This window comes from Drosophila kikkawai, chromosome X (genome assembly GCF_030179895.1).
Source record: "Drosophila kikkawai strain 14028-0561.14 chromosome X, DkikHiC1v2, whole genome shotgun sequence".
NCBI lineage: Eukaryota > Metazoa > Arthropoda > Insecta > Diptera > Drosophilidae > Drosophila > Drosophila kikkawai.
Window position 1 is genome coordinate 27,141,835 of NC_091733.1, and position 130,054 is coordinate 27,271,888.

General features: G+C 34.2%; 1 protein-coding gene and 1 long non-coding RNA gene across 2 annotated transcripts; one reads left to right on the forward strand and one right to left on the reverse strand.

Annotated features, from left to right (window-relative positions):
* Positions 1-21,835: 21,835 nt before the first annotated feature.
* LOC108082920 (hornerin) lies at positions 21,836-116,722 on the forward strand. The gene is made up of 8 exons (XM_070288036.1): positions 21,836-22,164; positions 26,036-26,213; positions 53,189-53,231; positions 70,118-70,198; positions 89,204-89,256; positions 97,101-97,899; positions 98,695-100,494; positions 116,583-116,722. The coding sequence occupies exons 6-7, from the start codon at positions 97,234-97,236 to the stop codon at positions 100,441-100,443; spliced, it is 2,415 nt and encodes an 804-aa protein (XP_070144137.1). The 5' UTR covers positions 21,836-22,164; positions 26,036-26,213; positions 53,189-53,231; positions 70,118-70,198; positions 89,204-89,256; positions 97,101-97,233; the 3' UTR covers positions 100,444-100,494; positions 116,583-116,722.
* On the reverse strand, positions 110,125-110,535 carry LOC121502149 (uncharacterized). Its single transcript, XR_005990833.2, has 3 exons — positions 110,472-110,535; positions 110,335-110,392; positions 110,125-110,271 (listed from the first exon to the last, which is right to left on the reverse strand). It is a non-coding gene; the product is annotated as an uncharacterized lncRNA (long non-coding RNA).
* Positions 116,723-130,054: the final 13,332 nt, after the last annotated feature.

Here is a 130,054-nt window from a genome sequence, read left to right on the forward strand (position 1 = left end):
TGCTCATATAGTATATATGTTATGCTCATCTATCTGGTATCTGGTCGGTGTGCTGTGATGGACAGACAACAATCAATTACAAAAAAAAAATAAATTAAAAAAAAAACAACAATTAATTTTATATGAGATGGATCAGAATTTGTAATACCCTGTAATATGAAGTTTATAATATATATATTTTATGTTTAATTTAAAATATTATATTAATTAAATTTATTGAATATTTTTTTATTTTATTATTTCAATGTATTATTATTTATTATTATTATTATTATTTTTTTTATTTTATTATTTCAATTTATTAAATATTTTTTTATTTTTTTAATTAAATTAATTAAATATTTTTATTTGAAACTATATTTAAAATTGATTAAAATTATATTTAAAAATTTTGTGGCTAAATTCGTACTTGGGAATTTAAGGTGTACTCCAACTTGGTATTCCTGATGTTGCTAGTTCCAAAATGAAACTTAATGTTTTTAATATAAATTCTAAAACTATATTTAAGTTTATATATTTTTTAATTACCTAAATAAATTATTAAAATATTAATTAAATTACAATTAAATTTATATATTTAATGATAATAATATTTAAATAAATTAGTATTTTTGTATGGCTTACTCTTGAATTTTTAAATTATTCAGTCATGAAATTTATTCATTTTTTTTTGAATATTTTATTTTTAAAGAGTATTCAAAATAGTCGGTTAACAGCCTCAACAGTTGACCGAGAAAAAGAAATAAAACCAGCTATGGCTCGTCCAGCCTCTCGGCTACTCGAAATTATTATTATAAACTTCTTCACTTTTAATGGAATTGTTATCAAAACACATTAAAAAAGGACAGGCGAGCGGAATGGTTGAGTGTAGAGGGGAAGGGGGAGCTGTAGGAGAAGGAGGAAGGGAGCGGAGTGGAGGGGCAAAAACGGGGACACGCAACCCGAACGCATTGCATCGCATCGCATCCCAACGAGAGAGAACCAATCAAATGCACTTTGTCAATGCCAATTCACACAATAAATCTACAGCCAGAGATAGCAAAGTGCCAGACAAGGCCGCCGAGGGGATAACAGGGGGGCTACGAGATGTGCACTGAACAAAAAACGGGTTAGGTTTTAAGACTCAAAGGAATTAAAGTGTTGGAAGCGAAAATCCTTTGTTGTTTTGTAAATTAGTTTCCGGATATTAATTTTCCCTTTTTTAAAATTCTAAAACTCTTAAAATATCATATATATTTTTCTGATATAATTTTTTAAAATTATATTTATAGAAAATAAACTAAACTTTAATATTAAAATTTTTAAATATATAGAAAAAAATTTTTAATTGAAGTTTAAAATATCAGCCACACTTTTACTTACATTTATGAATATAATGGTTAAAGAACTTATTTCTATTACAAGTATTATTATTTTTTTGAGTGTATAGTATGCAGGAAAGGCCAAGAGGAAATGGTAGAGAGGAGCTGCTGCTTTGACAGCGAGCAGAGCAACAAAGGAGCGAAGCTTGGGAAGCGACTAAAATTAAGGTTAAATTAAGAAGCACTTGAATTATTTTCCAAAATACCTATAACACTTTAATAAATATTTAAATTAATATTTATTTTATAAATAAAAATTCCACTGATTTTTATAAAACAACCCCTCAATGAGAGGAGTTCCTGATAAGTCCAAGATCTTCAACTTGCTTTCACTTTAGAAAATATTTTAAAAACCTTAAAAAAAATTACATATATAATGTAAATATTATTTTATAAAATAAAAAATACAAGTTTTTACATTAGAAATTATTTTAATGAAAGCTTTAAATGATTTTTAATGAAAATACAAGGAAAAATAGATTCACTCAAAAGTTGAGAACCCCAACCAAAGGCAGTCGTTGACCTTCCAGGCAAAGATAGCCACGTGCCCCCAAGGTTAAAAGGAGACCTGAAATTACAGGAGGCACAGGGAGGGGAGCGAGAAGGATCCAGAGATGACTGCCACATGGCATATGGATCCCAAAGCTAAGCAAGTGGAGAGCTCCCTCTACCTGAAACCGAATAAATTGCGACCACGCCCCACAGCTGGGGGAAGATCAGCCTGCTGACACCTAACTTTATGGGGCTCACAGTGGATCGGAGATCCCCAAGGAGATCCCAAGGAGGAGGAAGAATGAGAAGGATTGGGAGATTATTCTGAAGCCTTCAGGACAGCTGCTACCATTAGACCTCATTATGACCACTTTTCGACATTATTTCTGACACTCTGTTGATTTCTGCACTGACATTTTGTGGATTTTTACCCAGATCTTCACTGGTTCTTATAAAAAAAAAACCAAAAACTAAACTAACAATATAAAAAAAAACACTCCAAGAATTGGACACGCTTCGTCGCCTTGGGGTAGCCTCAAAGACAGAGAGAATTGTCTCTAAATTAATGTTGAAAATTAAAAACTTCACACGCACCTAGGTACTATGGGCCACATAGGGGTAAACTATGTCTAAAAAAATGGAAGTTTGACTGACGATAAGAACCATAAAACTCACAAGAACTGATGGGAGTAAAGAAAAGCTGAAAATAATGGGAACAACCTAAAGGAATAACTGAATTTATAACCAAGTTTCACACAGAAGTTTGTAGATTCGTAATTAAGGTGCTAAATATTTAGCAAGAAAAGGTAAATAATAATAATTTTTAATATTAATTATGTTAGAAAATATATTTTTTTTCAATTTTTTTAAATGGTTTTAAAACAAAAAGTTATAAACTTAAATGAGTCTTTAGAAAAGTTTACTATTCTGAAAAAAACTTTATGGAATTTCACACTTTTTAAATTTTTTATTATTAAATATATAAAATATCTTAAATGTATAATTTATATAATAATCTTTAAGCATTTTTTTAATTTCCCAATATATATATATATATTTTCTATAATTTTCTGTGCAAGCCTTAGGCTTTCTTTAGCTTACTAATTAACCAAATCGACGCCAAGTGCGTGTTCCGTGGTCACATCCGTCGATGGAGAAGTAGAGGGAGTATAAGGAGTTGGAGGAGGAGTAGAAGTAGTAGGAAGAGGAGTAGAAGTACTGAAGGAGGAGTAGAATTAGTAGGAAGAGGAGGAGGAAGAGGAGTAGGAGGAGGCATAAAAGTAGTAGTAGTAGGAGAAGTTACTGGCCACCAGGTGTGGGGCGTCATGCGTCAGCGGCTAAAAGGGCAAGGGTAACAATGAGAATGCGTGGCTGATGAATTACCTGCGATGCGGAGTGTGAACAAAAGGGGGGTGAGAGAGAGCAAGAGTGGCTGTGGGGTTCTTTGGGGGTTGCAGTTTGGTCAAGTGCTAAGCCCCTAACCGCCCTCCCCTCGTGTGACGAATTACCAAGCTGCCCCTGAAAATGCAGCCTCGGCCCTTGAAAAGTGCAACAAAACGAAAAGAAAAGAAAAAAATAAAGAAAGGAAGTGACGGGGTCTTCTAATGGTGATCAATCTTAAGAGCTTTGACTGGCTTCCATAACAAAAAAATAATTTATTATATAAGTATTATGTTGGGTATTTTATATATTTTAAAAACATTGATAAACTTTACATTATGTAGTTTTTATACCCAAAGTATTTATAATATTTATAACTTAAACTTAAAGTTTTTAAATATATTTTCTATATAAATTTTAAACACAAATTGGGTTTAAAGAATACCTCTCTTACTTTGTTTTTACTAATATTTCAAATGTCCGGCAACGCTTAATAATTTGACAGCTCGCTTGACAGATGGGCGGAAGGAAAGAGAAAGACAGACCCAAGGATACTACTCTCCTTTCCGCGAATGCTCAATAATAAATTAGCTAAGAAAAAAAACGAGACAGACACACGGAACCAACAAAATTGTAAACTGTAAATGGAACAAGAACTCAACGAGCGACAAATGCAATTTGGGAACGCATTTCAGGCGGAGGACTTCTCGGGCCCAATTCGAGTTTTGCAGTTTGCAGTTTTGCAGTCTGCCTTAATAGCCATTAGCTGGGCAATTTTCTCAGCACAGTACACACAGTACACACACACACACACACATACTACACTCTGCCAGACCGACTCACACATGGATGAAAAATTGGCAGAAACGCATAAAAAAGAGTGCGAGCAAAGAAGCATAGAGCGCTTGGTTTTTTTAACGAACAGGAAACGGAAATGCCTCGAATTGGTTAACACTGTGTGTGTGTGAAAATATTATATATTCAAAAAGCAGTCAAAGCGGTTTTTTAAAATTATTTTTAAAATTTATTTCAAAGCTAAAGTATGTAATATGTATACTTTATAGGAGCTGGAGTAAATCGATAACGATAACAATAACAATAAGACAAATGCAGTAGATTTAGGGAATTTTTGGGCAAAAAAATGCATTTTTAATTAATTATATTTAATTTTTTAATTAATTAATTAATTGTAACTCTATGATTTTAAAGAATTATAAATCGATATTTCAACTTATGTGAGATAAATCGATAATCTGTTTAATATATCAGACCAATCTAGACGAAAAAAATCGAATTTAAGGTAAAAATATTTTTATTTTTAAAAAATATATATTAAAAACATGTAAAGCTTGTTTTTTCATAAAAAAAAAATGTTTTAAAATTAAATTCGATATTTTTTTCGATATATTTAAATTTTCGATATTTTTCATATATTCCCAATCGAAATTTAATATTTCAGAAGCTAACTTATCACATCATTTACGAATTTATATTTATTTTTTAACTATAAATTATGTTCTAGTTTAACATATTTATATTACTCAAATTTTCGGATATTTTAGAAATATTTCCAAACCTTTCCCGCTTGGGCATACCCACTAGACGGGTTTTTTTGTGTTGGGTATTTGAAACTGTGTTGGGGCAACCAGATATCCTCGACCAGCTGCAATCTATCAACCGACAAAACGCCTGCAGACAGAAACAGAAGGAAGCGAACTGCACACAAAAATACAAAAAAAAAAACAAAACAGAAACAAATAAATACCCAAAAACAAAAAATATAAATAAATAAATAAAAGAAACGAATCCAGCGGCGACCCGAAAAAAAAATTGCGGGCAACCAAATAAACGAAAACTGAGCAGAAATGGATTTATGTAAATATTAATAAAAAATTCGGCCATAACATTTTGTATTCAGCGTTCATCTGTCTGTCTGTCTGTCAGTCTGGGCGAGTGACAAATATACCAATTAAATAAATGCCAAAATATAAAGGGCTTAATGCCAGAAGAATATGCAAATAAACATTTATTAAGCCAAATCACGCAGCACAAAAAAATAAATTGAGAAACACAAAAAAAACAAAGGACCATTAAAAATTGAACGATTTCTGGAAATGAAACATATTGCTCATAATTTTCAATTGTTTTTTATTTGCTTTTTAGTATGTGAATGGGTTTTTTGTTTTTGTATAAATTTGTATGATACTTTTTATAATTTTAAATGGTTTATTATAATACTTTTTATAATTTTGTATGATTTTTTATGATTTTCAAATGAGTTTTCTTTTGTTTTTGCTTTATAAAACAATTTAGATTGATTTTTAAAAGGAAAATTAATTTATTTAATTTAAAAAATATATATAAAAAAGATATATATATACATCATTCTAATATGTATATATATATCCTATATATCTCACCTTTCTTAAATCCCTTTTAAAAAAATTTATGGAATTTCTCCTGGCAACCACAGCTCATCTTTTGCTCATGTCAGCATCTATTTTCTTCTCTTTTTTTTTTGTATTTTTGCTGCAGTTCATTAAAAGTCAACTTGAAGCCTTTTTGGCCAGTATCTGGATCTAAGTGCGGCTAAAGTCTGGGCTATATCTCTGTGTCTGTGTCATTTGAGCGCCATTTATGCGGCACATTCAACATTATCAGCATTTATTCGCCTCTTCCTGCTCCTTTTGGGTTTTTCTTTATTTTTTTTTCGTTTTTATTTCGCTATTTTTCCAGCGTAATTTCATAGCCCAGTTAAAAGGGTGATGAAAGGGGGGGCCGGGTGTGTGGAATGACAAGTGTTGTTGTCTTTGGTGTTGTTATAGCCGCCAACGCTGATAACAATGTTGGGATGATGATGAAAGCCATTGGATGTGGAGAGAGAGCTGCACCAATGATGTCCATGATGATGAGGAGAATGATGATGAGCAGGATGATTATAAAGATGATGATGATGAGCATTCTGAAGCTGCTGCTGCTGACACTGAAAATGTTGACCAAGTCTGCCATAATCATCACCTTTAGATGATGGCCAAAATGATGACCAAGCTGGTTTAAACTGAGAAAAAAATGTACAAAAAAAATCACAAAATTTATAAATTTAAATATTAATAATATAATAATAATAAAGCTTAATTATTTACAGTGCATAGACTATTTTCTCTATTAAAAAAACAATAACTAATCGTACAATATCACTAAAAAAATTATGCAATTTTATATATTAAATTAAAAATAATATTTATAAGTTTTTTTTTTTTCTTTACAAACAAAATCTAAGAAAATCACAAATTTTTAAATTTAAATATTATTTATATAAAAATAATATAGCTTTATTACTTACATAAAAAAAAACAATAACTTAAAATTAAACAATTTTTATATATTAAAATAATACTTAAAAAAAATTAAAACAATTTTTATATATTTTAAAAATAATATTTATAACTTAAATATATTTTATAAAATATTATTTTGATAAAAACACCAAAAACAACAAATTCATAGAACCCACTCACCTTTTCTCGCAGTGCTTTACGCATACAGGCTTACATAAAAACCACACAGAGCTTCATATAAAGCGTATAAAGTTGCTCTTTATCAACAATGTGTCCAATTTATGGTGGACGAAATGGCATTCTGGGCTGTAGAGGGGGGGTGGATGGAAGAGTGGACATAGTCCCCCTACCCCCCTCTATCTCGCTCTTCTCCCAAAAGCCAAGCGTCGAATCTCGCACTCCTTCTTTTTTTTTCTACTTATTATTTTTATTGCTCGTCGGACGCACTTAGGCAAAGTGCAGTAACCCTGGAGCAGCATAGCCCGGCGCGGTGCTCCTCCTATTTCAGGGTTCTGGGGCAGGGGCACAAGAAGACCCAAAAAGATAAGCGAGAGAGAGAGCAACACGAACTAACAAAAAAATACAGAAAAATCTGATTTCATTGTAATTGATTTCTTTGATGAGCGCCTGCCAGAGAGCGTATGATGATGGTCGCCACCTGAGGACTTAAAGATACCTCATTTAAGGTATTTATTTAATAATATTAAAAGCTGTATACAAATATATTTAATAATTATGCTATTATCTTAGAAAATACTTGATGAAAAATAAATTTTTATAAATTTTAAATTAAATATTTTAAATTACAAGACCGCTTACTAAAGGCTTGTGACTTTAAAGGGACTAAAAACACTTATATAATAATAAAATATTTAATAAATAATTCTTAAATACATAATAATTGAATGCTTAATTTATTACAAAATTTTATTTTATATATTTAAATTAATATTAGAAATATTTTTATAGGTTTTCAATATGTTTTTTATTTATTTCTCATATATTTCTATCATATTTAATTACATTTTTGTTTTAAATAAACTATTAAATATATTTAAAAATATATTTAATTAATATAAATATATATAAAATTAAGAAAAAATTTGTAACATCTCTAGTTTCTTATATTTCAAATACCCTTCAAATTTAAAGGGTATCTAGGGCATAAAAAACCAGATGAAGAAAAGAAGGAGGGGTACTTTACACCTTATTTTTTGTGCTTGTTTTTTTTTTTGGGTTACAATTAAGAAACACACACTAAAATTAGAGCAGCCACAGACCGCCTCCGCTTTTCCCTTATTTTCCCCACTCTCTATCTCTTTCCATCACCCGCTGCCTGTCTCTTTCCAATGCGGCTGCTGCAACGCCGACTGCGAGGTCTGACAGATGCCGATGGCAGTTTGTCGTGGCTGCCGCTGTCAATTAAGTCAAATATGATCGAGTGCGCGGCGTCATAAATCTCATACAACTGTCAAATTTTAGACAACTTCAGACTGCGACACAATCCACAGTTTACACTGCGAAAAAAATGGGTTAAAAAATAGAATTTTGAAATATTTCGTTACCTATTTTGTAGCTTTTCAATATTTCTATAAATAATATATTATAATATTAATAAAAAATCAATTAAAATATTAAATTTAAAGAAAAATAATATATAAAAAATTTAGATATATTTTAAATTTGTATATATATTGTTTTATATTTCATATTTTATAGAAATATTTTTTTTTAATATTTAAAATAATTATTTAAAATTATAACAGTTTTTAGCTTTTCAATATTTCCATAAATTAATAATATTAATAAAAAAATACATTTTAATATTAAATTTAAAGCAAAATAAATTATAAAAAATATAGATACATTTTAAATATATTTATTTTTATTTTTTTGTTTCATATAATTATTTTACTTCGCTCTGTGTACACCCCAAGTGTGTGAGAGTGTGTCCAAGTGCAACACCCAACTATGGGCAGGCAATTGCAACTGCGACTCGAACTGCAGCCGCACATTTACAGCAATTAAGCCAAGACATAATCAAGGGTTAATGGGTGGGAGGGGTTAAGGGGGGGCGGGGGCCTGTGGCAGTGGCACATATTGTCTGGGAATCGACCAAAGAATGTTTAATTGTTTGCCTTTGATTTATACACGCGGTCGAAGCGCATTGCGAATGCTGCTGGCGACACATTGTAAAATCCAAAAAATGGGGAACCAAAAATAAGAGGAAAATTGAAAAGGAACTATTAAATTATTAATAAATATTAAAATTAATAAATAACTATGAATATATAAATTAAAAAATAACTAAATATCAATCATGTTTAAACGCCTTAAATCCACTTTAAACTAAATAGTAAAAAATAGCTTTTTTTCTTGATTTATTTACTTATGTTTTCTATTTTTTTTTTTATACAATTAAATTGTTTATTTCTTTTAAAAATATAGATAGAAATATGTAAATATAAGCACTTTATGCTTGAGATATTCAGAAAAAAAAGGGTTTTATATAACCTTTATCTTTGGAATTTTTATATTTTTAAAGCTACAAGAAGAATTTAGTTTTAAAAAATATTAAAAAATATACAAATAATTAACTCAGCATTTTTAATTAATTATATTTAATTTTTAAATAAATTAAAATTAATAATTTAATATTCAAAGCCACCAATCGAATAGCTTTCCTCCTCTTTTGTCTCGTTTTATTATTCTTCTTACTCACCAACAAAAAAACCAAACCAAAATATGTACAAAAAAACACCTCTATGTTTGGTATATGTTTCCATTTTTTTTTTTTTTTTTTGTTATGTTTTTGTTTCCATTTAGTTCCATTCACTAAAAACCGAATCGGAAAGCAAATTTTGGAGCACTTGACGAGCGTCGAATAAATACAAAAGCAACAAAAAAGCGAGCTAAAAATCACCCCTTAAACCCCCCAACGTTTTCCCCCACATTTTCTCAGAGTTTGGAGTAAATTATACGATTTAGCTGATAATCATATGGTTGGATTTGTGGGCGTGACGAGTGAATGGCATACAGGTGAAAAAGCAAGAGTGAGAGTCGAGCTAAGTGAATATTTGCATTGAATAAATCAGCAGTTTATACTCGGTGTTTATTCAGAATTTATACTTTTTTTTAATAATAAATACTTCTAGTGGGAATTAAACCATAGTTTCGTTTAGTTCTTAAATATATTTGTTTACTTATTCATTTGATACTTATTCATTTGTTACTTATTCATTTGTTACTAATTCATTTATATTCATTATTATTCATTATGGGTAAAAGTGAATGATTAAAAAAGACTTTAGTTTGCAGATTTTTAAAAATAATTTCTGTTAAAAAAAAACCTCAAATAAAAAGGTTAAAGAAGGGCTAGGGTAGCTCTGGTTAGCTGGCCAAGCAACGAGGCCAAGATCACAGCAGCAACGATACCAATCGCAGCGACCAACTGAAAAATCCAAGCCAAACTCCTCGGAGAACGGCCGACAGAGAACTCAGAACTTCAGAGCTTCGAAATGCGATGACCGGATTGATTGAATCGCATTACACGACCTATGGAGAGGGACAAGACGGATGGATATTCACAGTGGTGTCTGGGGCAACCTAGAACCTGAACATGACCCACCGAAGGTGCTGCCAAGATCGAGCTGCAAAAGTTCAAGTGGTTTTTTCTTAATTAAATATGATTTAAGTGTGACATTTAAGCCGCAAAGGTCATGAGTTAGTTAGTTAAAAAAGGTTTGAAATTGATTGTTTTTTAAATTATTTAAATATTTAAATTGAATTTTTAAAATTTAAATAAATTACTAAATTAAATGTTAAATGAAAGCAAAGAGTTATATGTTTAAAAAGGATGGAAATTTATTATTTTTTAATTTTAATTTAATTAATTAGTTTAAATAAATTAAATATTTAAAATTTAGATATTAAAAAAAAAAATATTAAATGAAAGGTAAAGTTAATGATATTTTATTATTTATTTAAAAAGCATAAATATGTATAATTTTTTATTATTTTTATATAGAAATTGAATTTTAAAAATTTAGATATTTAAAAATTAATACTAAGTTAATTATGTATTTAAATATTTAAAAAATAATGAATTTTTATATTTTTAAATATATATTTCTATATAAAAATGAAATGTATAATTTTTTAATTAGTTAAATACATAAAATGAATTTTAAAAATCTAATAAGGATGGAAATGTATTATTTTTTAATTATTTAAATATTTAAATTGAATTTTTAATAACCAGATATTTAAAAAAATACTAAACTAAATGCTAAATATTTTAATATTTAGAAATGATTGAAATTTATAATTTTTCAATTATTTAAATACATAAATTAAATTTTAAAAAATCGATTTACTATAATAAATTAATTGCTAAATTGAAAAAAAATATAATTTAATTAAATTTAATGCCAAACTCCCTTGTTTAATTTAACCTTAAAAAGCTAATCAACATAATTAAAGATAATTAAACCTCTTACCATTTTGGGTTAAACATTTAATCTGGTTTTAAGTGGTCTTATTTTTGTTAAAATTTCAGATTTTTGTCAACAGTTTCTGTGTTTATTTTATCAACCTAATTAAATTTTCAATTTTAGTGGTATTTTAGTGTCTTTTTTAATTTGTTTGACAGCCCCACTGTGCCCGGTTAAGGCCACAAGCCGAGTGGCCAATATGCATAGATCCAAGTCCCATATATCCCCTCCACCACCACCACCACCAACTCCTATAACCGCCTCCAAATACGAATACAAATACTTTGCATCCAAAAAAATGTTTTGTAGATTACTGGCTGTGAACAGCGTGATGCCATCAGGCAGGCTTCGAGTTGGACTTGGACTTGGACGGAGTTTGGATTTGGAATCGGAATTATCGCGGTGCATTACTCAGTGGCCTTCAGTGTAGACCAGGCCCAGAGTGTCGACTCGGCCCATGGAAATGAAATGAATTGTGGCCAAGAGAGCGAGCCGAAACCACAAAAGAAAAGTTCTACCATAGAGTAAGGCACTTGAAAAAAATATAAATAAATTAAGAAAATAAGAAAATAAAATACAGAAAAAATGTAAATAAAAATAAAATACAAACATAAATAATATATAAATATAAAACTTAAAATAATTTAGTTAATTTAAATAAAAAAATGATTAATAATAATTAAAATCTAAACTGTTTGTTTTTGGTAGCAATACCTTGCCTTTTCTTACTTTCTTTTTCATTTATTTTTTAATATATAATTTTCTAAATTTTTTTGTATATTACTTTCATACATTTTCTAAAAAGGTTTTCTTTATTTGAAACCTATTTTTTTCAGTGCAGGGCAAGGTGGAGCCCTCTCAACCCGGTGTTGAAGTCAAGGCTCCGTTATCGCCACGCATATTTGCATGGCTGCATTTTCTTGGCATTATTCTCAGGCTGCATATTTCTCATAATTTCCTAATAAGTTGCCATATCTCTTGCTAAATTATTGAAGTATTTTCACTTAAATATAAAATAAATTATAAGAAATTTCTTAAATATTTGATTTTTAAGTCTTGACTCAAAAGTGAATAATTTGTGGCATTACAAATCCTGTGTAAATGCCTGTAGGGCCCCCAAGTGTTATGATTCACACTCCATTGGCAGGCCCCAGAGCAATTTGCATTTCGTTTGGAACAATTGACAAATGATTCATAGGCTTCAAGTCCGAGTCCGAGAGTAGGGTACCGATCGATAAGCGTTTCAACGGGTTGGACGACAGCTAGCTTCAATCAGGCTCCGTTTCCCTCACCGATTTTAACTATACCCCCCGATCCCTCCTAGGGTACCCTTAAAGAGCGACACCAAGTGCCCTTGAAAATGGCAAAAACACATGCTCCATGGTGCTGGAGCTGCAGCCATCCATCGATCCATGGCTCTTTTGTGGCCAGTCGCCAGTCCATTTGAAGTTGAAGTTGATATGAATGTGAATGTGAGTGTGAGTGTGACTCTGAATGTGAATGTAGAGTGAGTTAAAGTGAAGTGAGTGGCACACAAAAGATGCCTGGCAAAATGAGCAGAAACAACAAGAACAACAAACTGCAAGACTTGGTACAGTGGGTTAATTTTAATAATTATTTTCATTAATTTTAAATGAAAATTTTTTAAAATTAGTTGTATTATTTTTAAAATATTTTTTTCTTTAGTTTTTTACCTGTTATGAATTTAATAGTTAATTTTAAAAAATTAGTTCTATATAAAATTTTAAATTTTTAAAATAAAAATGTATTAAATTAATTGTAATCATTTTTAAAATATTTTTTCTTTGTCCATTCCTTTGCTATAAATTTAATTGTTAATTTTAAGAATTATTTATAGATTTATTTTAATTTAAAATTTGTTAAATTAGTTGAAATATATTTTAAAATTTTTTTGCTTTGGTTGTTTCCCTGATATAAATTTAAGCGTTTATTTTAAAAATTATTTTAATTTATTTTGCTTAGAAATTATGTAAATTAGTTGTTAATTTGAACACTTACATATATTAATTTTAATTTAAATTTTTTAAATTAGTTGAAATATATTTTAAATATTTTTTCTTCCTTCGAATTCTCTGCTATAAATTTAATAGTTAATTTTAAACAATTATTTATATATAAAATTTTTATTTTTAATATAAAATTTGTTTAATTATTTAATATTTTAGTTGTAATATTTTTAAAAATAATTTTTCTGTATCCATTTCTCTGTTTAAAATTATTTTAAAAATATTCTTTTCAGATTCTGAATTATTTGCATGTTATTTTCTCTTAAATAAAACCAATTTCCAACCACTGTGCGCTCTTTCAAAAGGAGGGGGAAAAACCACAAAACGGCAATTACGTTGCCACATTGCCCATTGAAGCAACATATCCGCCGGGTCACAAAACAAATACAATCATAAATAATATGATTATGATGCCACATACATACATAGGCTCCTCCTGCTCTGCGCAGGCGCAACCTGCATTCTAAAGAGGAGAGACCCCAAAAAAAACCAACAAAAGTTGACAAAAAATCTGAAAAAAAAAAAAAACAAAAAACAAACAAACCTTGCATGGCTGCACGTTCTGTTCAAGAGAAACTATGCCATATAAAGTCACATATTCCAAACCAAAATCAAAACAGAAGATCAAATCAAAAATATAAATAAATTCCCAAAAAAAAATATAGAAATAATTATTTTAAAATTATTTTGAACATTTTTTTAACTCATATAACTTTCATTAATAATGATAATACCTTCAGTTAGGGTATTTAAAATGTTTTTTCATTATCGTGCCATGACAATCAGTCAGCAAGTCGGCCCAAAACACAACTTGAAATCAACTTTGGGCCCCTCGATCGCCGTTGTTCGTCACGTTGTTCTTGGGTGTTAGCTATGCTGTTCAACATGATCGTCCGGGCCAAGAGCCATGAGTAATATTTGTTCAACAACACACACAAACACACACACACACACAACACACACAGGCTGTAGCAACGCCCTTTTTTCTCGGCCCGCCCCCGCCCATTCTGGCCAAGTTTTTTGTAGGCCCAAAACGAACCGAAAACTAAAACCGAAACCAAAAAAGAAACCCAAAACTAAAAAGAAATATAGCATATAGCCAAGTTGAGCGGCGAATGAGGCCCATTAGCAAAGTCAAGCGCCGCCAAAAAGTCCAAGAAAAATATTGAATTTAAAGTTAAGTTCATTTTGTATGCCCTTTCTGAGGGGTGTGGTAATTGTATTTATATAAATTATGAAAAATAGGTATTTATTCTTCATAATTTAAATAAATATAATTTATAAAATTATTATTGAAAACAAAAAAATAGTTTTCTAATGCCAGAAGTCACAAGGTGTTTTATGAAAATTATAGTAAATATGTTTATTGGAATAATAATAAATAATAAATCAATAAATAAATAAATAAATAAACAATTAAAAAAAAAAAATAATAATTAAAAAAAATAAATAAATAAAAGACATAATGTAATAAAATAAATAAAAAACTCGATATATCTCTCGATCTTTTATTATTAAAATATTTTTTTATATTATTTTATAAAGTATAATATTGTGTATACTGAGTGCTTCTAACTGTTATTTTCTTATGAAATTTTCACATATATATTTTTTTTGTGAATTTTTTGGGATGGGTAACACACATATTCACACGTCGGTTCATCAAATCGGTTTATTCCTGGTAAATGAAAAGCTTTCACTGAAGAGAAAATACGAGTGGAGAGTAGACTTTTCTTGGGAATTCATTAATAAAATATTAAAATAAATTAAATAATTAAATAATAAATATAATATAATAAAGATAAAAAGTAAACAAGATATAGTTAAAACGTATACTTAATATTGGTAATATAAAAAAACTGGCTTTTATTTATTTCATTTCTTTTATTTAAAACATTAAATTACTTAGCATCTATAGAAAAATAATTTATTTATTAAAAAATTGAGTAAAGTTAAGGTATTTTAAAAATTATATGATAAATAAATTATAAACAACAATTTAGGCAACAATATTTCAGGCTCAATATTTTATAATCATTGTTTACTTACTTTAAATAATGAAAATGTAAAATATAAATATTTTAAATATAATTTAAAAAAATGTAAATAAAAACAAAAATATATAAATTTAAAAAAGTATAACAAAACTATATTTTTAATATATTTGTTTTAAAGTATTTTCCACTTTTCTACTTAAAATATAGCTTAAATGATCTAAAAGTTAACTTTCTAAATTAGAGTATTACTAATTCTTTAAAAGAAACTTTTCTACTTAGCGCCCGCACTTTTTTTAAGTTTTTTTTTAGTTATTTTTTCTTTTTCCGATTTTTTAAAAAGGGGCCCCCAAGCGCAGCAGCAGCTGCTGGCCATTGTTGTTGCTGTGGCATTTTTCAAATTTGCGCATTTGTCTGCGCTTTGCATAATTTTCGTCTTATTTATTTTGCGGTTTTTTCATTTTCATTTTGTTTTTTTTTTTTTTTTTTTGGGTCATATTTTTTCGTGGTGCGCAGCAATTTTTGCCCCGAAATGCCGAGTGTTTTGTTTGGCGGCTTCTAAGTGGCCAAAGGAAAAAGAAAAAAAAAAAAGAAAATAACCTCCGCAGTTAATAGGAAAACAACAAAACCGCAATAAATGAGACTCGGGTGATACCAAAATACCAACTGGCGACCGGGCAGAGACAATAAAGTTCAGAGTTCGGCCACCAAATGGGGGCTTAAATGGTCACTTGTTGCCATTTTTTTTGGGTTTTTAATAAGGCTAGCCAACAGTTTTTTTTTTTTGTAAAATATTAATATTTTTGTAAGTTTTTTAAGTTGCAAATTTTTAAAAATTATTATTATATAATATTGAGTAATTTTTAAAAGTTTTGATATTCAGAAAAATTAATAAATATATTTAATCAAGGAGTAAATCTAGCAAAGTTTAAAAATTCAGTTTAATATTTATTTATTTATAATTTAATATTTATTTTTTAATATTTATTTTTTATTATTTATTTTTTAATATTTTCGCAGCCCTTTAAAGTGTATATATTCTTGATTTAAAATTAATTGTTAAGACCTACACGTATTTTATATATAATTTCTTAATTTAGAAATAAATAAATAAGATATATATATAATTTTAATAACACTTGAAATTTTTTAAAATTATTATTCATAAATAACTGAATTCATAGGAAAAATATATAATACATTTTTTATTTATTAAATTAAGTAAGAATATTTGTTGTGTAAAATTAATATTTATATATTTATTCTTTTAAATTGAGTAACATAATGTGTTAAAGATTGTTTTAAATATTTTAAAAATAATTTGTATAGTTTCTAAATTTTTTGTAAATTTATTATTAGTTTCTTCTGAACCTTCAGTTTATGGAATAATTTTTTAGCTTTTTATTGATTTCTTTGAGATATTTTATTAATTAAATAAATAGTCATATAAATTATAAGAACCTTAAATATTAATAAATAAATAAATACATTTTCTTTAATAAGTAATTATCAAAATAATGAGTTTTAAGTAATTATTTTGTTATTAATCTATCTATTATATCTTTTGGTTTTCCTTCTTTGATCTCTTCTTGTTGGTTTCCTTTATGTATTTCTTATTATTTTTTCTTATATTTTGTATCTTTTTATTTTTTTTCCGTTAATTTATTTTCCTATTTATTTTTATTTTAATTTTTTATTCCTGCCATCCGCTGATTGCTTCCCACCCATTTACCATTTTTGGGGTGACTCGAGCAGAAGTCAATTCACCTACAAAAGTTCGCGGACCCGCAACATTTTGACCCCATGTCGCTGGCTGTAGCTATCTCTTTTTCTTTTTGTCTCTCTCTCTCTCTTTCTCTCTCTAGCTCTTGTGGTGTTTTCGTGTAACAGTAATCCAGTTGCAGGCTTCAGCTTCAGCTTTTGTTGCAACACGCTTTTGTGGCACGTTCGTTGCTTGAGTCTTTTGTTTGCCACGCAGATTTATGTCATTCCTTTTGGTTTTGCTTTTTGTTTTTCCTTGTGCTTTTTGCCACTAAGGTGAGCGGGGGGAATAACCAATCCAACTGACCAGGCTTTAAGTACAGTGAAGCAAGGCTAAGTTACAAATCAGCTGTTGATTGACAGAAATAATTTTTAAATAAATAAAATGTTATTAATTATAAAATATAGATAGCCTTAACATGGAAATACAATGTACATAAAATGTTAAAAATAATGGTAATAATTTTTATTTAGTTTACAAATTTAAAGGACCCAAAAGGCCTACCTGTACTTCTGCAGTCCAATGCCTTGTGAGCCTCTTGCTATTTTTTCCCGCATTGCATTTTGCTGCTGTTTCTGTTGCTGCTTTTGTTGTTGCTGCTTTTGTTAGTGCTGCTCTTGTTGTTGCTGCTTTTGTTGTTGTTGATGTTAAATTTTTTGCTTTTTTGTGCATTCCTTGGGCGCACGAACCTCAACCGGTTTATTATTGTTGCCGCTCGCCGCTTGCCATTTTAGTTACATTTACGAGCAAGAAAGAGCGGTGCCTGAAATTGTTGTCAGGTTGGTTTTGGCTTTGCTTTTTGTAGTTTGCTTTTTATGTTTTGACTTTGCTTTTGCTTTTGCTTTTTCTCCTTCTCTCTTGCTCTTTGCCAAAAGGCGAAGAGACCGAAAAGAGCAACTCCTTCGCGGAGGCAACTCCTTCTTTTCCAGCTTCCAGTCTTTGCTTTTATTTTTCCTTTATTTTGCTTTGTTTTGGTAGCACTTCTATCTCTGGCTCTCCTGCATCCTGTTGAACCGGTCCACAGCCGTCGTCAACTCCTGCCAAAGCAAGCAAAATAAAAGCAGAAAACCCGATACGAAATGTCTGAATGCCAGAGCAGAGAATTTTCCGACTTTTGGTCAAGCAGAATTGATTTTTGTTGTTTTTATTGAATTTGATAAAAGATTTTTTATTTATTTTCGTGGGAGATCTATAGATCTATAATTTTAATGAAAGAAAAGATAAAAAATTTCACAATTTCTGATAATTTCTGATATATAATATAAATTTCATTACATGGATTAAAAAAATATGGATTATTAAAATTCAATCATAAAAATATTTTTTTTAGATTTAAGAATAAACGTCTTAAAACTAAGAAAAAGTTTCCAAAATAAAATTACAATTTCCTTTGCTTACCCTAAAAATAATTTAATTTTTCTCAATTCTAAAAAAAAATTGTATGAGTGTGGGTTATATTTTTATAATAATTATAATTTTATTATATTTATAATTATTATAATTATTTTAATTTAATAAAAAAAAAAAACACTACAAATTATTTTAAATCTTTGCATTTTGTAACCACCTTTTTATGTTTTTTAAGTCTCCTAATAATTCCCTAAAATTATAAATAAAATGTAATACATTAAAATTCAAATAAAATCAATTATATATATTTTTTAAATTAAAAACCCCAAATATAATCCCAAAATGTAAGATAAATTACCATCCAAGTTCGAACCCATTTGCAACTCGAACTCGAACTCCGTTCGCTGTTGGACATTGTTTGAAGCCGTCGAATTGAATTGTTCCATTCAAACATGTTCCATGTGCACGCAACGTGTTCGAGCCCATTCGGCGGCCTTCGGCTCGGCTCGGTCTGCAGCGGTGTCATTCCCGCTTTTTTCCCATCAGGCAAATTCTAGCTTTTTTAGAGCTGAGAGCAGCCCAGGGAGTGAGAGAGATCGATTCCTTCGGTTTTTTGAGTAAATTCTGTTTATTAATTATATAAATACTAATTGTAAATAGAAACTAAAAAATATAAAAAAAATTTAAGAATTTAAAGAAAATTAAAGTTAATTTTTTAAAATTAAATTAACTGGTATTTCATTGCCGATTTTCCCAAAATAGAAGAAGAGGTAAAGAATTTAAAAAAATTTATATTTAAATTTACAGTGCGTCTAGAAAAACTTACGAATCTTTTTGAAAATATAAATAATATATAAAAAAATATATCGCTAAATTGGGAACCGTTTGTTCAAGGTTTTCGATAAAAAATAAACAAAAGTATTTATTTTGGCAGTCCCGCTTTCTGGCTCGAAAATGTGACATCACTGTCGGACTGCGCAAGAAGGTATAAATACAAGTGCAAGCAACCATTTTGTCGAAAACATTTCGGGCCGGTCGGATGAAAATGGAAAAATAGCAAAAACACACATCGATGTTTTGAAACAGCATTTCGGTGTTTGCGGACGGACCTGGATATTTTAGGAAACGGTGTTTACGGCAAAAATTCGGAAATTTTTGTTGAAATTTCGGGCCGGTCGGATGGAAAAATAGTGAAAATCGATGTTTTAAAAACAGTCATTTCGATCGGTGTTTGCGGACGGACCTTGGAAACGGTGTTTTACGGATGTTTTTCGTCAACGGGCGCGTGTGTGAGCGTGTGTGGCCAAAGGAGAAATTGTAAAAAACCGGTTCCCGCACTTCTTGCAATTGCTGCGCCTGCATTTTCCCAAAAATCCAACACAAAAATAATACAAATAGGAAGAGTAATAAAAATAAAGGAAAGAGGAGAAGGAAGTAAATAAAATCGAGAATCGCTTGCTACATCGTCCGAATTTGGCTTGTGTTTCTTCCGTTTGCGTCTTTGGTTCTCCCCGTTTGTTGTTGCCCCGTTTCGTTTATTACTTTTTTTTGTTGGCTTCGATTGGAAGGATAAACCATTTTCTGCGGGAACAAAGCCTCCCGATCGCTGCATTTTTTTTCCTGTGCCCAAAACGAGGGAAATTCGCCGAGAAAAAAGTGAGCCAGTGCACAAGAATAAAGGCAAAGCGAAGAATCAAAGCTACGAATTAAGAGTCAGTGCCAAAACCGAGGAAAGTAAAGTGAGAAATACGAGAAACAAAACAAAAGTTGCAAAGTTTACCGAAAAAATTCCTGCCGAACACAAAATACGAGAAAGCGCAAAAAGCGAGGAGGAAAAAAAGGTAAGGAAAAGTGAAGTGAAGTAAGGAATAGAATGAAGCGGACGAGGAGAATATACAGTAAAGGCCTCGTCGCAGTGTTGTTTTTGTGGCATGCTGCACCATTCACTTGCATTTTGCGCAAGGGAGATGGCAAGAGGGGCAGCGAACTAGAGAGACAGAGAGGGAGAACGAGCGAGATCTCGCCTACCTGTGTCTGCATCTGTGTTTGTGCTTGTGTGTGTGTTGGGATCAGCCTTTTCTTCTCTCTCTCTCTCTCTCTCGCGCTCGCTCTCTTTCTCCTTTGGTCCCTCTCTTTATTATGCATTTCTCATTACAATATTTGCTGCCTCTTTTGTGGTTTTTTTCACAAGCAAAACCCTATTTTGTAATTAAGCATACCTCTCCCGCTCGCACCCTTGCAACAGTTTTCTTTTTAAACTCGAAAACTATTGAAGGGAATTAATTTTTAAAACTTGAAATGTGATCTTGAATTAATTTAAAATTCGGGCCTTAAATAATTTATAATTTTGACGAAAAACTTACTAAAACTATTGAAAATTGAGTATAAAGGAAAAGTTTTAACAATAATGCTGAAAAAACCAAGCTAATGTAATTTTTATTATAAATATCCGAAGCATTAAATGTTTTAATTAAAATGTTGTGTTTTTTATAAAAAGTGAAGTTTACATTTTGATAATAATTGTATCTTTGAGACATTCGTTTTGTTCTTGTATTAAAATTTAAGTAATAAAACTGAAAACAGTGTTAATATCTAGACTGGTAAATGTTTTAAAAATGTAGTTTCAAAGATTAAATATTAAAAGTTTATTGCCTCGAACTACACGAAAACTTAAAGAAGTCGATGCGAACTTTTTATGTGTTGAACTTTAGTTTTATTTGGTTTAAAAGTAACATAATATACAATTTTAATATCTAAATAATATAAAATTATTATTCTTAAACTACGAATATCACTTGTGAGGTAAAATTTGGTTAGTTTGATGAGTTTAAAGTGCACAACATAATTATGCTTTATTTACGCATAGAAACCGCAGAGTGGACTAAATATGTTTGATTAAAACTAGGGAATCCACCGTCAAGTAGAGTTTATATAACATTTTAGAACCATCAGAAGCACAAATTTTCCTCCAAAAATGATGTAATTATATCAAATTGTAAACGCCATTTCCAGTTACAGAAAATTCGATTTTCGGCAACTCCGGACACCGTAGTTTCGTTGGTTTCAGTTTTTAGTTTTTAGTTTCTAACGCGCCAAGTGCATGACATTTAAATGGCCTGCCTGCCTGCGAGTTGGGGCAGCGGAGAAATAAAGAGGGAAAAATCGGGGAAAACCGGGGGAGAACTGACATTGTTAAGTGCCTGGCAATGTGTTGCATTGCACAAGAGTCGACAGGGACTAGCAGCAGCATTCAAAGAGGGGCGAGGCAGGGCGGTTAATGAGCCACAGGCAATTTGAATGTCAATTAAGTGGAATCTAAATAAAAATTTGCAAATTTTTGCGGTCTAATTCAGCCGGCAGATCAATATGTTCCCCAGAGAATATCAAAGTTTAAAGTACATAAAACATACTAAGCCGCAGAACAAGGATAGTTCCTAGTTATCCAAGACTAATTAAAGAGATTCTATAATAATTTTAATACAATGAATAATTTAGAATTGCTTTTAATATTATTATCGTTAAAAATACAAAAGATATGTATATTTAACTTTTGATTATTTGTACAAGAACTATAATTTTTTAGCTACGAAAAAGAATTTAGAAGTAAACTCTGGAATGTAACTCAAATAATGCATACTAAATTGTTTAAGATGCTCAAATAAATCAGGCAAAAGCCACAAAAAGTTAGTTAACAACGCCATTAACTGTAATATGAAATTAAGAAGGAAAAGAAGGCCTGGAGAACTATGATGTGAACCCAGACGACAGGCTATAAAAAACAAAAGACAGAATCAGACATGGAATAACCGAAAGGAAAGAAAAACTATATAAAAGAGTCAAATGATGTTGGAATGGATGGTAAAATGTCGCTGAGAACAATGTTGGCTACAAACGCAGAGGAAATCGAAAAGAAGTCTGGGAGTAAGATATAGGACAGAGATGATAGATAATACTTGGAAACCCGAAGGTGAGAGTCAGAGATTAAAGTCAACTATATAAATGTTTCCAGCGAACTTTGGAACTTTGGGGTTTTCTACCCAAGATTTCAACAGATCTTGTAATTATGAATTAATTTCAATTTCAAGTTTTCTACATTGAATCTTTGGGTTTCCTTTTTGCTTCTTGTTTATTATTATTTTAATTTTGTTTTCTTTATTATTTTGTACTGTTTTTCTTGTGGTATCTCTTCCGTTTAAGGTTATATGTATTCAACTTTTATTGCAGTCGCCGCGTGCGACAAATGAAAATAAACGGATAATAAAGATGAAAACCGTTATGAGACGTCAAATATAAATTGAAATAAAAAATATGTCTCTTTTGATTTGAATTTTGAGTGTGTTTAAAGTTGTTTTAATATATTCCTACATATTCCTTCCCCACAAGTTGATATATTAGACTTTAATTCATTTTAATTTGACTTCAATCAATGAAATCGATGAGTATTTTATTTAATAAATTGTTTATCTTCGCCTTATTGGTTTATTAATATCGTTTTCCTTTGTATATGTTTACCCGCTTTTATTTATAATTTGATTAAATATTGTGTTACCGTTGACCAAGACCATTTTTCCCATTTTTTCTGAACGATAAATAAAAGTTTACCTAGAAGAGAGGCACCTTGCCTCTTGGGTTCTTTGTATTTTCTCGTAGTTTTCCTTGGTAGTTTGTCTTTTTAATTGAGGGAGAAAAAAAAACAAAGAATGAGGATATTAAATTTCCAAATGATTTTTCAATTTGTGGAGGGAGGTTTACAGGGGGCCAGGAAAGGGGTCCATAGTAACTTGACTTTGATTGCTTTGGGCTGATAAACGTTTGAAAAAATTCTGACTAAACGCCCGTGACCAACACCCCCTCTCCCTTACCCTGCTTCTATTTTTTCCTCCATCTGACAAGCGACAAATTGTTTTGTGTGTGTGGCAAACTTTTCAAAAAAAAAAAAAAAAAAAAAAAATTACAGAATGAGGGGAAAAACACTTTTGTCATGCTCTTGCTCATATGACAATTGTCTCGCAGTGGTTCACAGTTTTCCTTTCCATTCTTATATACATTTTTCTACTGATTTTTTGCCCATTCACGGTCAACCACTTGACCTGGCCAACAATTTCCACTCCTTCCTCAGCGTAGGAAAAAAAAAAAATGGTAAATGGAAAATGAAAAATGCGGAGGGGCGATTACACTCCAATGTTGATGACTTCATGTCAGCAAGTTTGCAACGTTTTCTCGAATCGTTGAATGGTGGAAATACTTTGGGAAAAGGCAAATGTCAGCCACAATTATCTTTCGAAGAAATAATTCTTTAATTTTGATATGTTGCCGACAAGCTGAGAACCCCCAGATAAGTTGTCACTTGACTGCGTGAGAATATATATTGTTCAGGAAAGTTTACTTAACTTTAAAGGGAATGCACAATGTACATCTTGCAAGTCTCAAAATATACTTGAGAACTTCATCAAAATCAATAAATAAAACGTTTTGAACTATAGTTTTGTGTTGTTCTTTTCATCTTTCATCTCATTTTCTTATCTTTTTAACAACCCAAACGTTTTGTCCCAAAGATTATTCCATAATTTTATAAAGCTCAAATTAAAATGCAAAAAAAAAATATAAGGCTGAAATCAAATCAGAGCTCAAATCGATTAGCCCCAAAAATGGTAAATGTTAATGAGAAGGGCGCTCTTGGCGCTGCGTGATATTTCGCTCGACTTAATGTCATTCCATATGAAATCTCAGCAAAAAGAAAAGAAAAAAACCCAAAACACAGCGAAATAAAAAAAAAAACGGAGAACAAAAAAACCAAAAAGAACTTGTCCCTGACCAAAAAGACTTGAGAGAAATTCGGTAATTTGGAGCGAGCGTTTAATCATTTAAAAAGCATCTTTGAAGAAAAGTCCTCATGCCACAAGGTCTTCAGGACCAAGGGAATATACATTTCTTAAGGTATCTTTGGTTTTGAGCTTTTGTATACACTTACTGAATATTTTTAAAATTAATAAAACTGTTATAAGTTATAAGTTATATATTATGGAACATTTTTATATAAAAAAAAATAATTATACAGTTTTTCCAAGAACAATAATTGTTAACCATATCCAAGGTATAGGGTATTGGCCACCCTCGGTTCATTCTTTTTATATTTGGTTGTGTAAAACAGTAAAAAGTTGTCGTTGTTGTTATTACTGCTGCTGCCGTAGAGGAAGTCACAGTTGGCCAGATTTCGCCTCTCTTGACCCCCCCGCCCCCCACCCTCTTCACCCCCCACCCTCTTCACCCCCGTTCAGTCACGCATTGAACTAAAGATTGAGGTCACCAGAAAAAGCTGAGGATTTTCAGCGGGAATACGGAAGGAAATGCGTCGCAAGTAGGCGCGTGGCGCCTCTGTTTTTCGGTATCAGTAGCAGTTTTTCTTCTTCTGAGTTTTTTTTCCACCACCCTCACGGATGTCAGCCCCCTTACCCACATCCCTAAGAACCTCACCCCACCAATTGGCTTTGCCTTGCCAGCGGGCAAAAGTTACAATAACTTTTGCCACAGTTTTCGTAGCTTTTATATCTTTTCTTTGCTTCTTTTCTTATTTTTCTCGTTTTTTTATAAATTTTTTTTTTGGTATTTTGTTTTTCTTCTTGGAAAAAGGGGGCGGAATGATGGGGCGTGTCAGTGTCATTGCTACTCGAATGCATTTTAATTCGATTGAGTATCTCACGCCGTTTCCAGTCGACTTTTCCGGCCTGAGATTCACGCCACAATGGGTAGAACAGGGGAGTTTTGTCATACAATAAACTAAAAATTATAAATATAAAATATTTCTTAATATTTAATTGTAAAAAAAAATTATAATCTATATTAATATAAAGCCATAACAAGATATAAGACCATTTTAAGAAAGCAAAAATTATTTCTAGGGTGAAAGGTTTAAGGTTAGTGCAGTTTAAACAAATATTTTATAAGAAAACTAGTTCAAATACAATAAAAAAAAATTAAATATTCAAATCAAGAACCCTTGCCAAAGGTATCAACTCATTCAGACTGCCCAAAAAACCCTTTTTTATTAGCACTTAATTTATTTTTCTTTCCAATGACTACAAAATTCTGCCAAGACTAGCAAAAGTTTGATCTTCTTTTTGTCGGCTGCCGCATTCAACTTTATTTACTAGTTCGTTTTCCCCACTTCTTTTTTTTTTCATAGAACAAAAGAAAATTGAACTTGAGGCAAGTTTGCAACGGTTGAACCGAGAGAAAGGCTCATCCCAAGCTGGGGTCATGGTCCAGGGGATATAAGGGAGGAAAAAAAACTAAATGAAAAGGCTTTAAAAATGGTTTTCAAAGCAGCAGCAAAAAAAGATAAAGAGTTATCTTCCTGTCATCTATAAATCTCAGCTTGTGGTTAGCAAATGCCATGACTCAGACAGTTCGGCCGGACTGGATTGTCCACATATAAAAGTGTTAATTTTTGTTAGGTTTTTTTGTAAATGAAAAGAATATAATAAATATTCATAAGTGCATGAATCACATTTGTTGAACGAGATGGGCCTGTCAAAATATGGTGGTAAGCTAGGGAATAACCATAAGCTGAAGTCTATAAAATTATGGAAATTATTAGATACATTATACAGATATTTTTAAGGCCTAAAAATCGGACTAAGAATAAGGGGAAACTCAAAACTTGGCTACATCACTTAAGAATTTCAATTTGTAAGTGAAAACTTGGGACTTCTCGAACCTCTCTTCAATATACGCAATATTGTTTAGCAATTTGCTTGGCTATTATTGTTTACATTTCGAAAATTTACCAAAGCCTTGCCTTCCTTCTTAACTCTTCTTTGCCTGCGATCTTTTTGCAGCATAACTTTTGGGTAACTTTGGCAACTTGGGGCGGCGCATCTGTTGGATGCAGGGCATAATAAAGTCCAGCTACGGACTTTGGACCAGGTGGAAAAACAAAGGTAGCAGTAGCAGCGGCAAGCCGGAGTAATTGAACGAAGAACAACAACTGGGAGAGCATAAAACATAAACAGACAGGTAAGTGGAGCCACCTGTTGTTGTCAACTGGGTTTGTGCCTCTTATAACCCCCTGAGGACAGTCCGGGTCCATGGACCCCCTTGATGGTAACCCCACCGAAAGAAAAGCAACCTCAAAGTCCCTGACTCATCCGTGTATCTGTATCTTTTGGCTTGTGTGGCTGTTTGTATCTGTGTGTGTGTAGGTTTGTGTTTGTGTTTGTGCTGTGTGCTTCTTGTATCTGGTGGCTCTCATCTACTGTGTCAAAAGTGAGCGCAAAACTTTGCGCTTTCGACTCGTAGATACTTTACCTTATCCCTCCCGTTACTTCCGCCGCTTTTGTTTGGCTTTTGTGCAGCGCACTGGTATCTTTAAGATACTTTCTTCGTATTTCGGGTATTGTTCTTTGTTTAGCTTCAGCATCAGCTTCGGCTTCAGTTTCAGTTTTCCGCTTTTCCTAACCCCCCCCCCCCTGCAATTTTCCAAAAAACAAGCAACAACAACAATAACATTGGCCAGCTGCACACACTCTTTGAAATTTTCCACCAAAAACTCCATTCGAATTTTAGTTTTCCCCAGTCTCCTTCTCTCTCTCTCTCTGTTGGCTTTTCATTTTCGGGTCTTCTCTTTTTTTTTTGGGTCCTCGATCTACAAATGTTTGCCACCTCAATTAGCGTTCACCTGTGATTAAACCCAGGAGAAGAGTTTTGGGTCTAGTTTAAAATATTTTTAAAATATTTCTTGTGTAAATATTATTTCAGGAACAAAATAAAAGATTAAACGAGAATTTTAATCAATTATTTAATAATTTATCTATTTATTTTAAAACCAAAAATATAACTTATATCTAAGAGAATTCCGACTGCAACTTCAAACACTTTCTCAAATAAGAAAACAAATAAATTAAAATTGAAACTGGTTCGAAATCAGAAAGTACAGATAAAAAAATACCCAAACAAGAGAAGAGCCGCTTGGGGAACTTATCGCTTTTTTTTTCTCACTTCAAGCCTCACCGTCCCTGCCCCCCGTCCATTAACCCTCTTTCCACCTTTTAAACTCGCACTTTACCCGTCGAACCATTCAAATTTAAATCAATTTGATTCTGATTAGCCACACACGCAGTTTTTTTTTTCAGTTTCCCCCCTTCCCGAACCTTTTTCCCCTGATATTTTTTTTTTGTATTTTGTCGCCATGGTTTTCGGAGTATGTATATTTCTCAGTCGTTTTCTTTGGGACCTGTGAGCCATATGTGCTGTTGTTGTTGTTGTTATTCTTTGTACCTACAACTAGTAAATAAATTAGTTTTTATTATTGAGAAAACAGGTTTCCACTTTAAACAGAGACAGAGAGTGAGAGAGAGAGGCGGGAATGTTGGCTCTTGGGCACGCAGGTTCAAAAATAGGGGGGGAAAAAACACGAAACTCCAGCACAGAGAGAAATTTTAGGTAAAACTTGATACAAGAATTTAAGAAATATATATTTTTAGAGAAACTTAACAAACTAAAATATAAAGATTTGTTTTTCTCTTGTTTTCTTAAAAATAACCTTAAAAACTAAGCTAAAATATATGTTTTTAATTAGCGTTGACAGCCAACTCGATCTAGCTAAGTTTTTGTTTTTCTAAGCTTAAGATTTTCTTTTGTTTTTCTCTTTTAATTATAAAATGGATCTAAAATACTACGCTAAAATATATGTTTTTAATTAGCGTTGACAGCCAACTCAATCTAGCCATGTACTGCTTATTTTTCTCCAAGTTTAAGAAATTCTTTTAAAAGATTTACCTAGACTTCTTTTGAAAATATCCTTAAAATCTATAATTTTCTTTCTGTGCACAGCGAAAAAAGAAAAGAATTCTTCAGAGTTCGCTGACAGAACCTGTTTGAACAGCAGCAGCAGGAGAAACGAGATGGATATAGAAGAAGGGTTCCCGAGTCTTTGGTCTTCTTTCGCTCGATTTCTTAACACTTTCGTGATTTGAATTTTTCTCTTCATTTTTTTTTTTTCGAATCAATTAAACCCAATGGAATATGCACAAACCCCACCCTCCACACAACAAACACTCCACATACAAACAAATTATGAACAAACAGAACGAAAAGGTGGCTAAAAGGAAGTATATACTTTGGATATATAGAAGAAGTATCCCAAGGAGTTGCCGAAGCGATGAAATATTATTATTCAATGCCATCGATGCGCTCTGTTTGCCATCCACTTTAATTTTCTGCCCTCACTGCTTTTTTTTCTTTTTTTTTTTTTTGCTGTTTATGCGCCGTGTCTAATGACAGTTTTGTGGTCATTATTTGAAATATATATTCGAGAATATAAATGTATGTGTCTATGCGTTGGATAACGCCCTAGAAAACCCGGAAAACAAACAAGCTGCATTTTCGCAATTAAATGTTGGTCATAAATTAAACGTTCGTTGTTGTCCACCAATAAAAACAAAAAAAAAAAAAAAAAGAAATCAAAGAATAGGAATTGGAATTGGAATTAGGGTGTAACCGAAGGCTGTATTCACTAACTGTTTTGGTTATAGAAATTATAAGGTTTTGTTTAATTTAAAGGCACTCTTTTATATACTTTTTGAAGTTTTCTTTTATAGAATTTTAAAATATAATTTAGTAGAATTTTTAAAAACCTTTTCCTGCTACATTTTCGGTTTAATACAATTCGATTTGATGCTTTTGAGGTTTCACACTATATATTCATCAGCATATACGCTTTTTCAAGTCCACAAACACGCATATAGAGACGGACTTATGTGGTGGGCAATGGTTATGGGCTATATAAATGATGATGCTGCTTATTTCTTGTTCGATATTTGCCCCCCACCTTCTACATTTTAGCTGTTTTTGTTTGTGTGTGTGTGTGGGCTGATGTTGTTGTTGTTATTTTTATTGTTATTGGTGTGACTGGCTTTTGTTGTTGAAATGCCGCCTCTGATAAATGAGTTTTTGGCTTTTTTTTTTCGTTGAAAACGACGTGGGAAAATAATGCATTGATTTACATGGCAACACACACACACTCCTAGCTGACCAGAAGAACGCGAAACAATGGGCACCTTGAGACCTTGTCTAGACGAAAGAGTCTGAAAGAGTCTAGGGACTGGACTTGGCTTGGACTTTGTTGTATATTTCAAAACTTTCATGGATCAAGTCACAAAATTCGCCAAGCTAAATTAAAAAAACAACAAAATCAAAGGAAGTTGCAAATGCCAGGCAAAGGTATTTATTTTGTTTTCTTTATTTTTGTATATTTTTATATATTTTTATATATTTTTTTATATTTTGTGTATATTTTTTTATATTTTGTGTATATTTTTTTTTAGTTTTTTTTTATATTTTGTGTATATTTTTTTATTTTTTTTTTATATTTTGTGTATATTTTTTTTATATTTTGTGTATATTATTTTTATGTTTTGTGTAAATTTTTTTTGTATATTTTGTGTATATTTTTTATATTTTTTTTATATATTTTATTTTATTTCATTTTTATATTTCGATATATTTTTCTATTTAAGAACTATTTTTCCTATTTTCCCAACATTTAATTTATTTTATATTTTTAAAGATAAATACCAATGATAAAGCATTTTTTTTATTTTTTGTAAAAGCTCCAAACTAAAATTATTTCACTGTGAAAAAGAGCCACTCATTTTCAACTTAATCCCCGCACCAATCTCGATTCTCAATTACTTGACCATTTATTTTACTGCATCCCCCCCTAGAGTTTTCCTCCGAGTTTCCCTCCTTTTTTTTTTTAGCTTTTTTTCCCACTCTCTGCCCCCGCACACTCACTTGGAGAACAGCTGTTAAACTATTCAAAAGTAATCGCTCCACTTCTGGTCCCCACTCCCACACCTTTATTCCCCATTTCTCCTACTTCTCTGTATCCTCCTACTTCACCTCCTCCTCCTCCTTCGTTTTATTCACTTGTTTGGCTACTTTCTCAAAGAAAAAGAAGAAGGTACTAGAGGAATGAAGTGCACAGAAAAATATGAAATCTACAAGTATTTACAAAAAAAAAAGTAAAAAAATGTATTTTTAAACATTTTATAAGTTTATTTACTTTAATTGACTTACAAAATTTTAGATTTAAATAGAAATAAATCCTAGATACAACAGATAACATTTTTTTCGTTGAAAGAACCAGTTGGGAATTCTAGTGATTTAGGGATATATTTCTACGATGAGAGTAAATTGTTTTTATAATTCCATGGTAGAGAATAATTATTGTAATTCAATAAATTTAGAAATCTATTTCCCACTATATTTATTTTCTTCATAAAACAAGTATTTTGTTCGAGTGTACTTTGCTTACAAATCGAACAGCAAATCATTGCCATCACTTGCAGGAGCTAAAGATCTGCTGCTGCTGCTGCTACTCCATTAGTTTGGAAAATGCCAGTAAAGTTTGCATAACAAAATAAGGGAAGGGAGAAGTGAGGGTAAAAAACAGGTGAACACACACACACACACACACACACACACACACACACACACACACACGCACAGGGATGGGGGTGGAAAGGAAAAGCCAATGTTAATGAAGCGAGCTTTTGTCCGAAAACTGTCGGACTCTGTTGATATCTGAACTGGCAATAAGCGGCACCGCCTTTCCCGCCCCTCATAATTCGATATATCTTTAGCAGAAACTCCTGCCCCCCGACGGAGGATGGGTGGGTTGTCCCATTCCCCCCCTTTCCTTGCCAAAAACGGATTCCAAAACTGTGTGTAAAAAGTATTTTCAACTTTTGGCCACATGCTTCATTTATCACAAATTCATTTATCATTTGTCCTCTCTCCCACACACACACACACACACACACACACAGCCACTCCCACAATGATACAAAATGTGAATGTATTGCTTCCGCCCCCTGGCTCTTCCCCATCCCCCTTTTCCCTGCTTCCGCTTTTTTCTCCTATTTTTTTTCGATACTTCTTTTATTTTTTTTTTGGTTGAATATATGTCGCTGGCAGTGCAAGTAGCCTTCGAACCCAAAAACTAAGCTTGGCCAAAAAAATAAAGAGGGGGAGGTGGAGGGAGGTGGGTGGCAAAAGCAGACGAAGAAAAATGATAAAGCAACAGCCAGGAAAAGTCTGGGTACAGGGGGGGGGGTCGGGGGTTCGGGTTTGGGGCATTTCCCAGGACTAGCGAAAATTCACATGGCCCGATAAAAATTGTTGGAAAAAAAAAAGGAAAAGCGTAAAGAACGAAGCGAAAAGCCTGAATATTGCCAAAAAGTAAAATGATATAAGGGAAAGGCCAAATATTCGAATAAGCTAGCAGAAATGTAAATAACTTGAATATTACTATGGAAATTATATACTAAGAAAATACAAAAAAAAATTAATAATATTTTCTAAAGATTCTTTAGATCTATATATATATTTATTGCTTAATTTCATTGCTATTAATTTAACTTAATTTAATACCTAAACTCTATTAGTTTTCTATTAAATTTCGGATTAGCTTAAGCAGAACCTTTAACTTTCTTTATACTCTATAATATAAATTCTATATACTTTTACAAAAACCAACGACTGACTATCCTTTTGCCTTTCCGGCCGTCAATTCTCAGAGGATAAGGTCGCCGTCTCAGGAAAACCGTTCGTGAAAACTCAAAAGAGACACGAAAAAAAAGAAGAAACGTACGGAAAAATATCCCCGAAAATGAAACGAAGCGAAAATAAAATTTCCCAGCTAATGACAAAAATTTCCGGTTTCACAGCAAGACAGACAGCAACAGCAACAAACAGCACTTTAGGTGCAGGCCAAGACGCCTTCAATTGGCAAAAAAAAAAAGATAAAATAAAAGAAGACCCAATGAAATCCGTTTGCAAAACGCTGGCGAAATGCGTCCACGACTAATGATACAATTTCGTTTGTAAGGCAAGTGAAAGTGTCTCAAAAAAAAAAAAAGAAGAAAACCTCCAGAAAAAGCTAGGAAAAGATACAGGAGTACACTGGAAAAAATGAAGGAATTTTACCTAAAGGGGAAAAAAATAATAATAAATAAAAAAATGTATTTATTGCATATTTGTCTTCTTTTTCAAGTAGTATTAAATTTTTTAATTAAAATTTTAAGCAATTTAAATGAAATAGTAATTTTCAAATAATTTAAATTGTAATTTTTTAATAAATAATATTTTTTATAAAAATAATTTTTTCATTAATACGATCTCAAAATAAATGTTTTCTGTGTAAATAAGATGGAAAATAGGGAAAACAGAGATGTAGATAGGCCAAGACGTAAATCAAATTTGAAGTTAACAACATTTCTTGAATCTGTCGAGTGAGTAACACTCACAACCACACCCACACCCACACACACTCACTCGCTCACTCTAAGCCAGAAACGCTCATTTAACAGTTAATTAGCTTCACCAAAAAATAATAAAAAAAAGGAAACAACAACTCGAAATGAGTTACAGCATTTTAAAAAGCAATTTTTGCCCAGCGATCCGATTCCAATTCTCTGAGACCAGAGGTGCAGAGGTTTTTTTTCGAGGGGGGGCAGTTCCAGACTCCTTTTGTTGTGCATGCGTTAAGCGTTTGACGTTGATTTTTTTGCTTTCTTATTTTTTTTTGTTTTTTTTGGGTTTTGTTTGGAATTTTAAGTGCTTTTCTCAGGTGTTTTTTTTTTACATTTTTTTTTTGGGCCAAAATTCAATGGGAGTGGCCAAGACCGCATTGGAGTCAAGCGAAAAACAGTTAAATCCGCGCAGGTAATGGCCCAAATGAATTACCACTGGCTAGGTATCCCCGCTCCCCAGGTTCTCTCCCTCTTGCGAAATTAGTTTTCCTGGAAGCCAAAAACTCAAGCTAAAAAAAAAAAAAGAGTTTCAGGGATTGTATTTCATGACATTCTGGGAATAACAAAATCCTCAAAACAAAACATAAATCATCACCTTTCTATAATGAAGCATAAATATGGTTAAAAGTGATTAAAAAAAAATATTATGAAAAATATTTAATAGCTTTTCAAGTAAAGTTAGTTTTGTGGAATTTTTTTTAGTTTGTATTATTTCTTATCATTAATAGTTAAACATTTTTTAAGTATTTAAACACACTCTCTTTTTTATGAGTTTCCTGAACTAAAAATACCATTAAGATTGTATTTTTCCTTACATTTTACCTTTTATTTTAAATTGACATGCAAAGCTAGGGGTTGTAAAATCAAAAATTAAGACTGCACTGTAGTTACATTTTTACTTTTGGATTATTGCAAAAATCTGCAGATCCAATTAATGCCAGCCATCTGTTTTGCCAGCGACACTCCATAAGGTTGCCTTGGGGTTGGGGGGTTGCATAAACCCCCTCTTATTCCGCCCCACCATGCACATCACCTACTTTACCCTACTCTCTGTCGCCCCCATTGGTGTCGTTTCTTCATCTCTTTGCTGTTCTTATGCTGCAGCCGTCGTCGCTGCACTTAATTTTCATAATTAAAAAAGTTTACCTTGGCGAACCTCATGTGCGTGCCACCACCGCAGCAGAAGCAGCCCCCCTACCTTTTGGTTATATACGAACCCTCCGCCACTGGCGGTACGCACATTGGATCCCCCATTAAACACTTGGAAGAAATTTTTTAAAATTACTTTAAATTAAGTTTAATAATTGATTTTTGCTTAAAGAGTTTAAACAATTTTAAATTTACAATAATAATAAGGTAATTCTTACAAATATAATTGTAGGGTCTAATAATTCTCAAGTCCGAATTCTGCGACATGTAATGGGTGTAAATATAGAATATTGGTTGGTAGCAAAAAATTGCTAATTAATTTTTCTTCCATTTATAATTATATAAATTATAAATATCCATAAATTGAATTTATTTAAAATATTTTTGCATAAGAATTTGGTTTATTTTTTGGGTTTGCTATTTTTGTAAAGTGTACACACACTTCTCTCTGACACCGCTGAAGGCGAAACGTTTTTGTAATTAATTTATGCAAATAATCAGAGACGCCGCTTAGGGTTGCCACCCCAACTGGATCTGGTTTTGGGGCGTGTGGGGCGTGGTGGGGGGGCCAATTGCAACCTCCCCGCCCATAGCTATGCATGGCCAGCGTTGGCATATTAAAATGAATGACCCTCCCTAGCCCCGCAAACAATATATGAATATATAAAAATACCTATATATATATATTACAATTTTTTTATTTCGTACTTTTTCCCCTGCTTGATATATATATTTTTTATTTATGTATATTTTTTTTAGCCACTCCCTCACGTAAGGATTAAGTAGACAAGTTGGCAAAACATAGCGCCATGCAATCCTACAATCCCCGGTATTACCCTCGCTTTTCCTCTACCCCCTCACCTCTCTCCCTCTCTCTTGTATGTCATCATAATTCCTGCTACACATGAGGGGAAAATCCAGGGAAAGTGGGGGACGCACGGGGGAGAGCTTTGCAAACTAGTTTTTCTGCAATACTTTATTTTCCCTGCCTTGGTCTATTCGCCCCATTTGCATTCGTCTGTGTGTGTAAGTGTGTGTGTGTGCCTGCTCCTTTTGCCATTTTGGAATTTATTATAAAATATTTTGTATGTAATTCCCTTCTTGACTTGACTTTTAGCGTTTGAAACTCCCCTACAAAAAAGGGAACTACAAAGAGCTACGATATAAATACTAAACAAAAAAGAATGAAATAGCCAGAAAGGCAGGACTAAAGGGATACTTTTTTTTTGGAAACTTGATACTATGTTACTCTGTTACCTTTTAAAGTATAAATTATATATATTATTAGACGTTACATTTTCATTTTCTTTAAGGAGAGCAATGACTTGGTGGGCTGCCTTCTTGAATTATTTAAAGACTGGCAAGAAAAAGAATAGAGTTAAAGCCTCAAGGATGTGACTACTCCCCCAAGTCAAGCCTTTCACTGATTTATCCCCTCTTTTTTTCGTACGCCAGTTTTTGGCCAGGCTAAGACACAATGACTGTGCCTACATTTCAGGGTTTGAGGGTTTGAGATTGTGGGGCTAGAACCCTTTCTTTTCGAGGGACCCTCGCTCGCTGAAATTGTCAAACAAAGGCCGAGGGGACGAGCCGAGCTGAGGCGAGCCTAATGACTTGAGCCGCAGCAGCCACACTGCGAGTCACAGTGGCAGTCACAGTTTCCCACTGCGAGCTCGCCCCCAAAAAACCCGCTGGCTTCCCATTTTTTTTTTTTGCGGGAGTGCCTTTTGTGACCGGGTACTGGGTACTCTCAATCAAAGCCAGGCCGGGACTTTGGACTCACAGCGTCAGGAGCGAAAGGAAAAATAAAGGGGAGTTCTGAAACTACCAAAATGGGGGAGAACTACGACGGCGCGGCGGCGACAAAAAGATGGGGAAGTTGCAAAAAAAAAAAAAAAAAAAAACTAGGGAAACCAACTGCGGTTGTTGGCCCGATTCCTGTTTCTTGTTATTTTTTTTCGGGGGAACTGAGCTTTATGGCATTTGCTGGGGATCGACGTTACTTTTGCTATGCAAAGGGGCTGTGAAGTTCTGGAATTCGTACTCGCCAGGATTCCAAATTGGAGAAATATATCACAAACTGAAGACTAGAAAGTTGAAATTAAGAGCTTAGGCATTTAATACTAAATTTTTAGAGTCTAAAATTTTTTTTATATATTTTTAATATTTTTTTAAAATTTTTTTAAAAATTTTAAAAAATTTTTTTTTTATATTTTCTTATATTTTTACATTTTTTATATTTTTTTATTTTATTTTACTTTTAATTTTGTTTTGTTTTTTTAAATTTATTATAATTTTTATATTTCTTAAATTTTTATAATTTTTATATTTTATTTTTTTTATATTTATTATAATTTTTATATTTTATTTTTTTTTATATTTATTATAATTTTTATATTTTATTTTTTTTATATTTATTATAATTTTTATATTTTTTATATTTTTGATATTTTTTTATTTTATTTTATATTTTATTTTATTTAATTTGTTTATATTTATTATAATTTTTATATTTATTATATATATTTCTTTTTTACTTTTTATATATTTATATATTTTATATTTATTATATTTTTATATATTTTAAATTTTTTATATTTTGTATATATTTTAAATTTGTTTATATTTTTTATATTTAATGTTTCATATTACATCCCTTTTGCAATTAATATTTCCCTATTTAAAAGTTATTTAATTAACTGAAAGTGAGCTAAAATATTGATAGTTTTTTTTTTTACTCAATACCAATCTTTCTGGACTCGTACCATTTTAGTTTCCATTAATTTTCATACTCCCCTCCCTGAGTAATCAATATTCCAAGGCTTCAAATTAATTTGTTGCACTGAAGTAGAGATTTTGACAGAGATTTTGAATGATTTCAGGCTATTTTACTTCCTTTCAGACCGTTTTAAATCCAGCTTCCTTTGGGATAATCTTTTTTTTTTTTTGCACCCCTTGTTGTCGGTTTTGATGGGGCTACAGTTGTTTCGCCCGTCCAAAAAGGGGTTATTGCCCGACACTGGGCAACCCTACCCACCAGTAAACAAAATAAAAATAAAAAAAAAATACAAAATAATAATAATAAAGGGGGAGCTCAGTGGGAAACCCTCTGCCAACTGCACTGACTCACTTTGAGTACTTGAGAGTGTGTTGCACCCGCAAAAATACAAAAAATGTAAAAAAAATATATATGTATATATACGTGTATAAGAAAAATTATATATACTTTTATAAGACGAGTATTAGGAGGGGATTATTATTAAAGTACAAACAAAAAAAAAAAAGTGGGGCCAGAGAAAGGGAGAGTGGGAAATGTGGGCAATGTTTATTTTGCGTGTCAGGGCACTTAGCGCAATTTCCGCAATTTCTAGAAAAAGTAACTCTCTTCTGGGTCCTTCATCTCCTTCTCTAAATCTCCCTTTTGGTTAATTTTTTTTCTTCTTCTCCCTTTTTCCGGAATTTTCCTTGAGACATGCTTAATGCTTCATTAACTGTTTTACACTCTAGAAAAAGTCCAGTAAATTCTTGTGACTTTTTTTCACCGTGTACACAGATATATGTACATACATATATCTAACTGCGTGTTTTTCTTGGGACCGAGTCTCCGGGACTACCTGAGCTACTTTTAGGCAAATATCGGATGACAGTTACCCGCAGCCAGCGACCTCTGCTCACCGCTTAAGTGGCCCAATGCTCATTGAAATTTGAAGCCGAGACCGCGTTTCTCTCTCCTCCTTCACCTCCTTAGACATCAAATGTCAGGCAGCCGCCAAAGGAGACAGAATGGAAGCCAAGGATATGGGCATAGGAAGCTGTGAAGAAAGGCGGAGGAGGAAAAGAAAAAGGAAAAAGAACGCCTTGAAAAGGAACACAAATCCAAAAGACAGAAAAGAACCTTCAACGGGTGTGTCTTACTCACAAAAGTCTCATTGTCTCACGGCCCATAAGGCGGCCCTGTAATCAAATATCAATGAGCAGCGGGGCTTTATCCTGCTACACAGAGAGAAATAATCAATAGATAAGCTCATTAATTAAATGTTGTAATTAATAATTAAATAGTATTTATATTTTGTTACCTTAAAAAGTAGATTGTTTTAACTTTTTCATACCTAAAACGTACACAACTCCTCCTTCATGGTTAGGAATCTTTTTCTTCAGTGTGCTTAACTTCCTCCGGATCCTTCCCCCTCCCCCTCCATCATCACTTAACCCTTGTTCTTTGCCAAAAAGTTCGCTTTAACGTTGCGGGCTAATTAAGCTTCGGGCGACACACAAAACTAGTGTCGAAAAGCCAAGGCAAAAGGCAGAAAGGAGTTTGTTGTTTTGCCCGGAAAAGGGTTAGAAGGAAGAAGGAGTGGAGGAGGTTGAGGCAAAAAGCAGAGCAGAGGAAAATGAGTGACGGGATTCTGGGGAATGGCAAAAAACGGATCTGGAAGCGGATGTTTCAAATGATTCAATCAATTTGGATTAGATGCCAATTCTCTTTCTGGTTTTTCCGCGACCAAAGGCGGATGTGGGAGTTCAGAAATATTGGCGAAAAAGAAAAAAAACAAGAATTTTTCCTGCTCAGGAAAAACTTTAAGCAAACTTATTGAAGCCTTTAATACAGAATATGTTTTATTTTTCTAAAGTTTTATAAAATATTTAAGCTATTTATGAATATATTTGTATATTAAATATTTAAGGAAACTTTAGGAAAATAAAAACAATATAAAAATATGAGAATATTTTTTATATTAAATGAATTTATGGCCAAAAACTCTTTAAATTTCTTTCGCTTTTGATATGGGATCTCTCCCAGCTTCCCATTCATTATTTTCCCCCCCAAAACTTGAAGACTTTCCAGGCCTTTTGTCTTCGATCTCTATGAAGAGTGGATGAAACCAGAACTATTATGTAAACCCAAACCCAAAACCCAGCCAGAACTCTTTCTCAGACATTTATTTTCATAGAAAAAAGCGATAAAGAAGAACCCCCGCAAGTTCTTGTATATAAAATATATATATATTCTCGAATACAAACGCTTTAAATTTTACAAAAAACTTTTCCCCAAACAACACGAAGAAGTTGCACGCGAAGCGGAGGCGGCAAACAAAAAAAAAAAAAAAAAGGAAAATTCCATGAAAATTGCAGTCGTAAAGTTTAATTGTGGCCAACACAGTCTCGGGTCCAACCCAAAATAAAAATATTCACACAATTTTTCACCTTAACAGAATATTTATAAATATTTACAATATTTACACAAAATTCATAAATATTTGAAAATATTTATTCATATATATATTTTGTTTATAAAATATTTCCCATAATTTAAATAAATTATTTACAAATGAATTCATTTCCAAACTTTCAGTCATTTTTAAAAATATATTTACTTTATTTAAATATAAACATTTGATTTTAAAAGGTTACTAAATAAATTTAGTATATATTTTTATAAATTTTTCAAGTATTTATACCAGTGCCTTGCAGTTTTGATACAGACTGTACATACCTGCAGACATATGTATACAATACCTAGAGAACGAACTGCGTTAAATTTGCACAAGAAGTGTTAAAATTGTGCGCCAGCTGCACGCAAATTTACACAGTGCGAAAAAGGGGGAAGCTGAGAGTGAGGAGGGGCCTTGCTTGGCAAATAAACAAGCGCCGGGGAGCTGGGAACAAGAAGGCAACAAACTTCCTTCAACAATCCAATGAAAAATTGTCCAAATAAATATTTTTGCAAATGGACTCAAAGCCAACGCAAAAATAACAAGAAAAATTCAAAAAAATATATATAACTCGAAAAAAAATTCAAAAAAAAATTGGAAGGAAAAACTGCAGGGAAAACTGCAAGGGAAAACCAGGAGAGAGAAAAAAAGCGTCGAACAAGTCAACTGATGAAAGGCAAAAGTAGAAGAAAGGCGGGGGGAAAAAGGCGGAAGTTCACACTCGAGTCAAGCATGAAATGGTAGAGGAGAAAGTGCAATGTTAAGAGGTGGGGGGTGTGTGGGGGAAAAAGTGCAAGAACCAACGAACTTAACCATGCTGGACAGTGTCCTCGTCAATGGCCTATAGACCAGGAAGAAGCAGCAGTAGCAGTAGCAGCGGCAGTAGCAGTGCCACAGAATTTCCCAGTGACATCAAAATTTACATTTTGCACTCAAAAAGAGTGCGAACTGAGAGGCAAAGAGAGCATACAAAAAAAAAAAGTAAGAGGAAAACAAAAAATACAAAAAATACGAAATTGTATAAAAGGGAAAAGCAACTTCCCACTGGGTGGGTGGTAGAACCTCAAAAAGGGGGTGCAGAGTTCAGTGGCGTCGTTAAATTATGAAACTATATATATATTTTTTTTTAATACATTTCCATGTGAAAAATATATTAATTAATATTTAAATTATAATATTTATATTATAATATTTTAAATAAATATACATTGAATTAATTCCTCAACAATTTCCATGAATATTTATTTACAAAAAATAAATAAAAATCAGAGAGTAGTGTCCATTCCCCCTTTAGATTTCCCTGCCCCTGCCTTTTCGGTGCTGTAGGTGTTGACTGTGTGTACAACAACAACAAAGTTGGCAATAAAAATGCAACCAACCTAGGCGAGAAAGAGAGAAAGAGAGGAGTCCCCAAGGGAGTCTTCGGGGGACAGGGACAGAGTAGGAAGCGACTAAATCATAAATGGATGATAGTCCGCACCAGAAAAAGGGCAAAGGGGCAAGTCAAGTCATTGGGGATGGGGGCAGTGTCCTGGGGAAAAGGCAAAAGGACACTGGACTATGAAGAAACGGCACAGGGGATAGAGAGGGGCAAGCAGCTGAAGGAGCATAGGAAATGAGTTTCAGGACTTTTCCCAGCTTCTGTCTAATGGCAATGGCCACTCCTCGGAGGCAGCTCACAGATTTCATTTTGAACTTTTGAGGTCTACACTATATATGTATATATTGAAATTTATACAATTTAGAAAGTCTTTAAGGGCGAAGTTAAAGTGTTTTTTTTTTTTTATTAAAGTTACAGATTGTTTAATTTTCTTTTATTTTTATACCCTTGCCATTTCCAAACCTATAAATCATATAAATATATTCTTGATCAAGATAAAAAGCCAAGTCGAACTCTAGCCATGTTTTAAAAATTTTTTTTTTCTAAATTTTTAAAGGGGTTTCATTCGAAAAACTCTCAGAAATTGAAAACAATTTTTAGTTAAATATAATATAAATATAAAATTTAATATACAGATATTTCAACATAAAAAAAAGGACACAACTGTTTTTCGATTTAAGATTAATGTCTTCTTCACTTAGATATAATTTCTTAAAATCTTTTTTTTTTTTCCAAAAATTATCATTAAAAATTATGGATAAATATTTAAATTTAGAATTAAGGTATTAAATGCATTAAATAAAAATATTAAATAGGTATAAAAAGTATAAAAAATAAAATAATAATATGTATAAAAAAAAACATCACTTGATACTATAATTCTCAACTAGTTCTAGCATCATTTTAGGTTCTCTCTTATTTATTAGATGTTTTATGATGATGAATGTTAGAATTTCCTTTTTTTTTGTTACTTAATTTTACCTAATTATTTTCCCAACTAACTTGCAGTTTCTCTCAGTCTTCTTTTTAATAAGATTTCTTAATTTGAATATTCTCATTTCCTTTATAATTCCACACATCCCTCACTCACTCGCTCAATTTTTAATTTGTCCTCTTTCGCCTTATATCTCCCAATTTTGTCTCTGCTTCTCTGTTTCATTTTAATTTCCATTGCCACTTGCCCCCAATTGAGTCACTTGCCATTCACCAAAGACACAAAACAGAAAAGAGGCAAGAAAAAAAAAAAAAAAAAAAAACAGCCAGACAGACGGAAAAAACATAAAAATTGTCATGTGTTTTTGTGCCACTGAAGTTGGCTCTGAATTGTATACCCGTATCTTGTAGTGTTTGATTTGCGCTTGATTTATGCGCTTTTTAAATGGCAAAGATTAGACATTTGTTTAGCAATTAATTTTGGATGACACTTTTGCCCACGGAAATGCGATTGGGAGCTGGAAAAATAGTAGTGGAGTGGAGTGGGGGCGGGCGTTTGCTCGGGATCATTAAGACGGAACGCCTACATGGTCGCAATCTTGTGGTGTTTTTCTGCCACCGTTTCAACTTTGTTTTTTCCTCTCAACTTTTCGGCTATTTCCATTCACCTACCTCGCACCATTTATCTGTGTTTTTTTTTTGTGTGTCTCCCCCTCTTTCATTTTTTTTCTTCTCCTCTTTCTGTTGGCAGCAAGCGAAACGAAGCGGGCAGGTGCTAATTAATTACAAATGCTAATCAGAGGGTAGCAGGGGCATATTAGCTAACATGACAATGTGTTATTAGAGTAGCCAAAAGACCTTGTAATATACAACAGTTTTAGTCTCTGAATAATATATTTTTTTTTAATATTCTTAAAGGAAATTTAACATTTTATATAAATAATATAATAACACATTATTCAAGTTTATTGCTGAGTACTCCCCGAGTATTTACATTTTATTTGTGAAGCTGTCATCTGTTTGTGAAATGGCGGCTAGTGAAAGGTGTTTGGGTGAAGTCCAAGTGGAAAAATGGGTAGACGGGGTTTTCCAGATATAGATATATAGACGGTGTGGCAACCTCATCAATTTGGCTAAAATGGTGACTTCATTTTTTTTTATTTTCACCTTTCAATCTTTATGATTGAATGTCAAGCAGCACTTGGTTGAGTTTTCTTACTTACAAAAAAAAAAACAACCTTAATTAAACCTTTTAAAGTTAAAGACAAACATTTAAAAATGCTTTCATTTTAGCTTTAATTAGTTTAAAAGCTTCACAGATTCGCTTCAAATAATTGTTTTTCCTTCTTTTCTTGTCTGTACTTTCAGCTTTTTTGCTCTCTTTTTCACAATAAATAAATAAAAAAAACAACAACAACAAAAGAACAAACGAAATGAAATAATGCAAGAGTTGACGCTTTGGACAAAAGACAAGCACAACTTTTGTTGTTCAAAAGTCAAACAGAACTTCAATTAAATAAATTATTTTTATAAAATTAATTATGCAACAGCCAAGAGAGAAACACACACACAATGAAAAGTTAAATTAAATGTATAAAAAAAAAGAATGAAACTTAAAAAGAGAAGGAAAGAAGCTATGGTATTTAAGAGCCATAAACTTTAGGACTTTTTATCAATTTTTGGGGCAATGCCAAAGGTCTTTTTTGAACTTTCCTTGACAAATTCTATAAATTTAATATAATTTAAAATATAATAAATAAATATATCTACCTATAACCCTTCCTCTCTTCCTTATTCCTAACTCCCTAAATCTAAATTTTTCTTTGGATTCTGTTTATTTATTTTTCAAGATATTTTCCCTTTTTGAGCATTATTTATGCACACATTTTCTCTGTGTATATATTTGTATATATACACTGTTAGTGCTCCATGGTGTGGCATGTAAGTTTATTTATTTCATAGTTTTTGTGCTGCATCATCTTCATTTCCGGTTAGCCGGAGGAGACCAACATGGAGGATGGGCGTCGGATTTGGGAGTTGTATGTAGTTAGAGTTAGAGAGACCCGCAAAACATTTTGTTTTTATGCGCCACTTGCGTGTGGCAGCTGCATTAAGCCAAGAAAAGGGGGCAGGGGGGCCTCGGACCCCACATGAAGTGAGCCAAAACTGGGTGGGTGACAAAGTGGCTGTGATTATGGGCACGACACAACTTCACAAATAATAAGAAATATAACAGAAAACCTAAACACTAGACAAAATATTTAAATATTTAACTAATAAATTATGTTTTCTTTTTTTACTTGCAGGTTCGTTAAAAATAAGGAAATCCTTTACGTAAGCTTTACAACACTTTAAATATATTTTTAGATATTTTTAAGGTTTAGTTCTGCAAGTTTTTGAATTTTTAAAATGTTTATTACTTATGATAAGGTTACAATTTTCTTGCTGTGCACCAGAAAATCAGTGGAAAACTCCTACTTGGACTTCCTCTTTTCCTTCTCTCTCCCATCTCCCTTCTCCCTTGGCCCAATCATCATCATCATCGCAGACGTTTAATTGAAATGGCCCAACGCACGCCATGACCATAAAAACCATTTCAAGGTGCCGCATTAGTCGTCAGCCACAACGCCCCATCAAACCAGAAAAAAAAAAAATATGGTGATGAGAGGAGGCGAAGTTGGCCACTTTTTCCTGCAGTAGGGCAAGCCAACGAAAAATATGACAATTATAAACAATTTTGATTCGCCTTGGCGATTTATCAAAGCCTTGAGGGCAAAGGCGAAGACAGGAAGTTGCCGGCGGCAGTGGAGTGTGTGTACTATATCATCATAAAAAGCAGACATCGAAGGCAATTTTCAAGGATTTTTCACATTATTTTTTATTTCACCCACCCATATTTCACTTTTTTCGAAGCTGCTTTTGATGACTTCAAATTAGGCAAAGAAAAATGAAAGATTATTACAGAGATACGCTATAATTCCCAACTAGGTTTAGTTTGAAGATGTAGCTTAATAACCTTAATAATTCCATAAGTAAACTAATAATTCAATGGTACTATAAAAAGTTAGCAGGGAAAAAAAATATCTATCACCACCCCTTCGTCTGCTTCTTATTATTATTATTATAATTTTCTTTCCTTTTGCGGTTAACCGTCGAATGATGTTGCAATAAAATGTTTTTCCACGATGACGGCGAACGAATTTCCTTATCGTTCCGCATAAATTTTCAACAAAGTTTGTTCACTTTTTCCTTTGGCAGCAGCAGAAGGAGGTGGGAGGTATTCGTGTATTACCCCGATAAGAATGCAAAAGTTGAGTTTCAGCATATTTTCGGAAATTCAATTAAAAGGCAACAAACGACGCGACGATGCCTGGAAAAGCGAGGAAAGCGCGTCATGCATCAATCAATGGCATCATCAATCATAAGCCAACAAACAATATATACCCACATATATATATATATATATATAGAGTGTGTATATAGCATACACCCCATGTATATATATCAATGTACGATATTCATATTGCGTCAAGTCATTCATTGAGTTTTTGGAGTTCAAAGCAAATTGATTAGAGGCCGACAACAAGGGGTTAAGGGTGTGCGGTGTGTGAGAATTTCGCTGATAAAGCCCATGACGCCGTCTAGTCTTTGGGTAAATACATAATTCTTTGTTGATATATATTCAAGCCACACTTTTTATATACTTATTGGATTTCCCCTTTATTTTCACGCTTTAAACTATGCCAAATCGATTTTTTGCGGGGCTTTGAAAGTGAGTCAAGCGGCTGAGTTTATTAATCGTTTTTCAAGTGAAGTAGCTTTATTATTCACAAGAATCAGCTTTACGGAGGGTAGTTTAATGTCATATATAAAAAAATTGATTTTATAAATTAAAAAATTATATATTAAATCAAGCAAAGACTTGCACTCCCGTTACGCATCTTATTGAATAGCTTTTTGTAATACCCTTTCGTGGCTCCATTTGATCTCTCTCTCTCCCAGTCTGGGCATTTGTTTGGGGTTAACCTCAATTATGATAGTGATTTTTCCCGCACCATTTTCCACCCTACCCCTCCCCCAAACCCAATGTATATTGGTTTTGTTAATGATAATTCATTGACGTGTCATTGGCAAACAAAATTTTTAATTTCTGCCTCTGCCTGATGATGATAATGATGGTGGCTGTTTGGAAATTGTTAACGAGAAATTCGTTAATATTACGTGCTGTAAATTTACAATTTGTTTATTCCACCGCTCTTTCGATTTTCATTGTAGTATTTATTGGCGCTGACAGGGGGGAGGTAGGTGGGGCTTTTACCATGAAGTTAATGAGGCGTAACTGCCAAACATATAGTAAGCATTAACTATATACAATATATGTGTGATGCCAATCGATTTGGCTGGCTGGCATTAATTGTTGAGCGGAGTTCCCCTTCCGATCATCACCTGAAAAATCATCTTAATTGCTTTTCCGACGATTAGCGGGTCAACGAAACGGAAGCAATTTTCTTTGCCCGGGGGCATCTTATATTGTTTCCATAATTATAGTACGTGTGGTACGTACAATATTTGGTAATTTATTATTATTTTTCTTGAGGCTGGAATAACGGGGCTTGGCTTTGAATTTTTCTTGGAGTTTTTCTTGCACATCCGTTGGCACACAAAGTTTGCTAAACAATTTTTTTTTTCTGATCATTGGGGTCACCATTGGAGGCATGTTTACCTGATTTAAGTATTATTTATAATTTATTTTTAATATATATATTATCTTAAAATAGAAAAATATTTTTCTACATTTTTTATTTCAACAATTCAACAACAATTTCAACAACCAAGATTTTTGCTTTTGATGACCAAATCCCTGTTCTTATTTTCCTGTCCTGGTATTTCTATGGTATTTCATTTCTTTCTTTAACTTTTTTTTTTTATTTTTTTCATAACTTTTTTTTTGTATTGTTATTATTTTGTTGGTGTAGTTGTTGTTGCTGTGGAATAAATCAACAACAGCGACAAGGGGACAGTCTGCCAAGAGGAAGAAACGCATCTTTGTCGCTCTGCCTTGTTCACACAGACACAAAAGTATATATCTTTATATATATATATTCTTATATATGTGTATGTGTGGTGGTTATATCTGTGGGCTTCTCACATCGCTTAGCTTTTGTTTGTTGCTGTTGTTGGTGCTGTTGACTGGCCAGAAACTCGCGGTTTTAATGTGTTTTTAATGTTATTTCCATGACATGCCGCCAACATTTAAGCTTGGCCTCAGCCACCGAGGGGTTAAGCGGGACGACGACGCGCCGTCTACAGGGGGAGGAGGGGTGATGGAGGGGGGGTTAAAGCCCAAAGTTGGAGCAAGACGAAGGCATAGTTTGTTGCACGCTTTTCGCATAGCTTGGTTTTCTTTTACTCTTTCTCTTTATATTGTGTTTTTTCTTCAAAGATTTTGGGGTATAACTAATTTTGGTTTAAGCATATAGGTTCCAGGATATATATTTCATATATGTGTAGTCTTGAAGAAGCTAAAGTGTCTAGATCAATGCTTATTACTTGTGATTTATAATGAGCATTTTAATACCCCTCTTATGAAGGGTATTCAGGGTTCTTTTCCTGTATTGGTTTTTTACTGAATTTCATTTTTTTTTTTGTAGTCGCTTCCTGAGCTATCTCGCCCACATTTGGTCTCAGAGTGTGAGTGACGTCGCCCAGCCAAGCGAGTCACACCCCAGAAAAAGCCAGAACCCTCTCCTAGAGCGACGCCTCTGCCCACTCCCTTTGTGGCCTGATGCATTAATGTGGTACTAAGAAATATTTTGCATATTTACTTTGAAATCTGTGAGAAATAAGTTGAATTTATGCTGTTTCTGTCGAGTGAGGGGGAAAACCATTTCAAAATATTGACCAGAATTTCAGATTTCTTCTTTATTTTCACTGGGAAAATTTAAGGTAGTTTTTAAAACAAATATTATGAATAAAATTCCAAATAATTTAAAGCTTTCAAAAAGGTAATTTTATTATTATTTTCCAACTAAAATTATTATAAATTACTGGGTAACCGTAAGGTCTAGCTTAATGTTTTGATATATATTCAAGATCCTCAGGGATCACCCCGCCTCCCATAATTGCTTTCCAAATATTTGGACATGAAACCGAATCCAAAACCGAAAATGTGTTTCGTGTTCCGGGGATCTCTTCTTGCAGATCTCTGAACACCTTTTGGCTGATCTCATTTTGCCCATCGGAACCAAATGGGGCGTGTCGCTCGGGGGTTAATGGTTACCGTTAAAGAGAGAGAGAGAGAGAGAGATGGAAAGAGGAGGTACGACAGCTGGTTTATGTCCCAGCTAAGTATGATCGATTGATCGATAAAGCGTACACACATCCTCAGTTTCCTTTTCGGTTTTGGTTTTTTTTGTTGCGATTTTGCCACGCCCCCTTTGAAAAGGCCACCGTTTCCCATGAAACCTTTTTTGTTTTCTTTCTTTTTTTTTTTTTTGTTCTTTTTGTTCACGGTTTGTATCTTTTCTCGGGGTTCCGTATCCTGCTGTTACACCTCACCCCTCCTTGTTGTTGTTGTTGTTGTTGCTATTTACCACCGATGCCGCACACATGTTCCCCAAAAATGGGAGAAAAAAAAATCGAGGAACAACATCTTGAGGTTCAATTACTTGTAATTTTAGCCGCAACAAAAACAGCTTACAAGTCGGAGATCCTTATTTGATGCCCTAAAAGGCTGACAGGGTATTGTTGATTTTTACAGAGAGTTTGGAAAGTTTTTTAGTGAGTTTTCTATAATATTAATGAAGAAAAGTTGTGAAAACATTGATAAATTATATTTTAAAAATTATTAAAGCTTAATTTAATAGACTTTTTCAGGGTATCCTTATTTGTATACCCCTTTTCTTCGATTTTATTTAACTTTTTCCTCTTTTTCTTAATATTGTTTTTCGTTTTTTTCCCTTGTGCTCCTGTTTTCCCCTTCATTTACCTTGTTTTTGTTGTCTTTCGCTTTAAATTGTGATTTCCCCTGCAGCATCATTTACAGTTCTCAGCCTTTTTTCCCCATCCATTCGTTCATTCATCCTTGCAGCGGCTTCGTTTGGCTTCCTTTTTTCCATTTTCCATTTTTTTTTTTGCTGAATATCCTTTCCAGCTGTTGTTGTGCTTCATGCTTAAGTTGTTGTAATTGAAGTGTACATTTTTACATCTGTTTAATATGCATTAAAAGCAACAACAATAACAGGAATCGATAAAATGATTAAGGCTCAGAGGCCGACCGGAGACAGCGTAAAACTTTACAATAAGTCGATTCCCCGGTCGGGTGGAAAAGCCACCGTTTTCCTCGTGAGTTTTCAATGTGTGAGAGGGGGCGAAAAGTGGCAGGCTTTACCGGCAGGAAAATAAAGGGAAATGTTAAAGAATTATATGATAAATCAAAAGGATTTTCTTTAAAATAGTTTATAAATATTATTCTTCTTCTGTTAATTTGTAAGGCTTTGAAAAGTAATCTTATAAAATTATTTAAAAATTATATTGTATTATTTATATTATTTTTGTAGCTCTTTTCTCTGATCGACCCAAGAACCTAAAGGTCCTTTCGACCTTTCACCATCCCCATCTTGAGCCGCTTTCTCCACTTTCTCCCGTAGGCCATCCTTTAATTTGGTCTCATTATCAAAGCCGCCCTTTTCTCTCATTCTCAATTCTCATTTCTTTTACTCATTCTCTGCCTTGTTGGTCGTCCTGCTGTTTTCCTTTTTTCTGTTGATTTTTCCGCTGTTTTTCCAGCCGTCACACACCCCCTCACATGTGTCTGTGTGTGTGTGTAAGAATTTTTCCAACAACACACCCTGTCCGATTTTTCCCCCCCCCCGATTCCTTCGGGCTCTGTTATTTTGCATTCATCTGGCAAACAAGTCACGTAACATAAACGATGTATGATGGCTGGCATTCGGGGGTTAAGGCAATGCCAGTGTGCCTTGGCAGGGGTAAGGGTTAAGACAACAGGGCAAAAAGGGAAGGGGGTTGTGTGTTGGTCAAGGAGTAGAAGGTGCAAACCAAACAAAGGCAACAACAAGTAGCCAAAAGGAGACAAAAGCAGAAGAGCCCCAGAGTAACGGCAATTGAGAAAAGAACAAGAAAAATATTGTGCATAAAACTTTTCTAATAATAACGATCACACGGCAGTTGAGGGTTAGCCAGGAAAGGGGGTGAGTGAAGGCGTCTTCCACTCAAGGGGAGGTAAATTTCCAAGACAATGCCTAGAACCCTAAGGAAAACCATTAAAGACTATCGAATGCCCTCAGAGGTAGCAGCTGGGAATACCCTTTAAATAATAATTTAATATTTATTTAAGAAACAATTTTACTTTAGGCTTTATATATTTTTTTAATAATATTTTAATATTTTATTTAAAAAGAAATAAAGAAAATATAAATACAAGCACCTTTAGTACATAAAAACCCTCAATTGTGACACTATAATTCCCAACTAGTTCTAGCATTTTCCAAGTGATAACCCAGCTCCTTACCCTAATACCTAGATAAACCCAGTACTATATATATTCTTCACATCCTAAAGACAACCTTCTGCTAGAAATCATAGGACCCTATATAGAGAAGGCCCTGTGAAAAGGGCAGCCAATGGGCGGCAATGGGTGGCGTTCGTTCAAGGCTATTGTTTCGCCAGGCGGCCAACAAAACTTTGCGTGCAGAAATTAATTGCGTGACCAACAAAACAAAACAAAGTACAGGGAAAAAATCAAAGCATAAAACAATAAGTGAAAGCAATTGAAAAAGAATTCTTTTATTTCACTTCCTCAAAAAGGGGAGCCAACCAAACATGAGGGGGCTGAAAGGTAACTAAACTTTAAGAAGAGACACTAAAATTAAAGTCTTACTTAATATTATTTATTTATGTTTAAGAACTAAATGTAATAATAATAAATAAAATGTTGCATTTCGCTTGCATTTTAAAGTTGAAAAGAATTTAAGTTTCAACCAATTTAAATTTCTCATAACAATAACGAAAACAAAATAAAAGAAAATTGGAATTTAAAAAATGTATATATATATATATAAATATTTGAGAGAAAATCAATGCATAGCAATGGAGAGAAATATCTAAATAATTCCCACGCTTATTTATGCATTAAATAGTTGAACCGACTTTTTCCTTCTCTCCTTTGTTTTTTTTGTTTGTGTTTAAATCCTTTCAGGTGGCTTTATACTTTATTTATTCCGTGCGAAATGAAAGAAAAGTTGAAAGTTTGCTGATTTACAAATTATTTATGTCATAAACAAAATGCCAGGTCCAGAGATAACATTGACAAAGCATTTTGCAGAAACACCTTGAATATACACACAACACACACTCGCCCGGTGAAATATTTCACGCTCAATTAAATTTTCCTGATTTTTCCCAGCCAGCTGGGTAGGGTTTTTCGTTTTTTTTTTTATTTTTTTTTTTTTGTTTAAATCCTTTTTTGTAAATATATATAATTTTTTTCCTCTTCATTTTTCTGTTCTCTGACGGAGTTTGGATAAAATATTTGCGGCCGAACTGAACACTGACCCCAATCCCTGACCTGACCTGCGCCGGATTCTGATTCAGATTGTGACTCTGATTCCTGTTTTCCCCCCGCTTTGCTTTTTCCTTTTTCTTTTTTTTTTTTTACCACCCGATTTTCCCCCGCCTCTCTCCTTTGGGATTTTTCCAGCCACACGCTTTGTGCTGGTCCCAGTTGGGGAATTTAATTCACATTGATTGCATTTCGAGCGCCGCATTGCGTTGCATTTTAAATAATGCCAGCGGCTTCTGATTTTTTCACTCGGCCGCCGCGGGACGTAAATGTTGCAGGGAGGTCATCACTTTAATTAAACAAATGCCAGGCGAAGGCGTCAATTTTTACCAGCCACCAGCCACCATCCACCTCCATTTTCTCCTCAATTTTTCTGCAATTTTAAGATGGCACTGGCAGGCGAAAAATAAAAAAAAAATATATCCCTCAGATGGAGCGCAATGGGTAGGATTGATGGAAATGGATTGGGGCTGGGGGCAATTATGAACTGCTGTCAGTCTGTGGTAAGCAAGCCCATATAGATCGCTGGCAGCTGTTATCGTTTAAAATATACCAGGTGGCGCCAATAAACACCATAAGCCCTTGCAAGTTAAGATAAGTTTATTTATAAAAACGCCAGAGGAGTAGAAAAAAAAAATTATGAGGGCTAGGGGCAAAAGAAGAGAGTATTCTCAAAGACTAAAGTGCTTTTAAATGTGCATAATTTGTATTGAAGTAAACTAAAGATATGCCAAGCTATTACTCGTTCTCGTTGTAGTTCTCGTTTTAGTTCTCGTTCTAGTTCTCGTTTTAGTTCTCGTTTTAGTTCTCGTTCTAGTTCTCGTTATAGTTCTCTTTATAATTCTCGTTCAAGCTCTCGTTCTAGTTCTCGTTGTCGATCTCATATTTGTTCTCGATACTGATTTCATTTTAGCTTCAATTCTCGTTTTCTTTTTCGTTCTCGTTCGTTTTCATACTTCTGCTCCTTTTCGATTTTGTTATTTTTATCATTCTCGTACTCGTTGTCGTTTTCAGTCTCATTATTCTTCTCGTTCTTGTTCTTAATTTTGTATCCTTTTCGCTCAAGTTCTCGATCCCTATCTCATAATCATTTTTATTCTCGCTCTCGTTATTTACTTCACTCTCCTTCTCGTTCTTGATGCCGTTTTTGTTCTCGTTCTTAATCTTGTTTTCCTTCTCCTTCTCGTTAAAGTTCTCGAACCCTACTCGCTATTGTTCTCGCTTTCGTGCTGACTGTTTTGTACTCCGAGGCCAGCTGTCCCTTTGACCCGTTCTCCGCTCCTTTCGCTTCGTTTTTAATTATGGACATAATTATTTAATGAATATGTGTGAATACATTATGTCTGCCTGCATGTGGGTGTAATTATATGTCCAGACTCGGCCCATAGTAACCAGGCGATAAGGCAAATTCCGAATTTCAGGGCATGATGATGAGGAGTTCGGCCTGTAAAGCAAAATCAATTTAATTTCGGTTGCAAACGAATGACCGGGAATAATAAAATCATCTTAAAATTCACGCAACGTAATTTTGGTTGGCATTTTTTTTTCCACCAACCATCAATTTTTTTATTATTATTTTTTTGTTACTCGCCGTATTTTTCATAAATCGAGTCTCGTTTGTATAATTTTAATCATCAGCAAAAACAACAATGAAGCTGGTCGAGCACGCTGAGAAATAATAATAAATAAGCATATAATAATTGAAAATACAATTAGCATAATTGTTGGCAAAGGCACCGTCAACGGTGATGGTGGCAACCGGCAACAACGCAAAAAAAAAGGTATAATTAACATAATTAGTGTTTACACATATTTAGCCAGCATTATGGGGCGGTAGTGCAATTTATTTTTTTTATTTTCATTCCATTTTGTTGTTTTTATGCCATCGCCGTGCTTTTTCTGCATTATCTTCGTCACGGAAGTAGCTTCTTCCAAAAACTGCAAAAATTTTGATTAAGAAAAATCACGAAAAAGTGTATGAATTTAAATTTAAAATATTATTATAATTTTTTTTTTGTTTTTAAGTGTCCAATGCCATAGTTTATCGGCACCTACAAACCCCCCTAAAACGAAATATAGGTTATTTTTTTAAATAAATATCACAAAAATGTTGCCATAAATTCCACATAAAAGAAAAACTTCAAACTAAATTTTTATATGCTCGTAAATTTTGCAGGTTTTATGGGTAAAATTCTTATCAAACAATTTCCGCAAATGAAATCAAATATATACGAAAATATATATATGAACTGTAGTGCACATGCAATGCCATTTTTATAAAGATAAAACTTATTAAAATGTTTTTATTTCTTTGTTACTTTAAATGCCATTTGCTAAATTTAAATGTTGCAATGGTTTTATAGGGGTTTATAATCTTTATAACTTTATAACATTTCTAATTTATTTGTATATATTTGCAGCTCCTCTTCATACTCTCCACAAAAAAATTCTCTCGGAACTAAGGTAGGCACACTCCCAATTTTCTTTTTTTATATATATGTTTTAGGCTAAGCTCCATTAATTTCCCACCAACTTGTTTTTTATGTTTAACCCATAAAAAATAAAAAAAACTCTTGATTGATTTAATTATAAAACCTTTTTATGGTAATGATTCTTAACTTCAGTTGGCGGCCCCCATTAAGTCAAAACATTTGTATGCATTTTCTGAGGTCTCTCATTTTGGTTAATTTGTTTTATTTCAACATTCCCCACATGGCATTCCATTTTCAAGTTTTTTTTTTTTTTTTTTGAATGGTAGAAATTCCTGGTGACTTTTTGAGGAATTCCTGTGACCAAAAACCAAGGATGCACTAGAGAACTTACGTAAATTCTGTTCTCCATATAAATATATATCACAAAAAATCAAGTTAAATCACTGTGTACGTGTGGAATGAAATGGAACGGAATAGAGAGGAATGAAATGGAATGGCCAGGTAGTGAAGTGAAGTGAAACAAAATGAAATGAAATGAAATGAAATCAGGCAAATAAAATAAATAAATAAAGGAATAAGAAGGAGAAGTGCAGGGCAAAAGCAAGAAACTTTTGAATAACAAATGAAGGAAGGCTGCTGCTGCTGCGGCACAGACAAAACCTGAGCGGACTTTTTAAGCAGATTCCCCAGCCTCGGGGGGAGGCGGGGAGACGGGTAGGAGGAAGGCCAGGAGCCATAAGAAAAGAAGCAAGAGTTGGGGATTTTTTGTTCGTATTTCTTTTTTTTTTTCGTATTTTTTTTTTTTTTGTATTTTTTCTTACTTGTTTTTGCTGTTTCGATTCCGACTTGTGCTGCATCAGCATGTGAAGACGCAGCAGCAGCAGCAGCAGCAGCGGCAGCCACAGAAGCCGCAGCCAAAAGTCAGAAAGTTAAGCGTGTCCCCTCACCACTTCCCTGGACTTTTCACCATCAGAGGTGAGAGCCAAGGATTAGGCAGAGAAAATAGTTGGTTTTAAATAATAATCATAATTTTTTTTTTTAAGAATTTATTTTGAAAAAAAAAAGAGAATTATTTTAATAATATTTTTGTTATTTAGAATTTATTTTGATATCTTAAATAATTTTTTTAAATTTTTTCTTTAACTTTTGTTTGGTAAATTAATTTTTTTTATATGTAAAAATATCTTTACCCTAGGAAAATATTTTATTAATATAACAAATGACTTTAACTATAAATTAAAAATAATTTTTCAACACTTTTATTTATAACTTTATTTATTTTTATTTTATTTTTATTTTATTTATTTTTTTTTTTAATATACAAAATCCTTTCCCCTAGAAATATATTTTCTTTATACAAAAAAATGTCTTAAAATATAAATTAAAAACAATTTTTTTTTAAGCTCGATTATTAAAAAATATTGTCAAAGGAAAAAAACAATATCTTTTATTTTATAATTTATTTTTTAACTTTTAAATATTAAAAAGATGCCGCTAAGTTGGCTATAACATCGCCGTCTTCTCATCTCTTGGGAGCAACGCGTCGTATACGTAATCTGCGGCTGTCTGATCACTCACACGACCTGTCGCCCCGCTCCTTGCTCCCGGCTGCCAAGTCCCGGCTCCCCATACCCCCGCTGACCTCATCCGCTCATCTCATCCGTTTGTTTGTTTGCCAGTTGGTTTTGTTTGGTGGCATGCCTCGGCTGCTGCTGCTGCTGCTGCCTTTAGCCTGATACGCCACTGAGTAGCAGATTAGTAGCGCTTATGCTTGCACCTACTACGTGGCAGCTCCCAACGCACATGGCCAGGGGATAAGAGGAGAGAGAGCTAGGAGCAGATGGGCTGCTGCTGTTGCGGGTAACGGGGATTCACGCATTGAGGATAAAAACCCGCGTTACTCGTTCCCCAATCTCGGAACCCTGCCTGGTGTCCATCAACTTTGTCAGGGTCTCTCCTCTCCGATTTAACATATATCTGCATATATCGGGGGAGTTTTAGCACAAGGATCAGAATTAGGATAAGGGTTTCAAGTGACTTGAAAGGTTTTTATAAAATATTTATTGATTTATATATTTTATTTTAAATAGAGAAAATTATTTTTTAATTGAAAAATAATACTTAAACATGGTTGTTTAAATGTTTGAAGGTTTCAAGTAGCTTGAGAGGCTTTAGTAAAATATTTATTGATTTGTAATTTAATTTTTCAACTAAGAAAAATCTTGAAAAATATTTGAAAATATATAATTTTTCTTCAACTTGTTTTTTAATCGATTCATTAGCCTCAAGAAGAGTATTTCCAAAACCTTATAGGCTTAACTTAAGCTTAAGTTTGGGTTTCGGCTTTGGTTTTTTTGGCTTTTGCCATTCTTTCATTTTTTTTTTGTGCGCCGTCTGTTATCCTGGTCGCGTCTTGGGCTGCTGTCATCTGATCTGTGGCGTGGCTAAGTGGCCTCTTCGATGTGCCCCTGTGGAAACCCTCCTGGCAGTCCCCGTTCCCGATCCGTCCGTCCATCAGTCGCATCCATCCCAATCCACCCGCCATGACATGACTCGCTTTTGGCTTTCCTGCATCGCATCCCATCGCATCGCATCGCATCTCCTCCACTTCATGGTTGTCTGGCGTATGCGTTTGGAATTTTTGATTTTGCCACATTGCAGTCTGCAGTCTGCAGTCTCCAGACCATGGTCCACACAGTCAATATGCAGTGTACAGTGTATATAGTACCTTCCCTCCCCACCCCCCCCCCCCCCCCCCCCCCCCCCCTCCCCCCCTCATCAACGGAGGAGGACTACTGTGGTCCGCTTGCTCTTACTTACGTTTTGTTTGTTTTTTGTGTCCACTTTTTTTTTTTTGTTTTTTTTGCCTGCTTTTATTTTTGCTCTTCGTCCAAGCAGATTGAATTTTGATTTGGCGGGTAATTGAACTTTTACTACAGCAGCCAACTGTCCTGAATGCCGCCTCTCCTCCTGGCCATGGAACCCGTCCTTTTCTTTGGCTCTCTGCCTTCTCCAGCCTTTTCTGCCTTGGCCATGATTAATGGCCGGCAATGCGCAACGCACGATCTACGTTTTTGGCCTCATCATAAATTATTAAACAAGTCCACTTGACACATGCACATGGAGCTGGAGAACTGAAGACCTGAGGAGCTGTAGCTGGTGAGGGGGGGGATTGAAAGAAACTCCACAATATAAATGACCAGAACGAGATGGAAGTCCATACCCCTGCCCGCTTTACCCATACAAAACTGTACAAAATGCTCTCAGGCTAAGGCTAAGGCTCAGTTTCTTCTTGATTCTCTCCCCTTGGTACCCTTCTCCATTTCAGGGGCTCATTCTGAGAGATCCACACAACATTTTTGGCATTCCCCAGACACCGAAAACGGTAAAAACGAGACATGTCCAAGCCAAGATGACAAAGACAAAGTCGCATCGCGGCTCAGGTTCAGGCTTACCTCTCTCTTCCCTCTCTCTCCCTGGGCAAATGTATAAATGATGATATACTTACTTATAAAGTGATCAGTGGATCCGTCTTGTATAAATTGGCAAAAGCTAGCAGAAATAACTAGGAGTTAAAAGGCAACGAATGAGTTAATACCCTCTAAAGAAAAATATTGAGAAATTCAGTTAAACGAACTTTGATTTTTTAAAAAAGTTTTAAAGTTTAATTTTAACTACCTTTGCGATTTCAAGTGTCCTTCTTAATGGTCATTCCTCTCCTAGATTAAATATCTCTCAACTTTAATGTGGCCTTTATGAAAATCATTGTGACTCCTAAAGCCATTGTCTAAGATTGCGGCTGGTCGTGTCTTTCCACTCGATTTAAGTACAAATTATGTGGCACCCGGGAGTTGGCATTTTTGGCATTCGTTTCGGTTTTTAGATAGCGTCCTTAAAGGCGCATTATTATGAAGCTGGGAAAAATGTAGTCAAGGGTTGGGTTTTTTGTTCTTCAAGTTAATTTAATAAAGTTTAAAGTTGTTGAAAATATTATTTATATATTTTTTTTTTTTGTGAAGAAAAAGTTACTACTTTTTAAGGACTTTCCTTTTGACCAGCTTTAAGGCTAAGGCTTTGGTCTTGGCTACTTTAAGGCCAGGGTATGTTGTGATGAAGCCAACGATGTCCTTTTTACCAGCGACCTGGCCAAGGTGGAAGCATTTATGTAGCTACAAGGCTCAGATAAGAAAAAGGAACGCAAGGGATACCACCGAAAGGTGCTAAAGTTGATAGCAAATACATATATATATATATAGGGAAAAAAGGAGCCAAGGAGCAGACAGCGGAACAGGCAACAAAATGCAACCGAAGCGTTGCACAGGCCGGGGTTCCCTTGTCCCTGTTCCCAGTTTTGTTTACCCTACTCCTCCTCCTCCAACAACGACGACCACGACGATGGGAACTGCAATATACAAGTGATGACGATGCAACCGCGATAAGGAAGACAACCCACAGAACCAGAAAAAAAAGATATATATATATATATACAAGTTTAAGGGGACGAAGAAGTGGTCTGATGATTTCAGCAATAATAATGACAACAGCGACAACATTTCATAATAATCAGCGCGCTGGGGAACGCATTAAAATGCCCCAGAGATGATGGAATTGATGATGACTGGACTTGTAGAAGAAGCCCTCGGAACCAGTTCCCATTGGGGAATATATAAAGTCAGGGATCGAAGCAATTGCTGAAGGTTACACAGGGAGTCACTAAGAGTCACTAGGTAGTAGAAATGTGGACAGAAAGTGTGTTTAACTAGTAAATCCTTATGTTTTAACCCATTTTGATTTCATTTTGAAGACAACAATCATTTAACTGTCTCAACTTCAATAGTTCAATATTAAATTCTTAAACATAATCACTTTATTGTGGATTAATTTCCCCCTGGACTCTGGCCAACAATTCATAAAAGTTGAAAGCTTTGAGAAAACCAATTTCAGCCAAAACTTGAAATGGCCAAGAGAGAGAGAGAGAGAGACAGAAAGAGAAACTACCAACAGACAGAGACCAGCAATTCCCTAACAAATCTCATTATTAATTCATTGTTTACTAGGTGCCTGGTTGCATTTAAGCGATAATTGAACGCTCTTTCTTCACTCTTTGCCGGCAAAGAAATTATCAACTCTGATTGCGACGCGGCAATGGTTCTTATTTCCTTATTGTTTTTTTCACCATCTTTTCTTATTTTTCCGTAATTTTTCGTTGTTGTTGTGGAAAGGTAGGTAAGGTAGGTAAGGTAGAGCCACCTGTCTGTTTGCTCGTTCACTACGCCACACATATTGTCATGTGGAATGCCAATTTAAATTGTATACCCAAAGGACATTGCACATTGCACATGTCTCGGCATTGCATCGCTTGCCTCCTTCTTGTTGGTTTTGCCAGTGCTGTGAAAGGTACAATGGTTTTTCCTTCTTAAAAAATAGGTAAATGGAATTTAAAACAACAAGTTGATATATTTTTAACTTTTTTTTTTTTATAAAATTCTTCAACACTTTAACACATTTAATTGGGATATTCCATCTCTATTAGGGATGAGAGAAAATATTAATATATCGATATTAATAGATATAATCAGTTTATTATTATTCCCGATATACATTTGAGCGATAAATCGATATTTCACGATATACAATAAATCGATATTCTTTTTGATTTGTGTATTTTATATTAAATATATTTAGATATTTTTAATTTATATACATTTACTTATTTAAAAATATATATTAAATATTTTTTTATTATTGAATTGATAATTTTTATGAAATTTTTATTTTTCTCCGATAAACAAGTACAAGTACCTTGATGCCTCCCATCTCTGGTTAGTGTTTGTTGCCTTTCGACTGGCTGTTGTTGTCCTGCCAAGAGATTTGCCATAGTCACCGTCTTTTTAGTTGTTATTTCCTTGGTTCGTTAGTTGTCTAGGTCTTGACAGGACAACCTTTCCTTTCCCCTTTTATTTAATTTTTTTTTTTATTTTTACCCCGGTTCTTGGCCCCCCTGCCGCCGTCTGTCATTTGCTGTCGTCGTCATTTACCTGGCCACCTTGCCGTTTTTACCGTGTCCTGCAGGAATTTATGGGAAAATAACTTGCTGGGAATTTATGAAAACTACGACGCCATAATAACAATAATCAGACTAAGTAGTGACCGCTGCCAGACATAAACTCTGACCAGATAAACTCGTCGTCGTAGCCGTCCTCCTTCTCCCACTCCTCCTCGTCATCGTCGTCGTCGTACTATATAAAAATGCTAATGTCTGGGCGACATTTTTAATGTGAGGCAGAAGCTGCCACGCCGCTTTTCCCTTGTCCCCAAGTCCCTTATCCTGGTCACAGCTTAATTAGCAAAAATGTCTCGCGAACTTCAGAGACGACGACGACACATTAAGATAAGAGGTTCGCCTTAAGCTGATTGCCTGGTTTAGTGTTATCTGGACTATTTATAGGGCCACTGGCGGCAGTCGGACTGCCAAATGCCTTGCTGTATATTATACATATATATATGTGTATATATACATATATATGTATAAACTGATATATATAGGCGCCTCCTTTTTGATGAGGCTAGCCAACAGCAGAGATTCATCTTTGGCTATCGTTTCTTTAGATTTTTATGCCTCGGGCCAAATGTTTGCCCTTGCACAAGCTTCAAAATTCTCGGCAACATTAACAGTTTATGGCCTTTTAGATAATTTTTCGAAATGAAAGCTTAAACATAAATTGGGTTGCAATAAAATATTCCATTTGTGTTTTTTTTAGAGCAAATATACTGGATATTTTTTTCCTGACACTCTTCATTTAATATTACAAAACTTCTTTCAATATTTTGGAATTTTTTTTTACAGTGCGGAGACTCTCTAAATTATTACTTGAGAATTTTAGATGTACTCCCTGCATTTTTTTGTATTCACTAAAAATATTATAAATAATTGCACATAAATATGTATTTTTGTTACCCAGCTAATTTTCAAATTTATTTTAATTATTTTAAATAATATATTCAATTTTTTTTATATTTTAATTTTAAAGTAATATTTAACTATTTTAAACATTTTTCAGAGAAAGTCACTAGTCTTTTTTGGTGTCAACTTTTTCTGTTTTGTGAATTAAAAAATTTTTTTTTTGTATTATTTTTTTTTTTAATAATTTTGTTTTGTTATGATTTTATTTTTTTACTATTTTTTATTTATTTATTTTTTTTATATTGTATTTTTTATGTTTTTTTTTCATTATTATTATTTGTATTATTATTTTTATTATTATTTTTATTTTATTATTTTTTTTTATTATTTTTTTTTATTATTATTTTGTTATTATTTTTTTTAAATTATTTTTTTTTATTATTATTTTTTTTTATTATTTTTTTTTTATTATTATTTTTCTTATTATTGTTTATTTTTATTTTTTTTTTTTTAAGTGAAGCCGGAGCACCTGAGCCCCGCAGGTGCGTTCACCCCGCGTGCCTTCGTCACCAGTGCGGAATGCCATTCCCATTCCCCCTAGGTGACCACACGCTCCAGTGACTTCCCTAAGCCTTTTTCGCCAAGGCCCTCTCGACTCGTGTGTGTGTGTGTGTGTGTTTGTGTAATGACCAAAATGCGACGAAGGGGAGTCACACAGGGAAATGCTGGAAAATAAAAATAAAAATACAAAATACAGAAAAAAAAAGGATAGAAAAGAAAACACAACACCAACTGAACTGACAAATTCCTCTTTACACCCTCGAAAAATATGCAAAAATGGCGACAGGTCGCTGGCCTCTCTCATAGTTTTTCCTTTGCTCTTATTGCAACTGCATTTAAGCGCAAATTTTCACTCGTTCTTGACATTCATTTCACCAAAAAGTGTTTCGGGGCGGGGAAAATGGGAAAAGGAGCCCCCGGAGAAGCCGGCAGAGTGACTGGCACTTGACATGCAGGCAAACGTGTTGACTTTGTCTAGGGAATTGGTAAGCAGGGGAGGTCAGGAGGAGCAACTGCATGCTCCCATAGCACACAGAGAAATTCAAGGGTAATTTCGTAATTTCAATTCATTTATTTAAGTTAATAAAATGAGACAAAATTTTTTTAAATAATTTTCACAGTTAAAAATATATTTTTTCAAATTATATACATTAAACTAGACTCTTTTTTTTCTCTCTCTGTATGCATTTGTATGTGTCTCAACTTTTTTAATGAGCTCACCAGGCAAATGAAGTAGCATCAGCAGCCGGCGAAACAGTGGCAGCCACCGCAACGAAAGGGGTTTTCCGGCAGAAAAATAATGGAAAGGGGAGAGTGAAGTGAAGTGAGGTGAGGTAGGTTTTCCTTTGGATACCAAAGGGGAAACCACCGCCAACGTGTCATGGCCACCATAAAACTTTTGTGACACTTTTTTCGCCTTGACTGCTCCCTGCTTCTTCTCGCTTTCCCTTTGCCAAAGTCAAAATCTGTGAAAGAAGTCGGCGAAAAAAAAGGAATTTTAATAGGAAAAATAAAAAATATATATATGTTCATATATAAATATAAAAAAAAGGGGAAAAAAGAGGAGAGGGAAAGTGCAACTCTTTTTTTTTTTTTTTGCCACGCGTAAGCAAAAACAAAAGTTTCCTGCGAGTGTCTAGTGGGTTGGCATGCGTTTGCCTAAACACTGAGAAGAAAAATATAACATAAATTAAAAAAAATAACCTAACTTTAAAACTTGGATCATTTTTTAATATTATTTTTAAGGGGATTTTTAAAAACCCTGAAGCAAAAAGCTTTCAATGCAGTCATTTTTGACCCTATAAATCATGTATATTCTTGATCAGCAGCAACAGGCGAGTTAATCTAGCCATGGCCCCAATTTTATAGGAAATCACTTTGTTAAAATTGTCAAAAATTGGCCAAAAAATTTAATTAAAAATTATTTATAATTTATTTATATTTTATTGATTTACTTTATTTATTTTCAACTGAGTTTTAGATTTTTTAATTTTAAATTTTTTCCAAAAATTATTGAAAAAATTGCACATATTTTTTTAAATTTTATAATCGTTATCGTTAAACTGCAATAAACTAAAATTTGTTTTATTTTATTTTAAAAATGTTAAAATTATAACAATATTTTAAAACTTATTATTTTTGAAAAGCTTTATAACTCAACATTTTTGCAGTGCCTTTTGAGTGTGTTGGTGGCATGCCACTTGATGTGGCTTCTATTTGCCATTTTTGCTACCCCTTCTGGTCGGTCTCCCTTTGGTTTTTCCCCGCCCCCCCCTTTACAGTTTTTCACATCCTCCTCTCCCCCTTCCCCCCTTCATATTTGGCCGTCGTCAACACACGCGCAAAATGACAAATTAATGCGACGCTTGGTCCCCTCTGCCACGCCCCCAATTTCTGGTGTATTGCCACTTGGGTGGGCGTTGCGTAAGCGCAAAAATTGTTTACGACATCCCCCTCCCATATGCATGTAGATATATATATGTATAACTATAAATACTTTATAAGATCTTGCGGCTGCTTTTAGGAGATTCGCTTACGCTTGGCGGCAGGGCTCTGCGGTGCTGGCTGGCGGCTGGGAATCAAACGAACAGCATTAATGGCATCATATTTCCAACTAATTTGAAGTGCTTTTTTTACCCGAGAAGGGAAAATTTGTTATATATACTAAATTGTTTATATATTTTATTTTTTATTTTTTATAAAGTTAACAATTGTTTATTACTCAGTGATAATTTATTTATTTATTTCCTTAAGCATCAGAAAATATTTATAAATTGTTTAGTAAGGCATTATACTGTATCTTTAGCTTGTAATTAAATTGTTTTTAATTTAAGGTTTGCTTTCATTGAATTTAATATTATTTAAATGCATATTTGTACATTCTTTTTTATATTTCATGACTTTTTTTTGGATAAACCTTTTGCTGACTCCCTAAATTTGAAGTAGAGAATTTTAAGGGCTTTTCCGGAATTGTTAAAGATTTTTTTTTTTAGTATATATATAAGGATATCTTTTATAAATATTTTTAAAAATATTTATAGAATATATTTGGACATCATATTAATATTTCATGACCTATTTTTTTAAATATACCTCTTGCTGACTCCTTAAATTTGAAGTTGAGAATTTTAAGGGCTTTTTCTGAATTATTTAAAAATTTTTCTTAATTATTTTTATGAGAATATCTTTTATAAATATTTTTTCAAGTATCAATTAAGTTATCCAAATTATTTTAAAACCTCTCTTTTATTATAATATTATATATATTATTTAATATAATATTGAATTTTTTTTGCTAAATTAATTTTCTTAATAGATAATTATTATTTTGTTATTTTTATGGTAGCTCATCTCTGATTATATAATTACTTAACCTATTTATAAACCTCTTGAACATATAGCTTAACCAATGTCTACCCCTCGCAGCATTTTCAAGAGCGTCTTGTTCAGTTTTTATGCACTTTCCTGCAACATCTGGGTCGTAAATCTAGCCCTGATTATGCCACATGATCCTCGAACTTTGAGTTCTCATTTTTTTGGAAGCTACTTAAATCGGAACTCGAGCTTATCTCTGGCGGTGGTGCCTCAAGTGCCACTTCCCGGCATTTCAACACCCTCAGCGGAATCAATTTGTTTGGTTTCCCAAAAAAAAAAGAAGAAAAAAACTAAAAGCAAAGCTCAAGTGATGACTGTCAGTGGCCCCAAAAACCATATATCATAATGATGAGGGGATCATTTTGGTATTCTTCTGGATACTCACTCGGTTTTTTTTTTTGGGAAAAAGAGAGAAATCTCTGTAGACATTCCTTTGTTTGGGGGTGTCTGGTGTTCCTCTTTTCCATATTTTTATGTATTTTTTTTCGCCCCGCTTCTCTAATTGATTAAGCGTGAAATAATTTCTTTTGATTGACTTCAATTGAAATGAATTATTCTTTAATTGGAGGCGCGCAGTCGGTGTTCCAAAAGAATGGAAAATATATAAGAGGAAAAACTTCTAATAACTTCAAGCCAATGGATTTATGTATGAATTTCCTCCTCGCCCCCCTCAAGCACTCACATTCAACTGAATTGTGTCTATGCGGCAATAACAATTCAACAAAAAAAAACCGTATCAGCAACAACAAGCTCTGATTTTGATTTGCTTTTACCAATAATATCCAAAAATATCCAAATAGAAATGCAAAATGTGCAGAAAAACAACCAGGAAATTGGAAATTATATATAGTACAAAATGGGTAATAGTTTCGCTTTGACTTACTCTTTGAGCAAATAAACTAATTGTTATCCAGCAGGATTTATGTTTTCTCATAGAAAAAAGGGGAAGAAAACTAGAAGTTATAGTCAATGAGATTTCTAAATATTTTTGCTTGGAAATTTTTTTTTGTTTAAAGAAAATTTTAAATGGTAATTATTCAGATTTTGCATTGACTTTTAGTATAACCTTTTCTCTTTTTATTTTCTATATATTTTATTAAATTTTCTAAAGAAATTTCACATAAATTTCTATGTTATTCTTAGGTTCTTTTTTATTTTTTAATTTATTTAAATATATATTTTTAAGCTTTAACTTCCCTCCAAACTAATACAACCCCTGGTGGCACCCTGTATTTAGTTTTGGAACATGATAAACCCCCTCCACCCCACCCTGCTAACGTCCAAAAATCGGTGTCCTGCCTTGCTGTTGTTGTGTTTTGTTGTTGTTGTGAATGCCGCTTCTCCGTTGTCAAGAACAAAAATAATAATAAAATTTGCTGTCGCTGCGAATATAAACAGGCAATTTTTGTGCCGCTCCCCCTTCGTCCCGCTCAAAAAAAAAAAAAAAAAAAAAAAACTGCCTCACCAGCAACAACTGGGGGGGAAAAACAGGAAAGGAACAACAAACGGAGACGATGGCAGCTGTTTTTAATGTCTGCACAGCCGCCTAATGGCGCTTAACGGTTCACAAGGAGGCGCGCCAAAGGGGGCGTGGCCCCAGGACAGAGTTTTTTGGGGTCGGAGGAGTTGCCACAAAGTTAGAGCCGGGCACTGGGGAAAAAATATAAATAACATATAATATATAGAAAGAGTTTTAAGGATAAAAAATTAGAATTACAAAAAATTTAAACAATTTTTATTAATTTAAATAATATAAATAATATAATTAATATAGATAATGTAAATAATATAAATAATATAAATAATATAAATAATATAAATAATATAAATAATATAAATAATATAAATAATATAAATAATATAAATAATATATAATAATAATAATAATTAATTTAATTTAAAGCCATTCAAAATGTTTCATAAATCAAATATTAATGGGAACTCTATATTACCCAAATTTTTTTCTCAGTGCAAATTCTGCTGGTTATCCCATTGGCACTTTGGTCGAGAACAAAGTTTAGGCTTCTCTCTTTGTGTGTGCTTGTCTGGATTTGTGGCAAAAATTGAAAATCATATGCTCATCGTCAGGGTCCCCCTAGCGTCCCTCCAAATTTCCCGCCATCATCCTTATAGGCGTTTTATGCGGCCGTTAAGTGGCAGGCAGTTTCCCCAAAAAAAACAGAAAAAATTGATATATATCATAAAAAACAAACAAAATAAACAAAAAAAAATTTTAAAATGGGGGGATTTCAATTGAATGACCCCAAAGGTGTTTTTAAGTTGTCTAATTATTATGGTTAAGCCTTTCAAATATTTATTTAAAGTTTTGTTTAATGTTTTGTATGATTTGTAAACTTAAAAATCTTAAATATTTATTTAAAAAATTCGTTTAATATATTATATTTTTTTATATATTATTTAATATATTTTATTATATATTATTTTATTTATTATTTTATATATTATTATATACATTATTTTATATATTATTTTATTTAGTAATTTATAGGTATATTATTTTATCTTTGTAATAAAATCTAAAAATAATTCTTTGAATATTTATTCTATTTACCTTTTTGTTTTTTAATTCCAAAAATTAACAAAACCTAAAACTTTGGCTTGAATTTTGCATATAGTATATATTTATAAATAAATTTCCTATTTTTTTTTTATTTAAAAATATATTCTCCTTCTGGTACAACTTGTTAACTCCCAGCAACTCGATTTTGTAGTCTGTGAAAAAGTTAAACTCGATTTGACCTAAGCAAAGCTTATTCTAAAATGGAATTACCTCTTTCTCTCGCCCGCCTCGCCAACAAAGGCTTTCTTCTTCTCGTTCCGAACTTGCCAAGGTTTTCCTGTTTTCAAAAACATAATTTCCTCGACACACACACACACACACATACACACTTACAAAGGGATGAGAAAAAAATAAGAGCTTTCTATACAAAATGTGGAAGCCAAAAAGTTGCACAAAATTGCCAAAGTTTTGTTTGCTTATGCATTGCACTGCCTCTGCCCTTCTGTCAACCCCGTAAAAAGGCCCCTCCAAAAAATCCTACTAAAAAAAAATCCACCCCTAACCCCTGTAAAACCTGCTCCTAATTGTGGGTTCCCTGGTATTAATTTTTTGTATTTTTGTTGTATTTTTTTTTTTTTTGTGGGAAAAAATTATGTCAGCAGTACGTAGGACGGCGTGTAAATTATTTATGTGCCAACTGTCCTTCCCCAACAAGCGAGGCTTCTTCTTGTTCTTTGCAGGCACGCATGGGTTAAAGCCAGCCAGGACCTCCCTCCTATTGAGCCAGTTTATAAATAAAAATCATTATTAATCGACTAGGTAGGGTTTTTTTTTTTAGGGATAAAGTCAAGCTAAAGACATGAAAAAGAACCTGGCTAAAATATAAAATCTATAATATAAATATATATATTATTTCTTATCCCCGATTTAAAGCTCTTACTCTCTATTTTCAGGATATCCTAAAATTCGGTGTTGGCTTTTCTCGATTAAATTCCTTGTTGTTTTTTTCCGCTTTCCCGTTGGCCACGTTGAAGTTTTCGTTTGAAATTAGTACGCATTGTCCTTAATTGTTGGGGCGTTTGTGCAGGGGCTGCTGACATTTTATGGGTTTTTTTTGAGGGGGGGTTCTTTTCGTTTCGTTTTCATTTTCGGAGGGGGCTTTGGCTTGGCTTTGGCTTTTGGTTATGGCCAAGAGCCATTGACTTCCCTGCCTGCCTGCCTGCGTGTTTATTTATTTGACTTGTGCATGTCGCTTTTGGGTGTTAACTTTAATAATTAACGGCATTAATTGCCGCATATGTCACATGTTTGCTTTGGCTCCCCCCCGCCACCCACAACCCACAACCCATATAACATACATATACCCTATACCCATGGTCTTGGGTTTCCTTTTATGATCGTCGCATATTTGGCTTCGTTTTGTTTTTTTTCTAGAGCTCTCTTTTTTTTTTCCCCCCCCCCCCTTTATTTTTTAAACGCTTATGTCATGTCCTCCTTTAGCGGGGGAAGTTTCCCTGTTAACCAGTTTCCCTGTTGACTTTTCCTCCTCCTCGATTGCATAATTCATAAATGGGGGAAAAATATGCATTTCTAGGTTTTTAATTGCCCGGTTTGACTTTCGAACTAATTTCGAGGGTGTGTGTGTGTGTGTGTTTTTGTTTTTTTCAGGGTGTATTCCAGGCGAGGGGGTGGGCCCAACTTTAATCGATATTTGCATGGCTAAAAGGAAATTGGTAACAGAAATGGGGGGGATAATAACAAGCTGCAAACTGATCCAAAATGCAATGATGAATTCGTAATAGTTATTATTATTTTTAATGTTTTTTTTAGATATATTTTTTTTTAATTATATATTTTTTATATATTTTTATATATACATTTTTTTATATATTATTTGTATATATTTTTTTTATAATTTTTATATATATTTTTTAAAATCTATATTGTTTTAAATATATATATTTTTTTTTACATATATTTTTTACACATTTTTATATATCTATTTTTTTAACATATTTTTTAATAATAAAATTTTTTTTTTTTTTTTTTTAGATTTTTATATATATAGTTTTTTTATAATTTTTTTTTTATTTATTTTTTATATATATATTTTTTTTAAACATCTTTTTTCTATATATTTTTTGTTATATATTTTTTATATATTCTTTATATATTTTTTATATTCTTATTTTATATTTTTTTTTTATAAATTTTTTATATTATTTACTATTTTATTTCTCATTCTTAAAGACCACCCAAAGGTAAAATAACAATCACCTCTCTTTTCCCTTTATTTTATTTATTAATAGAGCTTCATTAGAGACGCCAATAAAACCCCTTTCTTGTCGCTTTGAAAAATGCTTTGTTTATCGTTCAGATTCGAGCTTGGATTCGAAATGTTTTGTCTCCTAATGAGAACTAATGAATGCGTTGGAGTCTCCGTCTCTCAGTCTCGCCACCGGTTTTCTTTTATTATTATTATTTTATGCGATCCAAGCAGCTTGTGGGTTGCACAACCAACCCACACACACACACAGCTCAACTAAAAACTGGTCTTGGATCTGCTCTGATTCGATTTTGGTTGAATGACAAATGCATTCGAGATTAGGATCGGAGATCTTATCGTGCCTCTAACTAATGGGCTTAAATGTGATGACAATAAATTGATTTCATGATTATGGGAATTCGATTTGGAATTTATGGATGGAAATAATGCAATTTGATGTCATTTAGATATGAAGATAAGCCGCATGAAGATCTTAATAGATGTTTATGAATAAACTAGGACTTTATTAATGTTTTTATGATTATAAAAATAAATAAGTTATATATTTATTGCTTTTCCAAAAGCCCCAAAAGCCCTGCTCCTTTTTATTTTCACACTCCCATTGAGGTTTATTTTACTTTTTTTTTTTTTTTTTTGGGAGGGAAAACATCAAAAAGAAAAACTTCTTGAATGTTTCGTGTTTTGCTTTCCATTTTGTGGCTTCTGTAAAGTGTTTTTTTGTTTTTTTGCTGTGAGAGAAGTGAGCGCTTAAGGCGCTTATGGCAAAGAAAAGTTCAAAAATCTCATTAAATACAACAATATAAACAGGCAACAACAAGAACAATATACTAAATATTTATGCCCGGCTGTAAAAGTTCATTTTTTTGCTCTTGTCCTGCTGCTGCTGCTGCTGCTTTTCCATATAAAAATTGTGTAAAATAATAAAAATAATTTCAACGACAAATACAGATACAAAGAGACGCGCATATACACGCACAAGCAAGCAGCACACATTGTCGCCCCAGACGCCATTTTGTTTTTGTTGTTGTTGCGTGTAATGGATGCCGTTATGTGCAGAAATGGGAATCGGTTTCGAGGGCGGGATTTTCCATGGCTCTCTCTCGGTTTGGGGTATCGGGAATCGGGTTTGTGCGATTTCGCCCTTTTGCATTACTTCGACTTGAATGCATTCTGTGCAATGGCCAATGCACACACATCTACCTCCCCTCCCCTTCGTCGTGGCATAAATATAATTATTTTGTTATAAAAAATGCATTCCACAAAAGAAAAATCAAGGGGGATTGAGGGTGAGGAGAAAGCGAATTCCTTTATGCGACACTTGTCCTCGAGAGGAAAATGTTTATTACCCAGACATTACCCACGTCTTCTACCCTTTTCCTTGGATCTCCTTCTCCTTCGCCTGAAATCCCTGTCAAGTGCTTTTTGGTCCTTTCTATGCGATTCTCATAAATATTAGTTGGCCTGGCATCGATTGCTGGCGGAATTGGTGATTTCTTCCAATTCGAATTCGAATTCGTTGATATTTTCAGAAGATTTCAATTTTAAAGACTGCCTGATGGTGATATATAAGACAAGTAAGAGGGCTTTAAAGTAAAATTAAGATTAAAATTAGTGTTTCAATACCAATTTCACAACCAATTATATTTTCATAACTATTTTTTAATAGACCCTAAATTGTAGCTCAAATAATTGAGCCCTGCTATCGATTTCCTTTATGAATAAATACACCGAAATTAACCCACATTTTCATTTTCTTCACTCTCATTGCAGTTTTACAAGTTAAAGCCAACTTCTGGGAATTGGAAACGTTAAAGGAAAACACCCGCACTTAAAGTGGGGTCTGAGATTAGGGTAAGTCTGTCCTAGATTGAAGTCCCAGACAGCCTGTCATGGACATATAGATATAGATATAAGTCCCCCCCCAGATGCATTGCATTTTCACCCACACTCTTTTTCATATTTTCAAGCACTGAACAAAAATATATAATGGTTTTTAATATTGAAAAATTTGAATTTCTTAAAAATTTATTTTAATAATATTTGATAATAATCAATATTTTTTTAAATATTTTTTTTTTAAACAAAAATATTTATATATATTTTTTCTCAGTGCAGCCCCTTGCTTTTTCACGTTTTTATTTTTTTATATATTTATTTTTTACTTTAAAATGTATTTACATATATTTTTAAATTATTTTATTTGATAGCTAGTATTTTTCTCAGTGCAGCCTTTTGCTTGGCTTGTCCTTTCTTCACGTTTCCAGTCAACTGATTATAATAACACGATTTATCAAATGCACGTAAATTACAATAAATTAAACACGAAATTAATATTAATGACAAAGACAGGCGCTCACATACAGTGGTGTGTGTGGGGGGGGTGGTGGGAGGGATAAAGGTAGATAAACAGACACAAACACATACCATAAATACAGGCAGGCAATACGAATTATATTGTGTGTGTGTGTATATGTGCAGAGACAATTGCCAAATTAAGTGCATGCCTCTGTGGGAGGAGGGAGAGAGGGAGGGTTTTACTCCCTCTTAATTTAAACCCCTTTTCCCAAGAATTCTTACCCCCTCCCCACCCCCTTTTATTACCCCCTTGTCACCACTGTGTGGCTGTGCCTGCCATCTTAAATATGAAAATCGTTCTTTTGATTACAAATTTGCTTATTTGCATTGCATTTGCGAGACCCGCAGTTAATAAGCTTCGGACATAATAGTCCAGCACACACAAAGGACATGCCAGGATAATGATACACACACACACACACACAGACACACACACACACACTCTCATAGGGGAAAGCCAACAAATGACCAAGCGATTGATCAGAAACTCCAAAGGAGGCCCAGGCAGGCAGACAGGCTTCAGGCTTAGGAGTCTCTGGAATGTGAACAATACGTTGGAAGGGGGTGGGTGGGGTTAGGGCTCCTCTTTAGCTGATTTGGAGATGACTGAGTGAATGCCGTGTTAATTCAGTGATTGAGAAATGCTAAGCAAAATTCCCAGACTAAAGGAAATATCGAGAGACTTGGGTGTAGCTTTCATAGAACCCAAAAACTATATTGTAATAATTACTACATGAATATACAAATATTCATATACTAAATGAGACCAAGAAATATAGCAAAACTATATATTATAATAATTATTATACCTCAAATGCACCATCAAGTGGCCATAAAAGTCACTGTGAAAGGTCCATTCATGGCTCATCCCTAATTGCGATTTCCAGCAAAGGACTTGCAAAATTTTGCATATTTGATGAGCCTGGCTGGCCAGGCAGCCGGGCTCTGTTTGGCCGGGGTCCTTCGATATCGGGGGCTCAGCTCCTACAACCTACAACCAGGTGAGTTGCAATTTGGCTAACAAATTATGCAACAGCAGCGGCGGCAACAACAAAGCGGCCCTACTGACCCAACTACACGGAGCGAAAAAGGGGGCTTTGGTGGGGAGTCGAGAGTGAGTGTTCTGGCCCTGTTAAATAATTGTAATTTATGGCATTTTACACAAATAAATATATGGAAATCAATAAATTTACTCCACACACACACACACACTCACACAATCTTTGTGACTTTCCCCATGGAGTTTTGGGGCCCTGGGTTTTTGGTTTTTGGTGCATTGCAAATTGCTTTTTGCTTTTGGCTTCATATGTGCTATCATGTTTATTGTTATTTTTGGACCTTAAACAATTATTTTATGTTGTCACAATTTTAAAAGCTACTGCAGACAGGACATTCTCCCCAATGGAGAGTGCAGCGCATTCAAAATTAATTTTTTCCATATGCCTTTTCATTTTTCAATCATTGCATTTTGATTTTTTTCACTATATATATGTTTTTTTTTTTTGTTGTTATTATTCTCCATATTTCATTTTTCAAATATTTATGTGTGGACAATATTTTGCATTTCAATTGCGGTTTTTTGGCTGGCCAACGTGCGCAAACATACGCAAATATATTTATATATATGTATATGTATATATACGCATAAAGACTATAATAACTCTGTCAATTTGACTGGTTCAGGTGAAGCAGGGAATTGTGTTAACTTTTGCATGGGTTGTTGGAAAGGTTTTGAATACTTTAGTACGTTAAATATTACATATTTTGATTATAAGTGTGACCAGCTTATTATTAAGTATTATTAGGTATTTAATTCCATTTTTAAATACGGAATATATTCAAAGAAAATTACACAATTGATATATTAATTTTATAATTTAGTTAATTATATTTAATTGATATAGGTTAGTGTGACCAGCCGGGTTATAAAACCAGTGTTGTTAAAAACAAGAAATCAAGCCTTTTCAAGTTATAATTTAAAACTTTACTTACTTCTTGATAATATTTAGCATCATTAAAATCAAAAACCTTCTCCCTGCATTTATTAAACTGCTCTTTTACATGCACTTTAAAAATAAAAACAAAATCAAGTGCCTGTATTGATTCTATTTCGCTTTCTATTAAACCCCTATGCACTTCACAAAAAAATGCAATTGACTTGCAGCTTTCAAACATGACAAATCAATTTCATTTTCGATTTGGATTCCTCAAAGCTCTTAATTTAGTCGATTTGATTTCGAGTTTTGTGATTCCGATGGAATTTGCCATATGCTATATGGATAGCCAGTGTTGGGTAATGAAAAAACGCTAGTCTTTTTTGTATGCTTTTTCCCAAAAACTAATTTTGTAAATTGCCCTCGTTGAATTTTAATTCAATTTTCCCTCTGCAGTGGAGCAGGAAACAAAAACAACAACAAAAAAAAAAAACATCGAGAGGGAAAAAATATATGTAGATTCTATAAATATATTTGCTTATGACCCCCCTTCGCCCTCGCCCAGCGTATATAAAAATTTTATGTTGTGTTGATTTTTGTTTGGCTTTCCATATTTGTTATTGTTGTTGCCACGCGTTATATTGAAAAATGAAAAAAAAATCGAATATAATTAAATTGTGTCAAAGTTATTAAATTTTATTGTCATTTGCCATAAATAAACAAATGTCGTGCGCAATACGCTCTAAGCCCATGAAATGCCTACTACTCGCACCTCGTTCCTTCACTTGGAGTTTACAGAAATTTATGATTGTTTATTCGAAATATGTATGTGTATTTCCTCGTTTCCCTGTTTTAATATAAATATATTTTTTTGTTCTTTGCCGACGGGGTCTCAGCCCCTTCTACTCCCTCTCTGCGTGTACCCCCCTTGAACACGTTCGTCACGCCGCCCGGTGTGAAAAGTAATTATGAACGCTTTATGACAGCCGGTCAACTTCATTCGATGTCCATTAATTTGGCCACACTTAACTGTGTTTGATTTTTTTTTTCGATTTTTCGATTTTTTGTTGTGTGTTTTTTTTTTCATAGGAAACTCTTTTTGTAAAAGAAGCTTGTTATAAACTGTGGCCCAACTCTGTTGAAGCAGGTTTTTATTGGATTAAAAAATTGTTAAAATATTATTTTTATTATTATTGTATATTTATATAATTAACTATATATTTAATTTAATTTTAAAGGCTCTAGGTCAAGTCTATTTAAGTTTTTAAGTCTTGAGAGTTTTAAAATTGAAAGGAGTTCATTTAAATTATCTTTGAAATTTTTTAAAAATATTTTTCAAATATTTTAGAAATATTTTCAGAGTCGCCAGATCGTGAGCTTTGATTGCATTTCAACTCCTTGCCCATTTTTCTTTGACTTTCATTGTTTATTTTCTCTTTTTTCTAAATTTTAAAAATATAATTTTCAAAAAATATATATAAATTTCAAAATTGTATATTTATATAATTATTTATATATTTTATTTATTTCTAAAAGCTCTAAATTCAGTCTATTTAAGTTTTATAGTCTTGAGAGTTCTAAAACTGTAAAGAAAGTTTATTTAAATAATTTTTGAAAAATATTTCAAATATTTTAGAAATATTTTCAGAGTCGCCAGATCGTGAGCTTTGATTGCATTCCAACTCCTTGCCCCTTTTTCTTTGACTTTCTTTTGTTTATTTTCCCTTTTATGGGCTGCCCCGCTCCAGCTGGGCAACGAAAATTCCATCGAGGGTCACGTAGTATGTGGGCTTCCACCTTGAATTTGGTCTGGGATCTTGTTTATGAGTTTGTTTGTATATGTTTTTCATAAAATTTATTACACTCTCGGATGAGGAACGTCTGTCGTCTAATAGAAATATTGTGACTCCAAGAGGGGAGCAGCGAGAGAAGCATTAATTTTGTGTATACTTCTTCCTGGGGGCCCTATAATTATAACATAAAATGTGTTTATTGAAGTTCCCGGGAGGGGATAAAATAAAAGTAATAAACGTACATTTGATTAATTTATCATTGCACACACGCTGACCAAATGTAACGCGGGTGGTTTTTGCCTGACAGCCAGGCAAAACGGATTGAAGTGATGTCATTAAAAATGCATATACCAATCAGGCTAATTTAATTTACCATAAATTCTATGACCGCAACAAATAAAAAATCACCCAAACTAACAGGCAAGTATAACAATAATAATATTAATATTATCGAGGCAAAAGCCACTGCCAGTTAAACTCAACTAACAAGTACAACAACACTAATAGTAATAATAATAATAATAATAATAATTTAACTGTCAGTTGCAGTGCACAAATGGCAAATTGAAAATCGAAATGGTAATGCAAAATGTATTTTCATGCATTTTTTATATTGCCTCTCTGTTTGTGTAATTTCAAACTAATTAAACTGGCAAATATTGAAAATGAAAAAGGAAACACGGAAATTACAAAGCTTCAAATTAAAGTTTGGGTTTAATTTAATCAACAATTTGTTTAAGAAGAAAAAAAAAACCAACCTACCCTTCCGTTGAAAATAAATTAAGTTATTGAAACACCTTTCCCGTTGGATCGTAAATCACGCTGCAATCGTAAATCGTAAATTGCCGCTTTATCGGGTTAAAACGATTCACAAATTACAAACCGTATATATGCTGGGATCTATCCAATTCAGTTGTTAATTATCGTAATGCGTTGCCAATTGAAAACACTTTGAGGAAGGGCTTTGGGATGAGGGCCTATTTAGGATCACATTAGCGGGACACCCAACCACCCGCTGGACTTTACGTTGTAGTATTTCGCCTTTGCTAAAATGCATCTTGTGTTGTTTCCATCAAATGCCAGCCTTTGGCAATGCACAGCACACACGCCAAAGGGGCATTAGCCAATGGCTCTTTATCTGCCATGGAGTGCTGCTCTCCTACCTTCCGGTTCCGGATCCTGTAAGCCTTCTACCCTCCTCCTAGCCCCCATTTGAAGGCCCTGTGAGAAGCCCGTTAAGTTTTTAATGAAATATTGCCAGGGCGTTATTTGTTTAATGCGCTTCATCAAACCCAACCAAGGAGTTTGATGGGCAGGTACACTGAGAGAAATTAATTGAGATTTTAAATTAAGTAAATAAATAAAAATAAACAATAATTAAAAATAGTAAATAAAAAAATATAGAGTAATAATACATAATAATAAATAGAAAAATAATTATAATACAAATAATATATATATTACTTAAAAATAAATAATAAATATTAAATTTTTTTTTTTTAACTTTAAATGATATATTAAATTTTTTTTTTATAATAAAAAATATTTTCCCAAAATTATTGTGCTCAATATTAACATAAATATATTAGATCTAAAGAGTATCTGTATATTTAAACCCCATAACATTTTCTTATAATTCCCAAGTGCTTATTACCCCTGTTACTTGACTTAAAAGGTTAATAGTCTTTTAGTTTTATCAATATTCTCCTCAAAGATGACATTAATTCATGAAGAAAATTTCCCTCAATGCTTGTATGTTGTCTGTTTTTCTTCATATATTTCTAAAATTGATAAATTTACTTTTTAAAAATTTTAAATTAAATATTAAATATTTTTTTTATTTATAAAAACAATTATTTTTCAGAAATTATTGTGCCTAATAGTGTCATATATGAGATCTAAGGAGTTTTTTTTTTATTTTTAAACCCCATAACATTTTCTTATAATTCCCAACTGCTTATAACGACTGTTACTTGACTTTAAAGGTTGATAATCCTCTTGTGCTATCAATATTCTCTCCGAATAATGTATAAAAATTTTCCTCAGTGTCTGTGTGTGTGTGTGTTATGTCCATTTTAGTACCGTAAATGGTTTTCCCTCTTTTCTTTTGCCGCGCTTGGTGCTCTGGCAGGTGCCGGCTTTCAATTTGCTTTCAATCTCGCATTGAAATAAAACGCTGAAAGCGAAACCGCCGCAGAGACACGCAAGAGAGAGCGACCGAGGGGGTGGCTGGGAGGGGGGAGGGCGAATATAACCGTTAATAAATTACGGACAGCAGAGATTATTATAGTATGTGGCATGAAAAATTATGCACAACGAGCGCCGGGCCTCTGAAAGCCTCTCATGTGTCACGATAGAAAACAATTCAATGTGTTTCTTTTTTCGTCTTTAATTTCCCATTTTTTTTTTATATATACATAGGTTCTCAGGTTGTTCGATGTGGGAATTCCGTTTGGGTTCGTTTTCGGTTTCGATGGCGAACCGCTCCTTGAAAAAAAAATGCGTAAATGGATGGACAAACTTTTGACTTCGGGCTCTCTGACACGAAAACCATAATTAAAAATCTCACTTTTCATAGCCGCCAACTTGTCAGTTTCGAATTTGTTGTTGTTGTTGTTTTTTGGTTGTCTTTAAGCACTGAGCTAAAAATGTAGATATATTAATATATTAATTAATTATCTTGGAAACCCTACATTCATTCAAGTAAATTTTATAAAAGTATCTCTGGAAATCAAAAAATATTTTTAAAATACATTTTTTAGTCTTATAAAAGTATTTTAGAATTATATTTAATGATTTTTATAGTTGAATTTCTCCCAGTAATATTTCCAAATGCAGCTGTGGCCCATATTGAAGTGACTGCCTGGAAAACGGCTTGAAGTCGGTCCATTGAATTGAATGTTCAGATGAAATTACTATAAGACAGCCCCCCCCCCAGAGATAGAGACAGAGTTTTGGGGGGAGGGAAAAAATGCGGGGGGAGTTTGTGAGACTCGGGGAAACTGAAGAAATTATGCTCGTAATATTTGACAGGGCGCCATCTCTTTCTGTTCACTCATCACCTATCTTTCTGTCCTTTTTCTGTATCTTTCCCTGTCTCTTTTTGTCTCTTTCCCTCGCTGTCTATCTCTTTCCGTCTCTCCTTCCCTGTCTCCCACATGACGCACGCATATTTCATCTTTGGCCTGCTGTCTGAATTTTTGAAGTGATTTCAAAATGATTATTTTTTGACACATGGGGCAACACCTGCGTTGCATTTGCAGCTGCCTTCAATAAGCAGTAAAGACTCTGAAGAGTGGAGAATATGTTAAATACATTTTTTTTTAATTTAAAAAATATTAAAAAGAAGTTGCAAAATATAATAAGAGGCAACAAGAAGTGACTAATCTCTATTAACTTTAAATTAAAAAGGAAAACGAAAGAAAAACCAGTTGAGAATTATAAGAGAAAGCATCGAAATCAAGGACATGTATATTTACAAGCTTATCAATTATTAATAATTAAATTATTATTCTAATTAATTCTTTTATATTTTATAATTATTATAAGTTACATAAATTATTAAATATAATTAATTTTAGTTACTAAAAACACCTTGAATTACCTCTGAGTTATACCTGGTTCATGCCAGCGAGAGTGCACTGTAAGTGCATACAGTCAAATGAGTTTTTCGTCTCCTTCTCACTCACTCCCCCGCCGTGCTCTCTCCCTCGCTCCTTTGCGTGTGCCCAGTGTGTGTGTTGTTTGTGTGTAATTATATAATTTGACTGCTGCAATTATGTTGTTCGCCGTTAATTGAAATGTAAACGTCATCATTACGATAAGACGACGTCGTCGGGGTCACCACTCAGAAGAAGTGGAGGAACAAGAAGCAAGGAGCAAAGGAGCGGGGGGAAAAAAAAACTGAAAAGGAAAAGGTTCCCCCCTTTTGTTTGCGTGCATCTGGCGGCAGCGACTCAGGCAGCGAACGTGTCAATTCCATTTTTGATGGCTTCACACGCTTCAAACGCCTTGCCGGCGGCGGGGCGAGTGTGAGTCCCTAAGACTATTAGCGACTGATTCCTCAAGTATTTTACTTGAGTATTTGCCCAGGAAAAGGTGTAACCTGTGAGACACCCTGACACCCCTGGCAGCCTGAGTCTCTCTGTCTCCGAGTTCCGCTCATTAAAGTTTTTGACGAGATGTTTTCTTGTTTCCAAATAATAGTTAGCGTGATGTTGAAGAGAATTAAAAAAAGTAAAATTAATTTAATAAAATAAAATAAAAATAAATTTAATTAAAATAAAAATAAAATTAATTAAAATATTAAATTAAAATTAATTTCATTAAAATTAATTTAATGAATTTAATTAAATGATTAAATAAAAATAATTTATTGAATTTAATTAAAATTAATTTAATGAAATTAATTAATATTAATTTAATGAAATTAATTAATATTAATTAAATTAAATTTATTTTAATTAATTAAATTAAGTTTATCTTTAATTAATTAAATTGAAATTATTTTAAATAATCAAATTAAAATTCATTTAATGAATTTAATTAAAATTATTTTAAAATATTTAAATACTGCGATTTTTAAGCTTTTAGTAAAGACCAAAACTGAATTTTAAATTCGAGAAAATTTCTATTTGATATTTCTTTAAAATGGAAAATATTTAATATTTATTTAAAATATGAAAAACCTAAGCAGAGTCTTAAAAATTTGATGTCTTAACACCAAAATAAGTGTTTTGTTTTATCTAATAAATAATTATAATATTTGAATTGCTTGGTTATTATTATAATTAAACGAAATATTTATTTTTAAATAATATAGTTTATTTTGATTTAATTTCTTTATATTTATTTTAATATATATTTTATCTGGACAACATCCTCTTCCACCATTCACCTATTTCCGCCTGCATTTGCCGGCAAACGTGAATGGAAAATTTAAATGTGGAAAAATTTAAATGTGTAAAAAAAAAGCTTAAATATCGTTAAGGCTAGACGTGAGTGCACGTGAGGTGGCCACGCCCCCAAAAACCTTGGAAAAACCCACACCTTTGGCCGCATTAAATGCAGCAGGAAGAAAAGCCAGAAAAAAAAAACAGTTGTGCGTCTTACAGCAGAATTTCAATCAAATTCAATTGGAATTGGAAAATGCTGCTTCTACTGCTTCTTCTATAGCTTTTTCTATATATATATATATATTTTTTTTTTTTAAAGAAAAGATGACAACCCTGGAAGCAGCAAAAGAAATGATTGTGGGAGGGCGCAGGCTATGCACACACGTGGAGTGTGTGTGTGTGTCTCTTCTCTGTCCAGTTTGTTGCATTTTGCCTTTTGCATTAAGTTGGCAATTGCATTCATGTGACAGCCATATGAGCAGAGGGTAACCCTGTCACGCCCCCCACTGCCACGCCCCCCACTTCCACACTCCCACTTCCTTCCTAGCCGCCACTGTCTGCGTACGTGACATTTGGCGGCGCCACCAAGAGGCACGTAGATGGAAAATACTCTGTAAATCTGTACGCTATTTCGCTTCGCTTCCTTCGATTCCTTTTGCCACTTGGAGAGCCCTCTTTTTAGAGTTTTGGGTAATGTTTGATATATATATCCATACCATATATCATATTTGCCCAATCTGGCAAATTTGAAAAAGGTTTATTTTTTTGGGAAATATTTTGAAGGTCTTGGGGATTGGGCTTTTGATGATTGAAAATTATAAAATGTCTCATAAATAAATAAATAATGTGTTATATTATATTATTTAGGGAAATCTTAATTTTTACTTTAAATTAAATCTAAATTCTAATATTTCCACGTTGAATTTTTATTACAAAATTAATTCAATGAGAGGCAAAATATTTAATAATAATCTTAAGAACTTCTATTATTATGTAAAATTACAAAAAATAATGCTTTATATTATATAAATTAGAGAAATCTTAATTTTTACTTGAAATTAAATCTAAATTCTAGAATTTCCACTTTTAATTTGATCAAAAAGTGTAATCAGTGAGGTGGCAAAATATTTTTTTTACTATCTTAAGAACTTGTATTATTTAAAATTTCAAAAAATTATGCTTCATATTATATTATTTAGGGAATTATTTATATTAAATTTTAATTCAATTTAAATTTTAGAATATCAGCTTTGAATTTTATCAAATCTTAAAAAATTTTATTAATTATAAAATACCCTAAAAACATATTCTTTATCTCAATCTAATTTTAAATTAATTTAGATAATTCCACAGAGTATTTATTATTCTTGAAACTAATTTTTAGAATTTGTTACTCTGTCTTTTTTTTGCACCGCTTCTTGTGCTTTTCGCTTTTATCCCCTGAAAGTTCTGGCTGCAGTCTCAGTTTTTTTCAATCTTTTTTGGCGTCTTTTGGTCGTGGCAGTTTGAATGCTTTTCTTTTTACTTTTTTTATATTTTTTCTTTTTGCTCTAGAATCCTGGTGGCCAGGGCCATGTTCTGCTTGGGTCCTTCTTTCTTGAACTTGTATTTGCCCGTTGTTTACAACTGCGTCGCCGACCAAGCGCAAAAGTGTTTGCTGCCGCAGGACTACGAATGGAACTTTAGGGTTCAGTTCAGTTCAGTTCAGACAGGGGACGGCGATCGAGGACCCAAGTCCTGCCATAAATTTTGCTTATCTAAACGGAAAAATACAATTTGTAATTGAAAATATTTTTGTGTGCACACACACAGACAAGGCACTTACATGAGGAGCTGGAAAGTTGCTTTTAAGTTTCCTTTACTTTTTCGTTGAGCCACTTGTTGTTGGACATTTGTAAAAAGTTTTTACCCAATTGTCTGGCCATCTTGTGAGCCAGCCTCTCTCTGCGCTTCTCACTTAGCCTAGTTGGTCAAGTATGGGCAATATTTGTGATTGCTTTGGAAATGATTCATTCAATGTAGAGGTGGGAAATTAACCTAAAATGAAATTAAATACATTTCGTAGTGCATAATGGTATATATCCCGAGTTTTTTATAGGTAATATATACATCACTTTATCGTTATGACTAGAGGAAACCCAAGACGAGGTCTTGGGAAAGACATATCGTTAATCAGCTTACCTAGTCTATAGGTAAATTATACATATTTCCGAGGCGCCTCTCTCTCGCTGTCGCTTATGCAACCCAACACGCTTTGAGTTGCTGTTGCATAATCGCCTGTCGCCTAATCTATTTATTGATTGACGGCATTAAGACCCTTTTAAAGGCAACATTACACCCATATATATATCCATGGCATAGCCCCCCACGGCACACACACACACACACACACACACACACACACACACAGGGAAATCGTTTTAATGCGTTCTTAATTAGCTGCAGTCACCGGATGGCAGCTGCATCGCTGTTGGCGTTTTGCGGCACTTGTTCGACATTTTCAATTGGCCGCATTACTTAAAGTGCACAGCCACGTCACGTTACCCCTCCCCCCTGATTTTCACCGCCATTCTTGGCCCTCCAAAGCCCTCTCCTCCTGAGTAACCCTTGAAACCGCAAGTGGAAGTGAGCTCTCGCCACTTGGCAGCAGCAGCAGCAGCAGAGTTGCATTTAGTTGCCATCTGCAAGGGCTTAAGTATATAAATGTAAACTCCCCCGCCAGCACACATGTTTGCCCCATCATGTATATATATATATATCCTGGTTAACGGATAAATCCTTGTGGATAATATCTGGCAGAAGCGAAGGAAATCTCTGGCTAAAACCTGGCTTAAGGCTTATAAATGGTGATGATCGGTAGAGAAATTAACTTGAAAGGATTGCTCTGAGTTTAATATATTTTTTAGATTATATATTATTTGAAGGATATATTATATATATATTAAACATTAATATTTCAACTAAAATTGTGAAAGCGAAGACCTTCTTGATTTGTTGTTCTTAATGCTATCAACCTTCTGTTTCTTCTTTACTATTTTTCTTATAAATTTTCGAAACCTTCAACTTGTATACTTTTATTATCCTTCGATTTCGGTGTCTAAAAAGAGTGAGCACAGGATGTTGAGCATTTTAATTGTTTGCCACTTTCGGTGGCAAGTGCAAGTGCAAAAGTCGCAGCTTTTGCCACCTGAAAGAAGCAACAAGTTCCGGTTTCCTCAACCCAACACACACACAGCTAAGGAGGTAGTGAAAACGGGTAAAGGGGTAGAAGGGGGGCTTTTCCAGGACTTGGCACTGGGATTACTTATATTCATATCCATATCCTTTTGCTGGAACGCAGCTGCAGCTGCCGCAAATTGCGGCACGACTTGTGGCATGCTCCACTTTTATTAACTTTTTAATGCAGCAATGCCAGAGCTACCGCTTTTCCACACCCGCCTTGCTTACCCTCTTTTCTCGCTGGTTTTCCACACTTTAGAAAATTTTTGAAAATTATTTCAAGAATATAACATTTCAAAAATGAAATTTAACATAAAATAAATTTCTGAATTAATTTATATAATTATTCAAAATTATTTACAAACTAAATACTTGTTATACATTACTTGTATTTATTATGGATAATTATTTCTCGCAGTGCACTGTGTACTTTCCCCCTGCTCTTTGCCCTTTTTGGTTAGAGAGTTTTGCCAGCTTTTATAAGTTTATGTCGAGCAGCTGTTGGCTTCTGTTCCTTGCTGCTACTGCTTTTTGTTTGCCCCGGTTCTCTTCGTTTTTTCTCAAACTTTCTTTTACTTTTTTTTCTGGCTTTTGGCTCATCTCTGGCATGCAAATCCTTTGGCCCCTGCCCCCCTCCCCCCCGCCCTCAGACCAGATCCTTGCCAGCATCTTGGCCCTGCTTTATTGGCTTTTGGCTTGCGTGTGTTTGGGGGTAAAAAAGTTTTTGCAAATTAATTACATTTTATTGGGCTCGACTCTCGAGTTCATTCCAACGGATAACTTTATTTCCTCAATAAGCGCAAGGGTTTAAAGTTCACTCGCCGGGCCCCTGGTATTTATTAATAATAATAAGTTAATGCCTTGAGCCCAGCGACAACAACAGCCGAAATCCACGTCCTCGTTCTCTCTGTGTTGAAATGCACTTTACGACTTTCAAATTCGAAAGCTCGTAAAATACTGAAATAAAAAAAATGGTCATAAAATGTTGGAGGGAAGAGGGAGGGGAGGAGTATGTACAATCATAGAACAAGTACGACAACGACACCCAGACCAGAATGTGAGTTTTTATGGCTAATCAAACCTTTGCCACGGCACACAGACAAGATAAACATTTCAGCCAGAGAACAGCGGGTTCTCACTGCTCCCGAAGCGAGTCGGTTCCCTCAGATAATTCATATTTCTTATCGGAGGAGGTCGAAGCAATCAAAACAATTTGAATGCATTGAAACTTTTACGATGGCAATTATATATAAACCCTTGATAAGCTAGAAAACAATCTACAATAAAGTCAAACGTTTTTTCTAAAAGTCACTAATTGAAATTTTAGTTATTAGGATATCAAAGAAATTATATTTTCTTGTGTTCAAGTGCTTATGCCTTGAGGGGTTTTAAAGTTTTATAGTATTTTATAAACTATTTTGGAAAATGTATAATTTATGATTCAAGATTCTGAATCAATTAAAATGTATAAAATTTATTGCTTGGCTTTATGTATCTTTAAATTGAATGAAAAGTATTATGAGCTTAGATGACCCATCAAATATTTCAACAAAAAAGCCCTTTGTAAATTTTAAAGCATTTGAGTTTGATATACACCTGATGATAACGATCAGTGGTCCATTATTTTGGGTGGCATACAAAACACAAAAAAAGAGTAGAGTGTAAATATGAAATATATAATTTTGATGATGATGCAGTTTGCGGTGGTTCGTGACGATAGGAGTGTGTGTGCTTGGAGGGGCCAGCTGTTTATGATGCGTTTACGACAGGCCAGGACACGCACAGGAGGCACTGCGCTAGATCGTTAATGGCGCCCAACGTGGGGTCCGCATGGAAATCGTAAAACTGACACTCTCTCGGTATTTCCCCCCCTTGATAGTGACGTGAAACAATAACAACAACACGAGACACGCAAAACAAACGAAAGTAAATAACAAGAGATTTTTTTTTTTGTATAAAGTTTTTTTCACGATTTTCTTTTCCTTTTTTTTTGGGCTCAGATTACACCAAAGTCGTGATTTTAGTTGTTGTTCTTTTGGTCAAAAAATAAATAAAGAAAAAGTGAATTTATTTTATATGCGTTCACTGCTCGTAAAAATCAATGAAAACATTTGTCAGGACAAGCTTTTCTGACTTGTCGTCGTCCCACCTTTAACGGGAACGGAACCAAGGGGAAGGTCCGGAAGTTATATTCCAATGAAATGCCAGCAAAAACTTTTCCAGAGCCAAGTTTCGTATGAAATTTGTAGCCAGTGGAACCGGAGAACCCGGAAAACTGGGAGAGCTGAAAAGGGAGGGAGGTAACTATAAAACTTGAAGTTTGAGTTTCTTTTGAAACTGTTTTCATTTCTTTATTTATTTCGCCCCGTCGTCCTGCGTCCTTCGTTCGTTCCAAAGGTGGAAAGGAATGTGTTTGATGCAAGCCAAGTTAATTGGATTAACACTGTAGCTATGTGTGTGTGTGTGTGTTGCGAAATTCGATTTATGGTCAAAATGATTTAATTGCCAAACATGCCCAAAAAAAGGAAAGCCAAGAAGAAGCTGTGTGGGGGTTTTCTCTGGCTTGCTTTTTGGTTTTTGGAGTTTTTTTCTTTTTTTTTTTTGGGTAATGGAAATGGAAGTTCAAAGCAAGTCCAAGGGGAAGTTGAAGAGGCAGAAAAGGAAAATGGATCCTGGGCGAGAAACTTTGTCACGCACTCAGAAACTCATTTCAAGTGCGAACTAGTTCGTTGAACCATCAGCAAAAGGACGACTTCCTTCCACAACTTTTCAGAGATTGAATTAGCTTACTACCAAAAGAGACAGAGAGAGAGAGAGACAGACAGAAACAGAGTCAAAGATAGAGACAGAGACAATAATTAAGGCAATAAAATCAATACTAGTTATTAAATTGCATAAACCATAGCTTTGATAGGCAGAAATTAAACTTTAATCTTACTTTTTGAAAAAAGAAATTTCATTTTTTAAGTGTAAAAAAACCAACAAGCATTTCTCATTTAGCTAAAGTGAAAAGTTGTCCTTACTAAAATTGCGCAATTAGAAATTGTTTTACCTGAAAGGAACCAAGGAGCCCAGCGGCTTCCATTACACCTTATTGTCTGTCCTGTGTGTAATTTGGTACCTGAACGAGAAACAACACTCATTTCATGTAATTAATTAAAGTGACCCCCGAGGAAAGGTCAACAACAAAGCCAAGAGCCAGAACAAAAAAAGGGGACAAAAGTCGGGGGCCACTTTGTGAATACTTCTGACACGGCTCAAGTGCATCAAAGTCGAAGGAGGACAGAGAGTCCCACAATTCGGTAATATGATCAACCGCCTTTTTTCGAGGACATAACACATTTTTCCACATTGCTGAAGCTAATAATTTGGTCAAGTCCAGGTACTAGGTACTATAGGTACTAGGGCTTCTTCTCCGTATGGAAATCGGAATCCCATCAAATGTAAGCGTGGTTCAGGTTCCCATTTCTCTCTCTCCAAAATAAAATTAGCTCAATGAGCATTTGTGCAATCAAGTGATTTTTAAACAAGGCAAAAGGGTTGTCCGTGATATATATATATATTTTTGTATATATATATGTATATATGCCACGGATATGCGGATACGGATATGGAAACCAACCCAAACCCATACCCAACCCAACCCCTTTGGGGACCATGGGCTGTGGCAAATAAATTTCACACATATTTGCACACTCAATACATGTGTGTGTTCAATAATTTTTTTTTTCTTTTTCTTTATATTTATTTTAACCCCCCCTACAAGGTCGGTTGATTGTACTGGAAATAAGGGGGAAGCAGAGGGAAGGCCGATAAATAGAAGAGTTGAGCTTTACAGTAGATTTTAAAAATATAAAAAATAAAGGTTAGGGAATTTAAGTTAGGAAAAATTTAAGAAATTATTAATATTTTTAAAATGTAGTAAAAATTCTTTATATTTTCAAAATATATTTTATCTAAGTATTTTTCAAAGCTTTAGATATATATTTAAGGAAAATATTTAAAATATATCTATTTATTTATTAAATATTTATTAAATATTTTTTTATTATTTATTTAACATTTTTTTAATATATATTTGTTTTATATTTATATAATATTTATTAAATATTTATTTATTTTTTGTTTAATATTTATTTAATATTTCAATTTATTTAATAATTATTTAATATTTATTAACTATTTATTTAATATTTATTTAATACGTATTTAATATTTCTTTATAATTCTTTTATAAAAATATTTATTGAGCATTTTTTTTTAAATATTTTTTAATATTTTTAAATATTTATTTATTTTTTATCTAGAATTTATTTATTATTTATTTAAATTAATTTAATATTTATTTAATATTAACCTAATATTTATTTAATATTAACCTAATATTTATTTAATATTTGTTTAATATTTATTTAATATTTTTTTTATTATTTCTCTAACATTTATTTAATATTTATTTAACAAAGTATTATTAGCACCACAGCTGTGTGCTATTACCGAGTTGTATGTCTTTCCGGGAGTGGGTTTATCTGTGGGTAAACACAAGAACCCCTAACCAGGGTCTCAGGCATGACTCATGGGACGGGAAGAAAGGGTTGCCTCTCGAGTCTCAGCTGCGGGTCTCTGCTGACATACGAACCCAAAAAAAAAGTACATAAAAAAGTACAAAAAAAGTAAAAAAAAAAATGAGAGGCCTTTGCATGTAGGACTTCAGTTTCGTGGCGGTTTCTTTGACGATTAATTTGGTACACAGATCATTGATTAACAATTGGCCCTTGATTGGGGGTTGCAAAAAGGCAAAGAAATATATTTAAGGGAAACAAGGGTAAACCCTATCAAATACCATAAATTAACTCAAATTAGCTGCCACAATTTCTCTAATTTTACTGCATTTTAAAGCTATTTCTTAAGCTTAAAGAAAAAATATGAAAAATAAGTATGGGGAATCCTTGCAGAACCTGCAAAAGGTGACTTTAAAATATTTCAAGCTGTCACGAGCGGGAAAAAAAACCCTCAACTGGCAACATTCCGTCGCTCGTCATTTTTATCAGCATCATCCTCATCATGGCGATGATCATTATCGTCATTTGCACAGGTTACACTCGACTTCTTAGGAGCTTATACCTTTTCTTTTTACATTTTTGTCAATTTTCCGGGAACTCGAGTCATTTGCGTAAGTGTGTGTGTGTGTGTGTGGGGTGGGGGAAAAACCTCTTGAGAGGGAGGAAAATTCAGCCACAGTAGCCGCCGCGACACGATTTCCTTTTGCCCTCAACCTCCAACCTCAACACATCCTTATTTATTTCTATTTTTATGTTCCAACAAAATAGAAGCTGGAAAAAATACATAAAAAAAAAAATGGCAAGCGCTTATTCTTGCTGCGCATTTTCACTCCTTTTTTTTTGTCGTACCGTTTTCCTGCTTTTCCCAGGATTCTCTTCCTGGCTTGCCTCCTTTGACATTCATTCGCATTCCTCCCAATTGTGTTATAAATTCAAAAATGAATAACGCACGTTTGCCTGTGGCTGGAAATTCTATTTTATTTGTGGAAAATGCTTTCACTCTTTTCTTTTTTTTATACTAGTACTTGGGTTTCCCTCTGGCTCGTTCTCGGGCTCAATTAAAACATTTTCGCAATGACATTTGTGGGGCTTGACTTGGCTTCGAGGCCGGACTTTTGTGACCAACCGCTTCTCCATTGAGGTTTATATATATTTTTTCCCTTATATTATTTCTTTTCTTTTTTCTTATATTGCTTTCTTTTTTTAAATAGGCTTAGCCTTTCTCCTAGTTCCTTTTTTATTTATTACAAAGCGAGCAATTTATTTAATGTAGGAAACTCTTTTAGGCTGAAAAAGAAACAACTTTCGCTAAGAAAAATAGGTATAGATATCTCAATGGTTTTAAAAATGGTTTCAAATTACAAAAAATTAATTTTCTAAATATATTTTTAACCCCTGAAACCAATAAATGTATACAAAAACTATTAAAAGGTAACTTCACCCTCAATATAAGCCCCAAATAAAACAAGTAGAACTTCAACTAGCCACAATTATCCCTGGCTTCTGCGAGGAAAATCTCAATCAAAGTATCCTATCTCTCCTCTTATTTTGGCCAAAAAGTTTCCAAAAACTGCACAGAATCCATAGACAAACGGCATCAGAATTTAATTCAATTGCAAATCCCATATCATCCCCACAAAGTTAAGAGAAACATTCAATTATGAATTCTGAGAAAAGCTAAAAACAAAAAAAAAATTCCAGAAAATACAGAAAACAAGAAAAACACACACAAGCACTGGCAAGGAAAAGCGAAAAACTACAGAAAACTGTTTTATTTATCCAACATTTGACTTTGAAATGATGAAAATGCTAAAGCAAAATGCTTGGGAAAATCCAGGGGCGGGGAAAATTTCATTTGCTCTGACATTGTAAGTCACATTTGATGTAGCTGCTTTTACCCGACTGATGTCGATTCCTTTAGCGAAGCTTTTCCATCATTGATGGAGTTTTCTCTTTAATTTTTTTTGGGGGATTTTCCCTCTCGTTTCCGCTTTCTTTGTGTGTGCTGCACAGTTTGTTTGAAAAGTATACTTTGCTTGCTAATTAAATTTCATCAGGATTCTAATATTTGTGTCTTTTATTGTTTATTTTTTTGCAGAGCTTGCCGGAGGAGTTGAAAAGCTTAATTGGAAAATATCTACAAAAATTAAGGTAAGTGGGGAGAAAATTTTAGGAGAGATAAAAATAAAATTTATAATTTATTTAACTAAATTATTTGAATTATTTGAAATTTTAAATATTTATTTAAGGTAAAAGTAATCTACTAATTTATTAAACCCCCCCTTGAGTTGTATACTACGCCCCTTTTTGTTATATTTTTTGTATCTTTTGGGTAACAGTCTCTTTTTTTTTATCCAGCAGAACCTTTTTTTTTCCATCGGTTGATACTAAACTTATTGGAATTTCGAAAATGATAGCGTTGACATGAAAGTTTGGGTCCCCCCCTACTACACTCAGCCCTGCCCCCACCCCTGTCATCACCCAGACTCTGCTTTTTTTCACTTTTATTGTGTTTTATGTCGCAACACACACAAAAGTCAACCCAGAATCGGCTTAACGCACAATCAGAAAGGAAATTTGAAGAGCAACAATCCGAGAGATGCGTATCTTGTGGTCCCCCCCCTCAAAATAATCCCCATTCTACCCCCTCTCCGCCCATGTGTGTGTGTGTTTGTGTGTGTCTCTTCATCAGCATTTTCAGCTCAATATTTCAGATATGCATCTCATCTTCTCTGGGTTTTATTGTCATTTTAAGAGGTTTTTCTTTCTCTTTTTCCCCAAAAAAAAAGAAGAAAGAAGAAAGATACAAAATGCAGCTGGGCCGTAGAGCGTTTTGTTTATGATTTGTCCAAGAAATTAGGGCCAAAAAATGTGTTTTAAATTGTGATAAGAGAAGCATTTTTAATCTTAAAAAAAAAACAACTAAAAGAGGCTATTTTTGATTTTATAAAATAATTTATAATAATAATTGATATTTTAAACTGAGATTTTTATTTAAATTCCGATACCAAAATTTGTTTTCCTCTTAAAAAAACTGGTATTTATTTTAAAAAATATTCAAATGTTGCTCTGTTCTCCAAAGTATTTATATTTATTAGAAAAAAAGTTATTCTCTTATTTTTTCCAAGTGTAGTGGCTGCAGTGGAAGGGTTTTTCCTGGGCAAACTGTAAATGAAGCCTCTTCTCTAGTGCTAATAAATTCACCTTTTACCACAAAATATTGGCCAACATTTGCAAAAGACAAACAGCTTCCCTCCCCTTGGTCCCAGTCATATTCTGCCCCTGTCCCTGCCCCTGCCCTGTACCAACATAAATCTCCTTAACAATCTGCCTGCCTCCCTCCATCCCTAGAATTTTCCTTGTGCTCTCGTGCTCATCTTTCGGCTCCTGTTTTCCCCCTCGACTGTTGATTTTTGTCAACCTAATACAAAAGGCAAACAAAATTTGTGTTGGCATTTGGTTAGATTTCCCTGAGAGAGAGAGGGGAAGGAGCGGGGGATGGGGGAAAATCTAAGGAAAATCGGGGTGGAAACTTAAGTTTGAGGGGAAAGCCAAGTGGGCTCTGGGGAGGGACTAGACGCGGAGCCCGGAAATCAAATATTCGATGAGTTGTATGAATTACAGGTAATATCACGGCGATTATGGGGCGTTCAACTGAGCTCTGACCTCTGGCCAAGTTTATTGGTTTTATTTCCTGTTTTGCTAAAATTATGTTTAGTTGGTGGTTTTAAGGCAAAATAAAGCCAATTTCCCAGAGTTTCCTTAAATTAAAACAATGAAATGTCAACGAAAGTTTACTTGTTTGAATTTATTTATAATTTTAATATTATAATTTAATGTTTATAATTTATTAATTCTTTTTTAATATACAAAAAATAATTTAAAACATTGTGAAATTTATTTTAGAATTATTTAATTAACCAGTTTTTACATTTTCTGAATTTTCTTTTTAATAATACTTCAAATATTTTCCACTTTTCATGGTCTTTTTAATTTAAAACATTTTTTTTTACTGAAATTATCGATTTATTTTTTATTTATTCTTAATAAATAATCAAAAATTACAATTTATTTATATTTTCTTCTTCGTTTTCCTTCTAAATTTTCACACTCGTTTTCGTTTCAAATACTTTTCCAATTGAAAACCATTGGCTGTGAGAAGAAAAGCATAACAGCTGTGGCTGAAAATGCATTTCCCTTTCATTAAGCGTTTGTTGTTTCTGAGAATGTATATATGTATATAGTATATTCTGGTTGCTATTGTTGCCTTTGTCCATATGTTGTTGCAGCTGCAATTGGCCACCAAGTTGTGGCCCACATTTTGTGATGTGTGTTGTTGTTGGTCGCCTCTCACCACTCGCCACTCTTGCACTCTCCTCCTCGGTTTTTGGCCAAAAAAGCATCCACTTGAGTGATTCCCTAGACCTAGCCCACAGCCCCCTTCTTTCACAGCCACGCCCCTTTAGTGGACCGCCAGCCGGAAAAGTTTCGTGTATGTATGTTAATTAAAGTCATTACGAGGAGGTCGCCACTGCCACTGCAAAGGAAACAAAAGACGAAAATGGCAAAAGCAAATTGTTCACTGAAAGAAAATATATAGAAGAAATATGTGGGGTGAAGAGAGATTTTTTTGGATATTATTTTGAGTAAAATAGTTAAAAAAAATAAATATTAATGATAAAAAGAGTAATAAAATAATTAAAAAATAAATACTAAATTTTAAAATGAACAAATAAAATACTAAAAAAATAATTACAAATGATAAAAAGAGTAATTAAAATATTATGAGTAAATAAAATGCTTAAAATAATATTATTAATAATTAAAATGAGCAAATAAAATATTATAAGCAAATAAAATAATTTAAAAATAAATAACTAATTATAAAACAAGCAAATAAAATACTTAAAAAAAATGTAACAACTTTAAAAATATAAAATTTTTTTTTATAATTTATTATAATAAAATCTAGGGCAGTTATTCAATATTTTTTCTAACTAATAATTAATAAATAAAATTAAATTAAAATTAAAAATATATACTAATGATAAAACGTTTTAATAAAATAATATCTAAGGCATTAATCAATATATTTTTTTTTAAATAAAGAATTTAAAAATAATTGCCAAACTAATAATTACAAATTAAATGTAAATTATTATCTATAAAGTACTTTATTCATCGATTCCCAATCCAATTTTCGACCTGTGTAGGTGAACTTAGAGAGGGTGTGTGTGAGGTGGGCAGAGAGTGTGTGCCACACACACACGACAACAACAACTACAACAAAGTGAAGCCAAACGCTGCGCCAAATTGGCCAATTTTCATATGCATGCCAAGCAGGAGCAGCAGCAGCAGCAGCAGCTAAGGGCAAAAGAACACGGGAAATGGTTGGAGAAGGGCACACCGATGGGGTGGTGCTGGTGGTGACTAGGAAAATCTCCTCACTTTTTGGCATTGACATCAATGAATAATTTTGGACCACTGGTGGGAGGAGTGTGCTGTGCCCAGGGGACGGGGGAAAGTGACGCAGACGCCACGTGTCAGAAGCATTGTTGAAATAACGAAACATGTGAGAAGAGATGCCAGCAGCAGGGCGAGAAAATATTAATAAAATAGGGAAATTGCATACAAAAAAAAATATTAAAAAAAAATTAAATGATTTATACAATTTTAAAAATAAATTAAATAAGAAAATTGTATAAAAAAATGAATGAAAAGAATATTTTAAAAAATTAAACAATCTAAAAAATTCAAGAAAGCTTAAAAATTCCTAATTAATTTAATTAGCTTAACTATATTTCCTTTATTTTATGACTAAAAAACAAGAAAATTTATGAAATTAATTTAAAAATTCACTAAAAAATATATTTAAAAAAGAATTAAATGTTTTATAAAATTTAAAAAAAAAAAGGAATAAAATTAGAAAAATATATGAAAAAGTAAAAGAAAATATTCAATGATCTATAAAATTGAAAAAACTTTAGAAATTCCGAAAGATATAAATTTTTAATTATATTTCCTTTATTTTAGGATTCAAAATTAAGGAAAAGTAAATCAATTCATTAAAAAAATGTATGAAAAAATATTAAAAAAAAATTAAATGACCTATACAATTAAAAGAAGGAATAAAATTAGAAAAAAATGCATAAAAGAAAAATATTTATAAAAAATTAATTTATCTATAAATTTGTAAAAAGATTAGAAATCGCTTAAAAATTCAAATTTTTAACTATATTTTCTTTATTTTATGACTCAAATTAAAGGGAAACTAATCTCAATTAAATATTTAATTTATTATTTCTTCAAGTGCTCTATAATTCCCTTCAGTGTAGTTGTGCTTTCATCTACATCTCGTGGCCAACCCCCCCTGTTCCTCTAATGATGCACAACATGCACAAAATGTGTTAATGACAACCCACCTCTCGACTCCAACGCTGGCTTCTCTCTCAGAAAAGCACTCGATAGCTGCCTAATGAGTCCCGGGCCCAACGAACCTGTTGCCCCGAAAAGCCAGGCCAGTTTTGCCCATTTTTCGCAGGACGAAATACTCCTCCTTTTGGTGTTACTTTTTCTTTTCAAATCGACGCTGGCCCTGGCCAGAGTGAAGCAAATTAAATTGCAGCATGAAATCGAATTGCCAGCAGGCAGCTGAGGCATTCAAATCTTTTGGTATCCCAGCAGCCCAGCAGTCAGGCATCCCAGCATCCCAGCATCCATAAGATACGCTCTGCAGCTGCTGCCCCAGCCAGAGAGCGAGCGAACAGGAAGTGGATGAGCCCAAGATTCAGCAGACTTTAAATTGCTTTTCACCTGGCAAAAAAATAAAAAAGAAGACACAAAAAATACAGAGAGACTACTCCTAGCACTCGAACTAGAAAAACTAGCAGTTCTACAAAGTGTTCGATTAAAATAGATATTTTTATGGCTTTTGCATTTGAAAATTGCATTAGGCAAAAGTGGTTGGGCAAAAGGCGAGAGGAGTAACTGAATTGTTTTCATTGCCCAGATCGCTCCATAAAGATAGCTTTACATTTTTAAAGCAGAAAACTGAAATTTATAGGGGAAAATTCTAGGGTTACATTCAAGTAGGAAATTAAAAGTAAACAGTATATATTCTATATTTTTTCTCTCTCTCTGCGAATTGCTTTCAAATAATCGATTTTGATTCCTGCCAAAATATGTTTCCTTCTGAATCTCTGCAATTTTTGGGGATCATTCCCAGCTATATGTTTTTACGATGATGAAAATGCTAAATCTTAATTGAAAAATGCATAACAATTGTGATATTGTTTCCATTCGGAGTTATGCTTTTAATTCCTCTTTTTTAACTGTGTGATTTCTTTGGAACCAACTCTCGGGCAAAATCAAAATCAAAATCAAAATGTTGCAAAAATGCAGCGAATAAACAGCATATTGTTGTCATTGTTGCCGTTATCATCGTTCGTTTTTTGTATTGTTTTTTTGTTTTTTTGTGATTTATTTGTTGTTACTTTTGTTGGCAACGCCTCGACAAGACCACAAACAACTCGTTAGAATTTGCATGTGAAATGCAATCGGGAAACAAAAAAGCACAATAAAAAAAAAAAACTGAGCCAAAAAGGATACAACCATTGCCAAAAACAGCAAGTAAAAAAAACAACAGAAACAAAAAAACAAACAAAAGAAAGTAAACAAAGCTAAAAAACCTCGAAAAAGGAGGGAAATTTCAATGCTAGTCGAAGCTTTGAATGCTCTTTGAATTTTTATAAATATTTAATAAAGTTTAAATAGTTAAATTTAAAAAAAAATCGTAAGAAGGTAAGGAAAGCTAGAAAACTTTGAAATAAAAAATAATTCCCATGCAAGTCAAAGCTTTAAATACTCTTTAAATGTTTTTTAATAAATAATTAAATATATAAATAATTAATAATAAAATATAAAAAATATAAATAATTGTTTAATAAGGTTTTAATAATTAAAATAAAGTAATAACCTAATTATCCAAAATTTTTTCATATAAACTACAAAAAAACCCGCTGAAAAAATCCAGTTTTCAAATTCTAACATCCTAAAGAAAATATATTTTACATAAATTATATTTTAGATATACCCTTAAAAAAAAAGGTATTAAAAAATACTAGAAAAGCCAACAAAACTGGCAAACATTTTCCAGCTTTGTTAAGTGGAATAGAGATGGGCATAAAAGCAAGACAGAGATAGATTTTTCCCCGGGTGGAGAGCTAGGAAAATGGAAATATCTACGGGGCAATGGAAATTGGGTATTCCAACGGCAACAACTAAGCATTTGACTATATAGCAGCGGATGGCTATCAATTTGATATATCAATCAGGACGAGAACGAGAAGGATAACGCGAATGCGAACACACCGGACCGAGGTCAGGGGAAATTCATTTGGATTTTGTGTAGAGGCCACGCCCCCCCTGGTCAGGTTCTGGTGTGAAATGTAATAGCCTGAAAGAACATTTGCTTTATGGCCAAGTTAACAGAGAAAATTCAACGTTAACACTCAATTTTTAGTGAGTTTTCTCAAACGTTTTTGTAATTTTACTAAAAATAATATATTAATTACTAAATATTTAACTAAATTGAAGCCTGGCAAAACCTTTTAGGTATATTTTTTTGTTGTTGTTGCATTTGGACATGTTAATAACCATCGACTTGAATCGCTATTTGATATGGTTTTATTACCATCCGTCCGTTAATAGCCAACCCCCATCCACACCCACACCCACATCCCGGGTTGGCCTTGAGCGGGGCTTACTTGCAGATGGCGTATACTTATATGGGCGAGTGTGTTCCGGTTTTGTCAGTCTGCTAGCTAGGATTATCTTGGACACACGCTGGGCCACTCATAAAGGGAGCCCTAGCCGCCCCCCCTTTTGGCCCTCTGATTGATTTATGTTTTCCCCCTACGCAAAAGAAGGGGGGAAGCTGTCTCCTCACTAGCTAGAATTATTTTTTTTTCCCCACTTCTTGTGCTCGCTGTTAATAGCTTTAATGCTGCTTTATGGCATTTCGTGGAGAAAAAGCAACAAATATTGTACACATTGGGATCTGGGATCTGGAACTGAAACTGAAACCGAAACTGGGACCTCGCATGCCAACGCCAAATGTTTTACATGCCTGCTCTTTAGGACACTCGCGAGAAAAATGTGTATTTATATTAATTAATTAATTAATTATTAATTATAGAAATTATAAAAAATAGCAGAGAATATTTTTGGAAACCAAACTAGACTAGTTTTGATGAATATCTAACTGATTTCATAGTTTTGAATTTTAAGAAATATTTAAACACTTAAAACCCCAAGTCTGAATTCAATTGTAACTATTCTAATTAAAGTTTTCCAATACTTAACCTCAAAGCTTTCTGCTCCTAAATTCGTACTTGAGAATTTTAAGGCTAAAAAACGATGAATACTCTCAAAGAAATATAATTTTTCAAATATTTAAATACTTAAATACATTACTTTACTCCTCAATCTCGTTTCCTTGCTGCCCCTGAATTCGTACTTGAGAATTTTAAGGTTTAAAAAAAGATTAAAAAACCCATAAAAACAGGTTTAGCCATTATTTTTCAAATATTTTAATATTTATATACATTTACTTTACTCCTCAATCTCTTAGTTTCTTTTTATCATAATTATTAATAATTGTTTCTTAAATTACCAAGATTTAACCTTTGCTTTTCTTCGAGTGCATTCCGCTTGCCACTTACTGTGGCAACAATGTTCAAGCATAAATAAATTGGCATCGGCTGCGGGTGCGAGGCTCATAATTCCAGCTTTTATTTGTGGGATTTTGGCATGGCATGTCCGTCATGCATCCCTGCTTCTCCTTGGCCTTCTCAACGCATTTTCTGAGCGTTTCTCCTCGATTCTCCTTGGTTTCTCCTTTTGAAATCTCTCCATGCAACTCTGACCATTCATTGCCCAGTCTCGTCCACTTTCTCTGCTCTCCACGCTGATTAATGGCTTTCCGTACTCTGCAGATGATGTCCGACTCCGAGTCCTGCGGCTGCTAAGTCCCCAGACCAGACTTGTTCTATTCGTCGAGGGTATCGCCTGCCGAGGAGTAGGAATCTCGCCCCAGGAGAGAGAGTGAATCTCGCTTGCATTCACACCATGTATCCGGCCAGCGGCAGTGGAGGAGGTAGTGCAGCCACGGCTGCCAAGTTCCAGAATCGCTGCGGATCGCCGCAGTTTGCCAACGAGTATCCGCATCCACATCCGCACCAGCATCCGCATTCGCATCAGCACCAAACGCAGACCACGGCGGTGGCAGTGCACAGTGCTCCGTCGGGAGGAGGAGTGCCCAGCAGCAGTGGTGGCGGCGGCGGCGGTGGCTCCATGTCGATGCGACATGGCCAGCGAATGGTGGCCTCGCACCAGCATCCCGGCAACCAGATGTCCCTGAATCATGGCCACGGGCCACTGGGTCACAGCCATGGCATGGGCCATGGCCATGGCCATGCGGCAGCCACCTTGGGGCATCCGCATCCGCATCAGCACAGCGGCAGCAGCAGCAGTGGCAACAGCAATAGCCACAGCCACAGCCACATCGGTTCGCATCTGATCTTCCCCGACGACATGGACAGCATTGAGTTCTGCATGCCGGCGCCGCCCTCGTCCTCATCCTCCTCCTCGCAACAGAATGGCATGGGGATTGGGATCGGGCTAGGGATGGGCGATCAGCTGCTCATGGGCAGCAATCACGGCGAGGCGTTCACGGAGCGCCGTCGAAGGGGTCACAGTCGGCGGAGCAATCACAAGATGGATGTGGAGCAGCAGGTGAGTCACTTGAAATTTGAATATTTTCACCGAAGATTAATCATAGAATTGAACGGAATTATAACATTATAGGGTTATATATTTTAATTTTTAAATATTTATCACAAGGATTAGGGGCAAACGTTGAGCTTGTAAACTCGTTAAATATTATTGAAAGTCAACAATGAAATGCGGATTGAGTTTGAGCTCTATGGCACGTGACATGTTAATCTAAGGAAAGGCCACAGTTTATCTGAAATTATCAGAGGGAAATATTTATATTATTTGCGGAATTATGTCAATTTATATATCAATGGGTTTTTGTAATTCAATTGTTATTAAAGATTATTTTCTTCAAAGGGATTTAGTAGTTTGTTAAGCTTTAATTAAATTTAAAGAGTGCATACAAAGGGGTTTTTTTTAGTATTAAAGTGAAGATTATAAAAGTTAATAAGATGCATAACGACATATTTTTATATTTTTAGTTTTAAATCAGAAAAAGAACACTTTTTCTCTCCTTTTCTTTTTGGTGCTTTTCAATTTGTGTCCCCACTTGGGCGCCAATTTTAATGCTATCATAAAAATGTTCAACTGTACGCCCGTTATGCATCTTATATAGAATTTTTAATGCTTAAATGCTTCAAGATTTTTCAAAATAAGAAAATTCGCTGACAAGAAAATTTATAAAATTACTTTAAAAACCCTTAAAAATTTTAAAAAATTTATTAAAAATAAATCAAATTAAATTTTAAATAAATAAATAATTTAAATTATTAAATATTTGTTTTTAACCCATTTTGTCACCCTTTTAACCAGGTGAAATGGTCCCGCAAAAATATTGCCGCCACCATGGAACGCTTTGAACCGACACCCAACACCCAGTCCTCGTCGTCCACCTCGTCACTGGACTACGGATTCGCTGCCGGCGTTATGACGCCCAGCAGCAGCAGTGCCACGCCCTCGCATGGCGGTGGTGCCTCCAATCCTTCGCTGCATGTGGCCTTCAATGGCGGGGGCAGTTCAGCGAGTGGCGGCGGCGGCGGCGGTGCCGTTGGTGGCTCTAACTCTGGTGGTGCCAGTGGCTCGGGGGCAGCTGCTCCGTCGGCGCCATTTAACCATGTCTACTCGTATGCCTACTATGAACCAGGCGCCGCCAAATGCCACACAAATGTGCCCGCCCAGGGATCGGGATCTAGCTCAGGTTCCGGTTCCGGTTCGGGTTCCGTTTCCGCCTCCGGTTCGGGTTCGGGATCAGGCCAGGCCCAGGGCCACTCAAAGAGTCCGCCCCGAAACTCCATACGCGCCCTGCTGGCCAAGAGCTTCCGCTCGAAGAGCAGCTCCACCCACGGCGGCCAGTCCACCTCCAGTTCGCCCAGCGCCGAGGAGCGGGACCGTCACACATACACCACGCGCTACGGGACCACCGAGAATCTGTACGAGGAGGTTAGCGAGCAGAAGATCCGCAAGGTGCTCTCGGACAACCGAATTGCCAGCGGCTCCAGTGCGGGCAACGTTAAGGAGGAGCAGCGACGCGTCCAGCACAATCATTTCCGGGTGCTGGACGAGCTGAATCTCTCGCTGGAGGCGTTAATTATGCCGCCCACGCCGCCGGATGTGAGTCCCAGCCATGTCCTAGGCGAGGATGAGCCAAGCAACACGGCATCTAATCTGGTAACTGGCTCTGGTGGCTCTGGAGCGGTGGGCGGCGGATCTGCAGCATCTCAGATGGTAGCAGCGGCGGCGGCGGCGTCAGCGTCGTCGGGAACCTCGAAAACAGCCCAGAGGCCCAGGCGCGGCGGTCTTCTTGGCGGAGCAGCCAACTCTGGCAATTCGCACACCTCCAGCTCCGCCTCGCATGCCAGCCTGGAGAATCTGTCGAGCACGCTGAACAGCATGGAGCTGAAGGATCATGGCCACAGCAGCTGCATCAATCCGGAGTTCGATGAGGGCGACCTGGACTCCGGCTTCAGTGGCAGCGGCAGCAGCAGCGGGGCCAGTTACAACGAGAGCCTGCGCTACTACAAGTCGGCCACGCCCACTGGCCACCAGATGCACCATCACCAGATGCAAATGCATCAGCATCAGCATCAGATGCAGCTCCATCAGCATCACCAGATGCAGGCCGGTCACCACAACAACAACAATAACAACAACAACAACACGTTGCCCCACAATCTGCGCAGCTGCCGCTCCTCAACGGCCTCGGGCACCTCGACCTCCAAGAGCAGCATGGCCAGCTGTGGCGAGGATCAGGGCATTGGCATGACCTTGGCCGTGGGCAGTGCCCAGGATGGCAATGGTTCCCTGTCACCCTTTAGCTATCCGCGACGCTGTTCGGCGGACCAGCAGCGAGCCTCTGGCAGATCAATGACCTCCGGCGGAGTTGGAGTAGGAGGCGGCAGCGGTGTAGGTGCTGCCGGAACATGCATGCCGATGGGCAACATGGTCATGAGTGGCGGCAATGGCATGGCCATGGGCATGGGCATGAGCATGAGCAGTAGCAGTAATGTGGCCCTTTCCACGGGAGCGAAACCCAAGAAGAACTTTTGGACCATGAAACCGTGATGCTACAAAAAGGCGCTGCGTCACATTTGCAAGAAATGGACTATTGTTATGGTGAGTATTATTATTTATTATTATTTAAAATATTAGATATTTTATATAAATTCCGATTCAAAATCTCTGCATTATATCTCTACTTTAAATTCTTGTACCAAAATAATCACAACACTCGACTCGACTTGACACTCGTTGATTGTGTTAACCCCTTTCAATAGTTGATTGCTTTTTATGGCCATTCAACCATTTAAGATCATCTGCCATGATTATCTCCAGTTTCCATCTCAAAATTCCCACCCCAACTCCTTCTACTCTATGGAACCAATCCGGGTTTGGGCATCAATTTCAACTTTTCAACTTTAATCATAATAAATTTGCGACCCTGGCCATGGGTATACATATATAGTAGTTCCACTATATAGCATAGTGGCTCCATTTCACTTTACAATCAACGAGATACTTCCGCCGGAGAGGAGGAGGCAGCGGATCCGAGAGAGACCATCCTCGTTGGTTGGCGTTGGCATTCCCAAGATAATAAATTTATTAACCGAGAACCGACCCACAAAAACATCATCATTATCCCGGGGTTGTTTTCATCCCTCTGAAATGAATCAATTAAAACTGATTGAACTTGATAGATTTTCTTCATCGGGGTAGAAAAAAAAAAAATTCATTTATAACTGTGAAACTGGGCTAATCCGCATCGCTCATTGGATTTTTTTCTTCCCTTTTCTTTATTTTTTTTTTTTTTTGGTGTGGGAATGTATCACATATGCCCCCATTTTATAAACTGGTCACGGGGATTACCCCGAAGATGAAGAATCTGAATCGGAATCAAAATCGGCCTAAGGGAGATGTATGTATGTAGTATATGTGGGTTGCAGAAGAAGGGATGACCCATTAAGGCGCCTGTTGAAAGATGCAACCATCTCTCAATGTATATTACACCCCCTTAAATCCTCGAGATATCTGCTGGCAAACCCCCCACACCCGCTCTTGTGTGTGTGTGAATAATACCGTTATTCATTGCATTTTGTTATAAATCTGTCAATTTGCACAATTGTGCGTATGGGTACACTGAGAAGAAAAACGTCGAATTTTTAAGAAGAATGAAGATTTAAATGTGAAGTTAGGGACTTATTTTTGATGTTATTTATTTAATAAATACCATAAAATATTTATTAAAAAATATATATAGAATATATATTATAGAATACTTAAGAAATTGAAAATGTAGAAAAGTTACAAGAAAATTATACATATTTTTTAGATTTAAAGTTTTAGTTTCCAAAAAACTTTTAAGGTGTAACTTCTATTTTTAATTAATTTTTTTATAGCCATTAAATTAATAATAATGCTAAAAATAGTATACAAATAATAGTGTTATTATATCTTAAATTTTTGCATTTCCAATTAATTATAATTATTAAAAATAATTTTAAAAAATTCTAAAAATAATTTTCAAAAAATTCTACAAATAATTTTAAAAACTTCTAAAAATAATTTTTAAAAATTCTAAAAATAATTTTTAAAAATTCTAAAAATAATTTTAAAAAATTCTAAAAACAATAATATTATTATTTCTAGAATTTTCGCATTTTCAATTAATTATAAATAATTTTTTCAAGTGTAAGGCTGCTGCGTTCCCTGTGCAATTCGACAGGGCTGGCAGGGTGTGCTGCACTGAGGGAGCTGGGTGTGCCTGTGTATGCGTGTGTCAGCCCTCGGGGGCAGCTCCGTCGCACATGTGTGGCAGCCGCAGGGTGCACGCTCTTCTCGCATTTTGGCGGCGACCATAAAAAATCTGTTGCGAAAAACTCGGAAATGGCTCCGAAGGCAAAATCATTTTTAAGAGGTATTTTTAGGGTATATTACATGGGATCAGGATTTTATATGAAAAATTTGCGGTATAAGAAGAGCAGGAGATTTTAAAAAGGAGATTTTAAAAAGATGATTTTAAAAGGGAGATTTTAAAAAGGAGATCTTAAAAAGGAAGATTTTAAAAAGGAGATTTTAAAAAGAAGATTTTAAAAAGGAGATTTTAAAAAGGAGATTTTAAAAAGGAGATTTTGAAAAGGAGATTTTATACAGGAGATTTTAAAAAGGAGATTTTAAAAAGGACATTTTAAAGAGGAGATTTTAAAAAGGAGATTTTGAAAAGGAGATTTTAAAAAGGAGATTTTAATAAGGAGATTTTTAAAAGGAGATTTTAAAAAGGAGATTTTAAAAAGATTTTAAAAAAGAGATTTTGAAAAGGAGATTTTAAAAAGGAGATTTTATAAAGGAGATTTTGAAAAGGAGATTTTATACAGGAGATTTTAAAAAGGATATTTTAAAAGAAGATTTTTAAAAGGATATGTTAAAAATGAGATTTTAAAAAGAAGATTTTTTAAAGAGAATTTTATTCAGGACATTTTATAAAGAAAATTATAAATAGTCGGTTTTATTCAATAGATTTTATATAGTAAATTTTATTAGATTTTACACAGAAGATTTTATACAGTGGAGTTTATATAAAATATTATAAAAATTATAAAATTTTATACAAGAGTTTTTATACTATAGATTTTATTTAGTAGATTTTATACAGTTAATTTTTTACATAAGATTTTAAACAGTAGATTTAATTGAGTATATTTTATAGAGGAGATTTTATATAGGAAATTATTTTCAGTAAATTTCCTTGAATAAATTCTATAAATATTTTGAACAGAAGACTTTTCCAGGGTATCAAGATCTTCTTGATTCCTTGATTCCCTCACTTGAACCGCTCTACCACGTTGTTCAACGCTGTTGTTCCGTTGTTGTTGCTGTTGTCCCGCGTGTTGATTTATATTCGAAACTGCGCCGAGGCGCAACTAATTTGCCTCGGGTGTTAAGTAGCATGTGAAATAAACGCAACGGGCGAAAGCCAAACACACTGGGAGATGCGCCCTGGAAGAAGACAGGGGTGGGAAGGGGGGGGGGGGGGGGGGGGGGAAGTGCGGAAAAGCAGGCTGAAGGGGGAAAACCCTGAAAAGGGAAACTCGTCGGGTGCTGCTGCTGTTGCTCCTGCTGCCTCTGCCAGTCTCCATTGAATGCCGTTTGAATGGTTGCATGGATATGCGAGCGAGCGAGCGAGTGTGTGTGAATGGTCCATTGCCTGGGCCATGAATAAGTGACCAAGTGCTACCGACTTCCTTGTATATATATATATATATATATATAGTACTCCTTATTCAATTCCAACTCACAAAACATTTCAGAGTCATTTATGAAATCGGGGCCAGGGCATTCATCGAGAGGGACTCTTATTCAGACTGGAGATTGTGAATGCCTAGCATTCACCTTGAATTAAAGGAAAACTACTACTAAGAATTTAATAATAATTTAATAAAAAAAACTATAGAGTATAGAAAAATGATTAAATTCTCTAGCTAAAGTTGAGATTTTACCTTTATAAAGTTGTGAGTCTAAGCAGACATCTACCCAATGTACCTCTCTCTTTTATCCTGAAACCTTTTCATTTATGTAAGACGACTTTATCAGTTTTTTTTTACAAGTTTTTGGCCACCAGCCCAGACATCTCATCATCATCATCATCATCATCATCTGTATTAGAGACTCACCCTTGACCCTTTAGCTTTTCCTTTTCCTGCTTTTCCTAAACCCATTTTCCATTGAAAAACCCCCTCATATGTGACCCAAAACTGTTCTATCTGCAAACGATTTGTGCACACTCGATTTGACAGTCAGTCAGTCAGTTTTCCATTTCCCTTTTCCAGTATTTGTTACATTTTTCCTTCTTTTTTTTTGGGGGGAGAAGGAGAAAGAATCGTTTAAATGTAACCCAAACAATAATAAAACATTTTAAAACTTGCGCCGGCTAATAAAGTGAAAGGAAAGCGAAAAACGGAACTCGAAATGAAATCAGAGCCACATCAGAGAAAAATTGTGGGGGAAAAACGTCTGCTTTTTCGCTTCGAGCAAATATGAAAATGGATCTCGATTTGGGGAAATGCCTGGACAATGCCCCACAATAAGCACGTAAGGGGAAGATAAGGAGTAAGGCGAGCCAAAGGATTGGGCATAAACATTCACTTACACACAAAATACTCAAATGAACAACACATTTCTATTTAAACAGTATTTGTGGAAAGGAGGGGGAAAGGGGTTCCTACCACCGGAAGAAAGGCTGCCCAGAATGGCGGTCGCCACTCCGCCTGGAGCTGGCTGGAAAATTTGTCAGAAGTTTTGCCCAAATGGAGCAAACTGGGCTCCTAAGTTGACTTTTACCCGGCCAGATTGCGTCCGACTGATTAAAAATTGAATGATGGAGGGCACCGAGACGAAGACGATGTGGAGTAGGGGTAGTTGGGGCCTTAGGGGGCGGCTTGGTTGGGAAATTGTATCATGTAGGGAGAAAATTGAGAGGGAAAGGGTAAAAACATTCTTATAAACCTAGTTACTACACGGCAATAGGGGGAAATGGTATTTCCTAAGTGTATTTATATATTTTTGTATTATTTTATATTTTTTAAATTAAACAATCAGAAGAAGATCTTTAAAAACTCCACAAATATGTCCCAACGAAAAATTCGCTTTAGTAAATTGCGTCTTACAGTCACCGCTTATTTTCGTGTATCATTAAACAGCTTCTATTTTTGCAATCCCTTACACTCTCGGACCATCATCATCCCCCCCGATGTGCGCAGTATTTCTGCGAGTGTAGCAAAGTGGAAGGAAAGCCAAGGGAAGAACCTTAACCCGCTGGCGCCAAAGTCGCGTGGGTAACACAATAAATTTGCAAGGACAAGGACCCGCTTGGTCTGGTTCCTTTTTTTTTTTTTTGGCTCTAGGTCTACTGCTGCTGCTGCTGCTGCTGGTCCTTGCTAGGGTTCTTCTTGGAAAGGAGCAGTCCTTTCCATTTTCCTTTCATTGGCAAGGCGCCAAGCCGGCAGCGTCCAGGGGAATGAATAAGGATACAGGCGGACACACGGACACAGGGACACAGGGACTGACTGACGGGACGAAGGAATGGCGTAACGTCGTAGCCAAAGGACAATGGCAGGCGTAGAGCAATAACACACACTGAATTGGGGGTGGCTCAGCGCTGGGCTCAACGGTAGCTGGTGGTGACATTGTCCTCGTGTACAAGTTCACTGAGAGAAATTTAGGAAAGCTGGGAAAAACAGAGAGAGAGAGAGAGATTCAGATATACAATAAAATTTATACTAAATTATTTATTAGGAATTTATTAATATTTTAATAATAATTTATTAATATTTTTTAAAAATATATATTTTATAACTTGGAAGAGCGAATCAAAAAGCGAGTCAAAAAGAGAGTCAAAAAGTGAATCAAAAAGCGACTCAAAAAGTGAATCAAAAACAAAATCGAAAAAGCGAATCAAAAAGTAAATCAAAAAGAGAATCAATAAGAGAATCAAAATGCTAGTCAAAAACAAGTCTGAAGTGAGTCAAAAGCGAGTCAAAAAGCGAGTAAAAAGCGAGTCTGAAGCAAGTCAAGGAACGAATCAAAAAGCGAGTCAAATGTGACTTAAAGTAAATCAAAAAGCAAGCCAAAAGCGTATTGAAAAGTTAGTCCCCCCAAAATTTGTATATTATTTTCTTAAAATTCCATATTTTTTTCTATCAAGATTCCTAAATTTTTCGCCAGTGTATCTATGCATTGAATTTTTTGGGGGTTGTCTAACCAAAATCACCCACCACTCGCGCCGTCTAAGACGACGAAAACTGTAGTAAATAATTCTTTAAAGATTTAGAGACACTCCACCCGCACAATTGCAAATTTTTATGAGATATTCAAGGCGGAATTACTCACTCTCAGAGCGAGAGGGGGTGGTGGTGGTGGTGGATTTCTGCAGGGGGTTGATGGGGGTGCGGCGGCGCGTGCTTGTCGCGGCTTTTTAGCTATTTTCGTCAGCGTTCCCATTCGAGGTTCCCCTTCCCCCCGCCAGTCCCAGTTCGAGTTGAAGTTCGTCGCCGACATAAGCCGGCCACATATCAAGATTAATTTTTTCAAAGATAATAAATTCAATGCAGATTAAACGGCAGAGACCATTAAATTATCGACTTGAGGTTCGTTTCGTTTTGCGCTCCCACACAGCTGGTGCTTGGGATTGGGATTTGGACTGGGACTGAGACTGGGTTTATGGGTTGAGAGGAGGAGTCCCTCTCTCTCATTCTCCTTGGGGCATTGTTCGGTTGTCCTAAGCTGATGACTGCATTACCATTAACATTGGGCAAACGTGCGTGAAGAGCAATTGATAATGCCAGATGAGAGACATTTGTGGGGCAATCGAAAATTCTGAGGTTTGTTCGCTCGCAAATCGCCTTAAATCTGACATTAATGATAACTATCAATTAATTTTGTGTACAGTCTGGGCATATGCTATGAATTTATAGTAATAATAAGGCAAATGATATTTGTTTAAAATGCAATTAAAGACTTGAAGGTTTTTTTTTTTATATTTTAAAGAGAAAAAATAAACATTTAATGACATTGATTGATTCATTTAATGCCTGAAATCCAGGCTATAAATTATGGAAATGTCAGGCAAAAATAAATTCCTTTATTGAATTATTAGTTTAATTTATATTTTATATTAATTTATAGGAAATATAAATAGTTGTAGCCTCAGGAACCCCTTTTTTCTTGGTTCTCAGCTTGGAGAAACCTATTTTAATTTATTTTATAAATTTTAATTTTCAATTTGTAGAAAATATAAATAGTTATAGCCTCATTTTGGTTTCTACTACGTTAGATTTCCCATTTTCCTGGCTTTTTTGTTTGGTTAAACCTATTTTTATTAATTTTATAATTTTTAGAAAATTAATTTATAGAAAACAGAAATAGTTTTAGCCTCATTTTGGTTTCAAAACCACCTTTTTCGTCAGTCTCAGTTTGGAAAACCCTGTTTTTATTTATTTTATAAATTTTAATTATTAATTTATAGGAAATAAAAAAAATTATAACTTCATTTTGATTCCAGAACTCCTTAAGGTTTCGTTTTTACTGAACTCTTATTTCTATTATTTTTATAAATTTTAACTATTAATTTCTATAATTTATGGAAATAGTTTCAGCCAGATTTTGATTTCAAAAACCCCTTTAGGTTTCCCCTTTTTTCTTAACTCTTGGTTTTCGGGGAAACCTATTTGCATACCTGACGACCATTAGGATTATCATCAAGCACATCTTTATGAAAACTTTCTGAGGAAAACTCCCAGAAGAAGCAAAGAGATCTGGAGACCATTAGGATTATCTGCAGATTTCACTGTTTCTCTGCTGCTTTTCACGGCCATCATGAAAGTTATAATGGAGATGCAGGGGGATTTCTATTCCTTCGCTGCTCTTTCCTTTGCCAAAAAAAAAAGAAAATGGAAAACTTGCAAGTGAAAACGGAAAACAAAACGCAATGCAGACACATCAATTACGACAAAAAGAGGGGGCGAAAAGTGGGAGACAGCTTCAATTGAACGCGATTCGGTGTGCTTTTTTTGTGTTCTTTTTCTATACCAACTGTTAAATGCAAACGACAGATCCTCCCAGACCCCCAAACCCAGGGCCATATCTCAGCCCATCAATCAGGACCAAAAAGCTAAAAACAAACCGGGAGGGGGGAAAAAAAAGAGAGAAACTGCGAGCGAGAAATAGAATCTCAAAGTCAATTTTTTGGCAAACAAACAAACCGATTGACGTAGGCCCCCAAAAACCTAAACCCCAAACCTTTTGCTTAATCAATGTGCGGTGGGTGGTGGTGGGCTGAAAATCGGGGGGGAAAAACCCAAGCGAAAATCTGAAGCGAAAATGTCAAATGCGTTGATTGGAAGGCCGTTTCGCCTAGCGTTCGCTTAATGCGAATGAGATTTGTTGCAAATCAGGGGCGAATGCGGCACAAAAAACGGAGCTGGAGCTCTCGCGGGGCTGCCAGACCGCACAATCAGTTTCCGTTTCCGGTCGCTGGCCGCACAATTAAGCGCGGCGGCACCAGCGACGGCCATTTTGCCGATGCTCCACTTGGCTAATAAACAAGCAATGCCAACGAGGTGAGGCTAGGGCAGGTGTGCCAAAGGTGCCAAAGCGTTGGTTTACACTCTAAAAAAAAAAAATCTAGAAAAATTAAATAAGGTGTACATTTTTAAGGGGAAATTAATAGGTCTTTAAATCTTTAACAACGGTGTCTAAAAGTAATATATTTTACGATATATATAGTAGCTAATAAATTATGAAATATGTATAATATACGATGTATATATAATATATGATATATAGTATAAGATATTTATACATACATATATCATATATAAAATATTTAATACATATTTTTTAAATACATTTTCTTTTAATTGAACTCCTTTTTCCTAATATTTTATATTTAATTATTAATACTAAAAATAATAATCACGAATAATTATGAATAATCATGAATAATCAATTATTTTCCACAAATAAAAAACAAAGAAAGGTAAATTAGAAATAGATTAGAAATATCTAGCTTGGTTTTTAAATATTTTAAAGTGATTTCTATAGCAGTCTTAAAATTTTATAGATCTTCTCTTGCTTTATTTGTTAAAAAATAGCAAGACAAGTGTTTTGGAAAATTAAAGAATTATTTATTATAATTATTAATATTTGCATTATTATTTATTAAATATTATTATTAGTAAAAAAGGTTGAAAAAAGAGAAAACATATTTAAAAAATATATTTTTTGCATATTTCAAGTGATTTCTATTTCTTTTATAATTAAAAAAGTTATAACATTAGAAAAAAGGTTTTAAAACAAAAGAAAATTTATTTAAAAATATATACATTTCATAATCAAATATGAAATTAGTTAAATTAAAATTTAAAAGAACTCCTATTAAGTTTCCCCTCTAAAAATTTTCTCTGCCTGCATTTTGGAATTCCATGTTTGCTTTGGCCACTGTCGCTTGTTTTTTTTTTTTTGTTGTGTTTTTTCATACTTTGGTCGCTGGTCCTTGGTCGTCGCTTCATTAAGTGTAAAAAAAATACACGCTGTATATATGTAAATGAAGGCGGTGGCAAAATGCCACTTGGCCTCCCGCTTGTTGTTATTATTATTGCCGCTGCTGCTGCTTCACACCTTTATTTGTGCAAGAGCTTTTGTTGGGAATATGCGTTTTCATTTCGTTTGGTTTGGTTTTGTTTGCCGGCGAACGCAATGCAAACAGCAACAACAACAACGGCATGGACATCACTGCCCTTCAGTTCCATTCCTCAACGATTCCCCTACGATTCCTCACGGAACCGAAATAGATCCCTGACGAATCGTCAGGGAACGTTCATACAAAACTTCGAGGAATTTCCATACAAAAGGTGATCCCAGCCACGAATTCGAAATTCGCCAAGAATCCGCCACGAATCGCCAGGGAAAGTCACCGGGAATTTCGAAAGATAATCGTGCACGATTCGTCAAGGAATCGCTGGGGGAATCGTCGACGAATCTTGCGGGAATCGCTAGAGGAATCGTCGAGGAATCGCACAGGAATCGCTGGCGGCAATCGTCGAGGAATCGCACGGGGAATCGTCGACGAATCTTGCGGGAATCGCTTGGGGAATCGTCGAGGAATCCCAGATGAAAACCTATAGAAAATTCCTGAAAAATCCCCCCTTCCTATAAAAATCCGATGTAATTTAATTCTTATTTATTTATGGATTGCATATTTTTATTTATCTTCACTTTTTTGGTAGCATTACATTTTTCTGCAAAATTAAACATGTACATATATATACATATGTACATACATAAGTGCGTGTCACGGGCCTCCTTTGTCGGCTGCTGTGTCCTTTAAGAAACTTGTTTTATCTGTAAATTAAATACATAAGTACATACATATTTTTGAATCAAATTGTAAATTGCAGTACATACCAACTTAAACTGGATAAAAAAAACTTTGTAATTCCGTACTGAATCCCATTCACACCGTCTAGGTTGAAGTCGCATCCATTTTAATCGTCAATTCCGCAATTAAAATTAATAATTGAATGCAAATAAGATCCACTTACCTTATAATATTTCATTTTTACGCAACTAATACGCAAAACACTTCTGAATGCAACAGCAGTCAACTCAAAATGCAAAGAGAATTAGAAGACAAAACCGAACACCGAAAATTCTCGCGCGTGTCAGGGTATAGCCGACAAGGCAATGCCTTGCAATTAGATTCACAAAGGGCCAATAATCAAACATGAACATTTCGGCCATGTCTAAAGCACATTTTCTTACGTGCTTATATCCCACACGATTTTATTCGTAAAAATTAATTAAATATAATCTTAAATATTTTTAAATAACTCTACTTATTTTAAAAAGGTCATTCTCACGTCGGTGCAATACTCTTTGTTTTTGACACCAATTTTCTTTCCTCCCTTCCTTCCATCTCCATCTCTCTCTAATTTACGAATTCTCGCAACCGCTACTCCGAACGTAGATCGAAAACAATAACAAATATAAAGAACGAACTTCGTGAAGCCCTCGGCAGTAGCCGAACGTAGGTAGAATTTGTTTCGGCTATTTTGTTTCGAACTTCACTGAACGAGGCCCATGTAATTTGTTTTTGTTTTTCGAACATACCGCGAGGAATTGGACGGGCGAGGAATTCTGGAACTGAAGGGTGCATATACTATACATATGTATGTGTATATATGTCGTATATATCTCCCACTCTGGGTGTGTGTGAGGCAACGAATGAACCGCCCGTTGCGCCAATTTATGACCTGTCAGAAATTTCCCAACACAGCACAACAACGACGTCCTCACACACACACACACACACACACACAACGGAACACACACAGTGCGCCTTGAAGCAGCTTTAAGTGCATGGCCCAAAAAAGTAGGCAACACTTTCTGCTTTGGCTTCGCGCTGCAAAGTAGGCAATGCCCCCTCGCCACTTGATGGATGGTCGCAGGCCAAGAAGGAAGCATAACTTGGCCCCATTCTGGCCGAGCGATTTTAATGGAACCTCTGGCAAGGCGTAATTCGTTTTCTAAGATAACGAGTCAGTCTTATAGCTTAATTTTAACCTATTTTATATTGATTTTATATTAATTTTCTTGGATATTCTAATTAATTGAACTTAAAAGGTTATTTTGATTTAAAAATAATTATGATAAAATATATGGGGAATATAAAAGAGCTTGAGAAACATATCCTTACCCTTTTTCCCTATATCTTATTAGATTTGTTATGGTTTTAAATTAATTTTCCTAAATTTTTGGGTAATTTTTTAAGCTAAAAAGGTTGTTTTGATTAAAAAATAATTATATTAAATATATAGGGAATATATAACGGTTGATAAACATATACTTTTCCTTTAATATAACCTTAAATAATTTTTTTTTTAATTTTTCCCTATTTCTTATTTAATTTTTTATGATTTTTAATTATTTTTCCTAAATATTAGGGTATTTATTTTAACAAAAAAGGTTGTTTTGATTAAAAAATATTTATAAATATATAGGTAATAAATATTTTAGAGATTTTCTTTACTATAAACTAAAATTAATTCCATTCATAAATTTTTCTAAAGCCTAAAGCCTTTTCATATCTTTTAAATAAGTCCCCAAATGGCTTTTAATATTTAGAATTTATCATTATTTAGAGTTTATAATGATTTTAAATGATTTTTTATTACATATTATTATTATTTAGAGTTTATAATGATTTTAAATTATTTTTTATTACATATTAGGATTATTTATTAAACTTAAAATGTTGTTTTGTTTAAATAATAATAGTAAATATATAGAAAATATATATTTCCTTTAAATAAACTTGTATTAATTCTTTATAAATTTTTTTCGCAAACCTAAAACCCTTTCATAAGTTTTCCCTTTAATTTAAACTAAAATTTATTCAATTTAAAATGTGTTCTCAAGCCTAAAACCCTTGTATAACATTTAAATTATATTTAATAACCCCCTAAAAGTGTCTTAACGCATAATCTCACACCTGTAATCCCCCCCATATAATCCAGTTCCACTTGCTCCTCAACCCTTTCACTCCCCCTCCCAAACAATATGCAATGATTGTCCCAATCAAACTCATATTTCCTCACCTGGAAAACGATCAGAGGTAGCAGCTGCCTGTCGATGCTACACATAATCAGTTTTAAGTTTACCTTCCGCCCCTGTGTGTTTATTGCAGTTTATATAAAGAGTTAAAATATCCCCATTGTTGGCCCAAAAATGATTTCCTTTTTTTTTGTATTCCATGTGCTCTGGCGCAGATTTAATATTTCCGCACTATTGTCGTAGAGGGGGAGTTGCCATGACGTTGTCAGGAGGGCGCACATGTCACATGTCGTTGCCACGCCCACACAGACAAAACGTTTGGGGCGCAAAGAAGGTGTTTTGAGGTGGGGTTTACGCCCCCATATATCCCTATTTTTTTGTACGGTGGTGTCTCCTTCTCCCCTCTCTGCTTTTTGAAGGCTTTTGACTTTTTGGCATCGTTTTTGTCGCCTGTTTTATATTTATATTGACGCTTTTTTACACACACCTACACACACCTTCGCACAGTTGTGCTGGAAATAATAGCTGTGGTTTCCTTGCCATAGTTTTTCCTTCATTTTCATTGTTAATAAATTAGTTTTTTTATAAATGAAAAGAGCTTTTAATGCATAATTAAACCTGGATTGTAGAGAAAAACATTAAATTAATGGGCACACAATTCGTTAAGCAATATTTTAAAAGGCATATTTCTGAATTAAATCAACTTTATTGTTATATAAAATTTTAAAAAGGAAAAGCTTATGTTTATAAATTAAGGAATTTTACAGGATTATTATTATTTTTTTTTTTTTTTTTTTTTTTTTTTTTTAATTTTATTTTGTCCGATTTTTAAGCCATTTTTTTGTGCCCAATCGTTGATATTTTTTTGTTGTCCTGTTGTCCCCGTTTCCCATTTATCTCTTTGGCACTCTGATATGATTTTTTTTTTTTGTTTTTTTTTTGCTTGTGGATTTTGATGTCTGGCCGAAACGCAACGAGCCACACAATGACCGACAAGCAACTGACAGCCGCAGCCGGGCTCCACCTGTTTCCAACGCCCACTTTCATGGGGCCCAAAGGCAAGCCAGCCTCTCATTCATTCATTCATTCATTCATTCAGTCAATCATGCAGCCATTCAATTTATCGTTGACTTAACTTTTTGATGGTTACAAAATGAAATTTATGGAAACTTTGGCAAAGCGGCTTCCTGGGCAGTGCTGACATGTTTGCTAGGTACATTTTTTTATGGCTAGGTACCTAGGAAATAGTTTTAAATAATTTAAATAATATAAATATATATTAATTTAAGTAGCAAAATTAGGAATGCATTTTTAAAGTATTTATTTCTGAAGTTTTATCTAGAGTGGCAGTGCTTTGTTGTGTTGTTAGGTACTTTTCTTTATGGCTAGGTACTTGGAAAATAATGTAAATAATAAAAAAATGTTTTAATTTAAGTAGGAAAGTTAAAAATACATCATTTAAGTATTTATTTTTAAAGTTTAGTGCAGAGTGGCATTACTCTGACTTGTTTCTAGGTACTTTTTTTTATAGCAAAGTACCTAGGAAATAGTTTTAATAATTTTAAATAATATAAAAACATATTTTTTTAAGTAGAAAAATGAAAAATACACCATTTAAGTATGTATTTCATAAGTTTAAACTAAACTTTAAACCCCTTGTGTTAAGTACCTTGTACCTTGTGCCATCTCTGACCTTTCTCGTTTACCTTTCTCCGGGGGCAAAGGGCCACTGGGCTGAGACCCCTACCCAACGCTTGACACTTGTGTTTGGGCATCCATCAGAAGTCGAGTCTGGACCGAAAAGCGAGTGTTATCTTTGCGGTCGCATCTATAATGGGTTTTGTCACGTTGCAGACGAGTCTGGCCTGGATACCTACCTACCCCTTTGCCTCCCAGCTGCCCCTGCTTTCCCTGCTGAGGCATGAAAAACCCACATCGACATCAATAAACTTGAAACAAAAAAGTCAAACGGAAAGGGAAAGGGCATCGGGGGTCCGGCATGTGTGTGTGTGTGTGTGTGTGTGCGGCTTATTCGAAATACATTTGCCTGTTTAAGCCGATTTTAAAACTCCTCTCTGGCCAGCTCAGTTGGGTTTAACTTCCACTCCCCAATTATCCATTATCCATTATCCTGGCACTGTCACTAGCCGGGGTCCTGGTCCTGGTGCTGCCTCTGCCTCGCAAAGTGCTTAATAACTTTGGCACCAAATGGCAGCAAGTGCATCAAATTGTCAGACATTTTCCAGTGTTGACTTTGACCGTCCCCTTTCCTTCCAGCAAAAAACATAATTGTTAAAGTCCAGCGAGGAGGAGGAGGTGGGGTGTTTCTCCTAGCCGATATTGCGGTCAAATTGGGGGGGAAGGCAGGACAACGGAGCTGCGGAGCTCCGGAGGACGCCCAATAAAAGCACATGCATGCAACAATAAATAAATTAGAACAAGGTGCGGTGCGACAGGGTCCAAGCCCAAAATGCACTGGAAACTATGGGGGATTTGATGGAGAAAAAGGATATAGAAGGGAATTTTAGAAATTTAAATTTAAATTAAATTAATTAAATTAAGGAAATTATATATAAATAAAAGGATTCAACAGAGAAATAGATATAAAAGGGAATTTAAAAAATTAATTTTTACAAATTAAAATTTAATAAAATAATTTAAAAAAATTAATAAAAGGGTTTAAACGATACAATTATATAGAAAGACATTTAATAAATTATAATTAAGTTTAATAAATAATAAATTAATAAAAAATAATTCATCTGGGATTAAAATTAAATAAATACAATATTTAATTTGTATTATATAAATTTATTACATAAAAATTAAATTGAATATTTTACTTTTTATATAAAAAAAATTAAATATTGTATTTATTTAATTTAATATTATGAAAGAATTAAAAAAAAAATACAAGGAAATAAATAAATAATTTAATAAATATTAAGAATAATTAATAATTATTAAATATTAAAAATAAATAAAAGGATATATACCTTTTCTTAATAACAAAAATAAAATAAGCCCTAAAAAAGGTATTTTAAATACAATAAATTTGAATTTCACGCTCTTCAAGACTTTCTTTACCCGAATTTTCTCTCAGTGTACTCTCTCTTAATAACGGGTTAGTCCTCAGGTGGCAGCAGGGGTTTCCCAGTTAGAGGGCCAGGGCTAGGGCTACCATTTTTGTTGTCTGCTTGGCAGTCAGATGCAATTTATTGATAATATGCGAGGCACAGGAAGGGAGAGCTCAGGAATACCCATTGAAAGTCAGCGGCAACTTTATGAGAATGCGACCTTTCTGCCATTATGTTGGTTATTTACACACACACACACACACACCGAAACACGAAAATTTGTTGCACAAATTGTGGCAACAAATTTTAGCGCAGACAATATTCAGTTGAGTGGGAAAAGTGTTTGGGTTTTAGGGGAAAGCCAACTTCTAAAGCAGGAAGTGGAGGTTAGGAGAGTCTAAAAGAGTCTAGAAAGATAGAAGGATAAAAGATTTCAAGAAGAAGAAGCTGCTGGCAAAAGTCAATTGCTTGAATCTCCCCCTTTTGAACTTGTTGAACCTTGCCGCCAGCAATTCTATCTGCCTTTGAGTCCGAAAATGCAATGCAATAAATGTCAGGAAATTCACAAACATTTAGTGACCAGCCAGCAGCACTAGCAGCAGCATCAATAAATGTAGAAAAAGCAAAATATTGAACATCATTTTAATCAAAATTCAACACACAAGTGAAAACTCATTTTGCAGCAGAACGATTTCGTTTCGTTTTCGTTTTCATTTTGTATTTTCTTGTATAATTTTGAGCAATATTTATTGACCCAAATTCAGGCTTCAATATTTTGCATTTCTCATCAAACAAAAACGAAACTATTTTGTTGCAAAAAATAGTTGAGAGTTGAGAGGAGTTTCAATTTTAAACTAAAGCTTGAATTTTGTGGCAAAAAAATGTATCCTTTTACAAGCTGTACATGTTGCAAATTAATTAAGGAAAATCCTCAAAATTTATGTGTAAAAAAAACCAATTAAATATTACAATTTATATTATTTTTAAACTATAAAATATTTATTTATTTAATTTTATTTACAGGAATACAATACAAAGACTGCCTCATGCCATGCCATCCACTATTACCACCAACCCAATAGCAGCAGCAGCTATAGTAGCTATAGTAGTCGTCGTCATTATCAGCATCAGCAGCTGACGTCATCAGCCTCAACGTCATCGTCCACGTCATCACTGCAACAACAACAGCAAGAGGCTGCCAAACGGAACCGCCGACGCCGTCACTCTCTACTGCCCGATCGCCTGAATCCCTTTGAGCAGGATCAGCAGGAGGAGGAAGAGGAGGAGGTGGATGAGGAGGAGGTAGAGCAGGAGGAGGAGGAGGAGGATCCAGCGCAGGAGCAGGAGTTCGAGCCAGAGCATCGGCGTTTCGGCGGAAGCTACTACCAGAGAAGGCGCCACTACAAATACGATGCGGTGGAGGAATGCTGTCGTCCGATTTGCCAGGAACAACACTATGGCTCCATAGCGGATATGTTGTAAGCGGGGAGGGGAGATCGATTAACGATTAACGATAACATATAAAAGGATATTTAGAGGGAGGGAAACACTTTAAAGTGAAACGCAAGGTACCTACAACAAAGTAACTACAAAAGGAAAAGCATGAAAAGAAAAGAAAGGGAAAGAGATAGAAAGATAGACACCCCTCCCCCCCCCTCCGGCAGATTATCGATAGGCAATAACCGATAACCGTTGATAACCAATGACGAATGAATTGTGCATGTTGAATAGATGTATATCAAAGTGTTTTTTTTTTTTTTTAGATGTCCTTGCGAACATTTTAAACTTACCGTTACTAAGCACAGAATTGATAAATATATATATTCAAAATATATGTATTATCTGGCACCGCTATATTATTATAAAACGTATATTATATAGAGTACGTGTATAACCCACACACACACACACACATCCGTATATATAAAAACGATATATATAGATATTTATTCATGTACATACACACACACACACCACATATGTTAAAAGCGAATTTTTTTTATTGCCTCCGTATCTAGGAGTAGAACAAGCGATATCGATAACGATAACGATAACGATATTTTTTTTTGTGGATAATTGTGGCAACTAGATCTAGAAGATTGCACCACAATGTTGTCTACGAACATGAGCGAACATAAGCGAGCATGATCATTAAGCATATATATATATATATAGATAACCCCATATATATTTAACCTAAATCTAAACAAAAATTTTTTTTATTATTTATAAACTAGCAATGCTTGTACATAGAGTAACGATTGTGGATTATAACTATACGAATATTGATAATTAATAAAAGAGAATATTTAATAAAGTGTGTTTTTTTTTGTATTATCTTTAATTAGGTAAACTTAAGCTCTGAGTGTTACACAAATTGTAAATACATTTGGACACATAAACAATTTAATTGACGCACACAGCCGACGAGGGAGTAAACCCAAAATGAAACACAAATGGAAATATTAATAAGCCTAAGAGAGAGAAAAATGCATTTATGGAAGCCCACAAGAAATTCAAATGTGTAATTTATGTGCATGTAGTTGAAATCGATATCGAAATCGAAACAGTTGGCCAGTTGTTCCACTTACTTATTGAAAAATGTGTCTTAAGCAAATATACTTACATCATACCCACGTGTATACCTACGAATAGATGGTCTATGTACACACACACCCCCTACACCCCACACACTCACACATCTATAGAGCAGCATTGTAAGAAATTTCATTGCCATTTCGAAAACTTTTCACCCGCCAAAAAAAAAGAGTCCTTTTGAGCCAGAACTATTGGAAAAATGAGCCAGTAAAATGCCAATTGCAGAGCCCAGAAATTAAATTCCCAGAAAATATCGTTTTATCGATTTTTTATTGATAATTGTGGCAAAAGTCGATATATAAATAGGTAAATAATGTTGGAATAAATAGTTATTCTATTGGGTAAATCAAATTAAAATAATAGAAAGAGATTAACAAAAAATTTAATAACATTTTTTGCATATCGATAATTTAATTTTCGATATTTTTCGATTATTTTTAAATCCCATATCTGTTTTCTTTTCAAAAGTTTTAATTTTTCATTATAAAAATACCCAAATCACCTCAAAATCAAATAACCCAAAAATCGATAGTCACTTGATCGATATTTTCAGCTCTGACTGCCATCTCTGGGCTGTGCCATTGGCCACCTTCTCCATATCCTGTCTCCTGCCTCTTCTGTCAGTAATTAGAAGCAAAACAAACAAGAGAAAGTCGAAAGCACTGTAGGGGAAATTTTAGAGCCAAGTTGTAGCCAATTTGAAGAATCTGATATTGATGAAAGTGTTGCAACTTTTTGGCGCACTTTCCAGCACGCACACACACCAAAACGATAAGCGATAAAACGATAACACGATAAATCGATAAATGAAAAATGGAATAAGAGAAATATGGAAAAACTGAAATTACAATTTTAAAATTCCCCCAAGCTGCACTTTGCGGCATTTTAAATGTCTAAATAAAATATTAAAGGAAGTAACGATGAAATGAACTCTAGATATTGGATAAATCGTAAAATAAAGCAAAGTTTTAGCACACAGCCACCACAAGTATAGATGTATATGTATATCGAATGAATATGCGACTTGCAGATAAATATATATATATATATATATATGTATATATATATAAGATCCGAGTCGAGGGCTTGCGTTCTTCGGTTCTCGATTTGCAGGATTTGCTTTGCTTCTCCCATTGCTTTGCCAGTGAATTTTTTCGGTTCAAACTAATTGGTTTTCCTACATAAAAGCTTCAAATGTGATATTTTATAAACAAAAACAAAAAAAAAAGAAAACTATAAAGAAAAACATAACGAATGAACGCAAGAACTAAACAACCGATAACGATAACGATACCGATACTGATACCAACATCAACAGGCATTTAAGCGAAGAAAATTAGAGTCTACACTGTGTCATTATGATTATTATTAATTATTATGCTAAGTTTAAGCGAAAACTGTAAGTAACGTTATGCCTATTAATTATTACAAAGCCAGAGCGAAAAAGAGAGAGGTACAGAGAGGGAGAGAGCGTTTTAAATCCAAAGTGCAACTCGGTGGAGCGAGGGGATAGTGACAGGAAGCCAGAAGCGAAATGAAAAACGAAAGAATTAAATAAAGATTTAATGCAAAACAAAAAACCCCCAAGAAACGAACCATTTTTTCTTCTTCTTCGGTATGGAAGGCAACTCGAACATGTTGAGCATACGACATGTTGGACGCGATGTTGCGCATACGACATGTTGGCCGCGTTGTTGCGTTGCAGCCGACGGTATGGCCTACCTTCGGGCGGGCAGACAAACGACGCATACTTTCCGGCGGCCCGTGGATCTCATGGGTTAAGACTTGTTGCGCTGCGACACAACCGCAAATGTATCTGTGAGATACTCTTTTGAGTTATATGAAATAATTTTAGTTGAAGAAAAGACATTCATTTTATATTTTTATTTAAAAAAAAATTATAAAAAATTAGCAAAATTATATAAAAAATCGTTTAGTATTTAGCTTATAAAAACTAACACAAAAACGCTTTCCCAAGTTAATTTAAGGCTTTTTTGTCTTAGTTTTGGATTTTTAAAGTCTTTGTTTACCCTGAAATTATGAAAAACCGAATTAGACAATTTTTAAAAATTTTATAAATTGTTTTTCAATATTTTTAAACAATAAAAACTGAAATAAAAGTGATTTTCAAATTAAAGTTAATGGATTTTATGCTATGATTTAATTTAAAGCTTTCATATGTCCATTTCAGACTTCTCTTTAAAAATGTAATTATTATTTCATCCTTTTCCAACTTAAAATATTCCCTTTTTATTTTTTTGTGATAACTACAGCATTTATTTTCTTTGAACTATCCTGTGTAGCAACTATTCTTCGTTGTTGAGTAATCCAATTGAACAATCGATGCAGTCAGTTGCAAAATTCGCACAGTTTCTAGAGCCAAATTATTGGCAATTTGTGCATCTGGCGATGGCCACGTCACTTGCCTGCTGCTGCTGCTGCTGCTGCTGCATCTTTTGTTAGTTTAGTTTTGCAATTATTTTGCTTAAAATATTATGATTAAAAATTTGAACGATCCAATGCGCCCGCTCGAGTCTTTTCTGCAGGCTGGAAAAGCGCTGTGGAGCGGAAAATCCGCTTGGCAATTGCCGAGTGCCGAGTGCCGAGTGCCGACTGCCAACCATCCATCCATTCATCCATCCATCCACCCCCAGGAGCCATCCATCCGGGGAGAGGAAGGATGGAAAGCAGTTGGGGAGTCGGCCAAGTCGCATTATGCAACAGCTTGTGCTAGTGCAAGTGCCCGCCGTTATCCCTATTGCGGCTCTGGTTTATTGTTATTATTATTGCCGCTTCTTGTGTGCCACTTTTCAGCATCCTCTGGACTTTCGTCAGCCAAGTGGGCTAAGGATATGGCCAAGGATATGCGCAGCTTCTGGAAAGTACGGTCTCTTGGCCCAAAACCCCTGGGGTATATACATAAGTGCATTAATAATGCAAATATTACAGATCTGCTGGCAGGCTTTATATCTTTTTACTATTCGGAAAGCGTATTTGGATTGGTTTTTTATAATATATAATATATTAAGAAAAACTAACTGGGAATGGCTGTCCGAATTGCCAATTATACAAACAGCTTCCCCGGTGATTCACATGCGAATTGTGGCCCCCAGGTATCCCATCGATTTATGCAAATCGAAACTGATCCGAGCTGCTGGAAAGGAAAAAAACTCCGTGCTCATTTAGGGGGAGGAGCGAACGAGGAGAGGAAGGGTTGCTAACCTGCGGACTGCGAGGAAAGATCATGCGACATGTACAAGTTCAGGCTGAGGAAGGAGAGGCGAGCAGGGCGAAATAAAGTAAACAAACCGCAAAGTATACAACGGCGGCTGCGGCTGCGGCTCAAGAAATACTAACCATATAAAATTAATGTTTAAAAAATTATTTAACCTTTGAAAATTAGTTTTTTGCTCATTTTTGTTTAAAAAATTATTTAAAAATTACAGGTAAGTATTTCAGTAAAACTGAGTAAGCAGTTTTGTTAAGCGTAGAAGAATGAACTCAGAACAGCTTTCCGAATTGCCAAAAAAGCAACAATTTTAATGTATTAAATTAAATGAAGGTAAAAAATATGCAGATTTGTTTACCTAACTCTGCTTTCCGAAAAAAAATCTCCGGCGAAGTCCCAGCGATTTCACCAGAGTTTTCCATGCAAATATTCTAGTATCCTTAAAACCTGCAGGGTATTTTATTTCTAGTCCGAAGCTCATTACGCATTGAAGGAGTCATTTCCGACCCCATAAACCATATATATTCTTGATCAGCATTAAAAGGCGAATCGTTTAAGCCAAGTCCGGAGGAAAACTAATTTTGAGCCATTTTTTGGATATTTGCAATTTTTGACCTAAAATTTTTTTTTCAACTAAGTATGCAGATTTGTAAACCTCATAAAAACTAACACAGAACAGTTTTCCGATTTAAATTTAATGCATTTTTGGCCGAGTTATGATATTTTTTAATATAAAAAATCAGATTTTATAATACAAAATAATATTTTTTTAAGTGAAGGAGTCATTTCCGACCCTATAAACCATATATATTCTTGATCAGCATCAACAGGCGAATCGTTTAAGCCAACTCCGGAGAAAAAAAAAATTTGTGTGATTTTTTCGAAATTCGATAAGGGGTTACATCATTAAAATTCTCAAAATTTGATAAAATTTTCAATTTCTAACTAAGTATGCAGATTTGTTAACCTTATAAAAACGAACATAACGCCGCTTTCCGAATGCAAATTAAGGCATTTTTGACAGAGTTATCCCTTTTTTAGTTTTTAATTTGCTAATTTTCTCTTTTCAATTACAGACTTTCCCCCGTCATTGCCATCGTCATCGCTCCTAGTCATCAGTATCAGTAGACCTGATACCCACCCCGGCCAAGAACCAAGAGAAAGGACCAACGACACACGCAAAAGGATTGTTGATAAGGGATGGGAATGGAGGAAGAGGGATCAGGAATCAGGGATATGGAGAGAGCACCGCCAGTCAGGTCTGCCGGCTACTTTTAAACCAACAGCAACGAATACAACAAGCAACATTTAAAATACTTTATTTTATACCATGTTAATGAACTTAAATAAAAACAATGAAATACATTATTTTATATTATTTTGTTTTATTTTATTTTTCCTATATAAGAACAATGAAATGAGCATCGCTTAGTCGCATTTATCGTTATCAATTGGCAGCGCCAGCTTTTCCTAATTGCCATCCAACAAATTTTGTTTTGTGTTGTCGCTCCCCAAAAAACACCACAGTCCCCCCCCCCCCCATTTCCATGTGCAAAACGGCAGCCACAAACTTAAGCTGCTTAAAATGTACAATTGCAACATGGGTCATAAATATGATGGCCGAAGGGACAAGCTGAAACCAGCAAAACTATGGTAAGTATGCCTTTTTCTCCCAATATTTTTAATATAGCTAGGTGAGCGTGGCTCAAGCTGCGCTCCCCTTTCCCCAGGATTTTCCCGCTTTTCCACACATGCACTCTGCCAGCGGCAATTGCTTGAGGAGGCGCTAACAATGGGTGCAGGTTGCCCTTGCGGAAACAGTGGGGCCAAATGGATATTTATAAAAATAAAACGAAAATAAATAAAAAATAAAATAAAACATATTTAGAGTGTTTTTTTATGGTCTAAAAAGTTGTTGTGGTAAGTATTTTAGTTGATGGTAAGTACCTAGATTTTTGTAGATATTTTCTAGATATTTTTTTATTTTTTAGATTTTTTGTTCGATTTTTTAGATTTTTTAGATTTTTTTTAGATTTTTTAGATTTTTTTTGATTTTTTAAACATATTTTTGAAAATTAACGGCCAAACTCGAATTTAAATGTAACGTCCAGTTTCAGTGTGCCCAGGTGCATTTAGCAACATTTTAGACAGAAATTAACAATATGGTCACATCTGGTTTGAGTCTGTGCTTACTCCAAGATCAATGGTTCGAAACTTGGACTTTTTATAACAGTTTATACCAGTTTTCAGTTGCTTGCTGCTGGTTTCTGTTCGCCTGGTATCCCAGTTTGGGAAACGGCCAATTTGTATGGAAAATTTCAGAAATTTGGATGGGCAGCTGTAGGGATGTTGTTGTAAAAAGGTTGTTGTTCCCATCAAGCTGTTGTTGTCGGCAACAAATAGGTATAAATGCATAAAATGAAATATAACAGTTTATACCAATTATTATTTTTGCCCAAAAGTTTTTATAACAGTTTATACCAGTTTTCAGTTGCTTGCTGCTGATTTCTGTTCGCCTGTTACCCCAGTTTGGAAAACGGCCAAATTGAATGAAAAATTTTGCTCACTTGCATCAGTGATGCTCATCTGGCTATATATTTCAATATTGGGGGGTTTAATGGCAGTGATCAGTGATGCTCATCTAGCTATTTTTTTGCATTATTGGTAGAAAATGGCATCTATCTCACTAGTTGCATTATTGGGACAAAATGGCATCTCACTAACTGCCAGTGATGCTCATCTAGCTATTTTGCATTATTGGGACAAAATGGCATCGCACTAACTGTCAGTGATGCTCGTCTAGCTATTTTGCATTATTGGGACAAAATGGCATCTCACTAACTGTCAGTGATGCTCATCTAGCTATTTTGCATTATTGGGACAAAATGGCATCTCACTAACTGCCAGTGATGCTCATCTAGCTATTTTGCATTATTGGGACAAAATGGCATCGCACTAACTGTCAGTGATGCTCATCTAGCTATTTTGCATTATTGGGACAAAATGGCATCTCACTAACGCCAGTGATGCTCATCCAGCTATTTTGCATTATTGGGACAAAATGGCATCTCACTAACTGCCAGTGATGCTCATCTAGCTATTTGCGTTATTGGGACAAAATGGCATCGCACTAACTGTCAGTGATGCTCGTCTAGCTATTTTGCATTATTGGGACAAAATGGCATCTCACTAACTGCCAGTGATGCTCATCTAGCTATTTTGCATTATTGGGACAAAATGGCATCTCACTAACTGTCAGTGATGCTCGTCTAGCTATTTTGCATTATTGGGACAAAATGGCATCTCACTAACTGCCAGTGATGCTCATCTAGCTATTTTGCATTATTGGGACAAAATGGCATCTCACTAACTGTCAGTGATGCTCGTCTAGCTATTTTGCATTATTGGGACAAAATGGCATCTCACTAACTGTCAGTGATGCTCATCTAGCTATTTTGCATTATTGGGACAAAATGGCATCTCACTAACTGCCAGTGATGCTCATCTAGCTATTTTGCATTATTGGGACAAAATGGCATCGCACTAACTGTCAGTGATGCTCATCTAGCTATTTTGCATTATTGGGACAAAATGGCATCTCACTAACGCCAGTGATGCTCATCCAGCTATTTTGCATTATTGGGAGGCTATAAAATCGGGCTTGATGGCAGTGATGCTCATCTAGCTATATTGCAATGTTGGGAGGGTTTTTCTGATTTTTTGCTTAAATTTTTTATAAATTATAGGTAAGTATTTTAGCAAAACTGAGTATGCAGTTTTGTTAAGCTTAGAAAGGGCAACTCAGAACAGCTTTCCGAATTGAATTTCATTCGTTTTTGGCCGAGTTATGAGGGTTTTCCTGATTTTTTGCTTACATTTTTTATAAATTATAGGTAAGTATTTTAGCAAAACTGAGTATGCAGTTTTGTTAAGCTTAGAAAGGGCAATTCAGAACAGCTTTCCGAATTGAATTTCATGCGTTTTTGGCCGAGTTATGAGGGTTTTTCTGATTTTTTGCTTAAATTTTTTATAAATTATAGGTAAGTATTTTAGCAAAACTGAGTATGCAGTTTTGTAAAGCTTAGAAAGGGCAACTCAGAACAGCTTTCCGAATTGAATTTCATGCGTTTTTGGCCGAGTTATGAGGGTTTTCCTGATTTTTTGCTTACATTTTTTATAAATTATAGGTAAGTATTTTAGCAAAACTGAGTATGCAGTTTTGTTAAGCTTAGAAAGGGCAATTCAGAACAGCTTTCCGAATTGAATTTCATGCGTTTTTGGCCGAGTTATGAGGGTTTTTCTGATTTTTTGCTTAAATTTTTTATAAATTATAGGTAAGTATTTTAGCAAAACTGAGTATGCAGTTTTGTTAAGCTTAGAAAGAGCAACTCAGAACAGATTTCCGAATTGAATTTCATGCGTTTTTGGCCGAGTTATGAGGGTTTTTCTGATTTTTTGCTTAAATTTTTTATAAATTATAGGTAAGTATTTTAGCAAAACTGAGTATGCAGTTTTGTTAAGCTTAGAAAGGGCAACTCAGAACAGCTTTCCGAATTGAATTTCATGCGTTTTTGGCCGAGTTATGAGGGTTTTTCTGATTTTTCGCTTAAATTTTTTATAAATTATAGGTAAGTATTTTAGCAAAACTGAGTATGCAGTTTTGTTAAGCATAGAAAAGGCAACTCAGAACAGCTTTCCGAATTGAATTTCATGCGTTTTTGGCCGAGTTATGAGGGTTTTTCTGATTTTTCGCTTAAATTTTTTATAAATTATAGGTAAGTATTTTAGCAAAACTGAGTATGCAGTTTTGTTAAGCATAGAAAAGGCAACTCAGAACAGCTTTCCGAATTGAATTTCATGCGTTTTTGGCCGAGTTATGAGGGTTTTTCTGATTTTTTGCTTAAATTTTTTATAAATTATAGGTAAGTATTTTAGCAAAACTGAGTATGCAGTTTTGTTAAGCTTAGAAAGAGCAACTCAGAACAGATTTCCGAATTGAATTTCATGCGTTTTTGGCCGAGTTATGAGGGTTTTTCTGATTTTTTGCTTAAATTTTTTATAAATTATAGGTAAGTATTTTAGCAAAACTGAGTATGCAGTTTTGTTAAGCTTAGAAAGAGCAACTCAGAACAGATTTCCGAATTGAATTTCATGCGTTTTTGGCCGAGTTATGAGGGTTTTTCTGATTTTTCGCTTAAATTTTTTATAAATTATAGGTAAGTATTTTAGCAAAACTGAGTATGCAGTTTTGTTAAGCATAGAAAAGGCAACTCAGAACAGCTTTCCGAATTGAATTTCATGCGTTTTTGGCCGAGTTATGAGGGTTTTTCTGATTTTTTGCTTAAATTTTTTATAAATTATAGGTAAGTATTTTAGCAAAACTGAGTATGCAGTTTTGTTAAGCTTAGAAAGAGCAACTCAGAACAGATTTCCGAATTGAATTTCATGCGTTTTTGGCCGAGTTATGAGGGTTTTTCTGATTTTTTGCTTAAATTTTTTATAAATTATAGGTAAGTATTTTAGCAAAACTGAGTATGCAGTTTTGTTAAGCATAGAAAAGGCAACTCAGAACAGCTTTCCGAATTGAATTTCATGCGTTTTTGGCCGAGCTATGAGCTATATAGCAAAATAGCTAGAGGCAATTAGTGGCAAAATTAAAAAAATTAAAGCATACTTTTGGGGATTTCTATTAAAAACGTGGCATCTGTAAAAGTGGAGTTGCATTCATCCCCGCCCAAAAGTATGCCTTGCTTTTTATTTTAATCAAAGACTTAAAAATTCAGCGCAAAAGATGCCACAAAAATGACCAACTTATATTAATTAAAATGCCTAAAAGTGGGGAATTTTTTTACATCCCCGCCCAAAAGTATACCTTGCTTTATATTTTTTATCAAAGACTTCTAAATTCAGCCCAAAAGATGCCGAAAAAATTACGAAATAATATTTAAAAATGCCTAAAAGTTTTACTTTTTGATTTGAACCTGGAAAATAAAAGAAAAATTAGGAAAACGCCTTTTAAAGCGGCAATAAAACTAAGAAAATAATTAAATTACACAATATAAAATAATGTAAAAAGAATTGTTTTTATTTAGGTTCATTAACATAGAATAAAATAAAGTATTTTAAAATTAAAATGTTGCTTGTTGTATTCGTTGCTGTTGTTCTAAAAGTAGCCGGCAGACCTGACTGGCGGTGCTCTCTCCTTATCCCTGATTCCTGATCCCTGTTCCTCCATTTCCATCCCTTATCCACCATCCTTTTGCGTGTGTCCTTGGTCCTTTCCCTTGGTTCTTGGCCGGGGTGGGTATCAGGTCTACTAATACTGATGACTAGGAGCGATGGCGATGGCAATGACGATGGAAAGTCTGTAATCGAAATGAGAAAAACCAAAAATTAAAAACTAAAAAAGGCATAACTCGGTCAAAAATGCCTTAATTTGCATTCGGAAAGCGGTGTTATGTTAGTTTTTATAAGGTTAACAAATCTGCATACTTAGTTAGAAATTCAAAATTTGATCAAATTTTGAGAATTTTAATGATGGTACCCCTTACATATTTTTGAAAAATTGGATCGATTTATTTTGACATTTTGACTAATTTTCAAATGTTCATAATTTATCCAAAAACGCATGAAATTTAATTCGGAAAGCGGTTCTGAGTTCGTTATCCTCCGCTCAACAAAATTATTTACTCAGTTTTACTGAAATTTCTACCTGTAATTTTTAAAGAATTTTTTAAACAATAAGAAGCAAAAAACTAATTTATAAAATTTCATAACAAATTTGAATTTAAAGTTGACAGTTAAAATAATTAATTCATCACCCAAGGTCTTCGCTCTCCTGCTCTTTGTTGCTCAGTTACGGTCTTCGAGGCATTAGAAAGTCGAAAAATGGATGCAAACTAATATTTTTACTCAATTCCCTTTGAAAGGATCTTCAGCTGATTCCAGCAAGTATCCCACAGGATAATTAAAGCTTTCGCCTCCAGCCGACTGCATTTTCCAGCTGTTTAAATGTTTTTATTTTCGCTCCGAGAGTCGCTTGTTCCCTGTATCTGTAAAGCAATTAATAATAATTGGCCCTAAAAACCCCCTTTTTTTGACTGGAGAAGGGGTGGGGGGAGGGGTAGGACCTCTGAGCGGGCAGAGCCTTTGGGGTCGGGTTTCGGTTTTGGGAACTGTGACGGCTATTTGCAAATATTTACAACATCCGCTGACCGTTTGGCACAAACAAAAACCAAAACACCATGTGTGTGTGTGTGTGTGTAAGTGTGGGGTGGGTGTGGGTGTGGGGTGGTTTGGGTGAGTGTGATTGTGTGTGTGTAGTGCGTGCCTCTCGTTTCCGCTTGTGACTTCTGTGCAGAAGCAAATAAAAGTTCTGAAATGCGATTATCTTGATGAATTGGAATTTGAATTTTAATTCTCTGCTTTCGGCCAGTTCCACAGCAAAGTGCACTGAGCGAAAGAAAAGGGGCGAAAAGTTTGCTAGATTTATTTGATAATATTTAAAATGTCATAAATAATAAAGTCTTTGTGGGAAAGTAAAACCTCTGACTTGTCTGGTCTCTAATCAAAGCTTCCCTTTTAATTGCTTAAACTTTTATCTATTTTTTCTGCCAGTGCATGGACTGCATGCCAGGCATTGCCTGCCTGCCTGCCTGTCTGTTTGGCCCTGCCAGTGAGTGTTCAGTTGCAGACTCTCCTGGCCGAGGGCCACATCCACTTATTTACCCCGAAAAAGTTCTCGCATTACCCGGCAAACAATTTTGTTGTTGTTGTTGCTGGTTGCGGGCTCCATTTCATTTGGCCCACCACCGTATTTTGCCTCAGTGTAGAGCCCTCAGTCTCATCATTGCGATCCTCCGCCGAGAATTATCATCATCATCATCAGCATCATCGTCCTGGGCATCGCATCAAGTGCCTGGTTGGGTTTTTTGTACCTGTTGTAATTGCACAACATGTGTGTGTGTGTAAATGTATCTGTATCTGTAAATGTATCTGCTTCTGCGGTGCCCTCGTGTGCGTAGCTGTATCTGTATATCTGTATCTGTGTCACAGGCAATTCTCAAAAGCATAAAAGTCAAATTTGTCGCATGGCCCATGGAGACTTTTCCCTCAGCGTCAGTTTTGTATTTCCCCGAGCAGCCGCAGGCCCAGACAACTCTCTGGGCAGGTGGCAGGGGGTGGGAGGGAGGTACAGGCACAGGTAATTGGCTTTGGTATACCGTATCTCAGGCATATGGATACATTTAGATACGCGCACACAGAACAGGCAAAAACTCAAAAACGACAGTGAAGATACTCTTTTAAAAAACAAATTAATTAAGGAAAATGCTCCTCTTTTAGCTACAAAAATTAAGAATTAATATTTTTGGGTATAAATTAAGCTTTTACCATTGTTTAAATAATTTAAAAATACTTTTAGCTTATGGTTTCAATTAATTCAAAGCTAAAAAGTATCTTTTTAATAGGTTTAATATTTTTAGTTATTTATTTAACTAGCTTTTACCTTTTTTATATATTTTAAAAAATAATAAATCACCAAAAAATGTTAATTATTTAAAATCCAAAAAGTATATTTTACTTTAGCCTCACCTTTAGCTCATTGAATTCGTGTTTTTAATCAGTTTAAAATTCCCATTCAGCCAGGCTGACCACAATTTCATATCTG

Coding starts and splice junctions, on each gene's coding strand:
- LOC108082920 (XM_070288036.1), top strand. CDS start 97,234: ATGTATCCGGCCAGCGGCAGTGGAGGAGGTAGTGCAGCCACGGCTGCC. Junction 97,900..98,694: donor AGATGGATGTGGAGCAGCAG/GTGAGTCACTTG, acceptor CCTTTTAACCAG/GTGAAATGGTCCCGCAAAAA.